Genomic DNA, 144179 nt, shown 5'->3' with positions numbered 1-144179 from the left:
AAAACCTTTAAAGCCACTGCTTCTCACCATGGTCTGCCTCTGTCATTTTGTTCACATGACATATTCACATCCAAGGTAATCCCCAATCTATTTTGGGGCCGTGGCTGAAAATGATCAGTCTGTCTAAGAGGTCTAGTGCATGTTACTATATGAAATTACTATTACAGTCACATTGGGTTACAAAATACAATTTCTGCTAGATTTGGCAGACAAACTAACAGGAGAATAATAGAAGAATAAAGAGCTATATCATCATCCAGTACTGTAAATGAAATTATATGCACATTAAAGAGTTCTGCATTTACTTTCATAGCACAGATGATCTCATAGCCTTGTGCTACAGTCACACTAGAGAAAACAGTGGTTGGACACCAAGGCATGACCAAAATCACTGCAACTGTTTGCAATTAACTTGTGATTTTATTGCCTTTGAAATGGTTGCGTTAGAGATGTGGACCCGATCTGTGACCACTCGCAGTCAGTTCCTGTCTTTATAGTAAATTTAGTGTGTCAAGCTCGCAAAAAAACAGCAATAAAACAGAGACAGTTAACTATCAGCTTCAAACTAGTTTGCGATCGAATTTAATTGAAAATTGGACAACACCTCAAATATGTGGCGGTACATACACAGAAATTCACATTTAAAAAAAATTGAAGAAATTGCTTACATAGGAAATTGGAAACCACCAGTTTTCCTAGTCACAAGGAGGTTGCCATTGTGTTTCTGTTCTACTGTGACTGAGCCAATTGGGTTGTCTCTGTACAGAAATGAGACAGAAAGGTATCGTTCTTATTATACAAAACTTAGGTATGAAGTTCCACAAAGGTATGAAAAGGTCATGTAGGTAAAAAAAAATAAAAATAAAATAAAAACCAACAACTCTGTTGGGGTAGAGAGACAAGCTGAGATGGTTTTCATTAAAAAAAAAAAAAAGAAAACATTAAAACAAATCCCAAATTGAAAACTGAATTTCTACCAAGTGAATGAATACCCACATAGTCAAATACTTGGATACAACCCTAGTAATATTATAGTATTATTATTATTTTATATAATTATATAACTATATATTATATAATAATATTACTATAATATTTTTATATTATTAGTTATAGACTATCTGCGTGTTATTTTATTTGTTCATCCTGATAATAATCCAGCATTTAATGTATCAAGTTACATTTAATCGTGTAAGTAGATAGAATCACAGTGACCCAATCACTGTTGAAATATTTTTGATACAATGTTAACTATTATGGCAACACAGCATGATATACTCATGGTTTCCATAGGAGGAAAACAAATCCATATCTTTAGTATTCTGCTATGGTTTAAACACACTAACTACAGAAAGGTGTAAGCCTTTTGTAACCCTCTTGTGATGGCCTGAGGGACACTGAGAATACATGAAGACATCAGGAATCCAAATGACTAACGCCTGGAGTCTTTACTGAGCAGTCATTTTTCATAGGATGACTGACAAAAAGAATCTATGGGTGGAGTTTCTTAAAAGCATCTGACCTGCATCTACATACCAAACCCCATCATGTCATAATGAAATTTTTTGACAGTATTCAAAGTGAACATAATGGAAAGCGGTAAACCATGAATGCTGTTTGAAGATGCGTAATGCTCTCCTGGGAGAAAGCTGCCTTAGTGGTGAACCTTTCTTTAATAACATCATTCAGATGGTCTTAAATTGGTCTGAATGTTTTGGAATCAGCCTTATAAATGTATGCGTATGCGGTGCATAATGAGGTCCAATTAAAAAAGTCTTTCTTCACTTAACATAGAAGCTGTTTCTTTTGTTGTACTGAGGGAGGATGAAAAAGTAATATGGAAATTGTTTTGTCTATTGACTGTGTAAGAAATCGTGTATACTCACCGGCCATTTTGTTAGAGAGAGTTTGCTAGTACCTGGTTGGATCCCATTTTGTCTTCAGAACTGCCTTAGTTCTTCATGGCATAAATTTAAAAAGGTGTTGGAAACATTCCTCTGAGATTTTGGTCCATATTGATATGATGGCATAACACAGTAGCTTTGGATTCATTGGCTGCACAAATGAATGTAAATCTCCTATTCCACCACATCCCACAGGTACTCTATTGGAGGCCATTTGAGTGCAGTGAACTCATGTTCAACAAACCAGTTTGAGATGATTTGAACTCAAAAATATTGTGCTGTAAGCATCATCAGAAGATCAGATACTGTGGTCATAAAGTAATCGGCGTCCTAGGCAAAAAAAACTCAGTGGTGTTTAAATGATTCTAGAGTTGTTATTAAGGAGCCCACAATCTGCCCGGAAGATACCTTCTAAGCCATTAACACACCATCACCAGCGTGACGTGTTGATACAATGCAGGATGGTGTCATATCCAAAGAACGACTCATCAGATCAAGCAACGTTTTTTTCAGTCTTCTATTGTCAAATTTTGGTGAGTCCATGTCAATTGTAGAAGCAATTTCATACCTTGGTTGTAATAAGTGGTTCTTTGAGTTACTGCTGCCTTCCCATTGGCTCAAAGCAGTTTGGTCATTCTCCTCTGATCTCTGGCATCAACAAGGCATTTTTGCTTAGAGAATTTATGCTTATTGGATATTTTTCAGAATATTATTTGTAATCCCTACAGATGGTTGTGTGCAAAAGTCCTAGTAGTTCAGCAGTCTCTGAAATACTCAGATCAGCCATACCGCAGTCAAAGTAATTTATATCACCTTTCCTATATCCAGGTTGTCTTCATCATTTCAACGTGCCTAAATGCATTGGGTTGTTACCATATATATATATATATATATATATATGCTAGTGTATTTATATTTAAAGTCACACATATACAACTTTAGGCAGATGTTGCCATATCTGCTGCTTTTAGAGCTGATATTCAAGTGCAGGACAAAGGCATGTTTGATCAAGGCTTTAGACAAAACCCAATGAGAAGAGGTTGACAATAGAGATTGAAAGAGCAGTGCGTTGTTGACACCATTTGACTGTTAGCATATAAACCATCCATTGTCAAGGCCAGCAGACAGCCATTGGCTCAACTGATCGCCATGTGAAACAAGCTTAGACTAAGCTTTTTTTTTATTTTTTTATCAATGGAACTGCTTTGGGCCCCGCAAGTCTCAGGGTCTTGAGGGTCACAACTCTAGGAACTGTGGACTAAAAAGCTAAGGTCGTAAGGCTGTCTTAGGATCATACATCAACAAAAGGCTGTGGGTTAAGAAAGAGACTATGGGTCAGATGGATTACTAAAGAGATCTCTTACCATTTCTTGTTTCATCCTGACAAAAGAAGAAAATGGTCAACATTGCCTTCTATGTTGAAAGCAAACAAGAATACATTGCACATGGCTTAGTTAGAAGAAGTGACTTACATGAAAATCAATCAAATCAAATTGCCTGTAGCCGATAATTGTAGATAGTTCATACTTCACCAGCTGGATTTCAACCATCCATACTTGTGAAGATATAGATGATGACTTTGGGGATCAGCAGTGTTCAGACTAATTGCTAAATGGGCTTGACAATCAAGACAATACATTTTTACTTTATTCATGTGAAATATATTATCAATATATATATATATATATATATATATATATATATATATATATATATATAATATATATATATATTTTAAATCTATATTGCTAACACTTGCAACACTGAAGAATTTATGTGTGTCTATCTCTGGTTTGGGAGGTACTTAATGTCTAAAGCTTCCCAAGTGCTAATCCATCTAAACACAAGCTGAGTCTGCCTCACACACCCAACATAAATATAGTGACAACTATAAGCATGCTAGAGGCTCTCCTGATGAAATTTGGTGGAGAAGGCAACCCATGGCGAGTTTTTATAGTTTACATATACTGTTTCAGTTGCTGGTATAGCTCTATACATTTTTGAGGAGTTGCATGTAGTTTTTGTGATGTCACTGGGCAAATTGTCCTGCAAGGGGATTAAAGTGGGGAGTAAGAGTGTGTTCTTGTTTAGGTGAGTGGTACATATTAAAGTAGCATCCATGTGAATGCCAGGGTCAAAGGATTCGCAAAAGAATATTGAGCAGCTCAATGTTATTCACTCTACTCGTGGTTTTAATGTTGTGAGAGATTCGTGTATATTGGTAAAATTTCTCTTCTTACCTACACCCAAGCACCCAAGGAATATGGAGTACACTGATTTGCTGATCTGGCTTGCACGGTTTTTAGCTTAAAGTCAAAAATCTCAAATCACACAAGATACGCAAGAACAGGGAAGGCCATGAAGACAATGGATACAGGCCAGGGGACAGGGATGTCATATTTAGCTCATGATTGCACTCAGGGTAGACAATAAGTAAGATTCATTAGGTCATTTTTTACTTTCGTCTGCCAAGATCTGGAATGAAATGTTAAATGTTTCATGGGCTAAGAAAAGGGCAGAATTTGTCTTTGTGTTTGCCATTAGAGAGAGAGAAAGGAAAGGTAAAGCGAGGGGATATTATAGGTAGACCTAAAAGAATGAAAATAAGGATGCAAGGGGAATACCGTAAAAGCAAAAGACAGTAAAGGAAGGAAATTGGCGGGAGTGTAAAAAAAGAAGAAGAAAAAAACAAAGGAAAGAGTAAAGAGGGAGAACAAGTGAGTAAGGGAGTGAGGGGGAGCAAAGAAAGGCGGGAGCATGGCTGGGTGTTTTGGGCTGTCTGATGGATGAGGGTGTAGTAGGGTTGGTGGGGGCGGTGTCTCCTGAATGATGATGGCCTAATATCATCATCCCCCTGTCAGGCCTAATAGGCTTTCCTTGGTAGAAATCACTCACACAGAGCCGCCATAATGCCCAGGCCCCTGACAGCATCATCCATCCACTCAAGCCAAGCGAATGTCTCCAAACTAATAAGGAAATATATGGTTCAAGGAGATCTGAAAAATTAAACAGGTATCTTATGAACAATTTGTTTCACAGGGATGTTTATTATATTTATCGAATGTTGCACTGGGTTGAGGTGTCTCTTGCACCGCAGCTTTATGTTTGAGACATTGGCTAGGAATCTGATATGCTGACAAGGCAGGTCTATAAAGTGTGAAATAAACACCTTCTCCTACAGCTTCTCTACTTCATGGATGGCCTTGTCCTCCAGTGTTGCCTGGCTTTACTTTTGTCATTCTTAAGCAAGACAGACCAGGTCTTCTATCTTGGTAAAGCTATATTGTCTACAGTCGTTGAATTAACAATAAACACATAGTGGAAAGGTCATTTTCAGATGGAATAAAAATACTTTTTTGAATCTTTATTCCCCAATCTCACTGTCCATTGTTCATATCTTCTAAAATATTCTAATTTTAGCGGCAGCGCTTTGGAGGAGTCACCCATTTCTGTTTTCCTCGCTGTAAGCCTATCTCCAATACACCTGTCATTGCTTTCCCTCATGCAATGGCTGATCACAGCACACTTTAAACATGGTTACTCTCCTCTTATCTCCTCTCCTACCCTACCGATCTCGCTATCTCCAATTGCTGCTTTAATCATGTGACATCTTCGCAACTAACCCCCCCCCCCCCATCAACATCCACATGAGAATACTGCCGCCATCAATAACGACAAGAACTTTTTCAAAGTCTGCTCTTAAAAGCCCCAGTCCCATCAAAATGGTCAGATTTGATTATCGATTGTGCATTGTAAAGAAACTGTTTCACACATTTAGGGATGATTGCTTTGGTTTTGCTTGCAAAGCTTATGCATACATTCCAAACATTGCATTGACACATTTACATCACTGGTCCTCTGGTGTCTTTCTTATGCATATAAACTAATTACCTGAATGTGTATCCTCTGTTTGACAGTTAATATTTAAAATTGAAGGAGAATGGAGAGGCCCTACAAATGCATTTACGTATTTCTTGCATTCTTTTCTTTTACATGCTGTACTGCATATAGTTACATTACATTGCTATTGCCAACTTTTCACTGTTGATGATAGAAAGTTAGAGATGAACTGGTCCATCAGTCAGAGACTAAAACTGAGCTGTTCAGTCTCAGATAGTATACTTGATTCCAATGATATGAGCACTTTTAACCCAACATTGACATGCCGATGAATGCATCAGGGGAAACTCAATACCAATGTTCTGATGGGTAGATGACCTGTTCTACTTCCTGAGTTCTACTTCCCACTTACAGTGCAGTGAAAAATTATTTGCCCCCTTCCTGAAGGGGCCATACAAGAATGTAGGGCCGGTTTAGGAACATGCCAAAGCATCTCAATTGGATTTAAGTCTGGACTGTTTTGCCTTTTTTTTTGCCTTGTGTTTTCGATCATTGTCCTGCTGCATAACCCCAAGTGTGAAACTGAATGTTAGACATTCTCCTTCGGCAATTCCTGGTGGAGCCAAATTTATGGTTCCATCAGTTTTGGGACGTCGTCTTGTGAGAGATTTGTATGTATTAGCAAAAGAAGCAACAAAGCAGCTTAGGACAATCACTACCACGTTTGACTGGTGTGATATTCTTTTTATGAAATGCTGCGGTAGTTTTACACCAGATGTAACATGGCTTTCCAGAACATTCAACTTTTGTCTCGTCGGTCCACACAATTATTTCCCGAAAGTCTTGGGGATCATCAAGCTGTTTTTTGACAATTATGAGACATTTTGTGTTCTTTGCTAGTCTCTTTCTTATTGTTGAATCATGAACTCTGAACTTAACTTAGGAAAGTGAGATCTACAGTTCTTTGGATGCTGTTCAGTCTACTTTTGTTACCTCCTAAGTGAGGGGTTGATGCGCTCTTGGAGTAATTTTGGTAGGCCGCCCACTTCTAGGAAGGTTTGCCACTCTTCCAAGTTTCTAAATTTTTCCCATTTTTTTCCCCAGCTCTCATTGTGGTTTGCTGAAGTCCCAAGGCCTTAGAAATGGCTTTGTAACCCTTTCCAGACTAATAGATCAATGAAGGATGTGTTACTTTTTGAGATATATCAGCCTACTTCTCGTTCTCTTTAACTGAATTCTTGATTCAACAGGTCTGGCAGTAATCAGGCCTGGGGGTGGCTAGTGAAATTGAACCCAGCTTTCCAAAAAATTTAATTCATGATTTAACAAGGGGGAGGGCAATTACTTCCTCACATAGGGCCAGGTATATTTGGATAACTTTTTTCCACTTAATAGACAAAACCATTATGTAAAACTGAATTTTGTACATTGGCTATCTTTAATAATAACATTTTTTAAAAATCTGAAACCGTTAAGTGTAAAAAATACGAAAAAACAAACAAACAAATAAAAAAGAAATCTGAATCAGCCAAGCAATCTCCAGTCTGACCGTGTCTCTAAAACTCTAAAAATGTTTTCTTCTCTCAGTTGTGGAAATCTCGCTCTGTGTTTTGTATTGCAGTTAAACTGATGTTCTTACAAACATATGGCCGAAGATGCATTTCCCTGCTTTTTGATTAACATCTCAGTTTAAATGAACCTCTGTGTATTCAGCTGCATCTCAATTGTGTTCAGCTTTAATGCTGACATATGCTCATCTGCAGCCATGTTATCATTGTGCTTGTGGCAGACAGTCCACCCTCTAAACGCCCCTTTCCAGTTGTAGGTTGAACCTGCAGCACCAAAAGTGTGTGTTAATAAGAGAGGGCTTGTTAGGTGTGTTTGAGGCCATTGTGGTCTCCACGCTCACTGGTTTTCTTTGTGCCATAAAAGCCTGGCGATACAGTAACAGCCAGAGGCAGAAAGGAGCTGTCTGTCGTCGAGACGGCTGGTAACACTTGCTTCACCCACCCTTCCAGGGGGCCATGGAGAATAGAGGAGAGGCAGCTGGTAGGCTTAACAGGAAATGCAATGGTAACAGTGTCAACAGCTGCCCCCATGGCCACGCAAGCCAAACGGCGGGCAACAACAGGCAATATGAAAAGCAACATGTTTGGATAGCTGCGGGGATTTGCTTCGTACTGTATCTCTGTGTAATGCTGCAATACCAAATGAGTGCCATTGTGTGTTTTCTCATTAGAGCTTTATACTCCAAGCTTAGTCATTTCACAGGTGATGACAACATGGACGCCGGTGAATGTTGAGTAAACAAGGCAAAAAGAACAGCTGAAGGAGAGCAGACGGCAGTGCTTTGAGTGCTGCTTTTACGCACTGGAATATCATTTCAGCCTGCTGTTTACTCATGTGAAGCTAAAACAGTATCCTGTTTCAAATTTTAAGTATCTTCTCTTCAGGATGCCTTTTTATGTAATAACTCTGATATAATAAAATGGAATTCTTATAAAGAGTCTGAACGTTATAGATATTAAAGTTGTTCTGATTCCCCCTGTTTTAAATAATGTGTGTTTGTTTATAGTGAAGATAAGGACAAGAAAATTCCCATTACTAGAGGCTGTTACAGTGACCTCAAACTTAGGTCAAGATGACCCCCTGAGGAGTCAATAAATCACAGTGTCACCTTTGCTGCCTGATCCCCTCATGCTATCAGTAACTTTGAGCGTCCTTAGCATTCTTTCACTTCCCCTGCTCCTTGCTTGACCCCCCATTCAAACAAACCGCCTGTCAGCACCGCAGCGACAGGTACGACAGCTCCAGCTCACTGTGAGGAGTGATCTCCCCCAAAAAGTAACACTCTCCCTGTGCTCGACTTTCTGTCTCCAGCACTCTGTATCCCCTCCCGCTACCTCCTCGATCTCCCTGGAAGAACTCACTTTTCCTGCCACTTCCTTTCTCTATATCATCTTGGTCGTGCCATTTGCAATTACTCGGTGTACACTAAGCTGTTTGCAGATGGAATTTGTTTTTAGTCTTTATCCAAATTTCATGCGAGAGTTTTCAAATAAGGAACGTAAGGGTAGCATTAAAATTTTCTGTCTACAGAAACTGAGTCTTTAAGTCTCACATCCAATTTGTCAGTAGCTTTAATTCACCCTTACAGGATCATTGTTGGACATACATTTTAGAATCTTGTGGTATTATCTGCCATTTGCTAACTTTAATACCTTGCTGGGATTGCTTTGTGCTAGAGCTTATTTTATGTTAGACTTGAAGATTTTGAGCCGTTTTTTTATGTACAATTCATTACTTTAATATGTAAAAGACTCATTGGGGTCATCGTGGAACGAATGTAGCCATTAGTTTACATTCTTCGTCGTCATTAGATGAATAAATATCAATGAGATTACCTTGTAAGCCTTGGCAAGTTCCACCCCACGACCTCGCTGCTACCAAGTCTTCTCAGACATGAAGTAAGTATTAAAGGGCTATTTCAGTTTGCGTTTAAAATCCTAGCTGTAAAATAGCCCCCATTTTTGAGCCCGGGGGAATTATCTGAGATCTTTTTCATTTTGCAAGAGAGACCAAGGCGCTTTCTTATTGGTAGCAACACGGCTGTGATAATAGTAAAGAGGGAGGCCAACAGACAGTGGAATCTGCTTTCAATGACCTTAAATACTTTATCTGCACCTTTGAAGCTAGAGCGAGGTGATTGGCAGGTCAATTTGTGATTGTATCGGTCGATGTACTTGGCACTCTTAATGCTCTTTGCTTCAGATAAGTCTGCTTAATATGAAAACTGTCATAATTCATCCGCCTTTTCAGCAATATACATTTTCTCGTGGAATCATCAATCCGGTCACCTGTCAGAAGAGACGTGTAAGGATTCGTATTCCACCATCCGCCCTTCTGTGATTTCACTTTATGGAGATTATCCCACACTATGAAGCAGTTAGGATTATTCCTCTGGTACGCTGAATCAAAGTTAGTTTTTCCCTCCCTGAACACTGTGTGTTGACAGAGATAGCGAGTTAGAGCTAGACATCCAGGCCCGCAATATGGATGTTTTCACTGTGTCCGCTCTTTGTCCAGTCTGCTGTCAAACCCATCACAGCCCCATCCCCTCTCAGTCGGTAGTTTCCTGCGCAAATTAACAGACTCAGTGGTGAACTAGATTCCAATTTTGAAGCTGAGTACAGTGTGCAAATTAGCCATGTTTTATAATTAAGTCCCGTGCACTGCACAAACGCAGAGGTCCATTCTTCCGGATGGGGCAGGTGCAAATTTATTCTCTGGGGAAGCGCTGCGATGTCCGTCCTCCAGCCGAGTCCCATCCTTAGCCTAATCAGTCCCCAGCTTGAAAAATGTCCACGTTTTGGCACTCTCTTGCTGGGAGCCACCACTGAGAGTGGTCACAAATTATTCATTATTTGAGGACCTAATTTGTAACATTTCTATCAAAGGTTGCCACCACGCAGACTAACTCAATATTTGATTTTTCATAATTATGGTTGCTGGACAAATGTATTGTTTATTTTTTCTTCCTTTTTTTTTGTTTTTGCTGCATCTCTGTGGTGGTCCTCACCTCCATCTTACCACTTTCTGTGTGTTCCCTCAGGTATGCTGTCTTAGGATGCCTTCAGGTTATATCAGTGGATGAAGGAATGCTGGGAATACTGTCATTTTTCATCTGGTTCTTCTTTATGTTTGGCTTGATTTTGTGAAGAGCTGAAATAACACCTTAATCAATTAACTGTTTCAGTTATTTGCAGGCAGATTTAGTTTATATTTTGTTATTTTTTTCTTCTTCGTTAAGCTCATACTGTAAATTATTAAGGTGTATGATTTAACTTAAGAAAACCTAATGCTTTAAGCTAATCTTTGAAATTGAACATCCAGTTTTAGAGTGGGAAGGACCTGAGATACAAAAAAGCAGATTCCCTTTTGGGTGACAGGGACAATTGTGCTTTCTCTTTGGGTTGCTCTCATTCCTCTATGGGGGCTTGAATCAGACGGGGACTAGCCACAGATAATGAGCCGTCTTTAATCATGGCAAACAGTACTTTGAGATGCTTTGCATCGCAGTTTCTGGATGGGAAAAAAAAAAGGGGGGGGGGGGGGTCTAATTATTGTACTACAGAAAAATCACACAGCTTCCTGTCCATCGGAACTGATGCTGAGTCCTAACGAACCTTGACAGGAAGTGACAACGAACACTTTCTCTAGCCTGAGCACTGGAGAAAAAGAAAAGTAAAAGATAACAAAACTGAGGGGATTCATGACTGGAGAGTGAATAGTTTTCTCATCAAAGCGAATCACTGATTCTCTCTCTTTTTTGGGGGAAAGTATAGATAACTATGAGTCTCGATAAAATACAGTATATTACTTAGAGTTGACAGCATATACACCGCTATATGCTTTATTGATGTTTTTAAAAATGCAGTTCTTGACAGCTTTGTATGAATATTTCCAATGCTCATCAGCAATACGCCCTGCCTGCTGACAGAATAAAGATGAAACAGTGTACATCAAAATATAAATGCATCAGAAAGTAAGCTGAAGTTGACTTTGACTCCAAACAGGTTCTGACTGAAAATGACAAGATGATGTTTTTGTAAAAAAAAAAAAGAAAAAAAAAGGAAAAAATTCAAACACGGTATAGAAGCCGTGAATAAATTTCTGGATCGGTGACAAAAACCCAAAACATGTATTCCTTCACTGTCTCAGACACTAATTGCAGTTGACACCTTATGATGTTTTAAAAAAATGAAACATGACTCACATTGTACCGTTGAGATTTTGTTTTTAGTGAATTCAAGAAAATCCAAATTTTCACCTAGCTACAGTGAAACCCATAAAATCATAAAATAATCTTAATGTTTAGATTCTCCTTACTTCATTCCATTGAATTAAAATTGTTGCCTGAGATAAGTCCTCCAATCCCTTTACTATTTCATCCTTGTCTATATCCATAAAATGCTAAAAAAAAAGAAGAAGAAGAAAAAAGATTTCTCCCATAACCCTGTTTGATCATTTGCATCTAAAACGATATTCAACATTTGTTATTCCATCAATCAATACCATCTCTTCTATTCTCTGTGTGCATAATCTCAGGTCTTGCATGCAAAATGCTTAACAATAACATGTATGTTATACACGAAGCCATATATCATCCCTGGACGCATTTACATCCTGTTAACAATTTCTCAGGGCAGATTAGAGGGCACTGAGACAGCAGCCCAGATCCCATGAGAGGTAGGCTTTGGGAGCTGATAAGGCCAACCATAGGAAGGCAGGATTAATACATATGACCAGGACACATGGAGGCTGTCTGATTATTCCAGCAGAAAAACGGCCCCATTGCCTCGGCCCCCGTGTGATTAAATACAGCCCGAGTGCGGACAGAGAAGCAAAGGGATGGGGAGATAACCGATTTTATTTATGCAAGCCGGTTAGCCTGCCAGATCACGTCTGAGGATTGTTCACGCTACAGGGGTGAGGAATCTCACCAGGGGAGCTCACCCCTGATCACACACAGGGCTGCTTTAGCTGTCACTTCACCACCTTGCCTTCTTTCCTCTGTAGAATATAGATCAAGCATTCCCAAAATATTTCATGTCAAGAATTTCCAAATAAAAATGCAGAATCTAACAGACCAAACTGCCGTAATAAATCACTGCAGCTGCTGACTTTGTGCTTAAGGTGCTGTGTAACTTGGTTAATTGCTTGATGGTTTTAATGTCAGCAGACAGATATATTGCCTAATAAATTTTCCTCAATTTCAAGTTGAGTCTAGAGTTGTCTGAGCAGCAGTCAAAAATACAAAAGTATTAACATTGCTTTAATATTTAAAGGTTATTTTTAAATTTGATTGGTCATTTATAATATCAATATAATAAATTAAAATATATGTCTTTGGGACAACAGACAAAACTTCATTCTGCTAAAGCTGAAGATGTTTTTTAGGACCATAAGGACTGTGTGAAGCCAATTGCAAGAACTGCTAAATTTTATGTAAAACTTTATGGGTGGATGTGACTGTTGTTAATCATTCCTGCACGCACGCACGCACGCACGCACGCACGCACGCACGCACGCACGCACGCACGCACACACACACACACACACACACACACGTTTAAAACAAAAGTCAATTACTATAACCACAGCAGTTTGAGGTTAAATGATCAGCCTGCGGGTAAATTTACATCAACAGCCAAGATTATTACAATTGGGGTTTTAAATTACTGACCAATGAAATCAATGCCTGTGCTGTCTCTTTTAAAATTACAGATTAAAGGTGCACGTTCACAGTGGTCATACAAACATTATGATATTCTACTTAACAATCAAACCCAAGATTCACAGGTTATTTTTTTGTCTTTCAGACATGTTTCTATGTAGCTTGAAAAGAAGACAAATATATATCAGTTTTACATGTATATATCAATCTGTTGTATATAAATAACCAAGTTTCTGTTGTTTGTCTATATACAGTGAATAAACAAAGATATCAAGAAGAATGGGATTAATCAACCATATATGCCTGTGTCCTTGATGAGTGAAGTGAAAAAGGCTAGTAATAACAATAAGTAATACTGTGCTTTTTAAAATGTTTACTAAACCAGCTATAGTTATAAAGTCCTTAACATTAGGCTACTAACATTAAAAAGGAAAAAGATAAACTGTGTTTGGTTGATTGAACATTTGTGTGGTACCTACATGTGATGTTCTTTTCTCCTCTTTAAAAGATCCAACTCTTAGGATTTCCTGCTCAACCATCCATGCTGGACTAAACAGCTAATGGTCGCCACTTCCTGTGGTGACCAGTCAACCAATCAAACAGTTTGATTAGGACTTTTCTCATCAGCTCATCTTTAGTCGATTATCAGGAGCAGCCAAACATTCAATCAGCAGTGCCACATCTGTTTACCGAAAACACCCCACTTGCAATTCCAATCCGTCTCCAAGCTAGCAAGCTGGGCATTTTACCCATTTAAAGTTAAACACTATCTTACTTAAGATATAGACCAAACTGTTTTTAAAATAGCTGATTCATTTTCAGTCGCACAATTAATTGGCTGACAATTGCACTTCTGTTATTTAGTTAACAAAACCCCTTATTCAGGGACCCCAAGAAAAATCAGATATCCTTAAACTCCACTTTGTGAACTCAGCTGTGAAATCACCTTTGTCAGTGCCCCATGGAAATACAACGATGCACCATCTGGGTTGTAAAGTTCTAGAGCTGTTCATCGCAAGTGGACAAACTCTCTTAATTTATTTAATTGCTATAGAAAACACCCTTTTTTGTCTTTAGTCCAACTTCTTTGGCTACATTCTTGACAAAGACTTCAGCAAGTTTCAACAGTAACTGTAGTTCACATTAGACTCTGTTCACAAGACGTTATGTGAGCTGGGATTACCTAATTAACTTCTTCAAAAACGTGTACTCATTATAGATTGAATTCCTTTTAGGGTGCTTTATTGATTAATTGTGTTAATGACCCATTAATGGTGAGGCACCAGGAATTCTAATGAGCCACCTTAATTAAATATTATCTCACTGTTTAATCAATGCGTTTAATTATTCACATGATATTTTCTGTGGAATCAATTTGGTCCTGGGTCGTTAGAGCAAAATGCTGATTGTGGGCTCACTCACTGATTCATCACTGAATTGGTCATCCAGTTCAAAATCCTCTTTTAATCATTGGGAGTATAAGCCATTTGGCTCAGATCCATATGTTTTCATGTGAAAGAGTAATTCTGATCATTTTGATATCAATTTTAATTGACCCTGGGTCACATTTTACATCTGTTTGAGAGACGAGTTTTAATTAGAGATATGAAATGTTGCAATTGCTTGCCATGGTCGCAGTGAATTCCTAACCATTAAGGGAGATAAATGGTAGGATTTCCGAGATTTTCATGTAATAATGGGCAATCTACCTGCAAGTTTTTTTTCATTGTTCACTGTGCTGTCTTATGCGACAGACTTTAAGTATTTTCTCTCAACAATGAGTGTGGCTCAACAGTTTGAAGCTACCATGCTTCTTAACAGATCAGCTGAGGACACATTCAGATGCTTGTCCCTGCACATTCACAGTAACATGTAGTTTTAGGCGGAAACACGTCCATGGGATTTGTAGCCATGTCATCGCCGAGTTTCTCTCCATCTCAAGGCCCTGAACTTCTGCTCTTCCTCTCTTCCCTGCTTCCCCCCTCTTCTCTAGAACAAACTGGAAGACCTCAGTCATCATCCTCATTTTAGCTCAAAATTGGTGGGATCAAAGGTGGCCAGCTGGGTGGGGGCGGGGAGCAGATGGTTGCATGCTCAGGGGGACCAGGCAAAGGCCCTTCAGGTTTTAACACCTCCTCTCCCTTGGGTGCTCGGGTGGGGGGGATCCGGCTTGGGGAACCTACCTGAGCTCAGTGGCATGACCAGCAGGCTTCCACTGCACCACCCCCTGCTTTGCTCACATATGGCGCCAGCTATGGGGTCTTTTAGCTGGGGTTCTGACCTGAGGAAAATAAACTGTGGAAGGGCAAGGGAAGGTAAGCCTCACTCATTAGGATGAGTGCAAAAATAAAATCCATTCATTAGCAAACAGAGAGTAAACTTTGTAGGGGTTTGACTTTGAGTGCCTAAAAAGTTACAAGAATTTGTTAAACAATCTATGTTTTACAATAATTTACAATAATTAGGACATTTTATGAAAACATATAACAGGAAATAAATGGAATTTTCCAAGATATCAGAAGTTCTACTCTGTTTCTTTACCTCTGCTAACCCACTGTTTTGGGGTCTCTAGCTGGTTACAGAGACTGCAGGTGCTGGGGCTGATTAATCCCTTGCCAAATCAGCTCCGCCTCAGCAATCTCAAAGTTCCAGGAAAAAGAGCCTGCTGGGAACGTGAAGTGGTACTTGTGGTCTGGGATTATGACTTTCAGACTTGTTGGCCTTGAGAACACAAATGTAGCCTCTTGAATCGAATTTGCAGAGGGAATAAGTTCTGTGGCTGGGAGGGGGGTTGGATTTATCCACCAACCAATGTTTTTTGGGGGATAACTATTTTTCCATAAATCCATCTTAAGTAGTCACATTCTCCCTGTGGCTAATAGGATCATGATGGGAATAATCTTTGCAAATCTGACAGAAAAAAAAGAATGTCCTGGCCTTCAACTTCTTCCTCTCGGTAAATGAACAATTTCAAGAGTCTTTCCTGTGGGACAAGGGGAGAAAAAAAGACTGGCAACGAGACAACTAAGAGGAAAAACAGCATAATTTTCTCATAAGGTTCTGGTGCTATTAGTGAAACCATATAGATTATACAGTACCTAATGTCTGCATTTCCACTGGAAATGCAAGTGATTAGTATGTCACCCTAGTACAGTTTAAAAACAAGTTTCAATCAAATATTACCCACATTTCTGTGGTAAACACACAATTTCACCTTTTCTCACTACTTGCGAAAACTATGAATACAGATAAGTTTGGATTTATTTTATACGTGTATAGTAAATTAGTCTGCAAATAATAGTGACCTTAAGGTGTCCAGTGAAGACAACAAAAATAAAACTGCCATCAGATTCACAGTGGCCTGAAATGGAAATGTTACCTGATCAGACATATGTTCCCCATTCTCACCTTGTCACTCACACCCAGTTCTAGTCCCACAATAGCCTCGGATGCTCACGATATGACCAAGCAAACCTCTTATTGTCATATCAAACTGTGACAGCGCTTGGATATGTTTTTGCTCTGCATTTACTCACCTGCTCTCCGTGTACAAACATATATTATTTTGGGCCCTCACACTCTCAGTGGACCTAGAAAATAGTGATTGCTGATATTTATGACTTACTCACACATGCCTGGCCTCACAAAATTAAAAACTGCGATACTATCATATATCAGTCTGATGTTCAGCAAAATCCAGTCTTACTGGAGCTCAAACAATAGAAAATTAATGAATCGTGTCCAAGTTATTCTTAAAGCAAACACTATCTGGTTGAAGCTTCAAATATATGATTTGTTGCTTTTTAAAAACATATAATGTATAATGACTGTTTTTATTTTTTATGGTTCTTTTCTTGATCAATAACTGGGTTATTAATCAGACATATAATGGATTATCAAAATAGCTGCCAGTAATTTCTCTATTGATTGATGAAGTTCTTGAATAACACATGGGGCTCTGGGAAATTCTGCCATTGCTTTTTTATGCATATTGTACTCCAAAACAGAGCTATTAAAGAGTAAAGAAATCCCTTGACATTAACTGGAATTGCATTCACAGTGTTTAATCTCTTGAGAGACAGTAACAGTATTGGCTATACTGAAACTGAAATCTACAACTTAACAAAGAGCTGCTAGGCCCATTGCATTCTGGGACAAAGGTGTCATCTAGGATCCATCTATCTTATAGCATCACAGTAAAAAGCAAGCAGTTGATTTAGCTTCCACCTTTGTTTTTTTTCCTCTATGCCTTTTCTTTGTGTACTTGTGTGTGTCTGTGTACGTATCTGTGAGTGACCCATTGTGACCAGACACCTGCCCACAGGCTTCTTGTCTGACTGATGAATCAGTGTCTTCAAGGTGTCTTTGAAGAAGTCTATTGTATGCCTTTGTTCTACAGTCTTAAGCGTCCTGTCCTGTGCCTCCCTCTGCACACTAAAGAGAAAATAAATCCACTGCTGACACTGCTACAATGAATGGCCCAGGCCACTGTCCCATCAACCATCTCCTCCAGCTCAGAACAGTAGGAGAAAAAGATAATGGATGTTGGATCAGAGACACAGAAAGGAGCATCTCTTTTCCATCTACCAATCTTTGCCATGAAGGAATAAATTAAACTGAAAAAAAAAACTTCCTCCAAAACTTTTTCTGTTTTTATTCAGTTTTCTCTTTACTCACTCCATTTGATTTCCTTCCTATTTGTGATGTCACACCTGCTATCATTCATGTGCTGCACGGTCTGTCAGGGCAGATTAGAAGCTGGGGCTTGTGCCTCGACAGCCATCGTACAGTATCAATATTGTGACGGCTGAGGAGCCACCCGTCCTCACATCTCCTCAGAGTGCAAAGACAATTGAAAAGAGGAAGCGTCACAAACCTGACACTCGAGTCACTTCAAGGAATCCCTTTCAAGAAGAAATAAAACCTCACCTGACAAAGCAAAGCTAGTCCAGGACAAGAGTAAATAGCATCAAACAGCAAGGGTATTTCCACTTTTAACAAAAGGAAATGCACCCGCTGGAATTAATTAAGATTCAGGAAGTGAAATTGATTATGTTCTTAAAAGTTCTGTTTTTGCCAAAGGAATTTTCATTAGGCATGTGTGCTGTTGTGCATGTTTTTTTAAACAAATAAAACTAGACAAAAGGAATTCTGCGTGTGCAAATGCAGGAGGCAGTCGCGGTTAAAAGTTGAGGTGATTTCAATCAATAACAGTCTCATTATTGAAATGAGAGGTATTTTATCCTACGGTTAATGATTGTTGGTGCATTTTTCAAATCTTGTAACAGTAATGGTTGCTTTGGTTTTTTTTTTTATACGTCTGCCACTGAGATTTTTAGTTTGGCAAAATGTAATAATTTCCCCTTATACAGTACAGCTCATTAACCCCAATTACTCTTCCAGGAGGCTATCAAAATTACTCTTTCTTCCAGTGTTCTAATAACTCCAGCTGGTCTCCTCATCAACCAGTTTAATCTGGGTGAGTTAAACTGGGATGTAAGCCAAATGAAAAAATGTTACATGAGGTTAATCACCCTTAATACAGCCTCTAAGTAATGTAATGTGTCCTTTTTCTGCCTTTTCTCTTATGTTCCTCATACTCCCACCCTGCTGAATTTGTCATTAAAAGTTAGACGTTCCTTTTTGTAGCGAGATTAGTGAAGTTTGTGACCCACTGACTTTTGGGAAATACATTCACATGAAGACAGGGAAAACTGTCCCACGTTCCCCCCCCCCCCCCCCCCCCCCCCCGCTAATCTCTTAACTTGGTCCATGTTTTAACCAAATTCCCCTGTTTTCACTAGATGTTATTTGTTTTAGACCCTGTTTAACCCTGGTAGCTTTGACCCTGGATTAGACCTACCAGAGTCTACACAATGTGCAATCGAAGATGCCTACGGAAAGCAGCAAAGGTCCCGAAAAATAAGATGAGATGGAATAAACTGAGAAAGAAAACAAGAAAAAAAAAACAAGCAGAAAAAAAATCCCAGGGTGATTACAAGATCAGCACGCCACAGTACAATTACCATCACTTTGAATTTGAAATGGCCATTTAAAGGGCAGTAGAGCATCCTGGAAAATTAAACTGCAGCCTAATTAGCACACTCCAACCTGACAACAGTGCAGCTTTCAGCCTGGCTGAGCAAAGCAGTCAAGCAAAAGGAATTGAGTGACTGAAGGACTGAAGGACCAAGGAGGCCCTGCCGCTCCTCCTCTGAACCTATCATACACCCAGCTGGGAAAAACACTAATGCACATACATGCACAGGCACACACTAGTCCTCTCCTTTCCACCCAACCAATGATCAAGTTTAACTTATTTATTACATATCTGGCAGGTTCATGTTGTCATATGAGGTGAATTCATAACATATTGTTTAGAAATTTGTGTGCATTATGAGAGGCCAAAGTATTGTTTTTCAAAGTGTCTTTTGTTCTCCTCACTCTGCCAGTAGTGGTTAGGTCAGGACGTGACCCCCTGACTCTGTACTGTTAAATTAACTCAGCCCCCAGTTGTGTGTTGTGCCAAGTGTCAGGAGAGGTCTCTAATCCTGTCTCACTGTCTGGCTGGACAATCAGCACAAGACCACCTTTCCTTTCCAGACCAATCTACCGCCAAACCAGCCTTAGCTCAGCTGCTGTAGGCTCTGTTGCATGGAGCGAAGACCACCTCCTCACTCTGCTGGAATTCTAGTTCAACCAATTGGATAGTTTTATATAGCACTAACAGAATGATGCAGCAGCAGAGTTTTCGTTTTCAGATTAAACTTTTGACGGTCAAAGTGGGTGAAAAGTGGCACTGCAAAATCCTGCCGGAGGGATGGAAAAGTGCTGAGGGGAGGTGAAACAAGAAACTGTCAAGACAACTGTGTGTGTGTGTGTGTGTGTGTGTGATTCACCTCTGTCTTTCCTGAGCCCTGGGGTCTTTACTGAGTTCTGGTCAAAGACAAGGAAAGCCCCATGGCTATATCTGCCATAGAGCCCGAGAAGGCAACTTTAACTTCCTTGAGAACTTTGCTAAGTTTGTGGATAAAGTTTGGAACAAGATGTGGAAAAATTTCTAATTTCAATAAATATAATTAATGAGCAATATCAATGGTAGTATTACAAGTGTGCTGCTGTCGTAATATACTAGATCTTATTGCATTGATTGCTGCTTGAGCAAGAGCTCATTTCCTCTGGGCAGATCAATTCAAACCTGTTCCAGAGACCTACATGACCTCTCCATACTACAATCATGGTGTACTAGCATTGTCTGAAGGCACAACTAATTTGATTTAAACCAAATGTTGGGCTTAATCACTGCCTATTTAATTAACCCAAATTGTGTTATTGGGTCTGATGACAAAGGTTTTTTTGTGCACGAACCTCATTGTCAGATCATTTTTCTGTTGTCTTATTCAACTCAGTCAAAAAAAACAAAAAACAGCTGCCAATATGCACAGGATATAGAAACATTAGCCTTTAATGAAGGATGTGCACCAGATACCAGAATAGGAAACAGTGCATTAGGGGTTAAAAAGCTTTAAATATAAGAATGCTTTTTAATTGAGTTCATTCTTAAATTAGGTATTTAAACTGGTATAACATAACTACAATACAGTAAATATATATAGAGAGATTTTTTGTGTCTTCGCTCCCGCTGTTAGGCCAAGTAAAGTAGCACAATGTATATAGAGCAGTTATACAGTTTTAACTGGTCTTGTTAGCTTGTCACATAAGTGTCCTATATTTTAAATCAAATTTCCAGAGCAAGTCAAATTAACAGTGAAGTCTGAGACATAAAGAATGAAAAGTCCAAGTCAATCACCTTCAAATAAAGTGACATAAATACCATGAAATTCCATAAGATCTTATTTCACCTCACTCTTCTATTAATGCCTTTCTCTCATTTGAAATGACATGATATTTTTCCCTGTGATACGCACTATAATTGACAAAGCCTGGCTACACTTTGCCAAAGAGTATTGAGCTGCTGTCTGGTTGAAGAATACAAATTCATCCTGAAATCGGAGGTGCTCAACAAAACTGCTGCCAATTATCTGAAGCCCTGTAAATGATAACTCTGTGGCCACTCGAGCATAAAACAAGGAGATGAAGATGAATCTTGCTCTTCCCCATCATTTCATTCTATTTAATTGACAAGCTCTCACTCGCTGTTAAATTTAGAAGATTACAAATATGAGTTGAATCTCGAGCACTCAGTCCTTCTGCTCTAATCATATGCAGAACCAGTCGCAAATTAATCTACATATTTTAATAAGGTGCCAGTAGCGGGGAAGGTGTGTGCAGACATTTAACGGATTATCATCCGCCGTCCCTCGAGTTCAGAAATTGAATAAATATCTTTCACATAAATACATGGGAACCTCGGCTGATAGTGAGGAGCTTTTCTCTTACCAACTTGCTTATAGTCTTTTCTCTCTTCCCCCTCTCTTCTTCTCTCGCACACAAAAATGTGGACAAGGCTTTCAGAGGCTTTCACTTCACTTGTGGACCATAGTCTTACACTCAGACCGATTAACAGTCCCAAGCACTTATTGAACAGAGAAGATGTAATTTCCCCGGCTTGCTAATACCAACAGCTCCTGTATTTTTGTACTTTCAATGTAATCTTTGTGAGCACAGGAGTGAAATATCGAGAATTAAACCTGCTTTGGAGATGATGAAGCCTTGTGAGTATAAAAATGGCCACGACTAAAGCACTACTATGAGTTTAAAAAGTTAAGTAGGCATACTCATACCAAGAACTGTAGAAAAACTTAGGAGAATCAACTTTGTGATTAAGCTGATTTTATTCTTATTTTACCTCCAAACTTTTACTTAGGACTCTAAACTATTTAATAAATCGTCTATACCTCTATTCCTCCAGATATAAGAATGAATCTTTTCTTATGGACTCAAACACGTTTTGCTGAAAAACTGAATATGGAACAAGCAAAGCTTAATACTAAACAATATATATATTAGCTGTATAATACCAGTAGGCCAGCTCTAATAGTAATTTGGTATGGCTTCGTGGGCCAAATGTAATTAGGCTGCGGGTCAAATTTGGCCCGCAGGCCAGAGTTTGAGACCTATGCCTTAGACGCACCATTGTATATATATCTATATGTATGTATGTGTGTGTGTGTGTGTGTGTATATATATATGTATATATATATGTGTATATATATATATATATATATATATATATATATATATATATATATATATATATATATATATATATATATATACCACCCAGCACGCCCCTGCGGGCGGTTTATCCTTCAAGCTCGGGAGCTTGAGGGTCCTGCGCAGTATCTTAGCTGTTCCCAGGACTGCGCTCTTCTGGACAGAGATCTCCGATGTTGTTCCCGGGATCTGCTGGAGCCACTCGCCTAACTTGGGAGTCACCGCACCTAGTGCTCCGATTACCACGGGGACCACCGTTACCTTCGCCCTCCACATCCTCTCGAGCTCTTCTCTGAGCCCTTGGTATTTCTCCAGCTTCTCGTGTTCCTTCTTCCTGATATTGCTGTCATTCGGAACCGCTACATCGATCACTACGGCCGTCTTCTTGTTTGTCTACCACCACTATGTCCGGTTGGTTAGCCACCACCATTTTATCCGTCTGTATCTGGAAGTCCCACAGGATCTTAGCTCGGTCATTCTCCACCACCCTTGGGGGCGTCTCCCATTTTGACCTCGGGACTTCCAGGTTATACTCGGCACAGATGTTCCTGTACACTATGCCGGCCACTTGGTTATGGCGTTCCACGTATGCCTTGCCTGCTAGCATCTTGCACCCTGCTGTTATGTGCTGGATTGTCTCTGGGGCATCTTTACACAGCCTGCACCTGGGGTCTTGCCTGGTGTGATAGACCCCAGCCTCTATGGATCTTGTGCTCAGAGCTTGTTCTTGTGCTGCCATGATTAGAGCCTCTGTGCTGTCTTTCAGTCCAGCTTTGTCCAGCCACTGGTAGGATTTCTGGATATCAGCCACCTCCTCTATCTGCCGGTGGTACATACCGTGCAGGGGCCTGTCCTTCAATGATGGTTCCTCGTCTCCCTCCTCTTTCTTGGGTTTCTGCTGCCTGAGGTATTCACTGAGCACTCGGTCAGTTGGGGCCATCTTCCCAATGTATTCTCGGATGTTCATTGTCTCATCCTGGACTGTGGTGCCGACACTCACCAGTCCCTGGCCCCCTTCCTTCCACTGGGACATGCAAAAAATACTTGCGTTCGCAGCAGCTGCAGAAGATTTGGCTTATTGGAGAGACTTTTTTGATGGGAATCTGCTGATTTAGAATTTAAAAAGACAGAGCTGTTTGCCATTGTGGACTTATATATTTTGGATGTCACAAGGACTTTAAAACTAGAACAGGTCTGAACAGCTCAGTGAGTTTCTAAACTGCACATTAAGGAATATTTTGGTGCACTTCCAACTACTTATGGTGGTAGGAGGGTACACGTTATGTTGACTAAAAATGAACTACTCTTGCCATACACACATATATAATACATTAACATAAAGAAAACAATTATTTTATTCATTTTAAGTTGAATTATTGTCTTAAAAGTCATGCTCACATTTGTGTGTCATATGTGTCTGCTGTGTATCCACGTGTTTTAATCCCTGCTCTAAACACATGCCCTCCAAACCCATAAAAAAACACCAGCACTGAACTTGCAACTTAACCTGTTATTCACCTTACTAAACATACCTATTTTCCCTATGAAACACTGAAAATTAAAGGCTTCCTCATTCACTGCAAATAAACTGGTGGTGAAAGTCCTTAAGTGGCAGTACAAGGAGTTATAAATTGTTTTTGTCTCACCTTTTCACAATGCCAGAAGGAATATAGCCCCATTACACTCTTGAGGGTCACTTTTAGTGTCTGAAGGCAGTGCTTACACAGACTTTACAGCATTTGTCATTATAGCTTGCCATATAAGGAAGCAGCTAGGATGGGAAAGGGAAAGAAAGAGGATGTCACTGAGGCTGTCAGCTTCCGAGAAGGGGTGATCAACGATCACTGCTAAATTATCACTACTTAAGTGAAGTGAATCCTTTCATTCCTGCTATACCACCTGTTTGTGAAATCAGCATTTTGAACATGTGGCTCGTCATATAAAGGCCTAATATCTTTTCTTTGTTTCCATGTAGCTAAAGATTTCTTTCTGTGGCGATATTCGAACCCCTCTGAAAATCTGAAATATCACTCTCAAACAAGTGTATTTATCTTCAATCAGTAAGAGACATATCTCAGGACTAAGACAAAACGGTGATAAACCACCACTGCGACAGTGATTTGTCATTTAGAAGTGATTCGTCTTGTGTTGTCCCATCTCCTGGCTGAGTAAGACATCACATGTCAGCACTGATTGACAGTTCCCAGTTCTGTCAGTTAGCTGCAGGGGAGCTGCAGGGAGAGATAAGGACATCTATCTGTGTAGTCCCTAATGGCAGGCTGGGGTCACATGAAGGTCCCCTCCAACCATGATGATATCTGAATCTAGTAGACCTGGATTGACTCCTACTTTAACATCTGTCCTCGGCTGACCTTTCAACTCTACCTGACACTGTTTATCTGGATAAATTCACATGATCAGTTGTTAAATAAAAAACGTGACTAAATATAACCCAAAAAAAGAGATTGCAGAAAATTTCAGAATGAATGCCTCTCGTTAGCTCCACAGATACTGTTGGTTAACACGTCATCAGCTTTAGAAGAAGCAACGATTATTCTCATATTTTTATCTCAACCTTGGACATTTGTAGTTATTTTAGTAGTATAAATAGGTGATCATGCTAACACTACATTGGGCTTTATTCTGGCAATCGGGGCTCCCAGGACTCATAATTCTGTAATCTGTAAATAAGTACTGACCAATGTTCAAAAGACATCCTACTTTTATTTTCTGACTGTTCAAAAAGGTAAAAACTTTCATTGAACAATTCACTTTAATGGGAACTTTAAGCTATCAGCTGCAGAAACTAAGGCTCTTGATAGACCTAACCTTACCAGACTGAACAATACCATAAGTGTGTTAGTAGATTTAAGTGCCCTTTATTTTTATCTCTTCAAATCTCCTTATTTGGGTTTATACAAAAGCAAATGGGGAATCAGGCATTGCAGGGGGTAGAGTGGGAGTGGTGGTGGCAGGGATGGTGGATGGGCTGGGGGGACGGGAGGCACTTAACCCTAAAGTACCTTGTATTTAAATCCCTCAACATATGTAGTCTGGATCTCAGATCTGTGTCAAAGTTTGTTTGAGTGTGTTTAACTGAATTGCTGTTTTGTAATGTTATTAGCTCAGCATTACCATGTTGATGTTACAGTTAAGAGGTCTGGGTGCCCTGGTGTGCCCTGGTGGTTGAGTATATTCTATCCATACCCACGTGGAGCCATCTGAACTCCAATTACTTTACCAACGTATTAGAGGACGGATGGGTTTAGAACAAAACAGGACAAACACTTAAACAGAAAGACCTTTTAATTACAGTTTAGGTTTCACTGTCCATCTGTCACTGCAATATCACGAAAAGCCTCTTGAGTGATCTGATTGGGGTAACATATACATCTGCGTATATGTGGTGGCATGCCGACTGTTTGTTATCAAAAATGAAGACCATATGAAGTCACCTGGGGTACTTTAGCGTACTTACCCAGATCTTCCATGTAGGTCACTCTGTCCACATGGCCTTGTGATATTACTCTTTATTATATATGAAATCAAGTTTAGCAACACAATTATCATATAAAAAGTACCGAAAGGCACTAATGCAAAACAAAAACAAAAATAGCCGCTCCAAATTCATAAACGACCTTGTCTGTGAAGAGAGCGAAGAAAAAATTCAAATAGCAACGGGAAATGACAGCGTGGAACAACAGGGCATTTAAAGGAGAAACGAGACAGGAAAGAATCGGGGGGTGTAAAGGGTACGAGAGAAAGGCTTGCCTATTATCCCAATCATTGAGCGGAATAATAGGACAACAAAAAGCCTGAGTGTGCCTGAACCTAGCAGCCTCTCTGCCTGCCAGTTGGGCCTGATGTGGTTAAAAAGAGTTTGGCTAATCGACTAAGCTCTAGCCGTCCCCACCCCAGTGACCCAGAACAGCCATCTTCCTCTCCCTGCGAGACCCCTACAGAGCAAACACTGCAGGGACATTAAACACTCATACACATTTTTAACCATTATCCTAAATGGCAAGGACTGTTCTTTTCTCCTTCCATAAGGTTTGAGCCATTGAATAAACTCAAATGATAATCCATCAATTTATTTCTACTTAGGCTGGTGAATAATGGTGCAATATGAAGCCAGGAAGAAGCATTGGGGAGTACAGATAAGTTCTTGAAAAATTGACACGATGTGTTTCAGTAGGAATTTCTTTTTAAAACTTTGCAGGGAAAAAATGCTGCCAGTTCTAACTTCTGCACATTGACTGTCATTATTTTCCTACAACCCCATTTCGCCCTCCTGTAAACACTCACATATGGCTATGTGGCACTAACATGGGCATCGTGCCAGACCCATTGTTAGTGTAAATACTCCAGGGCTAGTGTTTCCCCAGAGAAATATAGTTTGAATAGTCGCTCTATCATAACCACCTGTAACATGTGAACTAAGTTTGTTCCCTCAAACATTTCCTGTCCCAGTAGAGAACATAAGGCTCTGTGGTGAAAGGTGGGTAAAATCCCCATGTGTGGATTTCCTCCAATTACAATAACATTTGAAGTTAATTATGTACAAAGCATTTTAACAGCACGGGTTGCCTGATCTTTTGTGTCATAAATTATTTAAAAACAAGAGGCAAGTTAATTTTGTAAAGGGAGATAAAAGAGAAGTCAATCTACTAAAAAAGTAAAAATAGAAAATTAATATACTGAAATATAGTAAAGCAACCCCAGTATAACATCACTCAGTGGCTACTGTTACTATCTTGATTATTTTTAGTTTACATTTTAGAGAAAACTGCAGTACTTTAGTACAGTTAGCTATGGTATTATTATAATATTTAGTTCCATTTTTTGCTAAGACGTTTTTCTTTGTCTACTATTTTTAAATTGTGGTATTAATAATTTTTCTCTTACCTTTTCAAAAACAGTTGAAACCTTTCAACTACAACTACTGCTGTAAACGGATTTGTCCACACATCTCAATACAGTATAGATAGAGTAGTAGTACCACAGCCTGTTAGAAGTACATTTTACTTCATCTGTGGCATGGTAAACTGGTAAGGAATGGTGTTATTCATACCAGTGTGGACATAAAAGCATGAGATTGCAAGTTTGAATCATCAGTCAAGTGACTATTTTATTATTATATATTTTTATGTGTGTGTTATTTTATTCAAATCGACAAAGAAAACAGACTTTCTCCTCCTCGATGTCTAGGCGAGATGTTGAAGGCATACCTCGAGCAAACACTGGGGTAGCTTCTGTGCTGTCAAATAAACTTTCATTTTGGAGCTATTTGTCAACAAGAAAAGACGGCCAGCTGATGGTTACTACTCATCAAAATGTTTGCTGGCAATTCACCCTCTGGATTCCTGACTACTAATAGTGTTGCGCAGTCTTTTTTTTCTTCAAAGGAGGTTATTGCATGTAGGCCCCTGGACAAGTCATTTTGGTGACAAATGCAGACACAACTTTTGTTTACTTTGAAAAAAAATCTCATTGCACTTGTTTAGTCCACCACTGGTTTGAAAGTCACGTTAAACAGCTCTTTTCACGTGGCACTAACTTATAAAGGCTTCCAGGCAGATAAGAAAACAATAGCCCACTCTTATCAGATGCTCCCCTAATTTGCTATTTGCTTGAAGGACGCGAGCAAGTTGGCATGCTGACTTCCTGTGTGCATGTGTGTGATAAAGTACGTGTGTACGAGTTTGTTATAGCGAGGTGATTGTTAATTTACATCCGTTCATTGGCATCCCCTGGTTTTAATTCTGCCATTAGAGCATTAAAGGCGCTGCTGCCAGAGGCCCCATTACTCTGTAACGGGGGGATGTTGGAATGAAACAGTGTTATTATATAAATACCATTGCACTTTTGACTCCAGGAAGCTACTTCCTGAGGTGTAACCCTTAGTCATTCAGGGACCTGATTTACAGTAACTGACCAGGGGTGGACGTGCTTCTCTAACACTTTATTTCACCCCTCCGCGCTCCTTCCCTCCCCTCGCTCCTTCTTCCCACTCTTCACAGACACCCAGGTTTCTCATCTAATTTTAGGACTGGAAATCTCACTCTTTGACATGTCCTGGGGTTTATTTTCACCTCGACCACCGGCACAGCTGTCCATCCATGTGACGTCCAGAGGCGAGATGTTCTGCTTTATTAAAAAGTGTGAATATAAAAAAAGACTGGAGCGGGAAAGAGAGTGAGACACGCATGCACAAAAAGAGGTACAATGGCACAGACTGTTAACATACATCTGTCCAATTTGTGCATGCACAGATACAGCCTTGCACAGGCTGGGGCTGAGGTGTGTTTGTTTGAATTATAACTGGCCGCCGTGCGTGTTATGTAGCCTACAAATCCTTAGAAGAAAGCGCAGCGTTGCGAATCCATTCATCTGACAAACTTCTCAGGCAATTTGAGGTAAAAGACAATAACAATTTACATGACAGAGACAGGAGGGGTGGGGTGGGGGTGGTGGTGGAAAAAAGATGCAAACTCCCCGCCAATCAAACTTTCTTTTGTGTACACCACAGCTGATAAAAAAGAACCTGACTTTGGAATCAAAAGATTAAAACAAAAGCTCCCTCGTTGAGAGTCTGTAATAACACAGACTCTCTGGCTACTGATTATATAGAAAACAAGTGCAATTACATTTCTGGGCTCAGAAGACAGAGGCGAAGAGGCAAAACCAGGCCCAGGAGAAATGATTAATATTCGTACTTTTATTCAGACACAGCCAATGCACTGACAGCCGCACCGTCTCACCATTTTCTCATCAGCCAAACGCTAGGCATGGCCACCAGGAAACAAAAAAGGCTGTGTTTTTTCTGGCACAGAAAACACATAGGCATCCCACTCTTTTTCTTGCAGTCTCACATTTGATGAGAGAGCAACAGTAGCGTTTTAATTTAAATGTGAAAATCCCAGTTCTCTGAAGGAGAATGATGCTATTTCCCCCCTAGTGAGTCTTTGGAGAAATCCTCAGCTCCCCTGCGCCTCTGTAACTCCTAATTTATTTCAAGAGTGAGTGTGATTAGAAACCCCCCCACCCAACCCCAGCCCTCCTCAAATTACTGTATCACAAAAAATGGTATAATTAAATTAATATTGGATGTAATAATTACTTTGTGGATTCTCATTTTTCATACACACGGCTGCTTTGTTGCCCAAACCATTAGCATTTGTCTACTGCAATTAACAAAGGCTCTAATGAGATTTCTGTGTACGCCCGTGTGTGTGTATATGTGAGTGTGAGTGTATGGAGCCTCGTTTCAGCGTGTGCTTTCGTGTGCGAGTGCTTATGCATGCAGATTTCGCTGTATAGGAGTGCAGGTTAGCAGGCGTGCACCTCACACGTACAAATATATAACCGCTCTGTATTTCATGACGTGCTAAAAGGGTTTTGTCATCGCAGGTTTTTTACGAGTATCTTAGGACAGAGTAATTTAGCTTCAATGAGAACATGAACTTTAAGGAAAAGGTGGAAAAGTTCCCACTTTTTAATGACTAAAGGTTGAAGAATCTCTGTGGTGCCAAGAAAGGTACATTACTCTCAATCTCATCTGTAATGTATTCCACTACTCGTGAAAAATAGCTACATTTGTCTAATGCATGTCATGGAACTGACTTAATTCTGAATGATGACCCTGTCCACCGATTTCATTCACATTCTCACACTTACCAAGGACATGAGTCATTTTGTTTCAGCTTGGAATTAGAGTTTTCCGTTCATGGTGTACAAAGAGTTCAACACGGATGTTTGGATTCAGGGAAATCCAATCCAGAGTTTCATGTCAGCAATAAATAAATTCCATGACATAAATAAAAGTGCTAAATATGTCAGTTAGTCAATAACTGTCACATCCTGTTGGCAGGTTGTGACCCGCTCAACCACCTCCAGTGCTCCTTGAGATAACTGTCCATTTGTAATGACTACAGTGGGTGTCACAGTTGTGTTTTCTGACTGGCAGGTGAACCTCTCTTTTCTTCAAACAGGACAACAGTCTTCTTCCCTCTCCCTCTGTCTCCCTCTCTTCTTCTGTCTACAACAGACACACTTCTGTGCCAGCACTGTCACCACGGATGAAAATGTCCCCTAGTTATCTGCCTGTGTAATTGCTGTCTTGTTTGGTTAGGAGATTAGAGGGCTGAAACTCTTTGTGTGGTCTTGCAGATTGAACAAACAGGCTGCAGTAGGAACCCCTGTCCAAAAACCACAAGACAGACTCTTGTCTGTGTGACGATAGCGAGCCAGATGGACTGGCGCAGGTGATAATTGTGGTGGTTGGCGTGTTGATGGGCCATGTTAGGATTTGATGATGTAGCCTCATTTGAAAGCCATTCCATGCTGCGCTATAATGTTTCCAGATGAGAGCTGAAGTTTTCCTGCAGAGTGTGGAAGAGTATTTGGACAACCCTGCTCACAAATGCATACACATTACACCTGCTGATTTCGATCTAGTTAGCAACAGCAGAAAAAACTGTTGTGAAATGAGGCAAAACTCTTTTGAGCTCAGAACTAAAGTTTGCCTCTATTAACTGACCTGCTGTCTTTAGCATACTGTATACAACTGGTTCAGCTCTTCAAGCAGTGAAGTCTGGTTAGGTCTTTTGTGCACTGTCGCTAGTCAGAAGTGACAGCCTATATTTCAGCAGTCTGCACTTTCCTCCCCATCTCTGAGGGTGGTATCCCATCACTAGCACAGCCTCAGCCCCCGCACAATACCGCACTCAGGTCTTCACTATTAAGACGAATTTCCATCCCAAGCCCTTCTTTGGCTCACATGCTTTTATTTCCTCTCGTCTCACTTCTTTTTCCTTTTTCTTTCTGCTGTCCTCCCTCCCGTGAAAAGCGAAGGGAACGTCAGGCTCCTCTTGTCACGGTGGTTCCAATCAGTGGGGCAAAGCTCAGGGATCATGTTTGATACTGTCAGATGGCCTGGAAAATTAAAAACCCAATTAAAGTGGCAGTCCGGAGGTCAGCTCTTCTGCATATCAAAAGCTCTCCTCTGGCTATTCTGCACAAATTATATCCGTTAACAGCTCACTTTGCTTAGACTGCAGCAGCACAGCACTTAGGGAGTAATAAGTGCTTTCCCTCTCTCTGTTCCATTTTAAATGTAAACCTATGTGCCTGCTCAGCCAGAGGAAATAAAGATGAACAACTCATTACCAAATAATTTTTTTGTTGTTTCGTTCTTTGAGCAAGACACAAAGGTCTGTCGTGGGTGTGTTATTAATGTAGCGGGAGGGAAAGAACTACAACCAGGAGTTTATTTTTAGATATGTTGCCACCTTACTCTTTTTTTTTTTCCCCCCTTTGTCCACACATGACATGTTACATTTTCGCCCGTATTTATCTTTTGCTTTTGAGAAATAGCCACCAACCACGCTCCTCATTTCTCTTTCACTTTCTCTATCTCTCTTGTTCTTTTGTGTACCCTGTTTTAGCCACGATTCATTAATTCCTGTACAGTGGTAGGGAAAGGACAGAGAGAAATGGCTAACCAAGCTTAATGGCATGCGTCTCGAGCCAGGCCATTAATATTCAGCTTAATGTTTCTGATAACAGGGCTGGGGGCCATGAGGAGCTGCTGGCCCAGACAGCCTTATTAAGCAGCTGGAGTGGAATGATGCTCGCTCACGTCGGGGATCAAATGCAAGAGTAAACACATATGCACGCACACACTCGTGCACACACCCACTCACAATCAAGACAGTTATCTTTGGGACTTCAGACAGCATCAGGATCTTCCCACTAAATCGCTCTCACTATCCGCCCTCTCTTTATCTGCGTGTCAGTAGCAGCCTCAAAGGTTTGGTAAGTTCCAGTAGCTGTTTGTAAATGCATCACAGTTCGTTGTCATGGGTTGGTCAGCTTATTAAATGTTTACGTCCCCACAAATGAACATAGCCTTGACATTTTTTCCTCTATTTTTTTCCGCATTATGGAGTTGTTTCCCCCCCCCCCACCCTTTCCTCTCTTTGTGGAGCATGCCACAAGTCCTTCGCTTTGGGTCTTTTAGCTCCATCTCATTTACATTTAATGACATGATAATACACATTAGCAGACTATTTCAAATAATTACAGCCTTTCAATTGCATTTTACCCTCACCTCTCTCCCCCAAATGTTGTTCTACATCCTGCAAGCGCTTTTCTCCCACCCCCCAAAACTTTCATATTTCTAATGGAAATAATAGAAAATGCTTTTCCTGGAAACAATATATAATAATATGTCACAGGGACAGAAAAAAAGGAATTGAGCAATTTTCAGGGCGGACATTAAGTTCTTTTCTCTAGTAGAGGTGGTGAGGTTTTTTTTTTTCTCCGTGTCACAGTGACAGGGTTTTACGTTGAAACAGCAGCCAGGTTGACAGGAAGGTGACAGCTCTCCTGTCAGGTTAGCCATGGCTGATGTTGAATAAGAGCTGCTGTAATTCTCCTGTAAGTTCAAAGAAAACAGGCTGAAGATGCATTGTTTTATGTTCCCTCATAGATTTCCTTGTTTCAGAACTGCATTTAATTGAAGGAGTTTGGAAATATATTAGTTATATCTAATCCGACTGAATTAGACTTCAACTATATTCTTTTTATTCGGCATTTATTTATTTATTCATTTATTGCCCTATGGTCTTGCTCTGTTACTGTAGCTAGTCTGTAGCTAGCAGTGAATCAGTAGTAAGGGAAATACTGTATCTTCAACATACTTCAGCATTCAAAGTTCCTATTTGTAGTGCATTTACACTACCTTTACAGAGTGTGCAAAAAGCGAGCGATCACCAACCAGTTTTCAACCAGCTGAAGCAGGATTGACGATATCATAAGCACAGACTAAATGCTAATGCTAGCTAGCTAGGTAAAGGTAGCAGATTTTTATGTGCTAATGTGTGTTGTGGGTTTTTTTTGTGTGTCTGTAAATATTGGTTATCAATTGGTTATCAATAAAGTATATTTTATTGGTTATCAATAAAGTATATTTAAATATTGGTTATCAATAAAGTATATTTAAAACAACAAGCTTAAAGCATTAGCAGAAGCTAAAACCTGTGGTTTAAGTAGGTGTATTGTAAGTGTCTTGCTGTGCTTGACTTGAGAAAACTGAAATTCATGCACTACACAAGAGAATGAGTGTGCACAGTCTATTTCATGGGATTGTACCTGCAAAAAACACAAGTTGAAACACAGAGAAAGTTAGCTTCTTGTCCAAATTTCTATTTTATTTGATGCATATGTTCACGTTACATTATGTTTAGCATGTTTTAAGATTTGTTTTTGGCATCTTCGCCTTTATTAGACAGGACAATATATATAGAGAGAAAAAGAAAAAGATGCTCAACCAGCACCCTACTGCCATGTTCGGAATCAGTGGTAGAGATCATTTTAATACTTTGTGACACACAGTAGAGAGGTATTTCAATATTGCATACATATCAGAGAAAACTGAATCAATGACACAGGAAGAAGAACCTGAAAATTGTATCTTTCATTTCAGTTTTTATTCTTTTAAATTATCTTTAAAACCTGCCAGTAACACAAACACAGTACAAACCAAAGTTTAGTGTAAAGATCAATGATCGGTTTCTGTGATGTTTTTTACCCTTGTTTTCAATTCATTGAAATTCTCGTATGAAGCCTTACTGGGTCTGGAAACAGTGAGGAAATAGTGCTGGCACCCACTGTTCCCTCTAGTCTAGAAATGGCTTCCAATTCCTTTGCAGTTATGGTCCCCTGCAGAGTGATCACTGAACCTAATGACTCTGAAATGTTGGCTGACCATACCGTTCCAGCACTACACCTTGTTTAACAGATGACAACAGATATTGTGGGCTGAGCCTAAAACCATTTGAATTTAGGCAAAGCCGTTAAAGATAAATCACCATCAGACCATTATATTTCTTTGTTATTGTGCTTTTCATACCAAGCAATGCCAGTGCTGGCTAGTACCTATACACACAATACAAGTCGCTTAAGGAAATGGCAGTTTTGTTTAGCATATTTTGAAAGAACTTTCGAGGTTGCTTGTTGTCACAGTCAGTTTATTTTGAGGATTTTTAAATGGTTTTCATTCACTGTAAACGTGTTAATCAAAAGGACATTTTGCTTTGACTTTTTCTATAACTGACACATCAGTAACTGACAATGTCCCACCTGTGAAACTGCCTTTGTGAATTTCAAAGAAGTTTTATTCAGGGCTATTCAAGTGTTACGCCAGGTCACTGTAACCTGAGGTCTCTCTACAAGTCTGCGCATGAAACACATCAGCATCTAATTATTCATATTGCAATGCAAGTTGTCCAGTGGATACTCTGGCGTTGATGCGGAACTACAGCATCAACTACATTTGCACATGAATGTCAGTTCGCGCATGCGAGCGTGTGCCTGGGAAGGAATGGAGGGAGTTGTAAATTAAATGGGGTTTTCTAAAGTGTCTATTTTTTTTAAATAACATTTTGTGATAGAATTAGTCATGTGGAAGAGTAAGCAGAGCTCCCTCGTGGTGCCTGCATGAATCTATTCCTCACAGTTGCACTGTACTGGTCAAACAAATTAAATTACTACACCAGTATGTAAGTAATTTTATGTAAATTATGGTGTTAATGTTCTGTGTCGTGCAGTTGATGATGAGCTGGTGTGTTCCTTGTCTGGTGGCTCTTGTCTACAGGCCTGCCTGAAAATGAACAAGTACATTTGCCAAGATTGGTCAACAGTCTGTCCTATTTCTTTCTATCGACTGTCTGCTCTTGTAAAAGAATTTAACATGCCTTTGTTGGCTGGAGGCTAGAACACTAGTGGGACTTTGTTAGAACAGTGGCTTCGCTGCACATGTTGGTCTGTTGCTGTGAATAAAGATCCTGCACCTGCGTCCTGTTTTGTAGATATTTTAGACTTACAATGTCTGAGATATAAGTCAGTATATCTCCATGCCACGTGCTTCCAAAACATTGTTTTATCCAACTTTCAACCCAGGAAAGTAACCATCGCAAAACAAATTTGGACTTTATAGGCACATCTTCTTTCTTCCTCACCTCAAGTCTCTCCCACTGCCTCTCCCTCTCTCTTCCTCCCTCCTCTGTCTGCTACAATTTATACAGCCACAGAGGAGTGCAGGATTTACACTGGATTTTTGTTTCAGCCATCTACGGAATTAAGAAGTGTATCCTTGCATTTCATTAAATCCTGCCTAATGAGATGACTGTCTCTCCCCAAAGAGCAGATGATAAAGTACCCTATGCCATGGTGCATAAATTAGTATGGTGAGGTTAAATGCTGGAACTGACTCATGTTTCACAAGAGGACCCTATCCAGCAGTTAAATCAACTTGCATAAATACTGCCAACTGCACGCAGGCTGAATTCACCTGCCTACTAGAGTCTCCATCCAAACTAATGGATCATTTGTTGGAGCGTAATGAAATGAAAATGTGAAGCAATGAAGTTAAGTAGGAATTAGTAATATTCCCTATGCACTAGTTCTCAATGTGACACAGTATTGTAAGGGATTTCATGTACCTGTGTACTGTAAGAAAAGTAAAATATTAACAGCTTGAAATGCTTGAAATTGAGGCATGTTGGTGCTCAGCTTGTCTTTGTCTGCACTTTCAAACAGGACTGGTAGTGTAGCTCACGTTTAGCTTTAACTTTAACATTATGAGAAAAGTCACTCATCTAGTGCCACCAGATTGATTCTGGCGGTTGTTTTCTGTTGGGTACAAATTGAAATGATCTCAGAGGTCTGATAGATCTTGTCAGCTGTCTTTAGAAAATAAAAGTTTTTAAAGGTAATGACAGACAAGATTATTTGACAACATATGTAGTTTTGCAGTGTATGCTGTAAGTAGTAGCTTCTGGGTCCATCAGTTTAACAATGCATGATTTGCCTTTGAAATGCAAGAATATTATGTGGCATAAAGTGTAAATGCTCAAGTGAAGCAGAAGCACCTGCAAGCTGTCATAAAATTCCTCTGATACATTTGTGTAGTATAGTACAATATGCATGTATACTGTATTTTGTGTATACTAATTCAGTTGATCATATTTTTCATTGTTATATCCCAGCTGCTTTTTTCTGTTGATGTGGGGTTGAGATTACTAAATGAGCAGTGATAATCAGTTTGATATCTTTCACCCTAAATTGTATTACTACAATGAGGAGCCGCACATGACTCCTGCACTTTGATAGAGGCATTTCCAGTGTATTAGTACAAATACCGCTGATGAGAAAACTAACACAATTTTCTTCTGTGAGTTCATCTGAAGCTGGATCCACATCACACACACTCATTTACTCACAGGTTAAGACTGAGAGACAGAAATTGGAGAAATTGCTGAGAATTCACGAGTGGGGTTCATGTATGATTTGATTATCGCTTCTAATTGGAAGATAATTTTCATAAAGCCTCTCAAACAGCCGACAGCTTCCTCCCTCCATTCCTGTCTATCTCTACGATGCTTTGGTCGTATTTTTCCATGCTTTAAAAGATGCCCTCAGCCAGATTGAGAGTGATTAGAGGAGATATTGTGAGTTTGCTGATATTCCAGGTATTTTAAGCTTTTGGGTCCACATTGGTGTAATGGACTTATTCTCAAGCAGTTCTTGTCTCTCTAATTAGTGGTCCCCCCTCGAGCCGTAACAAGGGCACTGACGAGAGAGGCTTTTTCCCAATGATAATGTGAATGAATACCTGCAGGGGGAGATTTCTGCACTGTTCCTCATCCTGTCAGCCACTCTGGGTAACACTGGGGCTTAATGAACCTGAAAACAAGACACTGTGTGTGGTGACTGGTGTGTGTGTGTGTTCTCATAAATTCAGATAGATACATTATAGTATCTTTTAGAGGTGGCTCTAGTACAGTATATCTTGAAAAAAAATATAGATATATCTCTGAAAAACAAAAACAAAAAAATGGACCCCCTGTATTGTGATGATGAAGTCAATTATTTATCTGTCTGCTTTGTATTTGGGAGTTTACTACCTGTAAGGGTGAAACAGGCTCTGGCAAGATTCACAGAGACACAGTTGATCTTATGTAAAATCGTCAGAGAATCTGAGTCAGGCCGCATACAGCTTCCCTGCTGGAGCTGCTGAACATGTATTTTGATATGTATGTCCTGTCTGTGAGATGGTTTGACTGATAAGTTGACACCGCGGAGATGCATATCTAGGATGCATGCAGTGTCACAAATGTCACGTGTGATCGATCGAATGCCGCACTATCAGAGTAAGAGGTCATTGCTCTCCATATACAGCCGGGGGGGAGGACTGGGACAGAATGCCTGGTCAGCACATGGTCACATTTTGGATGCACCATTTTCCCTCCATGCTGTCCTGGGTGTGTAATGAGCTGAGTTGTTGTTGGTGGAGTACACGTCACTCCTGCTGACATTAGACTCAGTCAGTGCAGAGCAGACCCTGCGCTTTATCTTGGACACTCGGCCCTTCACTGAGGGGCTGCACCTACCTTCTCGAGCCAACTGACATGAATGATGTGTTTGTTTATTGTGGCAGATAGGTGTCATGTTAGACATGCATTAAGTCGTTGCGAAGTGAGCTTTGCAATTTTTTCCCCCCAGTAATAGTGCTGTTGACTAAAGTGAGGCTGAAGTGAGTGGGAAAATGCATGACAGACCAGAGAAAGCAGAAGACTTGTGGACAGGTTGCATGTTAGGGAGGTCGAAAGACAAAGAGAAAAACAGAGACAGAAAGAGGTAAAGACTGAGAGACAAAGATGGAGGAAGGGAGCCACAGATGTGGTGGGGCCTCGGGCAGTACAAGTCATTATGGTGTAAACTGCTCCAGTGGTGATGTTGTTGAGAGAGCATGGAGGTCACCATCTTGGGGTGTGTCAAGCAATACATGCACGCATACACATAGCAGACACACACACACACGAAGGAAATTGAGAGAACATCTGGATATGTGCCACCTGCCTAGAGGAAGTCATCTAGTTTACACGCAGTACAGGAGGGGGTTTGTCCCTTCCTGGATGTGCAACCTTCATGCTAGTCTGCACCACTGGGAGAGGATGGAGGACAAAGTGGAGAGTGAAGAGCGTGCAAACCGAGTGACACACTTTAGGGGTATTAAATGTTAAAGTAAACACGGATATCGTGAGTCAGGACAGGAAATGGGGAGAAATGCACACCACGGTCTCCACCACAGACCCCTATCATGTCCTCGTTGATGCTTGTTTTACTCAGCTGCAAGTCCCTGGTCAACCGTGTCGGAAGGACACATACCTAAAAGGTATTCATGCAAACCGTGTCAGAGGTAGTAAACTAAGATAGAAGCAAAATGTAATATAACAGAAGGAAGAAATTGTTTGTTTTGTTTTTGTTTTTTAGCAGAAAAGCAAGAAAAGAGGAAAAGTAAGATAAGCGCCACAAAACTCTGCACTAAGTATTGACCATCTGGCTCCAGCCCAAGCTAGCGTGCCACAAAACAATTGCATTCATTAGCTTAATTTATCATGGTGGTAAGCTCAATTTACTTTTGCTTGTGCGAGTGTGGCTCATTAAGATTCAGTCTGCTGTTTCCTCAGGCCGTCTTGTGATCACTCACACAGAGTTCAAGCATTCTGGACCAGATAGGAAGCACTCCAGGGTTATCTGCCAGACCTAAACTGTTTAAATAAAGGCAGCGTAAAAAGAGGTGGAGAGAGGGATTGTAAAGGCAAGTCACAGAATGAGAGAGAGCGATGGGGGGAGTATCAGTGGAGGAGTGATCTAAAGAAGAATGCTGTTGAAGAGGACTGGCTGGAAAGAAAGGCTCAGTTCTCAGTTGACAGAATGGATGTTGCATGGCTTTGGTGGAAGAGGAATGGAGAAAGAGCACGGGAAGGGAGGCACGTGACTAAATGTATTCTGATAACTGAACAGCAGATGTCTCGCATGGAGCTCCTTTGTTGCCTGAACAGCAGGACCCTGCACTTCAGTGGGCTCACTTCACACTGCATTCATTTGCCTGCCAGCTGCCAATTTAGGGTAGAGAGTGAAAAAGAAGGAGAAAGAGAGGGAGTGAGAGAGAAAGGAGGGTGGCTCACACCAGTCCGTCCCTCCCCTCCCTCGCTATGTCTTGCAGAGAGGCTGCCATTCCGTTCTCTCTTTCCCCGGTGGCCTGTACAATTAGTGATCTGCATAACCACCCACACCTCCACGCACTGTTCTCGCAGAGCAGAGGGGGAGCTGCCTTTGTCTTTTGGCTGCTGTACAATGGGTCGCTTTGGACTTGGCTGGAAGCCAGAAGGTGTGGTACAAAACTGCATGTTCTTGATGGATGACGAATACTCCCGTAGTCTTGTTTCCTTGCGCAGCTGATTTGCCAGGTCAGAGATGAACTGCATCAGCGGCCATCAACAGCTCTTTTGTTAAAACACCATATAAGCGGCAGCGAGGGATACGTTTGTGAATTGTGAACTCTTATTATCCTCCCAGGTACCTTTGCTCAATAGAGGCACACTCTCATTAAGGCCGCAAAGCCCACAGTTCATTAACGCCTCCGTAAAAACAAATTCACACCCCTCTGCTAAGTGATGCGGGCCGACTAAGGCATGATGGCATCGAGGCTTTGGTGAGCTTAGCTGTTTGAGGAAAGAGACAACTACAACCGCAACTTCACAGCTCACCTGATGCTTGATCTCACTGAGAGCCAAATCACATCTCACTTTATGCCGCACATTACCAACCTGTGAGCACGAGGAAAAGATGATTGTGATTGTTCGGTTTTAGTTAAAATAATTGGCTCTAGACACTCCTCATATAGAATAAGTTTTCTGATAATTAGATTTAAAATGATGTTATTAGCCTTTTTTCTATATATCCATGCCTTATTGCCTTCTATTACAGCACAGTACCACGAAATTTGCCACCATGTTATTTCAAATGTGGTTGCCCTGTTCTTAAATGGTAAATGGCCTGTATTTGTATAGCACTTTACTTAGTCTCTAAGGACCCAAAGCACTTTCCACTACATTCAGTCATTCACCCATTGGTGATGGGAAGCTACACTGTAGCCACAGCTGCCCTGGGGCGCACTGACAGAGGCGAGGCTGCCAGACGCTGGCGCCACCGGGTCCTCTGACCACCACCAGTAGGCAACGGGTGAAGGGTCTCGCCCAAGGACACAATGACCGAGACTGTCCAAGCCGGGGCTCGAACCGGCAACCTTCCAATTACAAGACAAACTGCCAACTCTTGAGCTTCGATCGCCCCTTAAGACCTGTATGTAAATAATAAAGATTTTAATTTACAACCTTGTCAAAGGAGCTTGCAAAGAAAAGCGTCTGGACTTCTTAAAGTTGCTTGAAGACATTTCACCTCTCATCCGAGAAGCTTCTTCAGTTCTAAGGTCAAATGGTGGAGAGTCCCAGATATAAACCTAGTGGGAGTGACCCCCCACAGAGGGACAAAAGGACCCCCTGATGATCCTCTAATCGCCTGAGCCAAGGTGGGAAACTGGGCGTGGGTCCCAATCAGCTAGAGTTTCGGGTGTGTTCATTGTGTGTTCAAGAAGCCATCTATGTCCACTGTGAGCGACCATCTTTGAACAGAGGCGGGGGTTTACGACACCAACTCTCTGCCATCTATCATCCAGTTTTGAGATCCCTTCCCAGACGCCTTAACGCCCACTCACATCCTGGGCCATCTGACCTCAGGAATTCGCATGATAAGGTGGGGCCAGGTTTCACAATGAACACACCCGAAACTCTGGTTGATTGGGACCCACACCCAGTTTCACACCTTGGCTCAGGCGATTAGAGGATCATCAGGGGGTCCTTTTGTCCCTCCGTGGGGGGTTGCTCCCACTAGGTTTATATCTGGGACTCTCCACCATTTGACCTTAGAACTGAAGAAGCTTCTCGGATGAGAGGTGAAACGTCTTCAAGCAACTTAAAGAAGTCCAGACGCTTTTCTTTGCAAGCTCCTTTGACTACGATGACCTGGATGACTGAGAACCTTCACAGACATACAACCTTAGTTTACAAAACTTTATTGCTAACATTGGAAAAAGTTGGACAGGCCAATGCTTGCCACTGTGTAGCATCCACTCTACTTTTAATAACAGTCTGTAAATGTCTGGGAACTGCAGAGATCCCTTGCTGGACATTTGGGAAAGAAAACTGTCCTGTTCTCATCAGATGTAAGATTCTAGCTGCTCAGCTGGTTCGTCTTTGTCATGTGTTTTCTTACATGATGTGGCAGATGTTTACAGCTGGAAATTGGTGGTCTGGACTGCAGGCAGGCCAGTTCAACCCCCGAACTTTTCTACCATGGAGTCATGCTGTTTATGCAGAATGTGGTTTAACATTGTCTTGCTGAAAAATGCAAAGCCTTCCCTCAAAAAGACGCCTGGATGGGAGATTATGGTGGTCTAAAACCTGCATATACAGTCCCAAATGTGCAACAGGAAGAGATAGGAGTGAGAGAAAACATTTTTTTTGAGCAAACAATTTATTGAGAACAACACTTAAAGTAAAACAGGCTGTTTTACAGCTGATTAGAAATTTAGAAATACATGCCTTTAAAAGGGCAAATCTGTGAAAAAAATGTGGATTCATTGTCATTTTCTGTCAGGTAGTCACACTGTCATGATGTTCTGATGGCAAAGGAAAAAAACGGTCCCTTTTTGAACGTGGTCGTGTTGTTGAATTGCATAAGAAGGGTCTCTCGCAGCGAGCCATTGCTGTTGAGGTGGGACGCAGTAAGACAGTCATTTGGAATTTCTTAAATGATCCTGAGGGTTATGGAAAAAAAGTCAAGTGGAAGACCCAAAAAAATTTCACCAGCACCGAGCCAGAGGATCCAATTATCTGTCCGTTAAGACACTGAACAATCCTCTACCCAAATTAGGGTGTCGATTTCAGCCCCATAACAATCAGACACCATCTGAGACTGAAGAGCTTCAAAACAAACATGTCTTCAAAGACCTCATCTCCTTGAACGCCGCAGAACTAACCATTTGGACTTTGCAAGAGAGCACCAAACATGGGACATTGAAAGGTGGAAGAAAGTTTTATTCCCTGATACGAAAAAAATGAACCTTGATGGTGCTGATGGTTTCCAACGTTACTGACACGACAAGCAGATCCCACCTGTTTTTTCATGGAATAGTAAATTATGTTAGTTTAAACATCTGGTGTGTTTTCCATGTTTTAGCGTGAAGATGTGGGTTCATGAGATTTTTGTAAATCATGGCAATCTATTTTTATTTACATGTTACACAGCATCCTAACTTTTTTTGGGATTGGGGCTGTGCTTGCTTGTCACAGTACAAAAGACAGCACTAGCAGATCCCTCTCATCACACACTACAGTGTCAATTCAGGGGATGAGCAATGGAACAAGCATTATGCCCACTTCCACTTCCAGGTTGGGGTGCGGGTGAGGGGGGGGGTGATAAAAACTTTTTGATTAAGGGAAGGGAATTTTCTATTTCATTCTGATTCAGAAAGCAGGAGAAAGAGGGGAGGATTAATCTTAAGGCCGCCGTTTTACTGCCTATCCCCACTCCTGTCTCAGAGCTGAAGAAGCGCAAGTGAATAATGGGGTGTCCATCAGCCGTGGGCTCAAGCCCAGATTGGGATTTTCTCTGGAGATAATACAAAGCAGGGCGACAATTGATGATTCATAATGTGCAGTTTTAGCCTTGTGTTACCACTGCTATTGTGGTGGGGTTGGCATTAGTGTTAGTGTATCTGCCATAGAGGTGTTTCGCTCTGACAGCAATCTTTGGAAGCGTTCTTCTGCTGAGGATTGTAGAATCATGAGTTTATAAATATGGATATGTAGAGAATCATGTATTCTGTAATTCAGATGATAAATTGCTCCTTTTGAAAAAACATTCAGTCATACATGCACTGTGTAATATTTATGAATCCTCTGAAAGAAAGGGAGGATCTAACTGGCAGAAACCAGAAACGAATAATGGCATCTTGTTATGTTCACTTGCTTCATTTTGTACACAGGGGCTTTTACACTGAACCAAGAATAATCCCACTAACAAAGTTGTCTGGCTCTCCAGTCATGTGAGCAGCACCTGTCGTGGCAGGGAGTGGAGGCTGAGGCGGGGCTGGGGATCCATGGAAGGGACGCTATCCATCAGTGGTTCCATTTGATATTTAATTTAGACTTTTATGAGCCTTAGAGGATGGGCCATGTCAATTTCCTCTCGCAAGCTCTCTCTATAGGGATGGAGGATAAATTCCTTCCATCCGTGCAGCAGCCTTACCAAGGCTCCTGCAGATTTATAACTGTATTGTGTGCTGGTGATGCTAGTGGCGGTCAGTGAGTGGCCTACAAACAGGCCACTCACTAGCTCACAGGTGTCTGTCCAGGTCGTATCTCTGAGAAAAGCTTCTGCAATTTGGATCGAAGTTGCACTTCATGGAAGGTTCTAATAGTTCCCATAGAAGTTGACCTTGGACATTATTGTAAGGCATTATATTTGCAAGGAGAAACTACTGTGATGGTAATTTTGGAAAGAACAATATTCCCATTTTAAAGCAGCACAAAATCAATTAATTTTGCATCAGTCAGCTGAGTTAGTTATATTATACATACATGTTTTTCTCCATGAGTGATGGATGAAGTAAAATAGCCGCTATTCTGAGAAGGTAATTTTAAGGAACAGCAATGGGTTTTATAAACTATTTCTCTCCGAATGGTCTGTTTTAATGTAATTTATAGCTTCATTCATTACCTCTTTTGTATTAGTAATTATTTCTAAAATACCAAAGAGCCATCTTTTCTTTCCTGGTTCTTCTCCGGCTTTGATTTATCGCCACGGCTCTGGCCTGATGCTGTCTTCCCAAGGTGTGACATTTCAAAATATTTATAGCTCTGGCACATTAAAGGCCTTCCTTTGAAGGTGACCGACCACTCTTCCACACCAGCGTAATTAATAGAATCTCAGCTTGTTCGCCTTGTGTTATTTATCTGCTGTTCTGCTATTCTGTTGAAATTCTATGGAAAACAGCAAGGTGTTGGCTCAGCTACTTCATCTCATAAACAGACTTTTTATACACGCCATTCGGCAGGATGCATTGCACCGAGGGCGACAGGGAGACCATTCCACTTCAAAGCCCCAAAAGTTTAATATTTTATTGATTAGATCTAAACCTTCTGTCCAAAGTGGCAATTAAAATTCAATTAAACTGACTGAAAGCATCATATTAAATTTCATCCCTTTATGAGCTCCAAGATAATGCTGGAGGACAGGAGTTGAATATAATCACAGCCTTTTTAGATTATATTATCCGGTTCATTCACTATAAAAGTGACACTTTTAGGTATACTTTCAATATTTCTTAACTATAACCTTCTAATGAACACATTTTATAGCCATTAAATCAACTGTTATTGGGCATTGCAATAAAGAGAGATGGCTGCTTTTTTGTTCTGCTCTCCACATTAGAAAAGAATGAAGCGTTCCCAGTCTTCATACAGGTAAATGAAAAGTCTACCTGTTATGCAGAAACAGACTGATTTATCTAATTTATTAAAAACTTCCATAATTGTTAGTAACAGTGCATAAAACTAGTGACAAACTGTTCTAGCTAATCAGTGCTATTTTATTTTTATTTGCACAAATATTTTAAATGTTATGCTTTGTTTTAAAACTATAGTCAGGGTATTAATCCAGTACTATTTTTTTACTGGGCTCCACTCTCCAGCCCTGACAGTGAATTAAAGTTGCAAAGGAGAAAATAAGGAAGTAAACAGATGACAGCTAAGCTAATGCTTTTCTGCAGTAAATACCCGCTGTATGTGGACTTTGATCAAATAAATTGGGATATAACCCAAACAACCAAGTGATGTGTAACCGCATTCTGCAGTGAAATGTGGTCACTAGCATGAAAAAACAAAGGCTACTTTTGCTAGCACCGCTACGGTTAGCCAAACACTGCAAACAAATCTGATAATGTGTGTGCCTGCAGAGGCGTTCATGGCACAATTAACGAAGAACGCAATTAATGGGTTCATATAGATACAAAAAATACACATATACAAAATATTTGTATATTTAATATACGACCTTTAACTTCATTCATTTAGAGTGTAATCTTAAATGCTTCCTGTAGATTTTACATTAAGCTTCAGCTATGGTTTTCAAATCCTGGCTACTGCTACTCCTACTGTTGTTGTGACACTAGTTGAGTTGTACAGCTCCAGTGGAAAAGTCAGAGGATCCCTAAAATAATCTTTAGGTGTCATCCATAAGGAACCATCAGTGTCTGGGTAAATTTAAACTGCAATCTGTACAATAGTTGCATGTTTTACTGGAAAAATTACAAAATGATTGTCACACCAATTGAAAATGTACTAATGTGAGTAGGATTATTCATCTTTGGATGATAAATTTGCTTGGGAGCAGCTGCCGAAAAATTATGTCAGGACCAGAGTGGTGAACTGAGTGATTGAGTACTACCAGAGTGGCCAAAAATATGACCAATATGTCTCAATTATTAAAAGAAAAAAGGCACTTCTCTTAAACTTGTATATCAAATATTGTGTCATGGCTCGTGTTGTACCATCACTACATCCTTTCATCCTTTTTTTTCCTGTAGGCTCCTCCAAGGTGTCAGGTCAGCGGTAAGCCACAGCAAAGCCATTGATCCCACAGCATCCACCACAGTAAGCAGGCTATTTAGATGTACACAGAGAGCAGTGTCAGAGACTGAGAGAGGTTGTTATTACTGAGTGCCTCTCTGTTTCTCCCTAGACTGTTTGCTCTGTGTGATTATTCTCTCCAGCTCCCCGAGCATCCCAGCTTCTGCCTCTGTGATAAAGATATTCATTTACCTGATATGAAAATCTTGTTCATGGTGATCCCAAATGACTCTAGATAGAAGAGGAAGAACGCGGGGAGGTGAGATGCAATGAAGGTGGGTAGGGTAGGTGATAGAATGGGAGTGCATGAGGGAAAGGAGAAAGAATGACATGAAATATTAATACACCGTGAGACATCGTGACGCCTTGAATTTGTGTGATAGCAAAATAATACTTTTGTATAAAAAGTGGGAACTGATTTCTTTTTCTTTTTTTTAATGATTTGTGAAGAAGGCATCACATAGTCATACAAATCAGTTAAAGTGAAAAACATAAATATCTGCTAGTGATTCTGGGAAATTAATGAATGGATGCTGTGTGTTACTGTGCGTGCACAAGCTTATATTATAGGTGGAAATGCGTGTGGCTGTTTCTGTTTTGGCTGGCCAGGAGTGTCTCAGTACACATCCTCCCCTTTGTGCTAATGATGAGACTCGTATCATTTTTACTACGTCTGAATGAGGAGGGTTTGCACGCGGTTCTAGCGTCTGCACTAGGTCTTCCTCCTGGATGAAGCAGGGAGAGATTGATATTATAGAGGAAGAGAATTAAACGTGTCTTCTCAAATGCATCCTTGTGGTTAAAAGGGTAAAATGAGATGAAGGGGTATGATAGTCACTTCTCCTCATCTTGTAGCCAGCCCCATCCTCTCTTCCTTTATTTTGTTTGAGTATATGGCTCACTCATCTCAGGTTTTATTGTCTCTATCTTGGGAGTGCTGCTTTCCCCTATAACACGGTCACCATGCGCAGCACATCAGGCAAGTTCTTGATTCTGTACTCAGTAATTTAAAGCCTTTATAGAATTGCAATTTCAGGGCTCAGTGCTTGTTTTTCTAAAATGTACTCAAGGAATTAGCTACTCCAGCCACAAATCAGTTGAATTTATGCCCAGTTGTAATACACTTTATGGGCTCATGGTACATTGCTTCAAAAACAGCAGATGTGAAATTATGATAAATATAATGAGGTTTTTTTTTTTCCTTCTCACTCGCCTCTTGCCTGTCCCTCACCCTCCTTCCTCCAGTCTCTCTCTACTGTGAGAGAGAAGGATGTGAAGCGTGTTTACTCACCCCATACAATACATTTAATGTCTTAGTAAGGGCCGCCAACAAAACCTGATTAATGTCCTCATCTCTTTTATTAAAGATAAGAGTGGCACTGCAGTCAGGAGATAGAGAGAGTGCCATAAATCTTAGGCAAAATGAGCAGTCAAATAATCACTCATCAGAAATGAAATCTACATACATTAACACTCGCAGACATTCTGCTGTGAATATAAACACGGGGCTACGGGCGATGAAGCCGGCTCCATTTATCCACATATTCGCAGTTGGGGGGAGGTAAAGGTGTCTGAAGAGGGTAAGCTCTCAGCTGGTGATGATGTTTAAGGGGGTCCTGTCCTGCTAAGCTACAGTCCGCCAGACTACCCATGTGTCCAGAGGAGCAGACGCACAATCATTAGGGCAATGGATGAGTTGGATAGCAGAGGCAATTAAGCATCTCCCTGAATAGGACATAATGTTGATCCATCCCTACGATTAATCAAGGCATGCAATAGACAGTGATGGGCGACCCTGTGCCTTTGTGACAAAATGATTCTTCATTGCATGTTTGGGGATTGGGATCCTGAGGTCCCTAATGCGCCTTAGAGGTGCCCCAATGAAATCCTGTCATCTATTTTGCTTCTGTCCCTGACAGCTATCAACCTGTCTTCTGTCAGCCACGGAACATTATCTGAACTCCCAAGGCGGTTAGCGACAGGGACTAAGCTTATGAGTGGTGGTCGCAGGCAGGCAGATATGTTAAGTAATGATAATGCTACCTTGCTTTTGTCCTATCAGCGTCAACTCACGTGCATGTTTCCTATATGCACATGCAGACAAAGAAGGACTGCATATAGATGCATGCAAGCTTGTCTTTACTGCAGATATTTTTATGCACATATGCAGAAAGCATCATATATAAACACTCTGTTGTGCCTCCACCACAAATGTGCCTTTTCCGTCAGTCACATCACAGAGGCCTCCCGGTGACAGATGTCATACATTGTGATTAAAAACTTGTGGAAAATTAAAAACAAATGCACAATGCACTATGACTGCTCTTTGTTTTGGTGTCAATCATATCTTAATAATCAAAATGAGCTGTTTTTTTTTCTTTCACTCATTCGCCACTACTTTGGCATCTGGCAGGGACAGGCTGACAAGGTGTCTTTGCAGCGGAAATTACAAGAAATGAATTTTCAATGCTTGATAAAAGTCACACACAATTAGTGGGAGTGTCAAACCACTTCATATAGAGTTGTGCAAAGTACTGAAGCTCCACTCATAATATTGACAGTGATGCGTAACAACGTCAGTGGTCTCACTGTGATAATGACTTGTTTGCAAGCTGATACTTTACATGCGCTCCATAGACACAATGCCATAGTTATTTTTTTATTAGTACCTCATGATCTAATCATGATCTCTTATGAGTTTGTTATGTTTAACTCTGTTGTTATTTAACTGCTCTCACCCTGTGAGTCTTAAAAAATATTTAACAATATAATGATATGATGCAATAATCTCCCTTCGTTGAATTTATCTTTACACATTTTTCAATGTGTAGGGTGTCCACTTGTTCTACTATGCAATTTTTCTCCTTTATAGTCCCCATTGCCTATGCAGTTATCTATTCACCTGTATTGCTGGATCATGAGATCATTACCTCCATCATTGAGCCCAGGCATCTGAAAGCCTGTTAACCTGGAACAGGCCTGGCTGTGCAACCCTGTGCTGATGGTACAATATGCTCCTTGTTATTCTAGGATCATTGGCGCTAAATCCCTGGCAATCAAGTCAGTTTTGTTGAAGCTCATTGGCTCAGTGGGGTCTCATCTCATCTGCAAGCTTGGAATGAAGAAAGGAGTGTTCGGGTTAGTTGGGTCGTTAGGTAGAAATTCTACGATAATGGTGCATGTTACATTAGACCCTTACAAACCAAGGATAAGTGTTTCAGACTCTGTGTAATGTAATTTGGGGAATGGTTATGGTAGATAAGAAATTCTCTTGAAGTGTGAAGTGTGGAGATGAATAGTTCCTTATTAATCTAAACTCATCACATGCTATTGAGCCAATACAGTTAAAAAGTGAAAAGATTGAAATGTATCATGGACATTTTTATTGCAGATGATATATGGCATACAGTAACTTTTTAAACTGCAGCTCCAACACAGCAAGCAGAAGGGTGTGCTTGTTGCTGCTATCATATTACTTGTTTAAAACAGTTGTCCAAATAAATGGCTAATTTCATGTAGCATTAATAAGACATTCAGAAACGGCCATTAGTTGTGAGCAATCTCTCAGCATTAACAGGAGCCGGATGAAATGTACACGCATGATGGAATGGAAACAGCTGAGCAGCTGAAGCAGGAGGGCTGAACTCCAGCCACTGGATTCCCCTCATGTGTAACAATGTGTCATGTGACACTTCTTAATTTGAGCTCAGTAAGACCACCATCGCATCACAAGTGATGGACCAAGGTTGTGTTCTATATAACACTATCACGAGGATTCAGTCCTACATTACTGTATGTGTAGCTATGCGGCTGTGCAGGTAAAAGCAGCGTGTCCATCCATGCATCCACCCCGGTCCCATGGACACTATGCTTAAGAAATTGGCACAAACCGAGCAGAACTTGGTGGAGCAAAGACAAAAACCAAGGTCAATGTGACCTTGCGCAACACTTTTTTGGCCAAAACGCAAGAATTCACACTAATAATGGCAAAACTGTATAGAAGAAGAAGTGATTACATTTCACTGTGAAATCATAATGTTCTGCAAATAAACCTTTCTGGCCACGTTTCAGTGCAGTCATTTAGGAACTGAGGGGGGAGTTTGTAACCTAAGTTTCACTCTATACTAGTTTAGGGATAGTAATTAATGTCCTGCTTGAAAGTTTCTGTATAGTTTACACTACATATGTATTAGTTTGGACAGATACTCTTTCACTCTTGAAAAGAAGTCATTTTTTACAAGCCACATTCACCAGTTCATAGACATATCTGTGCAGGGCTTTTTTTCTACACACTTCTACCATCTATTCGTTGAAAAGTTGATAGTTTGATCTCCGCCTCAGTCGGTCTTCATGTCAAAGCTTAGACAATCCACTCTACCTCCTGAGCCACAGCTGCCCCGTGTAAAAAGCAACTGAAATGTTTTGCAGAGGCAAACAACAACAACAAGGCAGTAATTCTAGATTTATATCATGACATGGATAATATCTGTTTTTCAACTCGTGGATGTAATACGGGAAAAATCAAAGCGCTCTGTGAGGAAAAAAAAAAAAAGCACATTTGAACTCCATTAAAATCAAGTCTTCAAACAAATACAGAATACTTGCCCTTTCTTATTATTTCTAATTTGTACACTTATATAAGTAAGAATAAAAATGTTGTCATACCCTAATACTAGACTATAATATATATATAAAGTATATTTAATATAAAATGATTGCTTCATGAAACTTGTTCGCATTGGAAGGTTAAGTGTAGGTGTAAAACTGGATCTGCTTCGTACACCTTGTAGCAAATTACCACCTTCAAGTTGCCTGTAGTGTTACCTTCCAACCACAACTCAGCATATTATCAGGTTCAGGTCGTATCACTCACACTGTAATTACAAGCAACTGCATTGGAGAAAGAAATATTCATGCCAGCCAATGAGATGTCATTTTGAGCTGGAGATATGTGGAATTTCTGACTTCAAGCGTCAACAACTGGCATCCTTGGCGGTTATTCTAAATAAAAGTCAAACAGTAACATAAAACATTCAGCCAGTTTACGTGTATCCAATTTCACTTACTAATGAACTTCTGTAACTATATAAACCATTAAAAAGACTGCATGGTTAGGTAACCGAAGTACTCCACAAGAGTAACAGTCTCGACAATCTGCACCAGTTCCAAGTTGGATCAGTGGGCTTTTGCGTTGTTGCTGTGTTAGTGCAGCGTGTACATAAGTTTTTACATGGATATCATAACTTCGAGAAAACCAAAGTGTGATTGTGATCATTATTATATTAATACTATTTTATCACTCTTCAGTCCTGGGCTGTCCTGAACACCTGAGCTTACGTAATTTCCACAGAAGCATTTCCAGTTAATCCCTCTCCCTTTGAATGTCGGCCTTTCAGAGGAAGAGCAGGCCATCTTTGAGGAGGTGGCGTCACACATCTGCCACAGCCTAGCAAAGCTCCTTGAGGAAAGACATGTTGTCAGTGCACATTAATCATCGGGCCCGCCATCGGAAACAGATTCCCCTCATAAGCAATTTCACTCATTAGAGTTACTGTGCTGATTTGCTGATTGGAGTTACGCTGAGGCTACTGCACTGCGAGGGAAGGAGAGGAGAAACGACAGCGAGAGGAGAGAGGGAGGGAGGAGAGTTGGGGGGGGATGGGGGAGAGAGGGGAGAGAGGGTCTGACACATTTACAGTGACGTGAAAGCTGAGATGTTGATTAATGTGCATTGTTCCTGTCACATAAACTGAATAAATAAATATCAAACAAAAGCAGAGGGAGAGACTCATTTACAAACCAGGAAATGAAAGTTCCATTTAGTTACGGAGTAAGACAGACTGGGGTGACAGTCTGTAGACATGGCTGTAAACAAGAAACCACCACAGTGTAAGTCAAGCCTGTGTGCCCACATGCTCAAAGCACCTGGTGCGTCTGATTCAGGCATTCCTTAAACTAATGCAGTTCACTTCTCGTGTCATAGACAAAACATTAAGTGGAGAACCCCAAAGCCCTGCCAGCTCCTCTGGAGTCGGCCACTGTGATAAGTGGCCTTCCTGGTAAGAATGACACGTCGCAATCAGCTCTTGAAAGCCCTCCGGCTGCATTTGGTCTCAAAACAATCTAACAGCTCACAGTTCACGCAAGTTCTAAAATAAACACTTTTTGGCAAATTGAAAAACCATCCTCCATGCTGCAAGTGATGCATGATGATAACAGAATATTCTACAACAGCACAACCCCATTCAGGTCATTTAGGGTAGGCTGTTTATATTGATCTTCATATCCCATCCACAAACACCCTTGTTTACATAAATAAACAATATTATGTTTGCTGCCATGGAAACAGAGTTTACGCAGGCCACAAAATCACCATTTAATGGACTAAGATGTTTACATGCCTGAGAATGCTGGCTAATAATGGCATATCTCAGCTGTCATATTCTGAATTCTCATAACTGGGAAATGTGTTTATCCAGGCTGTTGGGAGTGGAATGTAGCATTTGCAAACTGCAACTCTTAAACTTTACGCTGCTTAATACCAGCTATTTTCAGCAGATTTATGCGAACATTGCCCCTCTGATAATTCTCTGGCAGGAACAGATTTAGAGATTTAAAAAACCAAATTGTTGATCGTTACGATGAATTTTATTTCCGTTTATTTTCACACTCGCAGTTATTGCAGCTGCAAGATTTAATTACTACAAATTTGTTTTCCAAGACAAATTAAATCCACTTGTTTAACACCGCCAGCACTGCATTGTGTTTTGATTTCGATCTTATCTATTACATCCTCTCAGTCAGGTCTCATGACCCCTTTGCCAGTCATTTGATGATTACTCTGTTTTAGGGAGCGGCAAATGTCTCAGGCTGCTTCAGCAACCAAATGGCTTAATAATTAGTCACAAACATAAGCCAGCACTCACGTCAACAACAGACACGAGGTTTGGCCAAATACCATGATTTAGTGTAGTTACATGCATTTATATGAGGGCATGTTAACTAGCACAATCCATTTGATATTTTTCATGTAGCAGTTTGTGCATGATTTTTACCAAACTGTGTGCAGATACACTCTGCGTGCTAATTAGCTGTTATTTTGGCAGATTAGCGATGGCTTCTGCCATTTTCTCGATGGGAAAATGCACTCCTGCACAAATTCCTCCGCTTGCTTCCCTCAGCTCCTTTTTTCTCCCCAGTTTTGCAGATTCCTCCTTCTGCTCGGGCATCTTGGGAGAAGTCGTTTTACAGTTCAATCAGGAATTCTAATAAACTGACCTGTGCTTTAATGACTAATTCATTGTCTCCTTTACTACCTTCATGGGTATAAAGCAGATTAATGACTTGAGCAAGGTTAAAAACAGTACCACTGTGCTTTTCCTTCATCTGTTATCAATCATCCTTTAGATTCTTAAGAGAGCAACGGAAATTGAAGGAAAATTAGTAATCCTTTTGATGGATGATACCATAGGTAGGAGTGTACACTTAAGATGAGAGTATGGCTATAGCATTAAAAGGAAGTCGGCTGATAAGAAGCATCACGCGAGGAGCTTGCATTTCATTAGATGGCACATATGCTGTATATGGAACAAACTATAATGCTGTATGACAGGAGAATTATCGTTGTGTGACAACAAAGCCGTCACAGTTTAAGTTAACCCACTCGAGGAAAAGACGTCATAATTTTGATTATCCTCTCAACGCTGGACCTCCAAATACGGTTATCAAAATGGCCCAGAGACATAATCGCACTGCACATATTTTTTTTTAACAATGTTTACAAAGAAGAGTTTTAAGAAAAAACTCTTCAGGAAAAACTCACAGCAGTTTCGAGAGTGGAGGCTAGCAATTTCACGTGAGTTGTTAAACTTCTTTGACAGTTTCTTTACTTTTCCTCATACTGTACTACTCTCTCTTGTTCGAAAATCCCATGAAAGGGGAAAGCAAAAAAAAAAAAAAAAAACAATACAAAGAGGAGGCAAAGGGGAACAGCAAGGAAAAGGAAGACTGGGTATAAGGCTGTGTCTTTGTTTACCATTCTATATTCCCATCACATGCACGTACGCCTTTGCTGCATCTCTGGGCTCTTCCCACTCTTGGCCCAGTCATTTCTGACAATGTTAATGATTTAGTGGAGAGCCCTCCACAACGGATGATTTGTGACATGTAGGAAGGCTCGAAACGAGGGAGGACTAGGCAGGTTTCTGTGGGGAGTGTTTGGGATCCAGGGATGCCTTGAAGATAGTGATTCATTATATTTAAGACAAGTGTGACATCCTACTTCAAGGAAACAGCACACATATGTATGGAGGGGGAGATTTTTCGGGTGGCCAAAGTGGGGAGGGGTAGGTAAGTACAAAGGAATGCCTCTGTGTTTTTGGAGATGACATAGGGAAAGGAGGCAGGCATATGGAGACGGCAGACTGGAAAATAATGGGTAATGGAAGAATTTAGCCTGAGGCTATATGCCTGCTTTGCCTACTTCTGTATAACTAGTATATTTATAATTCAAATACATACCTTTAATAATTAACCACCAGTGAATATTAAAGGAGAATGTGGGATATCTCTTCTACAGATGGAGTCAGGTGAAAACAGGATTAAATTTCAAATTTGACAACAGCACAGAACAAAGGACCGGAGAGCAAAAACAAAAAGTTGTCTGGCGTTTTTGGGCCAATTCCTTATTTTGTGTTGGTGTAAACAAATAGCAGTTTTGTATAAACGGGACATTTATTATACATACATTTATTTTATACACAATAGTGAGTTTCCGTATCTATAAAATTTGAAGTAATAAACCGTCTTAGTGTTCCTGGATTAAAAGATATGTTTATTCACTGTACTTTCATTTCTGTTAAAGGGCAGTTAGTCACCATCTGTACTGTAATCTAGCCGAGGGCTACTCCCTGGAAACATACGTCTAGAGTTACACAAGCAAATATCTCACTGATTTTCTCCGAGTGTCTCATTCGCTGTTTATCACTGTGAACTTTTTATCTCTGCTCTAATCTCATCAGCCTCACTGTACCAGAAATGTTGACAACCTTTTGTCTAACCGCAGCGTGGCGAATCCACATCACCTACGACATCCGTGCGACTGAGTGATAGCGATCAGCTCGCGTTAAACTCCAATCCTGCTTTACATTCAATTACATAATTTCAGCCACATTTAGGCAGCTGCAATTTGGAAATAAGAGCGCATTGAAATTCGGTGTATTTATGCCGCGCTCCGAGTGTGCCTTTTTAAATAAAATATCCCAGAGGACAGTGTGTTTTGTAGTCTGTACACAAGTGGCACACAAGAGCTCTCACAGACTGTGTCATTCGATGTTATGCAAACACCAGAGTTCAACAAGAATCGATGTATTTGCATATTCTGGATCTTAAATGTGTTCTGCTTTTTTTTTGCATCTGTGCAAGCCCCATTTCTATCTCGGCTCTTTGATGTAGCTCATACATATTGACGAACCCATTCAAGAAACCAACCGTGTTAACTAAAGCATGAGCTCAATTTGTGTATCCTCTTTTTTTTTAAAAATGGAGCATTAGTTTGTCCCATTTATAATTCCTGGGTTAATTAGCAAGTGAGAGATTGGACAATTAGTTCATCCATGCTAATTGATTATAATATTACAACCCAGTGATGATAAGATGAACATAGTCTTCGTTCTATATTCCTCTAAGGGATTGAATAATATATACAATGCTTTTGCGTAATGAGGGTTTTAAAAGGACGCAGCAACTAGGGAAATTGTTAATTCATTTCCGCTCAGAGTTTTTCAGGACACAAATGACTTGAATGGCAAGGATGCAAGCATCTTATGGTCCTTTTTGCTTTTGAGTCACGTCAACGCAAATGATGTGCATCACTGGTTCCCTTTTTTTTTCTTTTTTGGAGGGGCCAATCTGCATTTTGAATCTATATAAAGCTTCTACTTGAGTGAAGCTTCTTCTACTCAAGCAAACGTTATGAGTGTAAAATTACACTTTATTTAACTCTTCACTGCTCCTTCCTTGTTCTTTACCCAACCATACAGACCCAGCTCTCTTCTTAGTTGTCAAATATCTGCAATTTGAAGATCAGGTATGGCCCTCTAACCACCTCTCACTGGTGGCCCCACTCGAGCTCCATCATAGTGTGACAGTTTGTCATGAGGCCGCAAAGCTTAGCGGAGGGAAAAAAAAAAAAAAAACACTTCAGGAATGTGTGCCAATGGAGTTCACCTGGAAAGTTAAACAGGAAGCGCTCAGACTTTCATGTTATTCGTTTTAGGGTGGTCATGCCCCTGATTTTGATGTAAGAGAAACGTTTCTGTGCTCTGCTGTTATCATCAACTTTCTTTGCCTTTTAGCCATGATGTTAATTATGTATATTCATACATATTTTGCATGTTCTGCTTGATAATTATTGCTCTCTATTTCTTAACAGCTTTTCTTCAATTTCTTCAGCCTCACCGGAAGAATGTTTTTTTGAAATATGACCCATTTCACCTCAAAATGTTCATCCTCAGGTACAGCAAATAAAAAAACAAGATTCAAGTATTACAGTTCTATGCTGTGCTTAATAATTAATCGCCCATCCCATCACACTATGAATATTTACATGCAAAGCGTCCCTGGGAGCCATCCATATGCCAGAGGGAGGGAAGTCTGTGTGTTTATAGCATTAAACGCTCAAATATCGTCACAAACCCCATTTCGCCTCCAACCATGAAAAACACTCACTAAAGCATTGCAAGCATTTTATTTGGTGTTGCACAATGTAACCTATTCAACTCCCATTTAGACGTGGAGAGTCAGATTACAGGTACTCTCTCTATGCTGAACAGAAATCCCAGGATGCCGCTTGTCTAGTTCGAATGTGAAGGGATCAGAAATGAGGTTTTTTTTTCTTTAGGTGCTGTTTCTAGAGCAATGACATTGTTCTCTGAGGCCGACCTCCACTTAATGTGTCAAAATGTCAAAGGTCCCATTGTCAGTGCTGATTGAATTGAGGTGTAGAAGAAATTACACAGTATATTAAATTATGTAGTGAAAGCAGAAACGTGCGGTGGGAGCAAAAAGCGTGTGTGCTGATTTAAAAAAGGGGAAAAAAAGTTTTAGACTGTAATACTTTGAGCAAGAAGAAAATCAAAAACAAATATTGCTCATTATAAATGATTATGTGGTTCTGCAGCTGAGGACTTGCACTGCCAAACATTAATGCACTATTCAGTTTTAATCCTGGTGACTACCTTCTCTTTATTCCTCCCTTTGTATGTGATCCAGAGATATAGAAAAAGTGCTGCTGCAGAACATTGGAAACACGGCGTAACCGTGCTGCCTGTGACTGCTGCTTCAGAGTACAATATCATTCATAAATTTCCAACCTTTGACCTCTGAGGGAGACTCAGCAGGATGCACATCAGGAGGGTCCGGGGATATAGCAAAATTCATCTTGTTAAAGTTGCACTGTGGCCACTTTAAAGGATACACAAGCTAATAATGGATAAGTGGGATATGTTATACAAATAAATATGCTGTTACTAGTGAACCTGGGCATGTTTGGCTCTGTTGCTCCCATTGGTGATATTTATCCAGGAAGGGAAGGCTGAATGTTGTTGTTGCCTCCCTGCAGGTCCCCGAGCTCTCAGATCTCCTCTCTGTCTCCTGTGCGGATAAGTAGTGGCTGCAAAGGCAATGCCGGTCTTTGATATTTCACTCCTCATTTGAATCAGTGGTCGCTTTATTTGACAATGCCAGGTAATTACTCGGGTACCTTGCTTGATCATGTGAACTCCTGCAGAACCAGAGCAGAGGGAGGGAGCGAGGAACGGAGCGAGTTTTGGGAAGGAGGGGGGTGTACTGGGCTGTGAGAGAAGATGGAAATGGCAATGCATAAACAGAAAAAAAGCAGGGGGACCAAAACAAAACACACAAACACAAACAAACCATCTGCATTTGTTTACCTGCACTGTTTCACAAGGGGGGGGGCATGCGTAAGAGCTGAACTGTGTTGTGTTAAGCAAGTCCGATTTGGTTTTAAATTGTCCAGCAGTGCTTTTTGTAGTGGGGCTGGCCCATACTGTGAAGGGAGTAAGCAAAAGGTCAGACCGTGCAGGTTACAAACAGATGCACTTAAGTGCATGCTTACCACCATTCAAATCAATAGGGCTGTCTCATGGGTTGAGTCATTTGATTCGTTATAGTCGCTGTGGCATAGGGGGAAGAGCGGGGTGTCAGCTAATCCCGGGGTTGGAGGGTCGATCCCTGGCCCCTCCACGTGCTTTGGGCAACAGAGCAAAACTCAACTTGTGCAAGCCATTTGCTATATGTACCAGACAGGGGAATGAGTCAGTGAAAACTTACTGAAAGTATGTTTTTTTTAAAAAGAGAGAGAATCAAATGAGAGTTTTGAAACATTTTAATTGCATTTAGATTCAAGAATTTATAATTAAGTCATAAGAATCACAAAATACACAATACATTTATTTTCAGAGAAAAAAACAAAACATTTTTTAATAAAGGCTATTTATGATACAGGCTAAAATATATGTGTAAACAACAATAAATGCAATGTCTTCATTAACAAAGTAAAAAATAAATGCTGATGCTTAGTTTTTGTATTTCAAATGGCTTTGATATGGGGTCCTTATCAATGATGTTTATTGAATAAGAGAGCAGTGTTTACTCTGTTGTGTGACTGGAATATCAAACCCCCTCGCACCACGTGAATGCAGCTGCGTTCAGGCTGACTAACTGAGCTCTCCTCAGAGGAAACCAGCAGACAACTGAGGCATGGACCTGAAGTTTAACTGAAAGCCTGTGCCAGCAATAAATAAAAATAAATAAAAAAATTAATCCGTTTCCTATAGGGATGCCGGAATATTAAAGAGGATTTTTATCGGTAGAATTTTAAGTAATAAATGCATTTTTTTTCTACACACACGCGCGCCACAAATCTCAAGAAAAGCCGTGACCGGATAAAGGGAGCAGGTATTGTAATGGTTTGCCTGTGTACTAATTCATTAAAGCTCGCTATAAATAAAGAAGAATGACGGAAGTCACGTGAGCCTCTAAATATATCTTGTCTTGGGGAAGTTTTTTGCCTTTTTCTCACCTTTAATTAATTTTTCCAATAAAGCAGCTGCCACCTGTGTACACACACACACAAATATATATTTATATTTGTGATATTTTATATTTTGACATCTAAATTTAAAAAAGGGAAAGAGAAAAATCTGCCACACTCGAGTTTTAACGTCGTGCGCGTTATATCCGCTCTGGGCAGGTTTGCAGGCGCTTGGAGTCTGCATTTACAGTTTTATTCGCCTCCTAATCTTGAACCGTGGCGGACCTCCGCACTCACGTTTCCTCTCTTCCGCGCTGGACAAACAACAGAAGAGCCGCATTTATATTCGTTTCAAAGTGGAGAGGGGAATTAAGATAATTTAATAAAGACTTAAACCGCTGGGGTGTCTCTGTGGCGCCTAAAGACACGTTTCCTCTGATCAGCGGAGGAGGGCGACTTTATTGGACGTGTTTCTATTTCCAAATCCGCATAACGGCCAACGATGCATGTATTTCCTATAATGCAGATAAGGGAGAGAGGGTTTGATATGTAATAAAAGGTGGGTCTGCGTCGCCTGTTTAAGCCCCTTAAGCCTGATAAATGATGAGCGACAGAGGCACAGCAAGAGGGTCACCGCTATTAACTCCTCGGTTTCCCGGCCTCCACTTAAACTTCTCTCAATTACATGTGGTAATGTGGCTGGATACGGGACTTAGAGGCTTCGACCTGTTCAGGAAGACTGAAATAAAATAAAATGAAAGAAATGAAAAAGAAATCATAGTCAAATCTTTGCAGTGTTTTTAGGTTGCCCCTAAAGCCACGTGTTCAGGGGAAAACACAGGGATTACGGTCTGTGGCGTTACTAACGCATGCACACCAGGTATTCTTGGACAAACACCCAATGCAAGCTCATTAAATCAGCATTTGGTGTATCCGAGCAGGCGTTAACGACGGGCTCTAATCTCGGCAGTGACCTGCTCAAACTGTGTCACAGCCGAGCAGAGCTGAGACTCTCTCTGCAGAGCGGCTGCACGCACTGAGGAGGGGAAATATTAGTAGTTTGGGTAGTTTGATAAGGGGGGGAAAGGAATTTTTTTTTTTATAAATGTATGGGGAAAATGCGTTGGGGAAATACATCAATATATAATTTTATACGTGAAAGATTTTTTTTCCTGTAAAAAGAAGAATAAAAACTAAATCACTTTCCAGCATTAATATTTTATAAATAGTTTTTTAGGTGCTGAGGTTGTTTCCAGAATCGTGATGTGAATCGATTTGCTGACTTTCTTGTGCCTTTCTTGCGTAAAAGCCTGTAAAACGTTGAATTTGTTTATTAGTTTATTTCAAAATCGCTCATAACAGAAAAAACCCGGATTTTCAGATTATTATTAAAATAAGCACGTGAGCGTTCTTATTAAGTGCTGTTGGTTTTCTTTGTCCAGTTTATTTAGATTTATGTGGCTGCAGAATTGATTTCAAAATTGGCTAAAAAAAAAAGAAACAAATAAAAAATCAGATAAACTCAATAACACAAAATATACGCGGTGCCTTAAATTAAATGCAGGCTAGGGCTGATAAAGGCCAACTTTTTTTTCCTCTTTTGTGTCACACAGTGACCGTCTTATAATAGAATCAAATATAAAGGGCGCAGACATTTGAACTTAATTTATTTTTGAAGCACCACAAGAAAACAAATGGCAGATTATAAAAAATGCGTGCACTATTTAGATTAAATCAGTAAAACAAAAACAAGGCATTTTATAAAGTTCAGTTTTTGATTTATGACCTCCGGTACCTCAAGAATAAACAGTTTAATGGAGCTACCTTTAATTTTAATTTTAAAACACATTTGCGTGGTCATTTTTCTGGGGATTTATTTCGTGTTAATGTGCTTAATTAAGATTGGCGTATTTTGTGGGCCTTCTTGCCTTTGTGGCAAATCTCTCGACGGCTCGGAATTCGCTGTGGCCGCCAGGTGTCGCTAGAGGGCAGCATATTTCATACGGAGCCTGTGAGGAGGGGGGGGGGAGCCGCGGTTACGTTTTGTCTTGGTCTCCTCGCTCTCTCTCTCTCGCTCTCTCTCCCCTCCACCCTTTACTAACCCTCTGACACCAGGCTCCGAGAATCGGTGGAGGGGAAAATGAGGCTTTGGAGCTGAAGAATTTACAGTTAGTCGCGAAACTTTTACAAGTATTTGAGTTGCTCACTCCGCTTTCTGAAACCCTATAGTCACATTTCACTCCGGGGTCATAAAGAGTTCAGACGCAGAGGACTGAGGTAATGTTTTGTGAAAGAAGGAAACAAAAAAGGGGGCAAAATATTCTAAACAAATGATGAATAAAATATTATAAAATATGTAATAATTAAATAAATAAATAAACATATAGTATATGGAGCTGGTAATTATGGATTAATTAACAGTCTTCTGTGGAATTGGAGACATCAAGAAAATGTCGAACTGACTTGTTTTTATTGAGCGCAAAATTAAATGCTGAAGTAAAATTCTGTCAAACTACGTGATTATTTTTTTTATTATTATAATTTTTAGGAACTGGTGCAAACAAACAAAAAGACACTGCAAGGTTTTTATTTTCCGCGCTCCTCCTTCAGTCAGTCCATGAGCCTGTCTTATCTCAACCTCTCTATACATTAGCTTTCCTAATTTGCATAATCTCAAATACTGAAGTGGGCCAAAGAAAGAACAAAGTTACAAACAAGATTAGGGCGATTTTATTTGTTCCTGCGGTTGAGGGCCAATTGTTTTTTCGGGAGTGTTTAAGGTCACTAAGAGGATTTGAAGCTCGTTTCATATCAGTGATCTTTTTGAGGGAATTAAATCAACAATGCATTTCTCTCCATATTTAGCAACAGGCTTGTGTGTGTGAACAACCGAGCCCTGCAGGGCAGGAGAGGGGGAGAGGGATTGTAAGTCCCGCAAAGAGTAAACAGAGGAGTGGGACTTGGAGTGCTGGTGCTCGGGTGGCGCGCAGGCGGTCCTGGTGCACCTTGGGATGTGACATGCAGTGGATCTTTAGCCTGGTGACTGTCACAGTAGTGTTTTCCTTGAAATGGATCCTCTCCCCCCCTAATGAATCCAAACGCAGCTGGCCATGTCCCACACGGACACCGAGAGCTTTAACCCTAAACTGACCTCAATTTGACACCACCAGATGAAATTTTACCGCCTGTTAATGCCATCTACTGATTTTCTTTTCTCCCTCAAACGCGCGGGAGTTGTGCACCTGAAAAGAGCTTTAACGTGAAGAAACATAAAACTACTTTAAAAAGTCTAATTGTCTGTGTTAGGTGTCCTCCTGGAGGTATCTTCCTTGTAAACGCCGTCAGGTTATAAGCTGGGGAGTTTAGGTTGGCACATGTCTTGTTTATGAGGAAAATTAATTTTAATTAACCATTGAGTGAATGATGATTAAAATGAAATTGGAAAATTAAACACCGACTTGTGTAATGCCACATAAAAAAAGTTGTTATTAAGCAGATTTAATAACCTAAATATTGTCACTTATGAAGTCTCGTGTTTATAGCTTTCATTAATTACTCGAGTAAATTTATCACAGAAGAAAAGAGCTTAAAATTTCACGTCGTTGGGAGTCATTGCCGCAAGTTTTATAGGGAAGGATGTGTGTCTGTGGAGCCGTACATTGGACACGCATAATTAGCTTCTCCTATTTTCACACGCTCTTCGGGTGTTTACATCACTCTCCTCCGGGGCAAATCACATATTTTGCTGAATAAATGTGGGGGGAAAAACAACAAAAAATATGAAATTCGCAAAATCTAAAAGTATGCAAATAGGAAAAAAAAATAACGATAAGATTCGGATTTGCTAAGCTGTATAGTGCAAACGTCACCTAAGCTTAAAAAGAAAGAATTTTGTCTGCATTTGTCTAGTCCAGCCTCACAACTTTCCCCATGCTGCGCCCCGAAAGGACGCGCGCTCACAACAAAGCAGTAGATACAATAAGGTTTATGCTACTTACCATGGTTGTCCAAAGAAGGAGGATGAAAAAAAAGTCAAGCGTTAGTGCACAAATCAATATGAACGACAATATTTAGCTTATGAAAATATCAGTCTTCAATAGCAGAGTCTGCCGGGCTGGTTGTGTTTACAGAGTGTGAGAGAGACTTGGAGACGGTGAATGCCTTGGCTCTCTGCGCACTGCTCTGCTGCTCCTTCCCGGGGTATTGCACGTTGAAATGTCCACACAGCCGTTTGTCAAAGCCTGCAGTCCTACACTTCCCACCCCCCTTTATGCCAACAAACATAACTGTTGTCACGCTTTCATGTATTAAATCTTTTTCATTTTTTTAAAAAACCCTTCTATTTCCGTAATCGACCCTGAACAGCTCTGCTTTGTATTTTGTTTGTTGGGAGAGTTTATTGACCCTCCAGCAGTAGCCACAGCCTATCTCCCTGAGCGTGTGTCTACCTTAATCCTAACCTGTGAATAATTAATTCCCACCATCAAAAAATGTCACGGAGCAATAAATGGAGCCTTTATGTGAGAACCTATCAATACAGCCATGATGCCATATTAGCACTGATGGAGCTAAATATTAAAGGGGATAGATGGCCTGCTTCTGTTTTGAGCGTAAAAGTGCTCAGGCTCCAAAGAGGGCTTCACTGCAATCGATGGCCGGAGCGTTGCTCCTCCTCTAAACTTCAATCTCCACACATGATTGATGATCTCGGGGAGCTTTGATAATTGACTACTCTGAGGTAAGGAACGAGGTTCTATCAAGAGACGGGATTGGACGAAAGAAACACACAAAATTACTTTCTCCACAAAAGCTTTTTTTCCGCTTGGAAAAGTTCATTCTGGGCTTAGAGGGGTGCTGCGCGCCGTTTAATTGCTAAAAAGACCAGAGCAATAATTAGCAGTGAGATTAGGAGGTATTACTGAGATACTGAGTATGCACACCGGCTTATAACCACAAAACAGAAAACAAGTAAGCGTCGTGCTCATATATTAAAGTCAGCATTCATAAGATCTCGTTGTAATAGCTTTCTATCAATGAAAATAAAGACGTAAAATATTTATTTTGCCGTGCGTAAAAGTTTGGACTCGTAGTGCGCAATTCTGCTCTAAATGTAGCATTTTATTGTTGTTATTATTATTTTCATAATTCATGCAGATACATTCAGTCGGTGTTATGTTTAGTTCAGCTCGGAGCATTTGTAGCCGAAGTGTTTACAAGTGCCCGCTCTGGTAAACCTCTCTCATTCAACCTTTTTCTGCTGTTTCTTTAGGACGCTTATCGGCGAAGAAGAATTGGGTGGGAGTTGGAGCTGTTCTGCGTTGGCTTTTTACCCCCAGTGTGGAGTTGAAGTCGTCCCTGTGCCTCGCATATACTCTGCATATCACAAGATTTGGTCTCTCCTCTCTCTTTTCTGGAGCTGCTGTAGGACTGGCTATGGCCACCACTACTTCCGGGATCCGTCATTTCATTCGCCCACCGCTCAGCGCTGCGAACTGACTCTGTTTCTATAAGCAAGCTAGCAGCCAACCTGCCAACACTCGCTGACACTCACTCATCTCAGTCTCGCCAGATAGACGAAATACCTACGGGGGAAAGAAAGGAGAGATCTGAATCGCAATCTCTTAATTTCGACTGCTTTTTTCTTTTTTTCTTCTTTTTTTTTTTTTACAGTGATAATAAAACAAGATAGCGATCTGGAGGCATTAAAGGAGACGCGGACTTGCGGGATGAAAACGGACTAAAAAGATTCGTCCTTCTCTTGAACATCATCACCAACCGTCATTCATTCATTACCTTGACAACCTCTGGCTTTGATTGACAGCTGGAGTGGCAAAAAGCCATGAGACACGACAGTTTAGTTACATGCAGGTTGTTGATGGGCCGATTGTAACCTTCACTTTGGCGCATTTTTTATTTTTTTTTCCAGGAAAGAGGGTAAACAAGAAAAATTGCAAAACTCCCTGATGCTACGCTTTCAACTGAACCACACTGGCGAATAGGAGAGTTCGCAAAGTTGGTTGAAAAAGGAATCTTGCCACTAAATCACTTTCTAACCGGGACTGGGATATTAAATATACGACAGATTCAGGAGTTTATTGGAGCGCAGCCTGATGGCGCAAAGGGTAGGTTTTTTTAAATCTGCTACACTTACCTGTTCAAATCCACTGTAGGGAGGCCATCGTATCGCTAACCTCTTGTCGGGTGGTGGCAAATTTACAAAGTATTCCCATCAAAGCAGTTATATTTGACATTTTTGCAGCGCTCTCACTCTTCAAGCAAAGTGACAGCCTCTACTTTTACCGACAGCCTCCACGACAGCCGTGGAGCAGTTTCACAGAGGACTCCAAACTAATTCGATCTATTCGCCCACCAAACTCTGTTCCGCGGAGCTCCCAACTTATTATGTTTTTGGTAATGACACACCGAGTAGCAGATATAATATATCACACTTTTCTGCCCTGGCTGCAGCGTAATTTTCCACTGCGAACGCTTTTTTTTTTTTACTTTCTTCTTTGAGTTTGTTCAGAATGACACGGCATGCTTTACTTTATACATTTGTTAAGAAAAGAAAAAGTAGCTTAACCGGAAAGTCGGCTGACTTTTGTTCTAATTTTAATTCCTAGTACGATGAGCTGGCCCATTATGGTGGGATGGACGGAGTCCCGGCGTCGATGTACGGGGACCCGCATGCTCCCCGGCCGCTTCCCCAGGTCCACCACCTGAACCACGGACCGCCGCTGCACGCCAGCCAGCACTACGGAGCCCACGCTCCTCATCCGAACGTTATGCCCACCAGCATGGGCTCCGCTGTCAACGACGCTTTAAAGAGGGATAAAGATCAAATTTATGGGTAAGGTTTACACACGGATCTTATACGCGCTCACGCACCTTTCCCCCCCTCAACTTTGCAGCTTTTCTTTAAGTTTGCTTTGTTGGAGTTTCTCTCCCACTACTAAATTTAAATAGTGTTTTGTGCAGGTTTGACCGCAATTTTGGACCTCTATTGTTGGTTAGGGGAGTTTTGTTGATGTGTAATTTTACACTCATTGTACAAGGCATCGAGCAGCCTGCAGTAAGTAAGAGTATGAGCCTTAAGCTTGAAATACAAGCTGTAGAATAACATGGGAGCTCGCTGTTCATAGTCCAACCTCCAAATACAGAGACTGCAAAGAATTATGATAAAAAATTATTTTTTAACATCATTGCAATTGCTCCATAGTGCAAAGTGTGCCTTGTAATATCGCTGCACACTAATATTCCTCCATCGTAAACACAGGCTATACTTATTAAAACGTTCTTGTTCCTGCATGCAAATATATTGTAAAGGGTTTCAAAAATAGTTTGCAGTGACATACACACACACACACATACACAGCCAGCGCGTTACAACACATTAAATGTCTTTATAATTTTATCACATTAATCTACAATAATGTAAGAACTGGCAGGCTACTTACTACTGAGGGCAAAACTAAAAAAAAAAAATGATTACAGATAATGCTCACTAATACGTACACAGTAAGTGCTATAATCCCGATATAATCTGGGATGTGGTGTAGAGTAAATCTAGCTCATCATTTCTATTTTTCTTGCGTTTTCATATGGGAAATTGACTCTATTCTCTTTAATACCTAAATATATACTTATCACAATTAACTAAAAAGCCATTGTCAGATTTATCCAGTTATCGCTGGTGATAGAAATAAGGAGTTTGCTGAAATTATAATCTGCATTTTAAAATGATTTGGGCGATTGCCTCAAGATGTTGGATGACTGTAACAACTGGAAGATAGAGTTTACACATTTCACCTCTGTGAAACGATGAAGATGTAGGCCTGTGTTAAAACAGCAGTGATAATAATATTAAAGTCTTCGGTGACGACGTCTTAAGTGTAACTCTGTGTTTTTGTTTTTATCCCTGGCAACCGTATAATTTCTTAAAATTCCACTGAAATCTGTCGACAGTCAGCTTTGTGTTTTGTTTGAAGTTTTGTTCACTTCTCAGTCTTTTGTCTTTCGCACTGCAAGAAATGTCTGTCTCGAGTCGATTAATAACATATGAGACCTCAATTGGTAAAAGAAAATGTACCAAACGGGGTTGTCCACATGCATGTGTTACTAGAAAACGACTAAGAAGACTTTTCTAAAATCAGACACACTGTTTTAATTGTCGCCGTCCATTTTTAACATATTTTAAGACATGTTTTGATAGTAGAGTAATAAAAAACAAAGAAACAACTAGACAGCGGGATAAAAGTAAAAACAAAAATCGAGATAAAATATTTTTTTAATTATGATTATTGTTATTATTAGTTGCAGTAAGAATTTGAAGAGCAGGGAGCCGACTAATACGCAGGTAGACTGGACATTTTTTACAGTGGGCATTGTAGAGCCGGTGTGCTGTTTGTACTCAGGCCGTGTTTCCCCTCTTGCAGTCACCCTTTATTTCCACTCCTCGCACTGGTTTTTGAGAAGTGCGAGTTGGCGACGTGTACTCCGAGGGAGCCCGGCGTAGCAGGCGGCGATGTCTGCTCTTCAGACTCCTTCAATGAGGACATTGCAGTCTTTGCCAAACAGGTCAATTTTGCAGTTTAAAAAATATTTTTGGATGGTGTGTCTGCGTCACGGCAAATAGTTTCCCGCTTGCTTTATTTTCTTTTTACAATAAAAAGTTCCCTTTTTAATTATTTGTGACTGTTGTTAATTACAGAATTTTCACTTAAAACACAAGTTTTTGCTTCTTCTTTTTTGGCTTTTTGTTGTTGTTGTTTTTTTTTTTTTCAATTTAAAGTTGTAGCTGTGGGCCACATTCCACACATTTCATGCTAAACTAACTTTGACATTTGGTGTATTGTTTTAGGTCCGAGCAGAAAAACCTTTATTTTCATCAAATCCAGAGTTGGACAATTTGGTAAGCGCACTTCTTTGTCTCCCACTTCCAGTTCCCTCCGTCGGTATACTGAAATGTCCACAGCATCTCGAAGTAAATATGTGAACATATGATTTAGACTTCCGCACTGATGTCAGATCAGTTTAGAATTGAGGCTGTGTGACCACATTGGCCGCTGTCATTGTTCAATCTTCCCATCTAACTTACCCAGCTGACCACTGTGTAATCACATATTAGAAGTGTAAGAAGTTAAAAAATATATAATATTTGCATGCTCTCGCTGACTGTCGTGCACTCATAACTATTTTATGACACAACAGCCCGTTCTCACTTCCGAGGCGAAAAAATGTACATATACATTAATCTTGTCAGTTTTGTAATTTTAATTGTTATTTTTGCTCTTTTTCCACTCAGATGATACAAGCCATACAAGTATTACGGTTTCACCTCTTGGAATTAGAAAAGGTAATTTTTTATATATCTTTACGCTCTCTAAACTTCACCTACCACACGCACAATATGACTGCAGTGTAAGCGATATCACTAAATGTGCTCTAGAGGTAATCACTGCTGTACATATATCACGGATATGAAAAAGAACAAGAAAATAAATGCACCGAGAGACGTTCTGATGATGCTCATTTTCATAAAATATGCTGCTTTATTTAGCCAACTATCGATGCAGATGAAGTGGATATTGATAAAATATGTTAGAACCTCTTTGCCCACGTTGCTCATTGTTATTGATCTGCAGATTTGGTTTCAGCTACTCATTATTTCGCCAGCTTACGGCGTGCCGTTTATTATTATTTCTTTTCGTCGTTCAACTTGTTGCTCCGGCCTCAGGAGAATAATAAGCTCTGCAACAATTTCACTATTGTTTCCTCGCCGCCGATAATGCCTCTTAATTGAAGTTATTCTTGGACCTGGCTGAAGCGTTTCCCCATCCTGAGAAAAGGTGTTTTGTTCCCCTTTCTAGGTGCACGAGCTCTGCGACAATTTTTGCCACCGGTACATCAGTTGTTTGAAAGGAAAAATGCCAATAGATCTAGTTATTGACGAACGGGATGGCAGCTCAAAATCAGATCACGAAGAACTTTCGGGATCATCGACCAATCTTGCAGATCACGTGAGTAACACGAGCTTTTTTTGTATTCGTAATTTGTTATGTGCTGTTTTTGTCTGTCTGCATGCGCATCTGCTGCTGAAAAAGACCAGGGACACATGAGCCCTTAGTTTTCAGCAAACAATGCATTTGAGTAGCAATCGACCATATTCAAATATATATATATTTAAAACAATAATTTTATAATAATCACATTGTTTGATTTATCTAATAGAGCCAACTTTGGGGGCTACTTAGCTTCTGCTCAGTGTGTGTGACCCTGCTGTGCCATCAGTAAATAGAGCATGCTCTGTTCTGCAAGGAAAATCTGCCGATCGATGTTCTAAGGTCAAAAGCTAGATGTGATACAATAGAGTGAGTTATTGTTTTAGTCTTTTGATTAGGGGCAGTCATGTGTGCATAACGCGTCCGTGCTTGCTTGCGTGCTGGAGGCTTGAGTGGGTGTGTACGTGCGCGTGATAAAGGGTGCGCGTGCGCGTGTGCAAATCGCTGCCCTGCGTTCGTGGAGAGTGGCACGCTGAAAAAAAGACGTAAAAAAAAAAACGCGAGGCAATTATCTGTTACGCAGGTTTAACGTTAAAGCAGGGTATCAACGGTAAGCTTTAGCTTTAGGCCAATATTTAAAAAGAAAAAGGCTTTATATTTGGGGGCTGTGGGAGCTGAATATGGCCTGCGCGTAAAGCTGTGGATTTTGCTGCAGAGGTGGAGAAAGTGGTAGCCTATTGAAAGAGATCTCAGAGCTAAAGGCTTACCATCAATGTCAAGTTCACAAGGCATATGATGGTTCGTCTGGAGGCCTTCCATTGCTGTTGATGTTAATGTGTTTAATTGTTTCGTATTGATTGCCGTGTGGTTTGCTCTGCAGTTGCTTTCTCCTCTGCGACCCCCCCCCCCCCCCCCCCCCTTTATGGCTGGAGGCTCCATAATGCTAAATTCAATTATATGCACCTGAAGTACAGTAGCTTTAAATTTGAAGATCGATTGTCTGCTTTAAATTGTACATTTTCGGCGTAATAAACACAGATTCTAACTCCCCCCTCCGCAGTATGGATAGAGCTGACAGTGTAGTACTAAGTTCATATTTGTGAATTACTGCGTCTTCTATGTCTGCGATAAAGCTAATGTTTTAGTGGGGGTGGCGGGCTGGGAGGGAAATCGGCTAGTGTAACAAAGTGACTAGTTAATATCTGCGCAGCACAAGGCCAAGCCTATTAGGAATTAAAGCAGATTTAAGTGTTATGCAAAGTCTCTGCGCTGCATCTGTTGGGTCTGGCTATAGGCCTAGTGGATTTCCTTTGAAAGCCCGTCGCCTGTGCAGGGCCACGCAGCGCGTCACACAAGGTGAAGCGAAGCGTGTTTAGCCCGAAGATGCCGATGCTGGTTTGAGAAACGGTCAAAACGGCAACATTGTGGCCCTCCAACACAAGTGTAGAAATGAGGCATGCTGTTGTTTAAAGTGCAGAGATTAGATAAACTAGCCTGTTTAGTTTCATGGCAGATGGTTGGCACTCAAGCCAATTTCCAATGGTGCCTCCAGTGCTCAGACACCAGCTTTGTCATCAGTCCACTTGTAAGAAATATTTTGATAATTAGAAAATTAAATATGCCAATAAAGCAAATCAGGAGCAGCAATAAACAAAGAAGGTTGCATGACAAGCCATTTATCTCGGGGTTGTTTGAAATGACCACCTCATTAGCTATTTAAGTTTGAGGGATTTATTTCACTTTTGTGGCACCAATGAACTTTTTATTATACCTAACTGCTGGGCTGGATTTTACTAAAGCAGGAGAAAGTCTTTTTTTCTTTTCCTCTCTCTCCTTATTTGCTTTCAGAGCTGTGTCTGTGCAGAGTAGGGATTTTTTTTAAAATAATGGCTACAATTTATGGAAGCATACATACTCCAGCTTATTGTTTTTAATAAATAGAGGTGCAGGGCAGTGTGTGAGAACATGTGTGCACCTCATGATGCTTAAGTGGGAATAATATTTGCAGAAAGGGGAAGAAAGCGAAACTACAGTATAGTGCAGCCATGATCTAAAAACCTTGTAATAAATAGTTAACTGCTCTAGCAGTCATTGCCACATCTATTTGAAAAGCGTCCAGCTTTGCATACCGAAAATGTGTTTTCAGTATTTGGACACAATACACCCCCCATCCTCCCCCAAAAAAGGCATTTGGCTGCCAAACTGTGCCGATGGATGGGAAACAATTTCTGTCACTCTTGTCCTGATTTATTTATTCTATCTATTCACTTCTATTATTGGGCTCTATTTTATTATTCATTTTTGTCCTCGCATCTCATTGAGGAGAGGAAGGCGGCTTGATAGTTAGATATGCTAATTTATTTAGTTAGAATCTCACACGTCCATTTTTCTTTGCTTTGATATGCATTTTTAATATATAGCCTTGGGCTACATCTCATTTGGTGAAAGTCAGTTTTTCTGGAGAAGATCAGGCTCTTCAGTGAGGAGGCAGCCTGTTGAGCTTGTTTTTTATGTGTGCATGTTTGTGTTACCCCTTCCTTTCTATCGCTTTCTTTTTCGTTCCCGTCCCTTCCTCATACCTTACTGCGGAGCTTTAAAGTGTAGTTGTATTTACATTTGAATGCAGCGTGGTCTTAGAGATGATTGGCTTACAGCATATATCAGGATAAGGCCTCACTGACACTGTTGATTTCCCTCATTCGCTTGCGGTGACTATCTCAAGCATGTAGCCCACCCAGTGTTTCCTAACTCATTGCCCCTCCTCAGATTGACTCAATCATATTTAAAGGAAAAATAGAATTTGTATTACACATGAAGGGTGATAGGAAAAAAAACACACACACAGTGGTGTAGTTTTGCAAAAGGTTGGTGTGTGTATGTGTGTGCACTTGTCACTGGTTTGCTCTCGTCTTTTAATTAATGAATAAAATTTCTGTCTCTTCTATGCTACATCCAATTAGGGAGACAAATAGAATTAACAGTGTCTGAGTATTATCTGTTCTAATGAATTAGCCTTTGTGTCTTCTTGTGCTATTGTGCCGCTTCTTTAGTCAAGCTATTAGCAGAAGGGTTCTCATTTCTTTTATGCATATGCATTATAATGCTGCGACTGCAGTAGAATTTCTGCATAGTTTAAGATTTGCCAGACAGAAACTCTGTTGCATTCAAAGATCCCACTGCTTTGTTTTGGAGATCTTTCCTCAAGGAGTGAAAGTGCTCATAGTTATGGTATAGCTTATTTTGCAATTTGCTTGGCTGTAGAAAACAGGAGGAAAAGCCTTTTCTGCTTAGGTCTCTAGCTCTGATAAAGGCTCTGGGCGCTGTAGACCAATGGTCAAATGCACTGATGTCACAGGTTTAATCAAGTAATGCAATAGCTCATCTTGAGCCTGTGCATAAGTGTGTGTGTGTATTTGTGGAGGTGCGTGCCCAGGAAGATCCTGTCCTATTTCTGTACGTCACTATGCATAGTGCAGCGCATACGCAGCCCTCTGCCTGTGGACAGCGAGCCCTCAGGCCAAGCTTGCCTGCTGAACCATGCAATTTCTCAGTTTTGGAGGTGTTCTAATTCTACTAGCTTTGTCCTCCTCGAGGGCCGACTACGTTTGGATATCATGAAAACAGTGCATTGTTGACTTGGGACGCTCTGTCTGTTCTACGCAATTGTTTTGTGATGGTGGGATGTCTGGCCTTACATTTCCTATTTGAATTGTGTTCAGTGGCAGGGCCTTGTTGGCAGGCATATCTAATCATCGGTATGGTGGCTGAAGAGAGGCTATGCTAACTTGTTGCATCTTCCGCACTCCCCTATATTTGGCTGAAAGCATGGTGTAAATGACTGCAGTGATCAGGAGATTTATATTAACTTGTACATTGTTATTTTAAAGGAATGAATGAAAGCACAAGTGTTTATAACATTTTTTTTTGCCATTTGATTTTTTTGGGATATATCATATTAAGCTGTGCCAAACCCATGAATCACTTTTTAAAAAAAAACGTAATCTCTTCTTTCTTTGCACACATAATGTACTACAGCGAGTAAAACAGCTTTTGCCTCAGAGAAAGTTTTCAGGCATAAATACAATCAGACAATCCTCCTTGTCTGTTAAAACATGCTGTGGTGAATTATTAGCTGCTAAATTAAGGACTTTTTATATTGTGGGTAATTGAGGGGGTTGTAAATGCTTAGCCGTTCAATGGAAGTGCACCTACACTTTTCTGAAGTGGCTGTATATAATTACGAGCTCAACGCAACAGAAATGTGTGAGAAGTTTTTCTCTTTCTTTGTTTATGCCATGTGGCAAGATGTCTTGAAATGTCACATCGCCTCATGATTTACGGCGCCGTGTGTTTCTGGTGCGTCAGCGATTCCTTACATGTTCGGCACAGGATCTCTGTAGCTGCTCCGCGTACTGATAGCTCAACATACGCGCACACGCACGCACACACACGCACACACACGCACACACACGCACAGACTCACAAGGTTAGTCGTTCTCAGCCTGTGTTACACTGCTGCTACTGCACCAGATTTCCCCCTTTCCCTCCAGGCTTCTGGGGAATTTTTGAGGGAAATTCAATGATGCTGCTAAATCAATTTTATTTGAAATTCCTAGGGATGTAGGCAGAGTGCAGTGAGGGAAGTGAAATTGTGCCAGGCAGGTGTTTGTAAATGAGAAACAGGGGACAGTGGCAGAGGAGACGGCAGCATTCTCCCACTCTCCTGCGGCCTGGCTGCACTACGAGCCTTCCTTCCCATATTGTCTCCTGCTTTTATATTAATTACAACTTGTATTAGCAGCCGCCAGTTGCTAACCCCAGCAAATAGAAAAGGCTGCCTCTAGAGACCCCTCTTCTTTTGTATCTTATTCTCTATCTAGTCCTGCTGTGTACATTTGTGTGCGCGTTTCCTCCTGCACATGTATGTGTGTTTGCTTGCTGGCATTCTCCTCTTCCTCCTGGTAACACTGCTCTTTAACACAATTAGCGAGGAGCATGGAGTGAACCGTGTTTGACTCCTAATTATGCCCAGCTTTAGGGAATAGTCACATGGGCTGGAGGCCCTTTTTGTCTCTTTTGCATCTTCCCCTGTTTTATTCGAGCACTTTTTGTGTAGGTTGAAGACTGTTTGTGTGACATGATTTTTTTTCCTGCAACTTGTTTGAACTTTATCAGACCCACAGGGGTTGTGGCAAAATGGTTGTGTGTGTTTGTGTTGCACGGCGCAGTGTCTGATGATGCACCCGCCATAGCTTAGAGAGACCCACTAAATTATTCATAGGGAGGAAAGGCTGTTGCTTTTGTCGCCTTGTTGAGTGTGGAAAGTTAACACTGTTGTTTTGATATTCGTTGTCTTGTTTTGTACACACGCTTATGAATGAGCGGTGACTTACAGGTACTAAAAGAGAAGTGTGCGCTCCACTGCATATGCATTGGTCTTGTGTGCACTCTATTATTATTATTAGGTCATATAAAGTGCTGCAGTCTTCTTTTTCCACTGTAAGAGCCAAACTAACAAAGCTTTATCTACATCCCCACATAAAGGCCCATTAAATCCACAGGGTAGCAAATCACAGCAAAATATCATTCCCTTTTACACCATTAGATGAGGTGTCTTTGAATTTAATTTAGTGCCAGCGCCATTAAAAATGACACATTACTCTGCAATGATAGCTAAATTAAGTCCTATCGATTCCACTGTTGCATTAAAACCATAGCTGGCTGTGGCCGTGGCTGGTAAGTGTTAAAGGGAGAGATAGAATGAGAGAGCAGGCATGTGTGAGAGCAGTGAGCACAGTTTTTCAGGTCTGTCTTGTGTCTCGCCGGCAGTGGGTGTCTCATTGTGAGGAAGTAGAACCCAGTCATTTTCTTCTCTTGGAACAACAACAGCCCGTTCTGAGAGCCCAGAGCCCAGCTCTGCTTAAACACACTATTCACTCTGGGAGTCTGGGATTTTTACCTCTCCTTTCTTCCTTCCCTCTGTGTTGAACACGACAAAGACAAAATTAGACTGCTTTCAGGGGGTTGATGGGCTTTTCCCACATTAGGGATTTTACTTAGCCTGCGCTGTGTTGAGAATAACAGAGAATTACTATAACAACAGACCTCGTTCCCATGAAGTGTTCCATGTGTTGATCAGTGGCCCAGAGAGTGAACACATCGTAATCATCCATCGCTCTCAGTATGGGGACACTTTCCCCTTCACTCACTCTGGAGGGCTAAAACCCACGCACGGGCTATTGTTCACGTTGTCTTCTTACCCCTCTTCTGAGTAATTCTCTGAGCTCTTTATCTGATTGCCATCCGGTGAACAGCTGACGCTGAGAGGGCCTTGAGTGGAGCGCGGGGTCTGAAGGGTCTTGTGTGTTTCTGTCTGCTGTTTTCAGCTCCAAGCTGTTTGAGAAAACAGCCCGCCTTCCCCAAAAAACTTAGCAGATAAAAGGGCCTCGCTTACAGGCATAGCAGCAGCCTCGCCTCCGCAGCAGAACAAGCACCAGCACATCAGGACTGTGTGCCCAGGGGACCTCGGCAGCGGCGTGTCTTTAGTCTCTGTTTCCCTGCGAACCTCGATTAGTCTCCAGGCTCTATCCTGTCTGTCCTCTTCGAGTACAGCTTACTCTGACTGGGGCACAAAGGCAAGCAGGCAGGCTCCTCTCTGGTGGGGACTGAGGGAAAAGTTCATCAGAAACTCTGCTCAAGTTGGACAAAATGGTAAAAACGGTCTGTTTCTAGGAATATACTGTGGCATGTACGTTTTCCCTCTACTTTCATATGTATGTATATGTGTTTATGTGTGTTTGAGGGAGAAAAAAACACGTAGCGGGAACTGAGAAGTGGGTTGAGGTTTGTGGGAAGCCTTGGTGCAGGCCTGTGTTTGTTTGGCTTGGGCTCTGCTCAAGGGGCTGCTTCTCTCGGGCCCCAGACAACGTTAGGCTCAAGTTTGCCAACATTTTGTCATCATACTCAGGTGACATGTTAAACTGGGAAAGACTAGCGAGGGCTGCGTGAGCTAGGATGTCGTATCAACTCTGTGCGAGAGGCTGTTTGGAGTGCGTAGCCGATTGAGTCTGTGTTTATGGGCACAGATGTAGTATATGACGTGATCAGTCTGTCCCTCTATTGCCTGAATGGCAGAGGAAATTCCAGCTCTAGTCTGCCTTCATGTGGCTCTGATAAAGCCTTTCCTGTACAGTAGAAAATCCTGTTTCCCTGTGTGTACTGACAGGGGAGTGGGAATGACCAGGAAAGAGAAGAGGAGCCGAGAAATTGAGCTGGACGTAGGGCAGGAGAGAATAAAGTCAACTTAAAAGCTATGAATTTGTTTATGGTTATTTCTTTGAAGTTAGCCAGCAGGGATTTTAACACTTCTTTTCACGATGCCTTTGTATATATGAAAGTGAGTGTGCGTGCATCTGTGTTTATACTTCTTGCTCTATTATGTCATTAGCATGTGTGCATAAGTGTATTTCAGCAAGCCTCTGTGGGCGTGTGTGTATGTCAGTGTGGGCGTGTACACATTTTTGGCAGATTAGCAGGAGAATCACTGTCATATCTTATTTTCATTTCTGACAGTGGTAATGATTAATGGCGGCTGTGGTGTGTTTGGACTTTTTACCTCTATATTTCTCACTTGACACGGAAGTCTCAATTGGTTATGGTACAAATGAACTGCACTGGGCTCCGCCATATGTGTTTAGACTATTACTCACAAGCGCTCTACTTGCAATGTTCAAAATCAAATGCCACATTAACGGTGCTTTGTTTTGCCCTCATACATTAATGAAACACTTTGATTACAGCGTTTTGACTTATAGCCAGTTGCGTTGGTGTATTCGTTTGTTTCTATTCAATCACTGTAGCTACTTTGATTATCTGCTAGCTGGGAAATAAAGGAGAAAAAAAGCTGCGGAAACAAACAGGCCAAGGACCTTCACGATGCATTTAGACTCTTACAGATGTCACTTTCACATTTCCAGCATTCTCATATGAACTCTCTCTCTCTCTCTGTGTTCCTTTCCTCTCTATCTTCTTCTCCTCCAACTTCTCCCCCTCCCTGCTCTCTCTCTGCTCCTGGTTTGTGGTTTGGATGGGGAATGTGGTTGGATGCACGGATGGATGGATGGATCCCACGCTCGCTTTCTCCTTTTTCAAACCTCAGAACCCAGCTTCCTGGAGAGACCACGATGACGCCACCTCCACACACTCAGCCGGCACACCGGGGCCCTCCAGCGGGGGACATGCTTCACAAAGCGGTGACAACAGCAGTGAGCAAGGTGAGTCAGTACAGAAATGGGCATGCACATGCATGCACATTCGTAACACATGCGCACACATTGGTCTAGTTTTGCGCTCAAGCCCTAGCACATAAACATACATAGATTTATGCAGGACATATTAATCATCACGCATGGATTTGCCAACTCTTCACTTTAACCCTGTCTAATGTGAGCTCTATAGTGAATAGGTGGCACATCTCTCTTTACACATGTCCCAGTCCTTTTCCTTTTGCACTTTGGCTTATCCAATTTTTTGACTGGCATCCATGTAAACACAGTCACACCTAAAAATGAACATGCTTATCCACTGTTGTACTCGCACTGAAATACCAGCAACAGCCACAGGAATACCATACCAACCTAGTAAAAGGCTTTCCAAAGTGTTGCTATTTAGAGAGCTGAACAAAAGCTGGTGATTAATAGTATATTTCTGCCAGTTCTTTCTTGAATTTAAACCATATTAACTTTGCCTGCACAACAGCCCCTAATTATGTCTCACTGAGCCTTGTGTTATCTACTACACGACCTGCCAAACACTTATAATGCATTTCAAATCAAATGCATTTGAATTTAATACAGATAGTGTGTTTGAGTCACAGCGACCTGCCTCGTATTTTTGTCACGGTCGGTATCAGTTTTGACATGAAAATTGTCAAATGTACGTGCTGTTAGGTAAGTTTCTATATGAAAGCGAGCGTTAAATTCGTGTAAAATTAAAGTCGATTAAAAGTGAAATCTGCTGCCTGAACCGAGAGAGCAGATGAAGAGTTCCTGACCCCACTTCTCTTGTCTTCATCTTGTTTTGAATGCACCAGAGATGTGTGCTTTTGTGGGTCTCTTCTGTATCCATGGGTGCCCTCTGGCAGTGTCCAGAGTTTTTCATGAAATTTCATCACGCTGTCTAAACACAGAAGCAGACTCAGATACACACCGATACCAGCTCGCTCACAGAGCAAAGCTGCTCGCTCTGCCTGTTCTGTGCTATCATTTTGCCAATAAGCAGTCAAATGTATTGATGATGTGTACTTTGTGGTGGGGCTATTTAAATCATCTCCTGCTCCTTAGACGGAAGCCCCTGAAACATTACTGACCACAGCAGACATCTGTGGTCAGTTGTGTCAGAACTAGTTGAATCACAGCCTGGTTGGAAAAATAACTAAGACTGGTAAAGTAATAGGATATGTCTCAGTAACATTGTTCAAGGAAAGAATTCTTGATCATAATGCGACCCTTAATAAATCTACTTAGGCATTGTTTTTCCTCTTCCTGTGACAGATGCAGAACTATCTGTTGGTTAAAGACACTACAGAGTGCCCTGCATGCTCACAGACAGCATAAACAGGACATTTTGTTATGCAACAAATGTCTTAAATGTCTCAAATGTCTTAAAACTAGGACCTGATTGATACTGGATCATGCAAATACAGTATCTGTCTGAAAATGACATACTTCATTTTCATACACGTAGGTATACGTACAGTATGCTAGGGTTATATTGAAAATGATGACATTGTTGTTTATTTATTTAACCGCAAACTAGGTGGAAACTTACTCTGCAAAACCGTCTGCTCAGCTCTAATGCTAATCTGCTACATGTGCTCCGCAGACAGTGCTGAGAGCATTAGCAATGCAGACAGAGCTGCTCTGTCAACAAACTATGTGATGACATTTTCTGCATTATGTTATGCAAAAAAATATACGTATATATCAGACAGTACTAATATATTCGACATCGACCAATATAGGCCGATTTTACTGGCCAAGTGATGTATGAGTTGAACTATACTTAAAACTTTAGAAAAGAAAAATCCAAGAAATTGCTGTGATTTAAATGGATTTTCTGCTTTGAAGTCATAGTATTAGTTAAAAACGTAGCATGACAGATCAGAGGACAGAGCACACGTAGAGTTTTTGCACTCCTCTTTGTAATTGCAAAAGAAGCACGGGAGATGAAGAGCAACCGAAAGAGGAAGGGGATGAGAGAAAGAAATGCACTGCCTATTGATTATCTTACACACATAAGTACAAGTGACCTGTAATCCACAGAGCACTTATCGACTCCTTTCCCCACCGTATCCAGTAACAGCCAATCAATACGGGCCAAAGACAGTTACGGTATAGCACCGCGTTCTGGGCCAAGATAGACCTAGACTAGATCAGGTCCACAGCCTGACCTGCACGCAGTGTTAAATGCAAAATCCACCAGCTCAAAAATATTTAGCCGCTAGAAAAAACACAAACTAAGCAGCTTAGAAGAGAAGTGGAGATTTGAACAAAGCTGAAGAACCACAGAAGTACAAAGGTTAAAGAGCAGAGAAGGTGAAAAAGTAGGATCAGGGAGGAAAAATGACTAAGAGAGTAAAAGGGAAAAAGACCAAGGGCAGCTGATTTAATGGTCTAATGAGGCCGTCCTCTAGCCAGTTGTTTTGTGTGAGGCATGCTCTGACCTTTCGCTTCGCTCGGGAGCCCCGCCGCCTCATTTTTCACATTCTTGCAATTACGTTAACGCTTGAAGCGCTCGCTGACTCCCGACTCTGGCCCTTCCATTCTGACAGAGCCTTCCCTCTCCAACCTCTCCACCTTTCCCGCCTCGACTCTCTTCTCCTTCACTCCGCTCCATGCATGATCTCGCCTCCTATCTCGATACATTTCAACATAAAATTTGTAGTCCGCACTCTCAAGTCCACAGAGAAAATGTGAAATGTGGGCTTCACTTCAGTAATGGGGTCTTTAACAGCTTGGCCCCTGTTAAAAGGGGTGACAATGTGGATCGGTTGAGGAAGACAGAATAGATGGGAGAAAGTGAGAGAGGAGCACAGTAAAAGAGCGCGTGAGATCCACGCCGCTTTTAGGTTTCGGCTGCCAAGAAAAACATCAACTTTTTTTTTTTTGCTGTCTTTCCTCTTAAAAGGTGTGTTCTATCCGTGCTTGAGAAACACTGAAATCAAATTTTAATCTAGAAACATCCTTGCATGAAATATGACACCAGTCCATTTGTCCCAGAAATATCAAAGGATCTCTGACAGTGACCAAGTCCACTTTGCTTTTTTTTGCCTTTCCCTGTTAGGGGATGTACACGAGAATAAACGTCTGTATCACTTGCTTACCGTTTCTTTTTCTTTCTTTTTTTTAAAGTGCTGTAAGCACCGTCATACAGGACTCAAGAGGGTCGCTTTGAACACAGTCCTCTTCTAAAGTCTTTGGCTTGTATCTCAGTGCTGAGCGTTGTTCTGAACCTGCGCCAAAAAGCAATTTAACAAGTGCGCAAATATGTATTATCCCTCGTGTGGAATAATTTATTGTCAAGCAGAAAACCAAGGTGAAGCATGTTCGTAGCTGTCAGTAAAGAGTGCCAGCTAAGGTTCTGACACATATTAAAAAAAAAGTTTTCTGTACAATTCTCAGATCTGCATCCTTACCCGAATCCCTCCGCTTAACAGACTTAAAAAAAAAATACTTTTCTCAGAATTTCCCTCCAAAAAAGGAAATATGAGTTATCGCCCTCGGGGCAAAATCAACGCTCTGACTCTCAGAGAGTGACTCCCTATGTTCTAGCTAGATAAATAAATACAAGGGGAGCCAGTTCAGAAGGTAACACACAATAACTACACTGGCTCTGCATTCACATCATTTTGATTAACAGTCCTTTGGAGCTTTTCCAAGCTTATCTTGAAACATCATCGACATCAGTTGCAGGGAGGTAAACTTGATGAATGTGCGTGCCTTAAGATAGCACTCGTTTCCAAGCAGGTGTCTGTTATATGGTAAGCATCCAAAGTGTGATGGAGCAGTGTGATGAAATACTCTACACGTTTGCCCACACCAAACACAGTAAAGTCAAATGCACTCAGTCATGAACAGTAAATCCCCAACACTGATTCAGCATGGTAGGTAATGCGTTTGTCCTCCTTCTGTATGTGCATATGTGTGTGTGTGTGTGCGTTTGAGCATGCCGCAGCTCCAGTCCACACTTGTAATTATTAGCTATGCATGAAGACCAAATCCACGTTGACATCTTGAGTGCCGAGCAAAGGGGCTTTCTGTACTGTTCCAAGCTTCTACTGTAGATGGACAAGGCTCAACAGAAGAGAGGAGAAAGCATTTTGTACATTTTCTCAGCAATTGAACAATCCCCACGCTCTGCGGATAGACCGACTCCCCAGAGAGACTGAGAGAGGCAGAGATGGAGAGAAAGGGAGGAAAGAGAGGGAGAGCTTGAGTGTTCAGCTCCAAGGGAGCACGTTGCGCTTGATGGTGTTGTGGTATGATTGTGTTTGTGTGTGTATATGTGTATGCGTAGGGAGTGTGGTGAGTTCCTTTGGCCCTGGCTAGGGGCCCCAATCAGCAAGGTCTTTGTGGTTGAGCTCACTAGAAAGAGGTCATTTCTGTTGGGGACTCAGCTCCTTGTGTCCCAGCATGAACAAGCCCTGTTGGATCTTATAGTTTCCAGACCTTTGGCTTTGCTTTTTTTAAATACAGTATTTCTCAGGGCTCAAGAAGATGCAAATGTGCAGGTAGAAAAAGAAAGAACATGTAATCACATTAGAAAAAAACACAGCAATCTTTGGTAAACACAAGATGGAAACCTTGTTGCATTTTAGTAGCGTATACTCCAGCTCTGGAGTGATCGTTGAGGTGTGTCTGTGTATTTACAATGCATAATTTGCGTGTGTGTGTATTTGGTTGGGGGGTGGAGGTTGTATGCATGTGCATGTGTTAGCTGGTTTCTTCTAAGTGCCTGTTAGAGTTTAATTTAGTGTAGTAATTAAAGCTGAACACTGGCCCATAAACAACAGATAAACAATAATGCAGGCCCAAGCCCTGCTGTTTCATGGCTCTCACTCCCAGCTGTTGGAGCACTGATAATCTTTTACACAGTTGCCCCCACCTCACCACAACACAATACTGAAGCAACAAGGTTTTCGCATGTGCGCATGGGTGTTTTTTAGTGTGCGATGGCAGAGGCTGAACAAAAAGGGCTGAAAAGGCACATAAACACACAGGATATGTCCACTTCCTCTCTCAAAAGAAAACAGAGAACCACAGAAAAAGCAAAGAAAGTTTAAGAGTAATATGGCTCTGTGGCCATTTACAAAACCAGATCAGCAGGGAGATAACTTAAACATTAGTATGTGCAGCCATGACGCGCATACAGCTTGCTATATCTCAGTCAGTAGCCCGCACTTAACATAAACCAATGGTATACTTGCTTAATGACAAAACAAACAATGCTACAATGTTTCTCAATGAGCTATGGTGCTCAGCTTTAGCCATGCCACTGCATGTCAGTCACATGTTAGTCAGGTGTCTGTTATGGAAAGAGTGCAACATGTCTGTCTGATGGTTTGTTGGGAAGGGGCAGGGCCATTGTTGAAAGCTGAGAAGTGTTGCTGTGCGGGGGGAGAAAACATGGTACAGAGGGGATACTTTCATGATCCCATTAGCATAAAAGAGACTAAATTATTCATGTGGAGTGCTTAATCTATGGGGAAAAGTATAGTTAATGCACATAGTTTTAAAATGGATCTCTCCTAGCCTCGGCTCTAACACCAGATTCTTGCTGGATTCAGCATTCGCGGGCATTTACGGGAATGGCTGTCACTCTCTCTTGCACACAAACACACACATAGACATAGAATGTGCGGGCATATGTGCACACTTGCCTAAGCACTGCTGCACTTCAAGCTGTTTCAAGGGTCTCTGCTCTCAGGCTCATCCCCTCTCTCCATAAGTCCCTTTCCCATCCTCTCTCTCCCCCTTTCTTTCCATTTGTTCCTCCATCTCTCTCCTCTTCTCTTTCTCCCACCCCCTCTCTCACTTACTGACTCGCTCGTACTCCTCTCCTCACTCACCCTTCTCTGTCTCGCTCTCAGTTCCGCAGACTACCTGGCCCTCATCCAAAATGTGATTAAAGAGAATGATCAGCTCCCTCAGCTCCCACTTTCCTTCCTCCCTTCCGCTCTCTCTTCGTTCTTTTTTTTTGGGTTTCTCTGTCTTTCTTCTGACCCTGTGCTATAGCTTAAAAGACTGGAAAAAAAGGTAATGTAAAAGAATAAAAACTGTCAATACAGCCAGTTTCCAGTAACATAGGCTTCCCACAGTATTACCACCATCACCACCTCTTGGTCTTCCATCCACGCTCCCTTTTTCTCTTAGCATCTCTTTTCTCCTTCTGGTTTTTCCCCTCTATCCACTGACCTCTGCCTCAGTACTGTGCTGGCTCCTTTCACTCTGATCCATAATCACAAACAGGCCTCTGGTGTGACTTGGCCCAGCCCAACCTGGCCAGGTACTGAGCCTACGCCACAGGAAAAACGTCTTTACTGTGTCAGCCTAATGTGCAAACTAATGTTTGGAGAACATAGGGAAAAAATTATCCAGATTATTCTGACAGCAGCTGAGGAGAATTTCTGTTTCACGCCATTAAGGGGAAACTTGGGGGAGATTTTTCTTTCTCTCTTTCTTTTCCTCTGTTTCTCTGAGAAGTAGATGAAGGCCAGCTTAACTGGGAGTGAGCTGAGCATAGCTAAAAAGCACAGAGGAAACGGTGTTGCAGGGAAGTAATCAGGATTGAACTCCAGTAAAAGGAGGGGAGTGGCTTTTAAATTCTTTTACCCAAAGGCTTTAGGCAAAAACAAAGACAGTGCAATGCTGTTGTATCAGTTCATTATACAGTGGGTTTACACACCCTTGTTCCATTGCTGATTACACCAGCGCATGTGGTGATGATGAGAAGTGCACAGGGGTCTGATGTAATATGGCTAAAAGGGATTTGAGCGCATGCCCCAAAGGGCATTTCCATGTCCATTAATGCTGCCACTGCTGCATTTTCACGAGGACGACAGTGCTTCGTTTCTTTAAAGGGAGAGAGTGTTTTCCCAGGAAATTTTCAGTCTTGTTTCAGCAGGCTAGCCTGAAGGGGGTCAGCCAAGAAGTCACCCTTAAGAGGTGATAATCCAATTGCTTTAGTCCTCACCAGATTTGTTTTCCCCTTGTCTGGCGGTGTGTTGGTGTGTGCGTGTGTGTTTATAGAGAATGTAAGCATGTGTGTGTGTGTGTGTGAGAGAGAGAGAGAGAGAGAGAGAGAGACAGCAAGATGCCACTAGTTTCTGTGTCCAACCCCAGGCCCCGTTCTAGATCAGAGAGAGGTTATGGGGGCCAAGTCTGTCAAAGGCACACCTGCAGGGAAACTCCAAAAACCTTGACTGCTAGCTTACATGAGCCAGTTTAAGGTGTGCTTATTTGGAGTTTAACCCCGACTTCAAATGTCCTTTCCCTCTCTTCCCCTTTGTGTTTGACCAATGGGCCTTGCACTCTTTTACTTTCATTTCTTTCTTCTGCCTCCCTTGGCTCTTTAATCTCTTTCACCACCCCCACCCTCCCAGTTCTCCTCCCCTGATGTCAAAACTGCACATCACAGCAAAGGTCCCTCCAAAAGACAGCACATGGTTGAGTAGAGTGGCTTAGCAAGGCTAGCTAAAGCTTGTTCACTTGCTGTGTGGTTTTTTTTCTCTTGCGTAAACCAGGGTTTAGACACTAAAGCATATTTGGAACCGAGCAAAGCAGCTATACCCTACAGGTAGTGCTTTAACCATGCTGCCACCATCCAAAAGAGTGGGAGGATGATAAAGGAAGTGTGTTACAATCCGAGTTCTTCCTCTCTGCTGCTGATTTTCACGCACACATCTTTCACGTTTATGCAAAGCTTTTGAGGGCTTTATGCAAGATAAGCTCATTTTCTAGTCTGATTCCCACTCTAGTACATGCTTTAATGACTCTTAAAGCCAAGGGCTGCTTTTTTAGGCATAATAGCAGTCCTGCGGTCTCTCAGTTTCCGTGTAGCCAGGGTGCTTTTTCCACACCTGATCACTTTTGTTCACCCATTTTATGGCTATTGGGGAGCAGGCGGAGGTGAGTGATTTGACAGTGGTTAGTGCCATGAGCCCTAATGTTTATTGGAAGCAAGCGTCTAATAATTTTTGATTACCCCAGAGGAGGTATTAGCCATGTTAGTCAGCAAGGATAATTTCTTATTTACATGCCCCAAGCAGTGAACACTCCGAAGGAACACTGGGGCTAAATGTGCAACAAAACGAATCAAACATGCCAAACAAGATGCTCCATCCTGGCTGGCTGCAGGGCTGAAGCTGAGAAAACCTTCATTATGCATTTACCATAATTCATTTAGAGGGTTATCAATTTGCAGAATACAGAGGAGATGTTTGGAGGGGGAAGCAAGAACACCATATCAAACGAAGGAACAGAAAAAGGAACAAGGGAAAGCGAGATGAAAAGGAGTGAGATATTCAAGGATAGCTCAGTGCCTGTATTTTTAAAATGTTGTTCCAATTACACACATTTCCATGTTCTGAGGCAGAACTTGCATGGTAAATGGTGCAATCGCTTCCCTTTTACCAGTGTCACGCTCCACCCCCTAAAAAAAGCACAAGCTGATTTGACTTTAATGAAAGCTGTTTAGCTCAGGAATTTTCTTTTTTTTCTTGCAAGATTGAGGCTACACAGAGATGTTCTAGTTCAAATATTGTCATTCTGTTCATTTAGGGTTTCTCTTTGTTTGCCTTCAACCCTGCTTACTCAAGGGTTTTTTTTGTATCTGTCTATCGGTGTGGATTTTAGGACAGTTACTACATGTTTTCATTTTTCTCTCCTGGCAACACATACGAAGAGAAGAAAAAGACTTTTAAAAGCATCTTTCCCTCTGCCATCGGGCAAGGATGACTAAGGCCCCATTAGAACAATTGGAGGAAACTTAGGGAGACGGGGAGTATTTAAAGGAATGAAAGCAGCAAGAAAACACCACTATCTTGTGATAACCAGTGCTTTGCTTCATTATCTCGAGACAGAAACCCCCACCTTGGAAAAAATTGCACTCACTTTGGTGCTTCATTCAAAAATACAACAATGAAAACAAGAAAGGCAAGAAAAAGCAAGACAAAAAGGAAAGAACTGTAATATTTTCCAAAGTGAAGGGAAAGCTGCATTGTTTAGCACAAATGCTTACTCCCAGGGATACAGTCCGTAGACAACTGAGTGTCTGCAGGAGACATCTGTGAAGCCTGACCTTGTGACCTTGGAAAAAATGCTCTTAAGGTGGGGGGAAAACTGCCTTTTCCACTGCATCTTGGCCTACAGGACAGCCCAGGAGCAGCACAACAAACACAACCACCACAGAAAAAGAACAACCCAACATACAGTCAATAAGAAAGAAAATGAGGCAGAAAAAAAGTGTGATTTATATTGAGGCAAGTTAACAAGTAAGGAAGCGATGGATGCTGGAAAAAAAAGGAACTGAATACGAGAAAGAGAGGGAGGGAAAGAAACAAGAGGCAGAGAAGATGTTAGAGAAAACACAGATGGACTTGGTCTGAATAGTGCCTCACAGGCCTGGCTGTCTCTTACTCCTTTGGCCCCCCATGAGATCATTTTCATCCTTTATGAGTCAAAAGGAAGCCTGGTTGAAAATGAAAGGTTACACAAGCCAGAGCCCACGCCCTCGGAGTGAGAGAGGAGAAGATCCCCGCTGCAAGGGCCCTGCTGCTATTCAAAGCACCTGCCATTGTGTGGGCGCTCATCCAGCCCTATTGTTGTGCAGAAATTAGTCGTGCTCCCTTTGGCTCCCTTCGGCTCCAGAGGCATGCGGCAAACCCCCTTGTTGTTTCGGGTTCAGATACATGGTTGGATAGATGCGTGGCCCCGGCTACCATCACCACTGGCTGTGGCCCTTTGCCCTCTCTCCAACAGCACACTATCGCGTTGTGTTTTCCCCCCCTCATCCTCTCAATGCTGTTCACTTCTCAAGAACACTTGCGAGCCAACATTCCTATAGTTTTCTCCATCTTTCTTTTGTACTCCTACTCTCATTTTTCCTTTGGTGTATATGCTTATTGTTCTTTGGAGCACCCTCATTATACCCATGGTTATATTTTAAGGGCCTCTCTCTTTGATTTTGGTCTCATGGGGAGTGAGTGGTGGGCTGGTGGGAGCTGTAGGCCTGGCCCGGCTCTCAGGGCTCCCCAGCCAGCGTCTCGGAGAGTAGGCTTGGGGGTATTGTTGGGTTGGCTACCACACTAGAAGCACTGGCGCTACTGCTATTGCAGTGGGTGGATGTGAGGGGAAAATTGAAAAGTCAATAGCGAGGCCCCACAAAAAAAAGAAGAAGAAAAGAAAAAAAGAGTGCAAAACAAAAGGAGATGGAGAGCTTCAAAAAGCTGAGAGCTATAGAACACTGCTAATTAATAGCATCAGACGAAGAGCTTTTTTCCTTCCTTCTGGAGCTCTGATGCTGCATATTAACTTGTGAGGCAAGGCAATTAGGAGCTCAAAGCATGTGTCACGTCCATCTGTTGACCATGCTATGTGAGGGAGAATTGATAGGTAAACAAAAAGTATGCACTGAGCTTCAAGGAAAATAGAAAGCGCGTAAACACTGTAGTACAACCCTACCTTTATGAAACTGCTGAATCAGCAATAATTGTGATAGTAGTTCATTTCAGTAATTCCTGCAGCTATAGTTTGTGACAGTTCCTATATGTCAAAATTGTGGGACACACATTCAATAAATACATATGTTGATGCCTTTCTTATTACTATTACTGAACAAAGGAAAACATTACTGTTGAAAAGTATATGTAGGTTGGGTTTTTTTTTTTTGTTTGTTTGTTTGTTTGTTTTCTCGGGGGGGGGGGGGGTTCTTAAAAAAAACAGTAATTGGCTCTTATTCTGTCTTTACACGCAGCTAACATCACGTAGACTGTGATGAAGTGCGACTTTTGGTGGGTCAGCGTTGCAGATTGGCACCAATTTGAAGTGGCTTTGCAATTTGTATTTTTCACTGCCGTAATAGGCTCCTCTCTCAACCATCGTACCATCACAATTTCCACTTCCAACAGCTGTCAAGCCCCTAAAATCAAAATTAGCGCCATGGAATTGGGCCTTAATGAAATGACCTGCTGGATTTACCTTAAGGAGCAGGGCGGACAGTCAGTACTAGCCTCGTCAAAACCCTCTCTGCGCGTGCTGCGGTCCCATTAACAAAAGGAAATAGTCTGTAAATGTATTAAGCACTACTTCCATTTTCTAATTATCTTTCCCTCCTCCCTACATAATTCATTCAGTCATTCATTAGTTCTTAATATTAAAAAAAAGGATTCTGTCTGTTCTTTTTTCGTGAGATCACCAATTATTTGTCACTATTTATTACGCCGTTGTCTGGGGGGAGGGGGTCTATATTTTATGTTCCACCACAGCATCTGTCTGTATGAGTTTCAAATTGAAAATCTAGCATTATTCATATAAAATTTGCAAAAAATAAAGAATAAAAAAAGGCTCTGAAACTACCCCCCTCCCCCTCCCCACCTTTGCTTCCTATAGGATGAGGTGAATGTGTGCCAAGGCCCAGTGGAGGACACTAGGCCCTGGTTATTGACTTGTAAAGAAGCCGTTAGGTGAGGGGTCTTGACAAGACATGAGCGGCTGAGTCTCTTGTAAAGCTGTATCTGATTTCTCTGCTAGTTGACTCCCCGGAGAGATCCGTTCTACCCTCTGTTGATCTCACTCACAGCTGTATGGAAAATGCAGCGATGAAAAAAAAAAAATGAAAGAGTAGTTTTGTGAAAAAACGAAAAAGTGAAAAACAAAACAAAAAAATACTTACATTCAGTATGCCACGAGTGCCTCGCTCGGTGAGAGTGAGAGCCAAGGAAGGAGGGCAAATGAACCTAAGTAATCAATAGACAGGTGTTGTCTCTCAGTACGGCACAAGATAACTCTCAAATTAACGTTTTGGTGAGCTGTGTAATATATACTTGTCTGTAAGGGCATCTGCATTTGTGTTGGTGTGATTGGATAATAACAAGAGTGAAGTATCAGCAAGAGGCAGACAAAGCAAGTATCAACTTAGCGAGATCTTCACTCCACAAAGATCTGACTAATTTATGAGGGTAAACTGCTCTGACAGAAAGAGAGATGCAGGTGAAGGGAGGAAGTTTTCATTGGCTCTCTAGAGCAGGCCAACCCAAAACCCTGGAGGGATCTCTCTCGGTTTGAACTTTATCAGGGGCTACGCTTAATCAATATACTATCGGAAAAAGAATTAATTACTAAAGCAGAATAAAACAGCTGCATTTTAAACCAAGGATTCATCAATTCTGTAATCTCTTGGTTACAGCTCAGGTGTCAGGAGGATCATTTCAGCTCCATGTAATGAGGAACTGTGGGAGTTTACCCCAGCCCTGTGCTGCTCTCCTCCTCCTCCACCTTTCTCTTTCTGACCCCTCCTTCCAACCAAAACGCTTCCTTATTACCCCGTTCCTTACCTTCTCAGCTCTTTGTCATTTACCTACAATATTCATCTCACTCCTTTCTCCCTGCCCTTAATACACTGACTGTATTGCACTCTTTTATACCCCCACCCCTACCCCACTACATTCCCTTCCCACCAAATTCCTGTCTTTGCAGGGATGGGACGAAAGGGTATTAAATTTGAAATCTCTGGTGCGAAAGCCGACTAGAACGGGACATTCCCGCTGTTGCAGCCATCAAGCCGGACATTCCTCTACTAAGACTGAGACACCACTGGTATTGTGAAATGGGGAGGGGGGAATAAGAGATGGGAGAAGTTGGTGTAAGACTTGAAAAACAGCATACCACATTCTTGTTGTATATTTTAAAAAATATATTTTTGGTGTATAACATTAGAATAAAAATCATAGGAGAAGGTGAATTAGAATGAAATGAATGGTGTATGGAAAGAGGAGCCATGCAGGAAGTATCCCCTGTTTCAAAATAATCTTGGCAGCTCTGCCGTCGCTGCCACTGACATCCACCCATCGCAGCCCTTGACCCTGGTCCAAAGCCTGTAAACGGACTGTCCTTGACTCCCCATAATGGGAGATTTCAAGGCAGGTTGAGAAGGGGTTATGGGTGATGAATTGGGTTTTTAGTGAGCTCATTAGGAAGCCAAACAGAGTTTAGACTGTCGGAGCGGAGCAACAGTGCAGTAATCAGTTCTGCTCGCTTTGTTCCCTGCCTCCAGGACATTTTTGTGGAAAAAAAAAGAGAGCGAGGAGGAAAGAAAAAAAAACTTGGCATTTGGCTGATGAGAGGGCTGCTGAGCAGAGGCTGCAATCTGATGGTTGACTTGTTGATTTATAAACCTTTTAATTCATTTACTCTACCAACCCCTCCACCCTCCATCCCCACCCCCAGCTCTATATAGACAAGCCCCCCCCCCAATCTTTGTTGAACTCTTTGATGCCACTGTCCATCAGGTGTGGCAAGGACTTGACCTCCTCTTCAGCTTAAAAACAGCAAGTTTGTTTGGTTTTAAGTTGTAATTGAGGGTAGAGAATCACTGCTTATGCTGTTATCATGCATTGCCTGAAACGATGTAAGCTGCTCTGAATGAAAAACAAAAAGAAAGGAAGAAAGAAAAACACTCAGTTAAATTGGCAACCAGCATACAGCTGCTCTTTGCGGTTTATGTAGAAGACTTTGATATACAATAGTTCCTAGAGGGGATTAGAAATCTATTTACTAGCATTTACTCATTTACTCTTTACTAGCAGATAGAGCCATATGAAGTATCGGCACTGTCTCCACCTCCTTTTTTCATTTTGCTCTTTCTCATTTTTTCCCCTGCTTTTAAATTTTTTTAATTCCAAAATAGAGCAAGTTAGTAATTTTTTTAGGAAGCATATGTGTGAGGGCACCTCATTTTACTACTGTTCATGTTTGTTTCTATTCACTGTACCCTAATTACTTTTGGTAAACACTTCTTCTTTAATATTTAATGCTGCATCAAATCTTGAGATGCAGGTATGCTTCTCTGGGTGCATCCTATTGTATAAATGATAAATTATTGAGCACTGTCAATATATACAATCCCAAGACTAACAATAGCTTCAGTGTATCATAATAAGAGAAGAAGATAAGACAGAAGCAGTCTGGTTAGACATAAGCGAGAATTGGACTCATGCAGTGGCAGGTTTGTAAATTTGTTTATGAAGAAACGAGTGATGAACCGAGATTACCTGTGAGACCAATTAGCCCCATTCAAGTCAGAATGTAAGGGAAGAGCAGCAGCAGTTTCTTCTGCAGTGTTAGAGTGCAGGGGGGAGCAGGGTGGAGTTGTCAGAGAAGCAGAGAGTGTGAAATATCTGGTGGAGGCCCAAAGCCCTTCATTAGCCACTGATCCCTGTCTGCTGAGTGAGGGGCAGTCATGGGCATCACAACTCCCTTTTAGTCCCCCCCCCCAAAAAAAGCAGGGTGAGGGGGTGGAGGGTAGATCCCCCCATCCCCTGCAATTTAGCCCTTTGCCATTCATGCAAATTGGGTCTTGACATCTGCAACAGCCTGCCTCCTTTCTTTTATACATCTTTATTCCATCTCTTTTCTTCGGATCTTTTTTCCTCCTCAAAGCCCCATTTGGATGGCAGAGCCTCGTCGCAGCTGACATGCGTTCTTTTATATATAACTCACATCTATGTAAAGGCAGCATGTTTGCTGTGTGTTCATATAGACATAAATATGCAGAGAACTTGAAGAGTTTAGGAGGGAGGCCTAATTTGTTTGTATGATTCTCAGTCCCGGTTTATGAGGGAAAAAGTTAATTGTTGTTGCAGGTATCAGGTTGTATTGTACATTCTCAACAGATTGGAATTTTATGAAATGATAAAAAACTGTTGGAAGCAGCGACTATAGACAAAAAAAAAGCTGTAATCAGGCAGCTTGGCCCACCTCCTACCTCTTGCTTCCGGACAAACTATGATTCCTTGGCTATAGAAGTAAGGCTGAAAAGGCTTTGGAATGGCTTTGCTACAGCCCATATTTTGGGTTAAAAGGTAAAATAGTCTAACTGGCTTTTAAAAACAAGTTTTACCTCCCAACCTACCCCCCCCCCCCCCCCCCCCCTTTTCAGCCTTCACCCTCTATGGTAGGGATGTGCAGAGTAGGGTCAACTCTCTGCCTGTGAGAGGAGAGAGGCCTTCTATCGGTGGAGAGGCGATAGTTATCTCCAGCATTCCAGGGATGACAGAGAGATATCTGCCTGATGGCAGTGTTAGGGGGCTTGGAGAAGGGGGCAGAGATGGGAGGGAGGGGAAGAGGTACAGGAGTTGTTGAGCAACCGCTCCCTGACATCCCTCCTCCCGCCCCCACCTCCCTCCTTCCTTCTCTCCATGCCTTTCTTACTGCCTGACTGCCTGGCTTCCCCACACATAGAAAAAAAAAACATCTAATTAGAAGCTCTTATTCCACTTCATTTAAGGGAACACTTAATGATGTGTTTTTCAGGGGAGACAACTACACATTATTTCTCATGCAAAAGGAACCACTCAGTTGTAGCCCCCAGGATGCAGATACAGCTGTGTTTGAGATGGAGGTTTGTCCTCATTTCTCTGGGGTGTCATGGCTGTTGGAGAAGAAGAGAGGGGAAAAATGGTAGTGCTTTCTAATTCACCTTTAGCCAGTGTCCTGGCAGTAACGGGGGGTGGTAAAGAGGAGGCGGATGGTGACATCTGAGTTTGGCAGGGGGACTTGCTGAAGGAGAGAGTTTGTTGTAATTGCTCTGACAGGTTTTAAGGCTGTTAATGACTCCGGCCTGAGCGCTACCAATTTGTCAGCATGCTTGCTGTTTACTAAGCTGTTGTTTTATGGTCCAGTGCAAGGGCTGCTGCTTGTTTAAGCACAGATCAGGAAATAATCAGCGTAAAACACTGGCTGCAGTGGTGCAGCCACACTAAAACAGTTCAGTTTAGAGCCCTCATCTACTGTATGAATCTGAATGAGTGCAGTAAACCATATGGCGTCTGTGGTGTGTGGTCACATGAAGACACAAATTCACAGATGCTTTACTTTTATCTAAAAGTTGGAAGTTTGAGTGTGTGTGTTTAACCGGTATGGCAATCGTGTTTTACTTGTTAGCACTTGCGTTGTGTTTCACATGAATGTAAACCATATTGCTAGCTTGCAGTTATAGCAAGATGATCTGTAATCCCTAGTCGGCACAGAGAAGCAGAGAAATAGCCATTCCACTAGTGTGAATAGAGCTTCTATGTGTTTGTGTATGTGCCTATGTGAGAGATTGTGTGTGCGTCAAGAGCATGTGGTCCCAGAGCCAGCAAAGACCCCTCCGTAAATCCAGAGTAAATAAAAGGGGTAACCAGACGGACAAAAGACGAGCCCCCACTGCTTCTCTCATTCGCTGCCATTTGGGGGACTGAATGTGCTAAACGCCGCTTATGTTGGCTGAAAAGTTGAGGAGAAAAAGGGGGAAAAGGGAGGCTCTAAATCCCCCTTCTTCTTTTCACTTCATTCTCTGCGGCCAAGCCTGCATGGATAGAGGTGGTGGTAATAGGAGGGTGTTGGAGGGAGAGGTGTAGGGCCCGGTCACTATGGTGTGCTAAGACCAGCGAAGCTCCTAAAGCAGCAAAACTCCAAGCTTCTGGTATCCATCTGCTCCTCTTTCCATCTAACTCTCCTCATGAGTTTTTCTCTTCCCCCCCTTTTTTTGGGTGAGCTTGGGTGAACACGCTTCACTAGTTTGGGCTGACAGGGGGCGTGGGGGGTCTGTTGTAATTAGTCACTTTAACCACAGCTTCCATAAGCCACTGCTTCTACACTCTTGCTTCATTACCCTGAAATAAACGCCCAGACTTCCTAGTGCAAAATCACTGCACAGCCTTTACAATGATACACACACACAACATCTAAAGCTTGTCTAGAGGCTCCACGGTATTATTATTAATGGTATATGGACCACTCTGGAGTGTTATGTGATAACTAAACATGGCTGGATTTGAATGTGTTTTCCAGCTATTGACAAGTCATTATTTATTCACGCATATGAAAACGGCAAAGCAGCAGAGGGAGGGCATTCTTGTTATACTGATAGCTGCAGTATATGTTACTCATGGTCATATACACAAGACAGACTCGACCTTAGTGGGTCCCTAAGGGGCAGGATACCTACTAGACACAATACAACTTTTGCTCTAAAGTCATTAAAAGTCCACTGAAGTCTGCCCTATTCTAAGCAGAGACTGTAGGACACTTTGTACTTTACAATTTTCGATGCAAGAAATCCTGAAGTGACCCTGAATGTGCCAGCATTAGATAAGCCAAGTTGCAGTGTGTTTACAGTCCTATCCCGACCCGTTAATGAGCTCAGCCCTGAGACCAATTTACTCACAAGGAGATATATCTGAATGCATTTTTAATAACCACCCACTGGTGATGAGAGAGGGAATGTGTGCGAGCGTAATGTGCTTTGGACTTGTGCTTGTTTGTTTGCTAGTGCGCTCACTCATTCACTCTCTCGCCCTGATCGCGTCCGGTCATTGTCTTCCATCTTGCCTGATTACACCTTCTCCACTTGCGTGCATCTGAAAATCTGCACAGAAACTTTCATTGCAGACACTTTAAGTCAAGATCTTGATAGCATGAGCGAGGGAAAAGGAGGGAGGAGGAAAGGTTGAGGGAAGACAGAGAGAGAGAGTGGGAGAGAGAGAGGGGGGGCTGTCTTTTTTCTGTCTCCAAGGGCGCTGCTTTTCCAAAAGTGCCTGGGGCTACACTCCAGCACCTCAGCTCCCCTAGGCCTTTCGACTGCCTCCTAATAGCCAACCCCCATCTGTGTCACATGGCCAGATGATGGGACACTCATCCCCCTGCTCTGCACTTTTTTTTTCTTTCCTGATTTTTTTTTTCAGAGTGCACATCCACACAGGTTAGAATGGCAGAGTTGCCAGGGAACAGTCAGAAGCCATTAGCGTTTGGGACAATTTGCCCTGCAGCGTTCCTTCTCTCGCTCATAAGAAAGGAGTGGGGGTGGATGCAAAGCACCAGCCCTCCTTTAGATGTAATGAGGTTGTGCAAGTTGGATCTTCTTTATTCTATTTCTACTCCTTTTTTTTCTTGCGTCTTCTTGTTTCTCTTCTTTCTTTGCTCTTTCTTTTCATGTTCTGTCCACATTTGATTTTTCTTTATTCTTTATTTACTGTGTGCACATTTTCACATATTTGAAGTCATACAAAAGCTGTACACAGTTTGTATTTAAACTGTACACAGAATGAATGCTCGAATGCCACATGCCTGATCTGTGGACACATGTCAGCATCCGTGCACATGTAAGAGAGAGAGGAGCTGAAAAGCACCGGAGTCTGGTTTCATCCTTGCGGGCTAGGGCAGGAGGCAGCGAGCATGCTGGGTAATGAAGTGACAGGTCAGTCTGTAAATACGCACGGGTCGCTCTGGCCCTGGCCGGGGGGGAGGCTATCGCATTGCAGTGAAAATGGAAACGTCAATAAAATTAATCTGCCAGCCTTTTGGCCACTGTGTGGTTCTATTGGATGAGCCTGACTGCTCACAGCAGGAGAGGGATTTGGAGAGTAGCTCGAAAATCAACACAAAACCTAGCGGCATACAAACAAACAGCAAACTGTGTATCAACATTATTCAGTGAAGCTCAAAAGCAGTGAAACAAAAGGGAGTTGGTTGAAATTCACAGCTCACTAGTTGTGTTTTTATTGAAGTTTGGAAGCAAACTCAGGGAGTTAGACTTAGCTTCCGTCTGGGTCACATTTCTCAGGAAGCCCCTCACAGTCAGGGTAGGGCTATGGCCAGACCAAAGTTTATTGTTTTAAGCTTTCCTGAACAAGGATTCGTACTTAGTCTGGGATTTATGGCATTTGCCACTAATGAATGCCCATTCTACAATTACAACACCCCTAGCCTGTGTCCCCATTCCCATGTGTCCTTCAGAAGGACTGTTGCTTCTTTAACTTCACACAGGGAGCGCAAAGTCGGCACTTCTCTGTTTTCCTCTTTCGTGTGGCTCTCCACTAATGATCTGGAAGGAAAACACTGTGCAAGACAGAGAAGAAAAAGAGAGGCAAAAACAAGGGGAAGAAAAAAAACTGGGAAAAGTAGTTAGTGCGGGCCCCCGCTGTCCTTGTATTCTTCATTTATTTTGCATTAGATTACGCCACTAGTCGGATCCTTTTTCTTTCCCCCTTTTTAATGTTATTAGTTCAAATATTTATGCGAGATTAAGGCTTGTATAGGTGGCTGTGATTGATGCCTCTCCAAAAACAGGAGGACATATGAGTCTGAATTTTGAGAATGTCAGGGTCCTTCTCTTCCTTAGTGGAGGAGTTTTTCAGATACATAATTTAGATGCCCTCAAGGAAGGCTTTCAAGGCATTTGTGCCCGGGGGCAAGAAAAAATAACTATGACTGTTAAAAGTAAATCATTTTTGCTAATGCACAATTAATGCCGAGGAAGACGAACAAGGAAAAGGCAAGGGACAAAGATGGAAACTTCAATTTAAAGGAGAAATCGTGCCCGGGTATGTGCACGCTTCCCTTGTGAAATCAAACGCTGATGGACATTAATGCAGGCAAAGCCGCCGCTGGCCGGTCATGCTAATCTCGTGGCGGAAGCTTGGGGGTGGGGTTGTTCAGGGTTTCGGGAAGCCGATGAAGAGTCCATTATGTGCATCGAAGTGCAACAATGAACCACCCCAAATAACATTTACTTCCACGCACTTTAACTGGATGTCCTAAATTGATGAATTTCTGTGTGTTACAGTACATATCTGCATAACTCCATCCTGTCCCCTTTGGCCCTCATCAAAAGATGGGAAAAAATGCTCTACATTATGTCAAGCATGCAAATTTAATTGAATTAATGACATGAGTCCATGTCTCTTCTGTACTTGAAGGCTCTGTGTCCATTTTTTTTCTTTCCATCTCCTCCTACTGTAAAAATGGAATGAGGAACCCAGTGTTTCAGCGTCCAACCATAACATTAGAGTCATTAACCCCTATTCCCCTCCCGTGCTCTGGGGTATAGAGCAGCTCTGCGAGGCTTCCATGTAAACCTCTCAGTCTCTGTACAGCCCTTCGTCTAAGGCCATCTAAATCCCCCTACCTCCATATATTCACTACACAACACTGGCTTTGCTGTGGAAATTCGTTTGGCCTTAGTGCAGCACTTTCCAGTTCTTTCAAAGTTATCTGTGGTATTTGTCCGTTTATCCATCTTTCATGAGCCTTAAACTCAGCTTTGACTGTATACCTCTGTTCCATTTTTTTTGCTATTGTATTCTGAGCCTGTGGTGTGGTCGGGGATGTTATTTAACCCTGGGTTTGGTTTCTGTCCAGGAGATGGCTTAGACAACAGCGTTGCATCGCCTGGCACAGGGGATGACGATGATCCAGACAAGGATAAGAAGAGGCAGAAAAAGCGTGGCATTTTCCCTAAGGTGGCCACAAACATCATGAGGGCGTGGCTGTTCCAGCATCTCACGGTAAGCACAACCATTATAATTTGGAGATATGTCTATATTATTTAAAAAAAAAAACACAACAAACCAAATAAACATTTAGAGACACTCACATTCAAGACACATACTCACACGCACCTGTCACACAGTAGCTACTGAGGCAGTGGGGAGAGAGTGATGGTGCTGCTGCGATGCTCACTTGTCAGCCACCTGTCAAAGGGACACAGTGACCAGGTCAATCTAATCAGTTTGGGCTGTTTACTCTGCTCAGCACACTTTCTGTAAAAAAAAAAAAGAAAGAAAGAAAGAAAGAAAAGACCCAGCAATCCAAGACATTTATTCTAGTACGAGATGCACTGCAGCTCTGGCCTGAACAAGCAGCATGATAAAAAAAACAACTGGGGAATAAAAGAGAACGACTGTGACTGTGTAGCTGTGTAAAGAAGTAGGATGTGGAATTGAAGGCCTCTTTACATAATCAGTCTTTCTGTGGAATAAGGGAACCTTAATCTACTTATCTCTCGATAAAATTGACATGTGTTAGTTTATTTCTTCTCCATAGCTCCATAGGAAAGTGTTTACCGTACAATTCTGTCAGAAATCTCTGACAATGGCTGATCAGAGTCTTGGATCATATGTCTAAATGTCACAGTAATTTAAATGTAAACTGTAAATCACAACCGTTATTTTCCCGTGAGTATGTTTCTTAGTGAAACGGGGTGGTCCACATGTCCCCTCTCCCTTTCTAATGTCAGGACATTATCAGAACATCAGGCTGTATTGATTTTGCAACACAGGTCAGATTTCAGAAGGAGGTGGCGACGCCGGGACACATAAGCTGCTTGAGGCTGCGGTTCCCCGTTCCAGGGATGGATGGACGGACAGTTTAGGGGGATGGGGAAAATAAAAAAAAGAAATGAGAGAGAGAATGTGAAAGTAAAGGAGCCTTAGTTTAGAGTCTTTTAGAACATCCGCACATTTAAGAGGGTCATGTGCCCTTTGTGCACTCTGTAGCCCCCACCACCACCACAGTGCCCACTCCCAGCTCAAAGCCCCGTACCCTGATTACCTAACCAAAAGCCCAAGTAATAAGCAGCCAGCAAATACAGCCTAATTGAAAGGGCTGTAAATCCATTACATATTGGTCAGGGATAATCAGGAGTGCTTTAATCACTTTTATCTATTCAGGAGCAGTGAAGCTGCAACAGCAAAGCCCTGAGCCTCGCAGGCCTTAGCGGCTCCACCACGCCAGTCTGCACGCTTATTATTCTCATCATTATCAAAATGACTTCACAGCTGTTCGCGGCTCCCATGGCTCTCTGACTGGAGACCTCTCACCAAATGCTACAGACCAGGCTTCAATCAGACATTAAACTTTTGAGTACCACTAACTGTTAGTTGAAAGAAAAATGTTCAAATACTGTTAAGATTACCTGTTTTTTTGTGTGTCATTAAAACACAACAAAATAACAAATTATATACACAGGCTTTATGGTAAGGCTAGAAATTCTCTCAAGATTGGTCATTTTTCCTGATGAAAGCCCCACACAGCTTCTGCACAGACCTTTTGGAAGAGTCCCTGCCAATTATCTTTAGAATTGTTTTAAATTTGAATTGAAATAGCGGTGAGCAAAGGAGGGGCACATTTTTTCAGAACGCTGGTTAATTCAGACCCTCTTTTTTCCCCTTTCCCTCTCACCCCTTTATCACAAACCCTGCTTGTAGATGTTATCCAATCTTTATTTGTTTCTTTTGTGCAAAGCCTTGGCCAGTCTTGTACAAATAATAATCCCTCCCTTTTAACCTGCCTTCATTTCTCTGCTGAGGAAGACGGCTAATTGAATTATCCCCCTTCTCTTCTCACCATCCACTTCTCCCACCCATAAACTCTCTCGCTCTTTTTCTCTTGCTCACACACACATACACACACACAAACACACACACTCACACCCATTAACCATTCTTCTTTCTTTTAATTTGTTAAGCAAATGTATTTGCCATAGCTGGATGCATTTGTGCAAAGGTGAATTCTTGGGGACTTTGGCCCCTGAATGGCCTATAGCGGCATTCTGCCATTCACGCATTCATTAACTGAGGGGTGAGGAGTGAAAGGAGCGGGCTTGTATTTTCTCAAACTGAGGGGCCAGCATGGAGCTCCTCTTCCATGAGCCGCAGGGGTCTCTCTACATATGTTCTCAACATCCAGCCATTGTCACATCTTCTGAAAAGCTCAAAAGGACAGGACCCCCTTCAAACACAAAAAAACAACACAGGCCAGTAGTAACAACTGTTGGCTTTTAGATTCAGTATAACAAAATTGCCCTTTGCCTCTCCCCTCCCACCCTCCCTTGCTTTACTCTGACCTCACACTCTCATGGGAGAACTCACAAGATTGTTTCCTTCATGACGGTCATATATAGCAAGTAACCTCACTTGAAGTCATATTTACCGCTAATCTCAGTATGCCAATTTCCCAGGCAAGGGGAAAGTACAGTTTTTGCACCATATTGATCTCAGAGACAGTTCTTCACAATTGCACAATCAGAGAAGGCGGCGATAACCCTGATCTCTTTTATGTCGAGGCCATATGCGTATTGACTGCAGAGCTGGCAACCTTAAATGCTCCATATGCAATTGGCAGAGTGTTGAACAGATCAGCTGGTGTTAGCTGGCAGAAGAGGGTCAGACTGTCTCTCCACTCCCTTCTTCTATCTTCCCTCCCACTCTTTTTCTCTAATACCCCCCCTCCCTCACCATGAGGTTCTGGATGTCTTCCAGCCACATTAGGGGAAGGGAAATCCCAGACTGTTGGTATAAGCTTTTCAATACTACAGGGAGATTATGTTATCAGAAAGGTAAACTTCACTGTTAGGGGTAAAATGTTCTGCTGCACTTCAGAAGCATGGACCACAGAATTCAGGATAGGAAGAGAGAGTCAGATAAGTAGCTAGAGAAAGATTTCAGAGAACGTGTCAGATTTGTAAAATTGCAGTGATGGGAGTTTTTTCCTACCTTTGCAATGGTAATGCCCTTTTGTGCTCAGCAAAAGCAAACTTTAAATTTTACAATTAGCCCCTTGGCGCCCCTGGTCTTCCTTCTTTCTCAACCCCTGCTAACCCCCCGCTAACCCTTACTAACCCCTGTAAAGACAAGGGTTGGCCTAGCAATGAAAACAGGAAGCACTCAGATGCAAAGATACCTCTCTGGGCTCTGGCCTTGTCCTTTTGACTAGTGTAAAGTCTCCAACACCTATGAAAATAAATAAGGAACCTCAGGAGCAATCGGGGCCAAATTGAAAGTTTTCCTTAAGTGTGTGCACTCAAACAAGGGAGTGAGGGATCGTAGGAGAGAGGGAGAGCGGTCAGTCAGACGAGCAAGTAGGTAGCCAACTAGAGCATCAAGCGTCTCAAGTTCTGTGCTGGGCCACCCTTTGGCCTGGGTGTTTTGGGAAATGCTGTTAAGCTGCTAAGCCAGGTGTATTGGTCCCCTGGGCTCCTTGAAAGGGAAGTGATATATCCTTTAGTCATTTAGAGAGTCCTTGGACTGTGAAGTAGAACTAAATGTTCAGCTCTGAAATGTTTATGTATGGGTAGATGGTATTTAAATGTAGCTATTAGTATAATTGGCTTTTATCATCCTAAATGTAACACCAGTACAAGTATTGACTAATGAGCTATGTTTTGACTGAAAAGTGAAATGTACCTACGAGAACAGTAAAGATACCAGTGCAGATAACACAGGTGTTCACCAGAGCGAGGAGCGTCTTAGAGTTAAGAGCATTGTGCTGAAAACATCATTAGGTACACTAGTGACAGTAGCTATCCCCCCTGCCCCACCCACACATGCGCACACTCCCGATCCAAGCCCAACATAGCATTAGTCTCCATGACGACAGGGTGTCATCGTCAGGTCGAGCCCTCCTATGGGAGCTGCTCTCTCTGCCACCCTTTATAGACGCACATAAAAGAGTCGGCTAGGGTCATTCACAAGACATGGATGCAGGCACGGCCAAACCTGGCAACGGATGTTTGTTCCATACGATAAACAAGTGTACAAGTCCATTCCTCAAAAAGAGAGGACATGTTGTTTGAGTAGACTAAACAGTCAGCCCTGTAGTATCCCCAGTTTTGTTTAAGCTCCTCTAGTCCTTCTAATCCTTGTGTGTTGTTCCAGTACAAGCAGCATTTAGCTGGTGCAGACACACATCTGCAAACAGTTTGAAATAGCCCTTCCTCCTTTTACATCGAACTGCCATATTTGTTGGTGCCTACTTTTTCTTTCCCACACACATGGCACAGTACTTTTTTTTCAATAAACAAATAGTCGACTTACCTATAATTTCATTTAACTGAGCGGTTCAATAAAAAAAATAATAATTGTGTTTGATAATAGATCAGACAAAAAAGTTTTACGTTTAAAATATTATTCAAAGTAACTTTAGCCTCTTTTTGTTGACTGCAAAACATAAAAATCTGTTTGCTTGTCCATCTCTCTAGGTTGTTGATAGTTTGGATGAACAAAGGAGAGGCAGGGGTTGGCTTTAGGGGTAAGAGCAGGGGGTGTAAGGAGGGGACTCCTAAGGGTCACAGAGGTGGACGCCTGGAGGAGGCCCACACACTAATCTGTCATGTGCTTGTTTGCCTCAGGAGCTCAAAAGTCAGTCCTCCAGTCACCCGTAGCAACCCGGGCGACAATTTGGTTCACTGCCACTGCCCGAATGTGTGATCATCAGTGGAAAACGCAGGAAAAAGAGTCATCACATGGTTACTTTTGTGACAAGACCCACTGCTCCCTGTGTGTTTGCAAAACAGATGTTAGTGACAATATGACAGGATAGTTTGGTGATGTTTGGCACAGGGGTAATTGAAAGTCATTGATAATGAGTGTGGAAGAGACCTTTGGGGGGGGTGGGGGTGGGGGGTTCGAGGTTTGGTGCCTAGCTATTGTCTAGCCTCTGTGTTCTAATGCTGGCTGCTCAGCGACCCTGGAAAACAGACACAAGCCACCTCAGTCTGCCATCTGTTCTTCCCCAGCCAGTACACCACAGAGGGCCTAACGCAGCAGTGGCAGACCCTCACAGAGAAATTAGGCTTATTTTACTCAAGAATGTTAATCTGCAAAGAAGAAAACAGAATGAGTAAATGAGTAAAATAAATCAAGTTTTTGTTTTCATTGCAGAGCAACTATGGCATTGTTTTCAAATGCTAGTGTGTCACAGCTCTTATGACTGACAAAAGCTTTGTTTACAGTGCTTTGGCATAAATGGTAGGTGTTTCTAGAGATTTAGTGCTGTATTAGAATGTAATAAACCCTAATTCGTTTCATGCTCCAACATCAGACCTTTACACTTTGCCCTCTAATCCAGATCTGTCACAGTTCCACTTCAAAGCCAACTAACCCCACTTGGAATCTACTGACATATAAAGCGTGGCACATTAGCCTCGCGTTCACTATACGCTGAAAAAAATTGTTGGCATGTTTTTTTGTAGTTTTTTTCCCCCCTCTTAATCCCATAGCTTGCTTATTCTCAAAATGAGCATCATATTATATTGTGTATCTTTTAACGCTGGGATACCTGCACAAACACACCACTTCTCCTCCTCCGTTTTTCCTCTCATTTCCATCCCTTCCAGTTAATTTTCACTCCTGCTGCTTGCATCTTAATGCAGGTTGTTTAATGAAGTAGCAGAAATGAGTGCTTTCGCTGAGGGACTGTTTACGGTACATTCCCACTGCATGGAGGTGATTAAGTTGCGTGAAATTCCACGGTGTTTGCAAAAGAAAAAAGAGAGAGCAACCTACAAATTATCCTCCAGCAAAAATAAAATAATAATAGTAATAATAACACGTTTCACGAAAGGTGATATTATATGCATTTCTTTAAATAATGGTTTTAAATAAGGTGTCCCGGGCGAAGAGCTCCAGCACAGCATGACTTTGACTGGCCCCTGTGGAGGTGACTGCACATGCCCTGACCACAGCAGACTACAAACAGAACTCAGCCTGTCAAGGCTGCTCAGATTTATAAACTTACAGCTCACAACAGTTGAGAGACTTCCAAGAACACACGTGCAGAGAAAGGAGGATGCTTCTTTACGTCTGTGTGCTCCACTGAGAATTGACCCCAGTTCAGTAACGTTTCCCTGCCTTCAGCACTGCTGTCCATTTCTTATGTAGTAATAACACTGATCCAAGCTAGGACCTGGCTGAGCCAGCTCAGCGGGACATGGGACAGAATGACATCATATGCAGTGAGGGAGCCCAGCGTCTGCGATAGTGAACATGCCCCTGGTTAAAAAAACAAGGTTATTAAGATGGTCGGAGCTGATTGTGTAGGATTTTCCTCCCTTTGACACTTTTCGGGTTATCTTATTCAAAACAAAATATATAAGAGGATTTTGGTTTGACGTCTTAAAACTAGTTCCCTTAAATTACCCCTTACCCTTCCAGAATATCCACCCGGGAGGCTGGTCTCATTGCCCCCGCGGTTGATTGCAGGGTTGTGGCAAGAGCTGTTAGAGCAGTGGCGGCTGCTTGCTGGGGACCATGGAGGCCAATGAGATTCTGCTGCAGGCCTCCAAGCTGCCCCACTATTGCTTTGATATTCATCTCACACCAAGAGGAGAAAATGCAAAAGGGAAAAGGAGCAGCACAGGCATGGAAATGGCAAGCCGGGCTAAAAAATGGGAGGGAGGCAAGGAAAGAGAGATGGATGGAGGCACGGAGTATAAATCAAAAACAGACTATGAGTTTCACTGTTTGGTTTGTCATGGGAGCCTAGCTGCACCAAATCCCACTCCTGCCATTTTGTGTGATTTTTCTCCCCTCCCGTCCAACTCTTCTCAAATGCATGCTTTTGTTTTGCCCGGCTCTTAGTCCAGGGGTAGGCAGTGGGATTCCTGCACAGTGGGGTCCTTATAACTGGGAGCCATGCCTCTTGTTCTCACCTCTTCCCCCCACTTCCTCACCTTTTCATTTTCCCCCATTGATATCCTATCGCTATTCCCTCTCTGAACATATGGACTGTTTTTTTTTTTTAAGAGAGAGCTCAGTCCACATCAAAGACCCAGGCTGAGCAGGTCAATTTGTTGCTCCTTTCCCCGACTCTTCCCCCTCCACTAGCCACAGTAGACCTTCCCTGCACTGCAACCATTCACCCAGAATGCTTCATTGCTCAAGCATTTCTGCTCAGCGCTTATACCGAGCCATGTGTTGTGTCTGCTCTCCACACAGAGCAGATGTAGTTCACTCCAGAACTCTGGATTTCTCTGTAGCCAAGTCCCTCCAAGATCATGTAAGGCTGAGCAAATGAGCATGTGTGATAGATAACAGTCTCTCTATCAAAAGTAGGCTTTATCACACACTGATAAGAAAAAGCAGATGGATAGAGGAAGAAGAGAACCAATGAAAAATCACATAGGAAAAAAAACCCCCAAATATATAAATCCAAATCTAAGCAGAACAGGCCTTGGCTCCAGATGTGAATCTCTCTTAATATTGATCTTGGGGAAAGCCAGTCCCCTACATCCCCAGGGCTGCACCAACTGACACACAAAGCACCTCTCTAAAGCCAATAAACCCGCTTGTACAATTATTTAGATAAAGAGGGTAACAACAGGAGTATATGCCTCCCAAACCAGCACCTCCTCCTTGGCTCTCATGCTCCTTCTCCAACTCCTCCTTTTCCTCTTTCTTCTCCAGCAATAGGATGAAGAAATGTAAAAGAGTGCAAGTGTGTGTGCGTGTGTGGAGGGGGCAAATGTGTAATTAGCCACACATTTCTGAATCCTCCTTAATGTTCATTACTGAAACCAGGGGCAATTACAAGTTCAAAGAGGTTTAGGGCACCCGCAGCCTGCATAATCAGTCACAAATTAGGCACCGCTCATTTGTCATAGCACAGCATGCACACTTTTACATGCACACAGAAACACACATGCATGCATATTGTCAGAGTTGAGTCATAGATAGGCTGACAGGCATCAATTTCCACAGAGGCACAAATCTCAGCTACCCGAAGGCAGTAAGTTAGGCTGCCCAATCCTCTTATGCTCTGAAGCTTTGTTGTCTTTACACAACAGCAAACACCACTGACACCTTCACCCTAACTTGCTTTACGTTACACTGTATCCTGCTTGCAATCATCCTCTTATAAGCGTCCTGTTTGCATCTACAATCCCTCCCACCACCTGTCCTATCTTGTCTCCCTTTTACAGCTTTTTTTTTTAAACGGCTGTTTTCGTCTGTGTCAGTCTCTACCCACCTGGCTGTGTCTCTGCAACACGTGACAGTGTGCGTTTCATGTCTGTCCCCGGAGGTGTATCTCAGTTACCTCTGGGGCTGGGTCACAATAGCTAATCCTGTCTTCAGGTGGCTGTTTAGCACACTGAGAGGAGAGCTCGCAGAACCGGAGGTGAGCTCCTGTTACAGGACTCCCTGACCAGGGGTCACCTCCAACACTGTCAGAATGCGCACTGATACATGCACAAACAGACATGCACTCGTATACTGGCAGATGCATGCACACAGGCATACTTACAATCTAGAATACACACACACACATTGAGCCTGCTTATCTAGCCCAGGTGGTTCAACCTTCATCTCCCCTCTTTCTTGTTCTTCTTTATCTTCCTACTGTAATACCATTCATCTAGTCTTTCCGTGACTTCTCTCATTCCCAGATCACTCTGAGTCTTGTTCACATTAGGATTCCCTGATATGATCTCCATGAAGACTTGCTCGAGTGCCCATGCGTTGCCTGTCCAGCCCGACAAGCTGCTCTCACACAGGGGCACAGTTAGGTCTCTAGTGAATTGAATGGAGTCCTATCATGTGTGGCTCTGCCTCAGCATAGTAGGAGAGAGAACTCATTTTTCACTGAGGGAATGACATCCATCTCAGCAGCCAAACGCTGGCTGTTTCATTAAGTAACCCATCCAGGCAGACAGATGTGTTCACCACACAGCCATGTTTGCCTATGCAAGAGCGTGTATTAACCCACAATCCTTTGGGGGAGATTAATAGGGTACCAGCCCCTTTCCATTGATTATCTCCATGCCATTTTCCCCTCCTTTTCTTGGCTAGATATTAAAAACTAATGAAGCCTATTGAAATCAGGAACCGCAAGTCTCTTCACGGATCATTTTAGGTTATTTGGACTCAAACAGAGAAGGATCTCTTTAAGGCACAGTTTGAGTCGAATTAAGAAAATAAATGTGGAGAGCAGTGTTGAAGAAACAAGAGGGAAAAAAGAGGGGAGAGTGTGACTGTAAAAAGATGTGTGTTTAAGAAACGACAACTCCACTCCGACACATGGAGCGGAGACATGGCAGATGTTTGCAATTCCAGAAGATAGCAAAGCATTCCTAGTGTTAGAGCCATGTCCTAATTGCCATAATGGAGGTGGTAAGCACTGACAGTAATGGAATCGTGGGGATCTATCCCCAGCAACCTGAATTAGGGGCTGCCTGGCAGATCCACTTCAAGATGGCCTGTGTGGCTTTTATGTCAAGATGACTTGTTTTCACTGATCCCATTCTCATCCTTGCCATGGTCTTAGAACTTGAAGTCTTTGGGTTGGGGTTGGTAGAAGGTGGTGCAGAGATGAGGGTGTGAAGTAGATCAGTATGAAAGATTGGGCCAGTGAGTGAGGAAAGAGTTAACAGCGTCTATGTGATGGGCTCACCTCTGCACCAGGCCTGTTGAAAGGCGGCGGGGTGCTGTCGGGGAAAATGACTTCCTGAGACATTACCATCAATCACCAGACAGGTCAGGCCCCCCAATCCCGCCATGAGGATGGAAGAGAGAAGAGGGGGATGGGGATGTAGGATTAGACTAGAGGGGACGAAAACAGGGAAGAAGACCGTTGAGGAACAGACTATTAACAATCTCTTCCTCTCGCTGTTGGACTGTTTTATATCCTTCTCTTCCTCTGCCTATCTGTCTCTTCATGTCTTTCTCTGTTTCTATTTTCCGGTCCTCCATAAAACGGCTACCCGGGCATTCAGGAATGGCCCCTGCTGGTCAGAGTCCTCTCCTCAGCTCAATTGCATCATTAATTATTCCACAGGCAGTGGGCTAGAAGCAAATCTAAAGAGAGGAAGAGAAATAGAGAGTGAGCAAGAGTTAGATGGGGAGATGGGGGACAGCTGTCTAACACCCCCAGTTGGTCTCGGTCTCACTCTCTGTCTCTGTCTCTCTCTCTCTCTTTCCGCAAATGAAGGATGGGAGAGGGGAGGGGCTTGGGTTACCTCAGTGAGCGGTTGTGTTACATTCCTGAGAAGGGAGGTGGGGTTGGGAGGGGGGTTCAACGAGTTGTTGAAAAGAACACAGTCGCTTGTCAACAGCCTCAGAGCTGAGGAGCCATGATGCCTTGCATCAGGCCTGCAGGTCAGTGACCTTCTGTTGTGCCCAGATAGAGAGAGGTAGGGGAAAACAGTGAAAAGAAAAAAACAAAACAACCGCATGGATGGTATGTGTCACTGCTTGTCTGTGACAGAGGTCAGTGAAAAGTCTCAAAATTTCCTAAGCCTTCTCTTTGCATCCTCAGCCACATACCACTGTACGTGTGCAGTGCCTGAGTGCCTGCGGATTATCCTTCTTCAAAGTACTAATAGAATAGAAGGGAGAGAAGAGGCAGACGGAAAAGGAAAGAGAAAACGGCAAGCGCTGGCAGTCGTGCTAAAATGGCCCATTAGATTTAAGGAGTAAAAGTTCATCAGCTTTATTAATGGGAAGGTATATAAATGAAGTATGAATTACCTGACTTTTATGGAGTGGCGAGAGTGAAACTAGAGTGTCTTATGATATAATGTTTTAGTGAGCTGTTCTGAGCGCTCTGATGAGCAGGCTGCAGAGAGGAGGAGGGTGAGGAAAGAAAGAGTGGAGAGAGGGAGAGAGAAAGTGTGCTGGGGTCCCCTGAGTCCAGCGACTGGAAGGTTGCCTGATTGTTGCAAACATGTATAGCTGATCTGGTTAACTTGGAGACATGACCTATTCTATGGAAGAATTTCCTGCACAAAAACCTTCAGTTAAACATGTCTGCATATGCACATTTCTAAACATGCACGCATGCAAACATGCAATAAATGCATAAGACATAAGCATAAGGACAAACACATATGCCAACACACACACAGACACACATGCTCCCCAGCATCCTGTAATAAGCAGTAAGCTGAGCTAGCTGATGGTCATCCTCCCATGGGGCTGCTGGGTGGCTGCCAACTTCCTGCCTGCTTTGTCAGTGGATAAAGCGGCTAACAAACGAGAGGGCTGTAGCTAGGCAGGCCAGCCAGGGCAAAGGTCACCTCGGCCTGCGGGCAGGATTGAGCCTAAGAGCACTACAAGCAGGGAGAAAATGGGATGGAAGAATGCACCTAAAGATTGGCTGCTATTGACCAGACTAAAAGCAACACAAGCCTCTTCTCTTCTCTTCTCTTCTCTTCTCTTCTCTTCTCTTCTCTTCTCTTCTCTTCTCTTCTCTTCTCTTCTCTTCTCTTCTCTTCTCTTCTCTTCTCTTCTCTTCTCCTCTTGGCAGCACTTCATAAAGGCATTTTAACTCCTGTCACATGCCGACCCTCCTTTGAGAAACATTAAAAAAGTGAAAGATCCTGAGGGCATTTGTCAGTCCACACAGCCCCATGCAGCCAGCCGCCCCTGGGTGTTGAGCAATGACAGGAGATATCTCCTTGACTCATACACTCCTAGATGAAAGGGGAGCTCAGAAGACTTGCATTTCTGAAAGGCAAAAATTGTAGTCAGTAAAAGAGAACAGACACAACAGGTAGGGGCAGGGTGGTGACTGATCAGGGCTTGGCTGACTTTGTTCCCTGGAAGTACTTGTGATCTCAGATGAATGCACCTATGCTTACTAGCGGCTATGTTCGTCCGGCTCACTGACAGAGATGTGATCTGAAGTGTCTTCCTGCCATGGACCTTCTTTTACTGGCAGAGGGTAGAGAAAAAGGGAGGCAGAGAAGGAAAAGAGATAAAATGTTTCTTTCCACCCCAGCTGTCCATTTGGAGGGGGAGAAAATTTGACATGGTTGACTTGAACACATTTAGCATCATTAGCAAACAGGAAGTGTCCCCCGCAGCTGTTTTTTGGTAGGGGAGGGGTTGTTTCTGACTGCAATGTAATGGACAAATGTTACCGACCGTGTTTGCCTTTGATTCTTGACCTGAAAACAAAAATTGACATTACAAATGTCCTATGATATCTTCCAAATTGGCTTGACATTCCACAGTGGGCCCTGGGGGTTTCTTGTTTGTCCTCTGTAAGTGGTTGTGCTCTCGTTGTTGTGTCCTGAGGCTTACTATTAGAACGCACTGGCCTTTCTCTTGAGAATGTGGAGTCTTAAAGAAACAGAGGGAGAGAGTAGAAAGAGAGAGGGATAGAGCTAAAGGAGGTGCTGGATGTGTATTTGAATACTTATTCTCATTAAGTTAATTCACAGTGAAAGGGAGATCCGTCAAGTGGAAACTCTCAGAAGCTTCTATTTGAAGAGCGAACACCCCCCCCCCCCCCCTTTTTTCTGTAGCTCAATCTGTCCATCTTACCAAATGAATCTGTTTCTATTTCAATTGAAGATCAGCCCCACTTTACTTTGACTTAGGAAGTTAAACAAAGTGTAAGGAACATAATAGAGTAAGAGGGTAAACGTAGAGCGACTCTGTATGTTAATATTAAGTACTTTTTCCAACAAGCTCTTAGTTGTAAGTGCTTTACTGTCTTGACACCAGCCCCTGTTTTCCTGACATTTCTATGGGATGGTTTCCAACACTCTGTATTCCTGTAGTATACATTCGTCTCAAATGTACTTTGATACAATGTATTTTTAATTGATTACAAATTACTTTTTAAATCAGTTGCTCATAGCTTCTAAAAAAAATGTCATGTTTCAGCCCCAGAAAACGACTGCTTCCTTTGTAGCATGTGCACACTACTGCGTGTTACTAAACCAGTGCCGATGTTTATTCAGAGATTCACGTTGCCATGACTTTGTGACTGGCAACAATAACGCGTGGTGCGAATATTGAGCTGTCTCATGCAGGCAAAGTGACTGGATCGACTGCTATGACCAACCCAGCAAACCTCTAATGATCTCTTCATAGGTTTGAAAAGTACCGTGCAAAGGCAAAACACCAGTCATTTAACAAGCAACATCATAGCACAAAATGGAACAGGAGAGTCATTACTAAGAATTATTTTTTTAAAAATCCACCAAAGGTTGGAAAATGTATACCAATAAAGTTTTAATAGGAACAAATCCCTCTGTAGGATGATCCTTTGGCTCGGCTGTAGTCATTGCAAGAACATGTTTTAAAGATTTCTTGAGAGCAAGTAGTGAGCGTGGCTGTGTGTTGACATCATGCAAGCTAGAAAGGAGAGCAGAACAGAGCTGGGTGCCCCTGAGCAGGCAGTTACCACAACAAAGCCAGCAGCCTGGGCTGAAAAACCAGGCCAAATTCCTGCCCTCTAGGACCTGGCTTAAAGCTTGAGCGGAAACTTTGAAAAAGGGGGACGAGACGAGATGAGAGGAAAGGAGAAGCGATGAGGTGAACTAAAGAGGGTACGAGATGAGGGCAAAGGGGTTAGTGAGTATAGCAAGAGAAGTATTGCTGTTGGGACCTATAGAGTACAGTGGGAGAAGGAGAGATTGAAGGAAACAAGAGAGAGATAGAAAACCAGGGCCCACACTGCAAGGATGGAAGGATCGCGTTCCTCCTCTTGAAAGCACAGGGGCAGCCATGCGGTGAAAAAATAAGCCATGATCTCAATCTGACGATTAGACAGGCGCATTTCTGTGTTATGTCTCCCGGCCACAAGTGGACCGGGGTCTGCAACACAGCACACATGCAGTTTGTAGATGTAACTGTTGGCAACGACTAATAGATTTGTGGTTGAGCTCAACAGAAACTCATCTGGGAGTTTCATTTTGATTTCTGTGTACATAATGAGCAGGGGTTTTTTTAATTTATTTTTTAAAAACATTTTTATCTCCTCTATTGGATAAATTGATATCTTTCATTTCATTATGCATGATAGAATTTGGAGGTGTTACCCTAAAACATCGCAGTCTTTTTGTTGGTCGATCGCTAAGTCTGGAGGTGCATTGGGATTGTGTGGGAGTGATTGCTATTTAGCCTCATGGAGCTTGGTACAATCAGATGCCTATATCTTTATCATCCTCCAGGGTTATTTCCTCACCCTCTCTTCCATTCATTCCGCTCTTACTCTTGCTGGAGCTTGGCAGGCAAACGGGGCAGTTATGCCGTAGAGCTTCTCTACAACCTTGCACTGTCTCCAGTGAACATAAATTAATGGTGTAGAGCAAACAGGCTGCTGGCAGAGGTCCAGGAGCTGGCTTCAGGAGCCCAGCCAGCGATTGTTGTGGGGGGCCGTGGCAGCAACAGCAGTAGTAGTACTGATACACTGCCAACCAGCCAGCCAGTCAGAGAGGCAGACAGACAGACTGGGGGCCCTTTTGCTCTATAATAGATGCCGCAGGCCTCACCAGTCCACCTTGTATTTGCAATCATCACTGTTTTACTGTCAGAGGGCAGTCCACTGAGAGCCCTTATACTTACTGTGGAAGCTTTGGAGTTTGCAGCGAGAGCAAGACAAGTGTAGTGGTATGTTCTGAATGCAGATCGTATGAGGTGTAGATATGGATGTACTTTTATTTGCTGTTATCAGAGGTTGGCATGCAGTGCGTGCGGTTTGTTGTTTGGCGTCATGTGAGTTCTGTTTATAAGCTGGCAGTATCCCTGTGTGTGTAGTCGAGTGAGAGCAAGAGCGAGAGAGAAAGGGAAACCAGCAGGGTTGAGTCATTGAGTCATGTGGCATTCTTGCCTGTTTTCAGACTGTTGTCAGGAAGCAGTGTAGTTCCCAGTGAAATAAAGCAAACACCCAAATAACCCTCAACTGCCTCCCACCTCCATTTCCCTCAAATCACACAAAAACAGGGAGAAAGAGAGAACAGAGTAGAGAAAGTTGGAGATGAGCTTGAACGTAGGGAAGGACAACAGCATTTTTTTAACTTTCAAAAGTCCCACATATGTATACCCAAGTTTGCTATTCTTACTTCAGAGTCCATTAAAAACATCACAGTTATTTAGAATCAGTTACATAAATAAAACTGATCTTTTAAACAGTAAAGCTGGATTATTTACCAATTGCAAATTTCTTGCAAATTTCTACTCACTATTACCAAATTCAACCACAAATAATTTTTTTTGCATTTATTCAGACAAATTTGAAAAGTTGATTTCTCAGAAATAGAACGCACTTCTCTTTTTAATTGTCATGTGCCCGTCCATTTGATGTCTACAGATGGACGTAATTAACTGTATTCTTCAATATAAATCACAAAACCTGTCAGAAACCTGCGACTAAAAAGCCAACCATTAGGTAGGCTGTGTGCATAGTAAACACTCGCGAGGATTCAAAAACTCCATCTGGATTTATTTGTCATATCTGTTTGATCTCTCAGTAATGCTGATATGCATTCAATCTCATTGTCATTTGTCAAAGAAGCCAATTGTAACATTATTAACAGCGCCAACTTGATATTTAAAATGTGCCAATCTTACCCCAGCTCAATGCCAAATCCATATTAAAATGTCATTCCTATATTTGATTGCGTTTATTTCTGACAGTGAATATTATTATCATCCTCCAGTCACTTTGATTAAAAACAAATATGATTCCAATCAGTGTGTGGAAGGCGTATATGAAAGGAAATATTGAGATGCAATATTTCCGTAAATTTAGATACAGAAGAGTCACAATAAAGTCCACCAGTGGCTCCAACACATGAAAAAGTTCTGTATCTGTGTAGCAAATGCTTTTTTAAAAAAATTAATTAAAGTTACCATGAAAATCAAAAAGAGGTTAAGCTAAATCACCCCATTGATCCCGAGTATATTCTTTGTGTTGTCATTGCACTGAGGGTAAACAGCCAATGGCCTTTGATTTCCTGTGAGTCATTAGCATGGAATTGGTTTGCAAGCCACTGTAACCTTGTGACCTGCCTCTATAACTCATGTCACACACTGATGATGTAATTCATCAATGGGGTCCAACTGCAGCTCATGCAAGGAGCTGCAGGTTCAGGGGGAAGAGTGAAAGCCGCAGAGCAGGAAAAGTGGTGGGGGTTGTACGGAACAGCCGGGATAATGACCGGGCCACGGGATTTGATGATGGGTGCATATAGGTGTCAGGAGAGCACAAAAGTGATATATGACAAACTGGATGTTGGATGAGTAGATAGGTGTGCAAAAGGTGTGGTGTCAAGTTAAGACGGGTCCAGCGGTAGATGTGGTTATTGCATACAATGAAATGCCAAGCTGCTAAGCTGGATTCAGGCGGGTGGTGGTGGTGGGGGTGAGGGTGGGGTCAAGGACCGTACGCAGCAGATGCTAGAGCTACCTCAGCTTGTAATGTTCAGCAACCACAGGGGCCATTACATCCAGCACTATCAGAGAGCACAGAGCACATCAAACCCTGTAATTTAGCCAGCAGTCGGTCACACACACACACACACACACACACACACACACACACACACACACACACAGAAGTACAAGCACAGCTCAATTCTTAGGAAAAGACAGAATTTGGTCCACCTGCGTATGCATCGGTGTTTGTGTTGATGTTTGTCTGAGTGGGGTTTTTTTTTAAGGTCAGACTGCAGGAGCTAGACAACATGTGCCCATCAGGATAATGTGCCCTGTTCCATTAACAGGTTTCAGAATAATTAACGGGGTTGTTTCGAACAGAGACTCGCGCTGCCGGGACAACAAATTGAAACTGCTCATGTCTGCCTCTAATTATTTATAGACTGCTTTACATTTTGTGGTCAATCTTCTTTTAAGGATATTGGCTGTGGTGTTTGTAACTGAACATATTGAGTGGTTCCAAAGCCAGTGGGGAGGTTATCAATACCATCTTTGATCTTCCACTGTGTTTGTGTTCCTTCCATTAAATACTCATGTCATACGTCCCCTGATGGTAGAGAGGGACATATCCAGGAAGATACACATTGGACTTTTTTTTTTTCCAATCACTTTGCATTCAAGATTTTGCCATATATATATATATATATATATATATATATATGTATATATATATATATATATATATATATATATATATATATATATATATGTATATGTATACATATATATATATGTATTTTTTGTGGCAGTTAACAATCAACCATTCTCCAATTTCACAGCTACTCCAGACTTGTAACCACTAGGCCCACCATGTCAGCTTGTTTCTTATGTCTGTGTGTTTATGTTTGTGTGTGTGTGTGTGTGTCGCCAGGTCTGGTTTGCATTCTAATTCATAAAAAAATCACACATATGTCGGGCATGGAGGGTCAGCAACAAATGCAAGACAAAGAATGCCGAGCAGAGATGAAGAGAAGAGACTGATTATGTACTCATGCTGTTTGTATGTTGCAGTCTGTTTGCGTTTAGATTTGTTTCTCTGTGTGTACGCTCAGCAGTGCCTATGGGCGAATGCTTACAAGTATTAAGATTGCAGGGGGTGATCATCTGACACAGGGAGGTATAAGTAAGGAGGGGAAGAGGTATGAGCTGAACGAAATAGGATTTTTTTTTTCTTGTCTATGCGGTCAGAGTAAATCTCCTTACTCAGGGGTTTTGTGTGCGAGGGGGGCTTTAACATCCCCACTCTCCTTGATGAGACATCTTTCTTGTTTGTTCAAACCATTCATTACGTGGTGGCTGTTGGACGAGCCGTGCCGCTGGCCAGCGTATTTATCACCAGGCTAGAGCGCGCTCTGGCTGACAGTAGGCGATTGATGACCGGGTCTGGGGCTGAGAGGCTGAGGAAGCCTTAATACAATGTAAATGACCCACTCCCATTTCCAATTTAGGCTGCTCCTATCTCCACACTTCCATACGACATCATCTTTAGCCAGCTCTCTACTTGTGTAGGTTTTTAGGCGCATTTGCATACTCGAGGTTTATATAGTGTATACTTAAAAGGAAAAATGGATTAAAAAAAAGGATATATATATAATATGTATATACATATTATATATATATATATATATATAATATGTATATATATAAAATAGAGCTTGTATCTTGTGCACCCTGTGGCTTCTCTTGAAAATGTTTACACAGAGACACACACAAATGTGCATACACACACACACACACACACACACAATACCTTGGCAACTCTGTCTCCGGTAGCCAAGGAAATGTCAACACCTGGCAATCAAAAAATGTATTTCTATGCAAGCATTATCATCTTTCCTTTGTTAATGATTTTAGCATATTAAAAGGGACTAAGTACACAAGTACAAATCAGATTAATCCCCCTCTGCAGCCGGGAGTCATTATTTGTCCAATCTCAGCCTTGTTTGTTATTAATTGTGCACATTCCTCAAACCATTTTTTCATCCCTTCTTTAATTAAAACAGACTACATTTAAACAGGCAGGGCTACCTGAAAGGAGGAATCTCCTTCTCTGCTGATATGACTTCTCATATAAATTATTACAGCGGTAAATGAGAAAATGCTTCTTGAGCAACTGCTATCATTTCAAGTTAAAATTCAATTCAATTAACACGAGCTGGGCATACATTGCCAGCTGTGAAATGTGCTCAATGAGCATATACCCGGAAAGGAACTGAAACAATCAAATTAAAGTTTTGAAGATTTAAGGTATTTTTCTTTTTGGGGGGAGGGGGAGTTATAAACATCACCTCAAAAAGGATTTGTGTGTGTGTGTTTTGATTTGTAGGTGTCAGGTCTATGAATAATTTTCATCTGTCTATTTGCATTTCTGTTTGCACGTGCTTGTGTGCATGCATGCTTTCTGTTTACAGCGGCTGAATGAAACACATAGTGTCTCATTTGTTTCGTTTGCGTGCGCCCCGACTCCTAATCTGGCCCTTAAAGACATCTGTCACCAGCGATCACTGTTGTTTTGTCATGCTTCATAGCAGGCCCAGGGGGAGCAAGGCAGCCCAAGGTCTGCCATTTATATCAGCCAATGTTCTCTAGATTGGACCTGACACAAATAGTATCATTGCAGACCTTGTTGGAGAATTACATTTTCAGGTAAAAATCTTGGCATAGCTGTGGAGCACATTTCACAGCATTCTCTTCTTTTAGCATTAGTCTCTTTTCAGCTGCTCTCTATGAAAGAGCCACCACCGGGATACATGTCAGACATTCAAGGAAAGATAAATGTATTCTCCACAAATCTTCACCCACTCAATCTGTTGCTGTGCCGGTATGTTATAAAAGGATTCTCAGACACCACAATATATGGCTTAGGCCTACTGGAAAGTCATGTTTGTCAAAGTGTGTATGGTCATAAGTGTCTTTTCTTTCTGGAGGTGTGCTATATGTTGTTTTTGTGTAGGCAGGGTGGGGATAAAGAATGGGGGTTATCACTGGTGACAGTGTTAACAAACTTGTTTGGCCAGCTCCTACAGGTTTTGCACTAAACTGTGCGTGTGTGTTTGTGTGTGTGTGTGTAGGTGTGTGTGTGTGTGTATGTATGCGTGGGTGTGGACACGTGTATGGTGTGAATGTCTATAATGTGCAAGAGGCAGCATTGGGTGGAGGTCATGAGAAGGTCCAGTCTTAAGTTACACAATGCAACAAACACAGGAACATATTGAATAGATACAGTAATAAGCAACAGCCATGAACTTGACTCGAAGCACGTGTTCGTTTTCCAGCGCTTCGCTATACGAGTGCTTACATGCATGGATATTTATGCTAATCTGTATGTCAAAGAGGCTCATGTATGTGTTTGTTTCTCTCTCTCTGCTTGCTCCTGCAGCACCCATACCCTTCTGAAGAGCAGAAGAAGCAGCTAGCCCAAGACACGGGCCTCACCATCTTGCAAGTAAACAACTGGTGAGTCAAGATTTCCGCTTGCCCTATCTCCACCACCAGCATCGCTCTGCCTTTTATTTTCAAAAGCCTTCGCCTCCCTCTCCCCATCAGCCAAGACGGCTAATGCTCCTAAAGTGTGAAAACCGTTTATGTACATCCCTCCCCATCGCTCACAGACACATGCAGAGGTTCACACATAGACATACACACAGACAACCTTTGTAACATTATTATATGTAAGCTACCAGGATGTTCCGGTGTTATCTGTAAAGTGTTCCGCGGCTAAGTCAGTGGTCTTTGTGGTTTGATGCACATGTATTCACTGGGATATATTTAAGGGAGACAGGCACTGATCATAAGCTACCCCTACAGCCCCCACACCCACCCCACCCCTTCATCCAAAACCATACCTACCACCGCCACTGGTGCCCCCACAAAAGGCAAAACTGCCTTTCCACCCCCTCCCCATTTTACACCAGCTATATGGTGGATTAAGGTTTTGGTGGCCTGGCCAGCAGGGCCTTTGTAGATGGCTTAGCACATAACTGGGGGTGGTGGATTAAATAAAATGATCACAGAAGCAAAGAAATGATACAGGAATTACTTATCAAAATACTAGCCCAGGTTTTATCTGCAGCTTAATTTTGTTCAGTACATTCTCAGGGTGATGTTCAGATTAATTGAACTGACAGCTTCCTTTCAAAATTCCAGGAAGGTATTTGCACGGATTTCAGGTCTTACACAAACTTAATTATATGGAACCCCATTTTATCATTCTAATTCCATGTAGCGGGGGTTCTATTTACAAATGACAAGTCTGTGCCTTTTATTCACAGCTTTCCTTAATATATTTATCAAAGCGGGTTCATTTACAAAGTGCTCTATCTGTTGGGTACAGGCAGGCTGACATTAACGAAGCTTTTAGGTTTATCAGACTCGCAGCCTGACAAGCCACCCGAGGGTCAATTGATTTTTTGGTTCTGTGATTCATTTTTTTCTCATTTTTCCTGGATCACAATGAGAAACATGCCTGGAGAATTAGCCTGGTTTGTCGGCCTTATCTATCAGCCCCCTCCCTCGTGCTCCCCCCCACTATCTGACATACTCTGTCTCCTTCGTTTCTCTCTCTCTCGCTCGCTCCCTCTCTCTTTCTCTCCCCTTCTTTCTCACCCTTTGCTTTATTCCCTTCTAGCCAGGGGAAGTCAAGCTACTTAAATTGGCCACAGGAACCGGTGTTATCAGACTTTAATGCACCCTACAGTGTGGATAGCATTTCAATTACACTAGTAACCAAAGATTAGCCCCCGCTTGCCTGTTTCATGCCTCGTGCCACCGTTTCGGGACGCCATGCACCTTACCTACAGGAGCAGAAAATTGAGTTGCCTTGCCTGTGTCATGGTGATTAATGCAGAAATACTCTGCTAACCTGGGAGGAGAGAGAAATAGACAGAGACATAGACAGAGATAGATCTGAGACGAGTCCCTGCCTTCTCATTGGCCATGAAATTCAAGCCATCCATTTGGTCTGAAAGCATCTTGCACTGTGTAACATCCTTGAGCATACGCACACAGATGCATAATCACAGATGATCACAGAGCTGTATTAACTTTACACCAGGCCTCTTATAAAATACATACCAGTTACTGAAGAGGCTTGGAGTCCATTAGTGTATCTGTGGTGCATCCCGGCTGATGTCGGGAGGCCTGGGTGACTCTGCCACGTTACTGGCTATGTTACAGTAAGGGAAAGGTGAGAAGAAGGTGCAGAAGTTTTCCACTTTTTACTATCTAGGCTAGGTAGCGAGTTATAGTTAAATGTCTGACCTTTTTGTTTTTTTCTTTGATATTTGGTCCAGTGGCTGCTCAGATCATTCACCCCAGATATGACAGAACTTAGCCATATGAAATTCCTGTTTCAAAAAAAACCCCTCAAATTCCTGGCTGGTCCCTTGCATTGTTCTGTTATTCCCTTTGATGCATGGTTACTGCCATGTTACTGACCAGAGAGAGGGAGAGAGAGAGAGATAGCGACAGACAGGGGGGAAAAGAAGCAAAGGATGATTGGGGGGAATAGGGAGGGGATGGCCGCCGTCTTCGGTTTCCAGAGCTCTCCCTCGGGGAAAGGATGTGCTGAATCAGGGCTTTGTCCGCCGGCACAATCGCAGCCCAGCGAGGGCACAACGGTGCACTGTGTGATAGTCAATAGACAGTGCATCTCACTCTCTCCCCTTTTGCCCCATCAAACCTCCCAGCACCATCCCCTCCAAATGACACCTAGCTTTACATTTACCTGGAGCTCACCTGTGCAGGCAGAAAGCAAAACTCAACTGGTTTAAACCCTTTTGTCTCAGCGCCACACTCTGATACTCCGGCGGAGTCTAACTCGAGAATATATAATTAGAAAACAGCCTCACCTGTTTGTAGCCCACACGCCAACAGCTGTTTGATGTTAATAAGGGCAAAGGAAAGGGTTAAAGTCCACAATCTCATTGCTCTGGTGTTGAGCTTATGAGAGGAAAGACTTGATTATCCTGTTAATAGTTTCCCCTGCGTTCAAAGGTGTGTTTGTATGTGCATTATTACTAATGGGAACTTCAGAGATGTGTATGAGTATACAGTGTGTCAGGACACCATTAGTTGACCATTAGATAGTGTGGGGTTTTGTTTGCCCTGCTTACATTTGAGACAGCAGGCGTCATGCTAAGAGAACGTGGGAGTGGTCTGATATGTAATTGCATTTGTTTAAGATTGCAGGAAAAGGTGAGGGCCATGTCACACATGGCATTCTGGGATAGCGAAGTAGGTGAAATGGCAGACAGGTGTTCATAAGCTAAAGAAGCATTTAGAGTTTACAGTGTCTGGCGGCAAATTTGCCTTCCTCAGCAGCTCCCAGTGTCCTGCTATCATTCTGAACTAAATGGAGCCTGACCGAATCCTTTCATGTCTCAGCATCACACCCAGCACGATGTGCCCTCGCTCTCTGCCATAAACACACACACACACACCGACTGTCCTGCCGTTATTTACCACAGCACCAACGGGTACGCGCGCGCTCACACAGGCGGCATGTAACTACACACACAGGGTTATTACATGGGCCTGAGAGATGATGCCGATGACAGATGACTGAAAGAAATGGCATCTAAAAAAAGGAAGGAAATCGGCCTGTCATTATTCCCTCATCTCGCAGGCAGCCAGTTGGCCATTTCCATGGCTGAGTGAGGGGGGGGTTGGGTTGCAGTCGGGTGGGGGTGGGGGTGCAGAACAAATCAGAGAGCGAATATGTCATTTGTTGGCATCGATGATAACTGACTGCTGTGCCACTGGACCACTAATAACAATAAAGAGGGCACTAAGCCACACTCTATTTTTACTTGTCTGCCTCCTCTCTACAGCCCAGGGGAGACTACATGCACAGACACACAAACACACACACAGTGAGGAGAGGCTCCAATTAGCGGCAGAAAGGAATACAATGAGTGAGTTATTAAGACACAGAGGCGGATCGCAGCCAACCTTTGCCCCCTGTCGGAGCACAGGTCACATGATAAGGGAAGGATATCCGCCAGACAACGGCGCCAAGCAGCCTGTGCCCACTGAGGAGATGAAATAGGCTCAATCTCTGTGGCAGTTCAGTGTGGAGTGTGGTGCACTGATTGTTTTCTCTTTTTTTTTTTGACCTTGAACAGTCGCCAACAAATAACTGTACATGTACTGTATTAGCAATAATATGTTTAATTACTCTGTTTTAAGAACAGAAGGATGTGCTCTGACTAAGCCAGCAAACTGCGTTATGTGCGACCAATGTCATTCATATGTCGAGTAACTGAGCAGGCAGGTGCACTGGGGAAATAAGCTAAACAGGACTGAAACAGGATCTTGAAAGAATGCCACAAATAAAATAAAAAATACATTAAATAAATAAGCAAATAAAAAATCAAAAGTCATTACAATTATATGCCTTTTGAACTTTAGCCGTTCTATATAGAATCCCGATTATGACCCCCGATTGTGCTCTGCTGTGGCACAGCATGCAGATAAACTGAATTTAGATGGCTCTAAACTGACTGATCTGTAGCTCTCTTCACAGCAGGTTCCCCATTCCCATTCAGATCAACTCATCCTGGATCACCTCTAGATTTTACAGACTTTAAATCACTCGGCGGCGATACAAAGTGGCTGCACTGAAGGTTCATGTGCAAAATGTTAACATTTGTTTGTGGTGTCTGAAAACACGAAAGAGAAAAAGCAAAAGCAAATTTGTTCCTCCACTTAGAAAGCATTTTCCATCCCCCTTTCTCAGGCCAAAGAGACACTTAGGAACACTGCCTTTTACGATTTTATACGATTTTATGATTCTCTGGTTTGGCAGCGACACCCATTATGAAATGCAAAATAATAACTAATATTTTCCAAATGTAACATAAAGTTATGAAACTGGCCTAGCCGCCTGTTTTTCCACATTCTTTATAAGTATTTACGTCTCATGAATCTCACACAGAGGCTTTTGAGGTCCCCCCAACCCCCACCCCGTACTCTGCTCACTGCCCACTCCCTACTTTTCTATCTCTTCTTTTCTACAACATTGGTGGGCTAGTTGACTGAAGTTGCTGGTTATCTGTCTAACTTTGACCCAGATGGAAATGTCATGCCTTTTTTTGGCTTCAACCAGGGACTCCCAGCAGTGGCCATCTCATGCCCCTGGCTTTCTAAATATACAGCCAGAGTGTGGAGAGGTTGTGGCTGCGTGTGTGTGTGTGTGTCTCTCTGGTGTATCTGTGTGTGCAAGCATGAGTGTATATGTGTGTCTAACTAAAAAGAGAGACTATCGGGGTGCTGCCAACACAGGCATCATGATCCCTCTCATTTAGGGACCGCTAATTGGCAGTTAATTAGCAGAATTGACTCTGTTGTCGGATCCCAAGTGCCATCCCCCCTACCAACACCCTCTACCCGCTAAGTTCATTTGATCTGGCTGCTTTCTTGATGCTGTAATAATAATCCTGTTTCATCTGTTTTGGAGGAAGAAACACATTTAGAAAAACATATTCTCACTATTGGCAAGATTAGAACAGAACGGGCTCTTTTTTCGTAGCAGGTTTCATTTTCTTTTTCATTTTGTTCAGCGGTTGTTACAGATCCAAATATCTGTTAACTGCACCATCTAGACACATGCTTTACTCACAGTTTAAGCCATGGGAGTCTTAAACAGCTGACACTAATGTGTGCCACCGTGCTCTCACAGTATATGTGAGTACATTAGCCCTGCTGAAATTCTCACTGTGATTAACAGGGCTCACTAACATTTTTATCAGGCACTGGGGGCACGCTGACTCGTAGCATGGTATGGACACCCAACGAGGCTATGAAGCAACCCAGTGCCCACCTCTGTATGAGTTATGGAAAACAGGTGGTACTTTCACAAAAACTGGCAATGTCGGCTGATCGTGCACGAAAACGAATGCCTTTTTTAACTTGTTTTCCCATTGCAAGCTCAAGATTCTCCAAAGCGCAGACGGCATGCAAGAAGAACGAAGCCAGACCAGGCAAGATAGAGCGGCAAAGAGCTAAAAGAGGCATTACAGAGAAAGCATTAGAGAGAGATGGGAGGAGGGAGGTCTTTGTACTTCTCTGCTCCTTTTGGCTCTTTTATTCCTCAACGGCTTGGTTTTTATTGGTGGGTCGTTTAATAACAAGGGCTCTGCTTTTGAAATGAAGTCGAGCTGCGTTTGCGTGGGCAGGCCCCCCTTTTTTTATTTTAAGATGGTAATTTCTGTACTAGGGGTGAGAACTGGGGAGAGATCGAGAGAAAGAGAGAGAGAAAGAGCGAGGAAAAGAATCCACTAAAGAGAGAGAAAGAGGGTGAGAGTGTGGGAGAGGGAGAATTCAAGGAGAAAACAAGGCAGAAAAGTAGGTTAATTTATTTCATTTGTAAGAAGAGAAAGAACTTAAAAAGAAAAAAAGGGTTGATGATAGTGAGAAAGAAAGTGTAGGATGCTGTTTTCATGAACAAGCAGCTTAATGCACACGGGCAGCCACAGTAAGCCTGCTAGAATCTCCCTGCGCCTGAGGCCATCTGTGAGCAGAATAGCAATTTTATTACTTTGTCATTAAACCAATTTCACAGCAGTATTGTTTGTTAATGAGCAGCCGCAAACGAGCGAAGATGTCACGTACTAGAATAGCAGCAAGATTTGTGACCCCAGCACTCCTCTATCTCATTCTCCCAACCTCTACCTCATTCTTATTCTTCTTCTCTTTCTGCCATCATCTTCTTTCTTTGCATCCTTACTGTCATCCTTTCTCTCTCTCTCACTCTTTCTGCCATCCTCTCATCCTGCTTATCCCTCCCTTTCTCCCTCCTGTTATAGAGATCCCTGGCCAATAAAAGGGGGAAACTGCTGAAAGATAAAATGCAAAGTCTATACAGTCGAGTCTCTGTTTATGAGCTTCCATTTGCCTTTAGAGCTCATTGGGACGAATAGTTTCTCCACAGGCTTTCAGGGTGTGCTGCTGGAAAGCCTGGCATATTGGCCTGTTATTTAGCTCTAAAGCCTGACATGGGTGCCAACATCAAGTGCCAACAGAGGGACTAAGCATTTGAATAGGTGCATAAGTCCCTTGGATTGTATGCTGGATGATGTCATGCAATAATTGTGATTTTTCAAAGTTGCTCAGAGCGCAAGGCTCGATCCCCGATTTTTATTGTGTTGTGCATTTCTTTTTAAAAATCGAACTTAAATTTTGGCAGTTATGTTGAATAGTCTGGTTTCACAAAGAAAGTCATGAACTTCAGCTGTTGTGATGCTATATGTGTTTTTATGGGTAGTCGCTCTGTTTATGTTTTTACTTGGGAGGTCATCTGGCGCAGATTCTTGGTCTTTTTGTGGCTTATGACTGAGAGCGAACCAATGACACACAGGGAGAGAGACAGACAGAGGGAGAGAGAGAATTAAACTGAGGCCCCAGAGGATCAGACAACCTGACAGAGTAGATTTGGAATAATTAGTTTTATCTGCTGAGGGAGATAGCCAGCGGAGCTGTGTGTTAGGCACAGGGTGCTGCTATGTGTGCCTTGGTGGTGATGTGAATTAGGAGAATGGATGTTATGTATGTGTTTTTGGTGTGTGTGTTCAAAAGCAGGGGTGGGGTGTAGAGGACTAAAAGGGATAAAGGTGACCAGGTGTAACAGAATGGCCTTGAGGGTATATGTGCGTGTATGTGTGTGTTTGTGTGTGTTGGAGCCAGAGAGGACAGGAGCTCCTTCTTTGGCTGAGCTCTTTAAACTCCCTGAACCTTACCAAGGTATTTTCTCTCTGTCCAGGCACGCTCATTCTCTCACTCTTTCTGTTACTCTCTGTTTTCCTTTACCTCCTCCTTACACAATTTGCAATTCCCTCTGTCCTTGTGTTTGGGTGCACGGTAACACGATGTAAATAGGCATGTTCGTCTGTCTTTGCTTTGTTTCTGTGGTGCCATATTCAAAATAAGCTCCAATTACCACCCACTCCGTCCTTTAAGACGTGATGAAAGTAAATGTGGTCGGGACAGAAAACGGGAGAGAGTTGTAATCACATTGTTAGCAACACTGCAGTGTAATATTCTTACCTGTTGTGCGCTTGTGTATTTTCTGAAGCTGTGATTCATGGCCCTGTGCCCTCTGTGGCTTTGAGGTGTAGGCCAATAAGCCCATCACGGGAGACCCTATAAATCAATATAGTCCTTTGTTGGTTTAAGCCATGCTCTGCCCCAGTTCAGGCCTGTTATGGATGAGATATCAGTAGACCTGGTGCCAAGCAGAAAAGGGAAGGGAGAGCAGGAGGGGGAGAGAGGGAGGGCCTCTTCACAAAAACAATCCAATCTTAATTGGAGTGTGGCCCAAACTCCTGCACATATCAAACCTGCTAATTTGCAATTTGGGAGAGGTGAGAAATAAACAGAGTAGCATGCTGCCACGTTCACTGCAAGCAAACAGACACACTTTGATGAAGTTATCAGAGGTAGCTTGAGGAATTAGCCAAGATTATCCAACACCATAACATGCATAACAAGATACAGAGATATAGAGGAAGCGCTGGCAAAAGGAAAGGGAAAGAACAATGAAAGGCATATTACCCTAATCTTGGGTTTCTCTATTCCCACCCTTATGAATATTTATTCCTCCCATTACTGGTGATGATGTTTCAATTGGGACTCTGTGAGCACGTGAGGTGGAATGGGGTGTCAGTCTGGTAGTAGAGGGTGTCAAGCACCCAAGATATGCCTGCTTTATCATCCTTTTGTTATATTGAATAGAATAGAATATTCTTTATTGTCATTGTCACAAGTACAATGAAATTGAAAGATGTCTCCGGTCAGTGCAACATCACGAAAGATAAATACTTAAAAACTATAATAGATATGATATAAAAGATAGAAATACATATAAAATACAGTGTTCTCATACAGTAAATACACCCAAGCAATCCAGGCCTAAGGCCCCATACAGACACTCAACATACGACCTAGTTGATATATCACTCAAACAATCAATCACTCAGTCAATTTGTTAGCGCATCCAACAAAACATGTCTGAAAGCATTCCAACATCAAGGGCACAAATGACAACAGGGGCAATGAAAGTCATCTACTTTTAGTAGCATTGAGACATGATATTGCAATTGGGTAGAAACTGTGTTTGAGTCTGTTAGTCCTTGTGTATGTTGTTCTATACCGTTTACCTGAAGGCAGCAGTTCGAACATGGAGTGTCCAGGGTGTGAGGTGTCCTTTATGATGTTATGGGCTCTTTTGAGGCAGCGGGAACTGTGTAGGTCTTTCAGTTTGAGGAGAGGGCAGCCGATTGTCCTTTGGGCAGCGTTGATTACTCCCTGGAGTGCTTTCCTCTGAGCCACTGTGCAGCTAGCGTACCATATGCCTATGCAGTACGTTAGTATGCTTTCGATGGAGGCTCTGTAGAAAGATACCAGCAGTCTCTGTGTGATGTTGTTCTTCCTAAGCACTCTCAGAAAGTACAGTCTCTGTTGTGTCTTTTTCAGTAGCTCAGAGGTATTCACACTCCAGGATAGGTTTCCCTCTATGCTGACTCCCAAGAAGCGGAAGTCTGCCACCCTCTCCACATAGTCGTCGCTGATGATTAGTGGTTGGATTTCTGTCTTGTGTCTTCTGTAGTCAATTATGAGTTCTTTGGTCTTTTTTGTGTTTAGGAGAAGGTTGTTATCCTTGCACCATGAAGACAGCCGCTCCACCTCATCTCTGTAGGCAGACTCATCTCCCCCAGATATGAGCCCCACCACAGTAGTGTCATCTGCGAACTTTACAATGGTGTTGCTCTGGTGGGCGGGGGTGCAGTCGTGTGTATAAAGCGAGTAGAGCAGTGGACTAAGCACGCAGCCCTGTGGCGACCCAGTGCTTAGATTTAGGGCTGGAGATGTGTAACGTCCCACTCTCACTCTCTGTCTGCGGTCGGTGAGGAAGCTATTGATCCACTTACAGGTGCTGTGAGGAAGCCCTAGGTCTTTTAGCTTGGCGTCCAGTTTGTATGGAAGAATGGTATTAAATGCCGAGCTATAATCCACAAAGAGCATACGCACATAGCTTCCTTGCCTCTCCAGATGTGTTAATGCTACATTGAGTGCTGTTGCTATGGCGTCCTCTGTCGATCAGTTTGCTCTGTAGGCAAACTGGTGTGGGTCAAGGCTGCTGGGTAGGGCTGCTGTGATGTGGTAATGCATTTGTATTGTATGAGATACATTCTTTATAATGTATTTGGATAGTTGAAATCTAAAGAACACGGATGGCTGAGAATTGAGTTTTCTGTATTTTGGGGCTTTTACTAGACGTGTCATATAAAAACATCCCACATGTCAGTTCAGAGGCTTAAGTTTAAGGACCTTTAAGGATCTTCTGCAGTGTAGGCTTAATAGAATGTGGCTTTGTTGTATTTGTTTAAGGCTGTCACATATGAAGGAGGCCAGTCAAAGCTTTTACACAGTTGGTGGTAGAGCTGATCTGAGAGGCAGAGGGCTCGCTTCAGGCCACCAAGCACATCAGAGTCCCTGTGGTCTGCTCCACAGTGTCACTGCTGCTTCTGCCAGCAGTCCCTTCCACAAACAACAGCTATTTATATCACTAGCCTGCTGCTGGACTTTTTAGCCCTAAACTCTGCTTCTGACTGTGCCGGCGCATGTGTGTTTGTGTGCCTGTGAGTTCACTCGTGTGTATTTCAAAGCGATTATGTGCAATTGAAACTCAGATTAATTATTCAATAGGGAAGTGAGAGGCAAGCTGACAACATTTAACCGGTGACTCTCTCGCGGTCACTAATATGTGCTAGACGCAAACTCGCTCGCTCAGACAACATCATGGAAACGTGCTCGATGGAAACACTCAGTCACACGCCAGAGACCCAGTGATGAGAAGATGATGACATCCCAGAGGGAGGGAGAATCCCTTCCCAAATATACACACACAGACTGAATCCTGTACTCTGCAGTAGTCTGGTTCTGAAAGACTCTCAAGTGCAGCGGCACCTAAAGCCAGGCATTAGAGAATCTCACTGGTCGATCCACTAGGTTTAGGTGTCACTTTTTAATTGCTCAAACTGCAGTGCATTTTCACTGCCCTAAATTCACGGTTAGTAGCACACCAGCATGAGGAGTAAAAACTTCAAGAGCAGGGGGAGAATATGAATGTATACATATGTTTGGGAACGGGGTGGTAAGATGAGGGCACCTTTTATTTTTAATGCCTTCTAATACATTTTTATATTCAGGAGTGCAAGCTGTCTGCAAATGTGAGAATACATGTACATTATGTGTGTGTGTGTGTGTGTGTGTGTGTGTGTGTGTGTGTGTGTGTGTGTGTGTGTGTGTGTGAGAGAGAGAGAGAGAGAGAGAGCGAGAGAGAGAGAGAGAGAATGTAACTGTTGCTCTTGGCAGGCCCCCTCTCTTCTTCTCTTTGAGCTGAACCCATTACAGTCTTATAAAAGGGGGAGAGGAGAGAGGTTTGATATGAAGCAAAGGAAATAGATTGGCCTTATTTCCTGTCTGGCTGCCGCAGAGCAGACACTTGTGTTGCCTAGACGATGCAGGCAATTGACACTCAATTTTGTTTGAAATATCACGCCTCTATCATGTCATTATCAGCTTCTCATGGTAATCCACAAAGCCGCACTGTTTGATATCTGACAATAAGGGGGAGTCACAGAGTCACGGAATCTCTCACTCGATTACCAGGCAGAGAGAGAAAACGGGGTTGAGAATGAAAGGGAGCAGAAAACGAGAGAGCGGGGAGACAAAAGACGGGGTGAAAGAAGAAGAGATGGAAAGATAATTCAGGGGAGAGAAGCGAGAAAAGCCACAGATTTTCTATGTTGGCACTAAGAAGTGGAAGGAAACTGAGATTATACCTGCCCACTTCGCAAAGACATGAAAAGGAGTCCAACAGGTCTGGCATAGTGGAGGGGGAAAAAAAGAGAAGCGAATGTGGGCAATAGGGGTGGCACTCTTCACAACTGTGAAATTGGGGTGATCTTGTAAGCACACCCACTCATCTCAGGAGAGCTGATGGGTAGGCTGGGGTAATGATAGTGCTGCAGTCAGTTTCTCTATTCCCCCTGCCTGCCTGGCTGTGTGTGTGTGTGTGTGTGTGTGTGTGTGTGTGAGAGAGAGAGAGAGAGAGAGAGAGGCAGCCTGCCAGTATGTGTTCTGTGTATCTGTTCTATTTCTTGCTGGTCCTTCGTGAAAGCAGGAAAACCTCACCCATCCAAAAGGTGAGAAGCTGGCTTATGAGGAATGAGCGTTACCTTCCAGCGCTGACGGCCTCTGTCACGCGCTATGTACTGGAGCCTTTGACGAGGGCTAATATTGACCTAAGAATGTTGGTTGTTTTCAGGCGCTCTTCAAACAAGAAAAAATGCAGCTGTTGGTCCCTCGGCTCCTGTGCAGGCAGAAAATACCTTTTGTACACCTGTGCACATTAATAAGGTGTTGTCTTAAGGTGGGTGTGGGAGCAGGGAGGGGGGGTGTCTTGCTAACAAGAGATTTGTGGGATCAACTCCTTTCGTATTACCCCTGTCGAGTGGCAATCGGTTAAAAAAAGGAGGAAGTTAATGAAGGAAATATTATACATGAAGGAAAATGTTAAGAGACTGTGTCGATAGAAAAATGCAGATGAGATGATTTGGTCCTTCTTTCTTACTTCAGAAAACTGGTAGTGCTAGGGCAAGTTAGTAACGCTGGGTTGCTACAATAAGGTCTCTTTCATACAGGTGTGTTGACGCCTGGGGCGGGCTTGGCCTCAGTCCCTTCCATTCACCCTGGCTGATTTGAACAATAACTATCGTATCTTTTAAAAGAGAAGGGAGGGTGAAGCGTCAAGAAGTAGATGCCTAAGAGCTCTGTTGGGGCCAAGAAAAACCCCCGCTGCCGTTGTCAGAGCTTGTTGATGTTGTAGGGAGGAATTTTTTTTTCGTTTTTGCCCCCACCCCCATAACCCCCACACTTTTTTTTCCCACTTCTGCGCTGGATTTGGTGTTTTGTGCCGTAGGACAGAGTGTGGTGAGGAGACAGAGGAACAAAGTGCTGCTGTGTGGAGCAGCAGCTGCTGCTTGCCGGATCAAAGGGGCAACAAGCGTGGTCTTCCTGGCCCAACGCTGCTCTGGAGGTGTTTGACGGACAGTCAGCAGCTGGTGCCGTACAGCCCGCCCTGTAGGGGTCAGGCTGCTGGACTGCAAGGCCCAGAGGTGACATACCGTCACTGGACAGGGGGAAGAGGGGAGAAGGTGTTAGATGGGAGGGTAAATAGAGGGAGAGATGTCTATGTTTGTTTCTTTTGTTGTGTGTGTTGCTTTGGTGTTTTAGTTTAGAGCGAGACTTTTGGGATTATTGTTCCATATTTCTATCAGATATTTACCCTTTTGTGATGAGTGAGTCAGTTCCCACTTATTCTTCATAATGCATGGATGACGGCTGCCTGGTTTTAAGGCTAAACAATTACTTTCCTAGCGTTGTGCTCCACACTGCAGTATTCCACCTCTTTGGTGCTGACAGAGAATCAGAGTGAGAAAAGAGAGACAGAGAGCAAGCATGCCGCAGTGCTATTGATTTATTTTAATTAGCTCCTCGTTAAATCTTGTCAGTTTGCAACACAAATATATAATTCTTTGTCTGATTTTCCACTGGAGTCTTAATGACTCGTACTCAGCGGGTTTCAGAGAGAAATGACTTCTGCCGCTAGACTGACAGAGCAATGCAAATGTTAGTCATATAGGACTGAGGGGGGGATGCCACAAATGGGCAATGAGTGGAGTAATAAAAAGGGAAAGAAAAACAGGTCAGTGAAAGTCCATGGAGGAGAGGTGAAACAGTCCCCCTTTCAGAGGCAGACAAAAGAGTGTGTGTGGGGGGGTGAGGTGGCGTGGGAGGTGGGAATATGGAGGCACAGTGGATGTGAGAAAGAGAGCGAGAGAGAGGGGAAGAGATAGACAGAGGTAAAACTATGTAAACACAGTGGCTGCCCTAAACGCGGGCCCTCACCGACGTTTCTAAAAAAAATGATCCTGTCTTGCTCTGCTTCACATCTGCACTAAATCAAACACAGGGGTGAGGTAATGTTCGCCCGGCACATGTCTCTCGACTCCTGTTTTAACTTAAAGAAGCGAAGAAGGTATAGAAAAGGGAAACTCTGTCGCTGATGAGCTTGAGAAAGCTTCCCCATTCCTACCTCCTTGTCACTTATCTCTATCCTAGAGGAGTGAAAAGCTCCTTTGTGATAGTTTATGATAAATCCACAGATACTGTAGGTTCAGTCTGGTGGCAAGCCATGTATAAACTGTTACAGGGGCCTGCCTGGACCATGTGAGCTGATTAAATCACCGTTGTTGACACTACAGTGGATCAGTGTTAGAAGTTCAGTAGCCTTGGACTACCCTGTGTCTGACTGGACCATAATTAGTGTTTGCTTATACTAAACACACTCTCTTCATGGGGTTAATTTGCATGCACTTCCCGGTCAAAGGACATCCAGTTTCCACTCCTGTCTCTCTGCCTTTCTTTTTGGTGGAAGAGCATCAAACTAAAGCCTTCCTCCTTTGATTCTAGTGAGTTGTGACTCAATCGCTGGGGGTTTGGAATCTTTATTTCTGTCTGAAGCGGAAGTATGGAAGCAATGAGCTTTAATAGGAACCAGAGGACAGTCATGTTTGCAAGCAGTGATCATGGATTGAGTTCAGTATGTTCTTGTACAGATTGTGTTGCATCTAATCTTCCTACAAAGCCAGACGAATAGGGGCCCAGGAATCGGAAACTTGCCCCCCTCTCACTTGGTATATGAGCTTCCAAAATGGGCATGTGTAGGTCAGCCATGAAGGCAATAAACTGTCAACGATTTTTGTGACACTGTTTAAATGCTTTGCACACTGTACAGCGCTATGTTTGGAGTAGTCCTGTGCTTATTTTTTAGATAAGGCACATTCAGTTTTCTGCATTTCATTCTCGTGTCTCACTCTGTCTTGTTTTTTCTTTCTTTCTTTCTTTCATCACAAACTCGTCAAACGAGTGACCCCACTCCTGATTGGCTAGGTTTCCTGTGATCTCCACCGCAATTGGCTAACTAAGCATTGAGACTCTCTGTTTCGCCTCTCTCTGTCTCGTCTCCCTCCCTCTCGCTCTCCGTCTCTTGGCTGTGCTCCAGGGTAGGGTGGTTTGGCATGACAATTTCTCAGCGAAGGAATGCTGACAACAGGAGCGAGTTACCAGGTGTGGCTGCAAGTCAGTTAACTAGAAACAAGGCCTTTCTGACAGACTGAGATGAGGAAGTAAGAAAAAAATTTAAGACAACACTGAGTGAGACAGACTGGTTTGCTGTGATTACATCTGCAAACCTCCAGTAACCTTTGATACTATTATGCTTGTGATGCAGTTGGCTTGCTGCATTAAAGGGGAGCGTTGTAAAATTGAAGGACTCTACTTAAAAAATAAAGTCTCGTGGTATGCTTTAGGATTATGTAAGTTCACTAGTCCATCTATATCTCTTCTTCTGTGCCTGACCAGATCTTAATCTCAGTCCCCCCACACTCAAGTAACTACAGGCTATAGCAAAACACAGCATGCTAGCCTGTCTCCATCATTCATATCTGCCCACTATGTTCAACTCCTAACAGCCGTAGTAAGTTTAGCTTCTTATATCATTAGGAAGATGGATACCAGGTCTTCCTGTGGAGATGCATTATTGTATCTGCACACAAGCTTGTGCTTTTCAAGTGCGTCTTTCACGCCATCTCAGTGAATAAAAGTGCTTCTGTGAGCCAGCTGGCAGTAGTATGTGAAGAATGTGCTGACATGCATTATACACACATATTGACTGACATGTGCATACATATTAACATGCAAGCTCTAAAGTGTACTTAGCACTGTGAGTGCAGTTTTTGAAACGCAGCTTGAAAATGTGTTTAGGGCCTATTGGCTGGACAAAACCAGTTGCTAATATTAAACAGCAGTGGGCCGCAGCCCCCAACAGCCCACTTTTTCCTGGGGTATTGTACACATTCTGAGCTGTATCCCAATGAATGACCTCCACACGACCCCCTAACCTTGCCTTTAATTATTTGTTTGAAGACAGCACGGAGTTCCCATGCTGAGAGGTACTCTGTGTACTATGTGTGCATGTGTGCGTGTGTGCGTGTCGGTGTTTCTGTGCTCTAACACTGAGCAGAGGCAGGCCATAATAAGCTAGACCACCAGATGTAGATAATAAAACATGGGCTTTGGGTTGGAGGTTTTTTAGCTAGTGTCCCCTGTGAGCCTCCTGTGTTCTGGTTAGCCTATGGACACACTGGCGGTGGTTGTGGTTATGTCCATGGTGTTGATGTGTAGATTTACAGCACACACACACACATACACATTTTAGCAAGTGGCTTAGGAATTCTAAATCCCTGTGGTCAACCTCTGTATCTCTCTCAGGACTTTGGGTCCTCTGATCCATCCATCTGACTGTCCATCTGAGTTGACTGGCCCTCATCTCTGGAGGATTCCTGGTTGTGTTGTTCTAAGCACACTCCATTAGCAGCTCACGGGTGGAGGGAAAACAGTGTTATCTGGCCCAGCTCTGATAATCTCAATTGACTTTACTCAGACCGATAAAAGGTGCTCTAAGGCCACAAGAGGCACCCCCACTCCCCACCCCACCCCCCAACTCTTTTCGGTGCACATCGTCGCCTGCTGGTTACTGTGGCAACTTGTTTAGTGTGCAAAAATAGTCTTTGTGAATCTTTATCGTGACAGTTAGCCAACAGGGAACACTGACAAGAAGCAGGTCCATTTGGGAAAATATCTGAAAATCCGCATTTTTCCATACCCCAAGAGCTGTTTGGGTACTAAAAATTAGTAAACACTGGCAGCTAAATGCTTCCCGGCATGCTTACATTTATATATTGTCTGTAAGAAGATGGAAAAACACAAATATAAACAACTATTTTTCCATCTGAAAATGACACTTTGATCCTACTGAGTACTCTCCAGTGCACAGAGTATTTCCTCTGCAGTCACTAGAAACCGTATGGTTGAATTTAGCACCTGGGAAGAACATTCTTAATATTATGTGTTTATGGCTGTGACCCAGAATACGTTAGGTAAGAATGCACATGGTTGTGATTTTGAGCCTGTTGGTGCATCCACAAAGGGAGAAAGCAGGACATATATTTTGGCAAGCCTTACACTCTGTACTTAAAGAGGGGAGTGTGATACGAGGAATGTCTTACTGTTTTCTTGCTCAGCTGGTTTCGATGCTGGAACCGTCTTTCTCCCTGAAGCACCTCGGGCATTTCTTGGAGCATAGCTATCGCGCAATGTTTTGTCCCCTTTGTTCAAAAATACTTCAGAGTTAATAAAAGTTCATTTTTATTCCTCCCTTAAATTGCAAATCATGCGTTACAATAGTATAATTTCCAATACAGCTCTCTCCTTCACTCCATTCCACTCCACCTCTCATCTTCCTCTTTCATTCTCCCTTATTCTCATGTGGGTTTGTTTCATCTTTTTTCTCTCAGGGGCCTGCAGTACCCCATGCGTACCTGCACTCTGGATGCCCCCTGGCAAATGAGCACCGCGTCTTTCTTTTCCCAACTGTGCATTTTGTACATTTAACCATGTCACTTTGAGCCGGGCAGATTACAGGCGTTTAAGTTCATTGGAGAAGGTAAGGGCAGGTATCAGGGCTTCATGGGGGATTAGGAACCCAAATTGGTTCCAGCTCTCCCTTCCTTCTAATGACCAGTTCTTTAGCCATATTGATGGTGCCTTGGCCCGTATGTTAGGAGAGGGCAGTAAAGACTTTTTTTTTTCTTCCCTCCACTGTGTTTTTTGGAACTAGCAAAAGACTCCATGCTGGACAGCTCCAACGTGATTTGAAACCCCACTTTAATATCAACCACATGGGGGTACCCCTAGAGCTAGGTCCATGCTATGTTTTCAGGTTTATTAAAGTGAATGAGAGAAAGTCAGAATGAAAAGAGGTGGCAACAGAGGTAAAAAGAAAAATATAAAGGTGGAGAACTTCCTTGGCCTTAGTGGGCAGATTGTGTTTGACACAACCCAAGGCATCCCATTCCAAGTTAAAAAGGTTGCCCCTGGCTGGCAGTCACCTCCAGATGACCTCCGGCTCTACACTGGAAAAGCCACAGGAGCAAGACTGGCTGGGGAGGCTTTGTGGAGGTGCACTTACTCGCTGCTGTGGTGGTGATAAAACTTCAGACAGCCTAATTGATGGGCTCACTGACATAACAATACCTTGTGAAAGCACGGCGTGGCCCATGCCTGGTCCTCATTTCTGGACAGCTGGAAGGGGAGCAGAACCCCCTACAATGCAGCCAGAGTTGGGGGTCCCACAGAGGGGGAGGGAAGAGATGGGGGTGCAATGAAAGGAACCATTTATGTCCTGCATTTTGAACTTAAAGTTCATTTTGAAATTCAAGTATCCCCACAAAAAATAACATTTTGGTGCAATAACTGTAGAAGATGCAGTACATTACATAGAGTTGGTGAGCGTTGGGTAGAACTATAGCAGTAGTGACAGAAAAAAGAAAGCGAGACGGAGAGAGGAATGGATGTGCCATGTTGAGGGTTCTTCTGTGCCCAAGTTGCACTTAATACTTGAGGAATGTCTCCCTGGTGCCCATAGCAACCAAACGTAATCAAAAGCTTTATTAAAAGAGGGGGGAATAGATCATAAGGAACATTAAAAGTATCCCTCACTGGGTTCCCAAGTCAGCAGACAATTGCCCTTTTGTTTGTTGCTGTTGTGTCGTGAGCGCCTCTCTCAAGGACTCGGTGGCTAATGTTGCCATTAAGTCATGCAAAACTGTTTTTTCTTTGTGGAGGCTCGTGATGAATCTTTCTGTGTGTGAATGCAGCGTGATTTAACGTTTGCTTTTCTCTTCTCTGTGTTTATTTTTTCCTCTGCCAGGTTTATCAATGCCAGGAGAAGAATAGTACAACCCATGATCGATCAGTCAAATCGAGCAGGTAAAAAAAAAAGGAAAAGACAAACAAAAATTTCAAAATGAAAAAACCCAAACAGACAATCCAGCTAATCTACAGTAGAGTACGGCTTCTTTTCCCTGCATGAAGACACCCTTTCCAAATCCTTTACTGGCAAGCACATTATGCCTGGAGCCCAGATTTTTAGAGGGGTACCCTACACCTACTCCCTCCTCTTCCTCTTCCATCGTTCATTCCCTTTTCCATTTTCTCAATGAGATGTGTTCAGCAGTGGTGCAGGCTGTTTGCTGATTGACTCTAATTGGAGATTTCCCAGTCTAAGTGGCAAGAGAGGTATATTAGCAGTCTCTCTGTGAATTACTAATTGGACACAAGAGGAGTGCCAAAAACGCTAGCAGCAATTTATGAGTTATCTCCCTTCTTTTTTAGGCTATTTTGTTTTTCTTCCTTTTTTTTCAGTTAGGTAGGGGGCTTTCCCCTGAAATTTTCTGCTGCATTTTTATTTCCTTCCCTCAAGAATCACTCTTCTTAATTTTGATCTTAAGTAGTCATTCACTGCATTGTAAATATCAAAACCTCTCTGATTTTTTTTAATGGATTCCACCATTATGTCTTGATTTATCCCCCATGCACGAGAGATTTACATTGGTTTAAAAAAAGATGGAACACTTTATATTGGTAAATCATAACACACTGATTTTCCATGTCTAATGTGTTCAGATTTCCAAAAGCACAACCTAGTAGTAGCAAGTATGCCACTATGTGATCCTGCTGAATGTTTCAGTCACCCTAAGCTTCATTGACTTTGGCATTACCAAAAAAGAAAAAAAGAAAGAAGAAGAAAAAAACAGTAATTCTCGTTTTATGAAGATCCCTACACTCAGGGATGGAGATTGTTCAAACCGACACGAGCCATGATTAAAATGAGATGCACTTACAAATGTGGGCGCCTCTTTCTATACTTATTGCTCTTTTGTGTGGAGTATTTGACAGCCTGCATCCAGTGTGTGCCAATCAGCAATCTCTACTAACACAGCATGACTAACATCTCCCTCTAATCTTTGAGAATTACAGATTATCCAAGATAATTCTGTTATAGTCCCAGAATGCAATGGTTTCTGCAGTCTCCAAAATGCATTAGTTCAATAAGCCTAATAATAAACAAAATAAGATCCAGCTGAGCAAAGATTGCTGCTCTGTCTTCTTTATTATTATAACAGCTAATCAGGTAATTCATCCATAATACATATTAAACAATCTGGCAGTTTTGGGATTATCTAAATTTGTATGTTATGTTCTTCTTAAGAAAAGAAACATATACATGTGCTATGGATTTAACAAAATATTTGAAGGCTGAGTCTGGATGAATTGCCTGCCATGGCATAAATTCTTCCCATCCTGTCAAACTGCATGCTTTCTTCTCTCGGTTAGAGAACAATGTGTCTCCCTTGAGCGTGGTTTTGAATGACACTGGCTGTGTGTACGCACAAGTGTTTGTGTGTGCGTGTGTGCTTGCATGCATAAGGACCCACTGTATGCATGTTTGCATGCCACGCGTCAGTCAGTGCTGTCCACAAACATGAGCACAATGTCTTACAGTATGTTTGGGCTGGAGCTGGGACAATTGCTGATAGTCTGGTGTGTTTTCTCTTCTTCTTCCCCCCTTCCTTTTTCATGTCCACATTTTGACTACAATCAGGTTTTCTTCTTGATCCTTCAGTGAGCCAAGGAGCAGCGTACAGTCCGGAGGGTCAGCCAATGGGTAGCTTCGTGCTGGACGGTCAGCAACACATGGGGATCCGACCAGCTGGTAAGTCCATCCGCCTCCTTTCCTTCGTCCGTCTTCCCTCCACCATGCCTGCTTTACCACACAAGAGTTACCAAAGAGCTGAATGACACTGACCCCACTGTCTGCAGCATGAAATGTAGTAACCTCAGCATGGAGAAGGTCTCCCAAGTCAGTCGCATAAACCTAACACTAGTGTGCACCTCAACCACGATAACGCTTGTCTTTAAAAGTCCCCCCCGCCTGCCTTGCTTGTGCTTTTTCTAATCTCATAATCACAACAAATGGGTTTAAGGGAACCAGCAAGAAATGTAAACTCTTAAACCACTTCTTCACATCTTCCTCTTCCCTCATTTTCCATCTAAAGCTAACCAACCTCATCCCTTCTACTAGTTGGTCGTCTCTGACCTCGCTGTGACTCAAACTCCTGCTGATGCTTTTTCTGGCATTTATTTCTTCTTTCTAGGGCCTATGAGTGGAATGGGGATGAATATGGGCATGGATGGGCAATGGCACTACATGTAACCTCCATCTTGTAACTCAAAAAGCAAAGAAAAGGGGGAAGTAAGTACTGGGTTCTTTTCCTTGTTTTTTTCACACGTTGGGGCTGCTGGGTTTTATTTTTATGCTATTTTTTTCCCAATTCCCTTTCACTTGACCAGCACAATGTCCTCTCACACTGGGCAGAATTTTACAGCAAGCTTGGGCCCCCTTCCTTCCCAGCAACAACTTAGGTAGCCAGAAAGATGCTTTAAATGTAGAGGATAAATTGAAGACTTGAGAAAAAGGGGTAATCATCCTGGGACAGAGAGGACCCGACTTGTGGCGCCAGACAACATGAACAACAACAGAAAAAGGGGGGGGAAGAAACAACCTGGCATGGCATGCACAAATTTATTTATCACAACAGCGCCATCGCTCTCCCCATCTTGGACAGCCAATGCAAATGTTGGACATTTAGGGAAAAAATAACATCTCCTGGGGAAGGGCCTGACAGGGAGAAATTAAGCAGGCTCCAGTGAAGCGATAAAGAAGGAGAAGTGAAACTGTCCTCCGAGTGACATAAATCTGTCTGGGGAAGGATTGATGCCCAAATTATCTTATATGCAAAGACGGGAACACCGCAGTACATTACGGCCCCTGAGCAAGATATACGGGCCGCGGGTGACATGGCCGATTCTTCACTGGGGGTTTGGTTTGAGCTGTGTAAAGGGAGGAATGAGTGTGTGGGGGGGCTGTGTGTTTTGATTATTTTTTACTGGAGGGAGACGATTTGGGGAGCGGGAGGAGGCAGTGAGTGGCCTGACCTGAGACTCGCAGACAAGAGCAGGGAGACACTGAGATAAATTTATAAGGTAGAAGACACAGGCATGCACACTTTGTCCAAAAGGAGGGGGTCTTTTTCACACATACAGATACGGCCTCTCCGAGACACTGTTTTCCTGTCTCTGTCTCTCTTTCACACACATACACACACAATCCCTCTATAGCTAAATGGCGGCAGTCTGATTAAGCTGGCCATTCTGCCACAGTGCTGACATTTGAAAAATCAAGACATATAACATCCCAAAGGCGGCGGGGCAGATGAAATTTTATTTAACACCTAAACTCCCTTGCCCAATGAGGCACAATATAATAACACTTACCTTGATTAAAAGAACCCTTTATATGTAAATGGAGACTGGATTTTCCAAAGGGTCACAGCGGTAATTCTGCCGACAGAGATCATTTCACCCCTCCAGTCCTTGCATTCTCTCTCTCTTCCTCTGCTTCTCGCTGCCTCTCGCACGTTTTATCTCATCCCCTCCTGTCTTTGCTAATGGCAGGAGGGAAAAAAAGAGAGAGAGAGAAGGGAAAATCAGGAAGCAATGTTCCCTAAAACAGCCACACAGAGACAACATTTGCTCAGGTTGGCTAATTCTTAATATAGGGCTATATAATTTTGAGACTATTTAATTACGTAACATACTTTATGCTTCATGACCAATTACATTAATAGCTTAATACAGAGCAATATTATCCTCTCTTGATTTGATTACACAGTCACACAATATGGTATATTTGGTACTTAATTATGGCCAGCCATTGAGCAGGACTACTGTGCCATAACAGAAGTGCGCAGCCAGCTAGGGAGGCAGGCATGTAGAGATGGCAAGGGAGAGAGGCCCAGTCTGTCCTCAGTCATTGTCTTCAGATTTTACCACTCTTGTTAATAAAAGAAGGGGTGGGGGGGTCTAGGATCTACTTAATGGAATGACTGGAGCTTACAAGACTAGAGATTACCAGCTTACAGTGTCAAAAACATCTGCTGGGCCTTTTAACAGGAGCTGTCCTGGATTATATGGAGGTGAGGGCATCCATCATACCCTACTAACACCCTGAATGATTTATTTATTTTATGACCTGAGTAGTGAGGTTTTAAGAGACCTGTTCTGACAAACACTTGCATTTCAAATGAACTGACATGGAAAGGGAGCATTAGAGAATGGCATAGCTTTCAACCAGCGGACTGGCCATTAATCTTGGCCTTTGCTGTCCCTCTCTCCTTTCTGTCCTCCTCCTCTTCCCCTCACCGGGGTCCTCCAGTGTAATTTCTTAATTGCAGTGTTCTAAGGTGGAGGAATGCAGAGAGTGAGCATGCCTAGTGACCTTGCAGCGACCTCTCCCCTCCTATTACAGCTTCTAATCCCCCAGGGGTTCACATTACAAAGCAGGCCAGCCCAGACCCAATCCCAGACCCAGGCCCCCTGGCTCCAGCGGGACCTCCTGCTCACTCGTTTCTCCCCAAGGTCCAGGCCTCTGGACCAGCCTTGTTCCCATACTCCAGTCCCAGGCACCAGGAACAACACCCCCACATTTGACTTTTTTTTTTCTTGCTGATTACAACAAACAGCAATGCGAAAAGCCAAACAGTGGCACTGCTGAGCCAGCCCCGTGTCCTGGGTCGTGTCACAGTATGAGAGATGCAGCATGCTGAGGTCTCTACACATATGAAGTGGAGTCCACCTTAAGAGATATCAGCATAAGCCACCGCCTTTCCGTTTGCTCTCTCTTTCCCCTTTTTTTTGTCTTTGTTTTGCCGCTGTTTGATGAACAACTGGTACTTTTTTTTTTTTGCTTGAAATGCTCTTATTCAGAGGCGGAAACAAGCCTTTAATGTTCTCTATATTGGTGATGCAACTAACCGAGACCTAAATTATTTAACGATGTCTTTAAGAGATTCTAAATCAAATATGTGCACAAAGGCACATCCCCACGAGAAAATGCCTGTTCAGTTAGTCACTAAATTCAGCTGGGGAATTGACTCTTCCACTTGTAAAAGTATTAGCACTTCTCCACATCAATACGCCTGCTTGGTTTTCCTCACATCCTCCAGGACTACAGTGTCTGTGGATGACTGAGGATCATTTTCCGACCTGAGACCTGACCACAACGCTATTGGGCATTGTAAACCACTCACCATCGCCTAAAATAGTCTGCTGCAATAATGTCTCTCTTTACTTGTAGGAGCTAAAAGCGCTGCAGTCACAGGCGCAGTGTCATAAAATCTGTTAAGCTCTTTGTTGGAGACGTTGAGTTTAAATTGAATTAAGGTCTGTTAATGGAGAGGGAGCGTGTCAAAGCTGCGGCGAGAAAACAGTTTTAGTGACTGTGTAAATACGTTCTCGTCTTTCTGCCTTTCTTCTCAGGTCTGTCAGGCATGCCAGGGGAGTACGTACCTCAGAGTGGTCCTATGGGCATGAGCATGACCCCACCCACTTACACCAACCATCATCAGCTGACCTCTCACCCTTCCCAGCTCCGACACGGGCCCCCTTTCCATGCATACCTACCCGATCATCCCCGCGTCCACCACACTCATCACGCCATGCTGATGCACGGAGGACCCTCGTCGCACCCAGGAATGACCATGTCTGCACAGAGACCCCCTTTGCTTTCTCCCGTTGACCCCAGTACTGGAGGACAAGGCCTGGACATCCATGCCCAATAGCATAAGGGAACTTTGCTACGACATCACGACAACAGCAGCTACTACAAGAAACCAATAAGAATAAAAAACAAACAAACAGCAACCAACAATAAATCCTATTTTGAGACTATTTTTAAGAATAAGAAGCAAACCCTTTTGACCAGAATTTGACACGAACGAAACAGAATTCCAGATGAGCTGTGATAATTCTTTTTTTTTTTTTTCTAACTTGTCAATTTTGTTACTTTCATCCAAACGGAGGACCAAGCTGACAAGAACACTTTGTAAAGTCTTGGGCTTTTGGTAAAGATCAACAGAGGATGTTTTGACATACGTGTGCAAAGAACGGACAGACGCACCCGCTCGAAAAAAAGCAAAACACACACACTTTTCTCACACTCACGCACCGTCATAAACACGTTCAGTACACATTCATGTGATGCTCTCAAACGCTTCTATAAGATCACTCTGGAAGATTTAAAAAAGAGAAGAAAAAAAAAAAAAGAAACAACAGAAAGACTCCAAGAGTTATAACTACTGTAGTATAAAAGTATAGATAAATAAGTTAAAACTTGTGCATTTTTTTTGTTGATCACATGGTTTCTGTTTCCTGAGCTAGTTTTAGAATTAAAGGTTAACCTTTTCTCTCTCACACTGTGTGTGCTCCTTCCTGGAGGAGAAACTGTCTCGCAGCACAGCACTATTAAAGAAAAAAAAAATAAGAAGATGGAACATCTCAAAAAGGCTTCAAACCACAGAGGGCAATCAGGTCCTGTCCCCCATAAGAACAGGGCATGATGGGAAAAGGCTGCTAAATGACACCGGATCTCTCCAGAAGATTCAGTTTGAACATTTGTCATGCCCCTCTCTCTCTTTTTCTTGTTTTTGGTTCATGAATGAATGTTGCCCTGTAGGTTTTAAAGAAAAAAAGAGTTCGTTGTTTGAATTGCCCAAGCACTGGATTGTGTTGGTTTTATACATTTTTATTTTAATATTATTTTATTTTTTTTGTACCCTGGACTCTCATTGATGAAGAGCATTTTGAAGGAAGCTTAATAGTGGAAAAGCAACATCCTGCAGCGCTTCTTTATCTGTGGATCAACATTCTTGCCATAAGGACAATGCTGACACAAATGTTGATTCTGTGGCACTGGAGAAGCATTTGATGGTTGATGCACCAAAAAACCTGAAACACACACACACACACACACACACACACGCATACACACACACAAAAAAAAGAAAAGAAAAGAAAAAAAACTTAAATTATGAACTCAATGCTTTTGGGAGAAAAAAGCTGAGAGAATATTGTAACAAACTTCGTACAGAGTTCAGTCTATTAATTGTTTCATGTTAGATATTCTATGTGTTTACCTCAATTGAAAAAGAATGTTTTTGCTAGTTTCAGATCTGCTGTGGCATTGATATTGTATGTCCATGAATTCCTTCCTTTTTCAGCACGTGTTCCTCACTAGATGATAAGATGCCGTCTCCCTTAAGCTTTGTCAAAAATACATTAAATACTTGTATGAGGACTGTGACGTAATGTTTAAAAGGTGTTCAGTCACAAATGCTGTAATAAATATTTCATTTTTGATTTTTGTTAGCTTTTTGTGTGATTAACTGTGTTGCATACAAGTCTTAATTCACGTACCCATTTTAACAGAACACAATTAATTGGTTTATTATTATTATAACTCAGAAACCCTTTTTTGTATATATATTGTTGCCTGTTGAATTTATTTTTGCAAATGGTCATAAAAATACACCATTTCAAACTTTCTTCCAGCACTCTGTTTGCAATAGCTTGTTTTAACCAGACTGCCCGTTTGAGTGCCCTCTTAAACTGACAATAACAAATTGTGGTTGAAATACATCTTCCCATGGACATTTATTTAGGCACACAAATATGCCCTCCGCGTAATAAATTACTGACAAATGCAAATAAAGTGTGCAAATTGCAGAGCAAATTCAACACCAGCCCATCTCAGACTTAGAAGGCTATTAGCAGTTAAGTGGAGGTGCATTTAAAAGAAAGAAAGAAAAAAGGCTGACAGTGGCCTGGACTTATTGATAAGCATAAACAAAACGTTTTAAAGGGCATGTATTTTTATTTTATGTATTTATTTATTTTTCTAAAGATATCCAACATGAGGAAAGTGACTATGAACTGAGTGGAAGTGAATTAGTTTAAATATTAAAAAAAAAACAGTAAAAATAGAAATAATAAAAAAGCCAGGGTTTTCCCTGTACCCTCCAAAAAAAAAAAAAGTCCACATAGATTCACCTTTTAAAGTCTTCCTACTTATTCTAACAACAGAGCAATGATTTGTTCCCACAATAATTGCCTCTTCGGTCAGAACCATGGCGGCCCTCTGTATGTGCTTTGTGCTAATTTCTGCCGTTTTGCAGCGCCGCCTGTCGGTCTAATCGGGCAATGTCGTCCAGGAGTACAGAGATGGGCTTTGAGGGCTATCTCTTCTCTCTTGTCTCTATCCCTGCGCCGGTGTTCGCCCGCGGCCACCCAAGTCATAGCCTTAAACCAGAAATGACAACATAACTTTGGCTGAAACATTTTCTGTCCTTTACTTTCTTGCACTGGATTCAGAGCTATAAGTATGTTTCAACTCCTACATT

At 42.2% G+C, this 144179-nt stretch overlaps 1 protein-coding gene across 5 annotated transcripts; it reads left to right on the top strand.

Moving 5' to 3' along the window:
* Nucleotides 1-63628: 63628 nt before the first annotated feature.
* Nucleotides 63629-143139, top strand: meis2a (Meis homeobox 2a). 5 transcript variants are annotated; one of them, XM_085257835.1, is made up of 14 exons: nucleotides 63630-63780; nucleotides 64082-64934; nucleotides 65436-65662; nucleotides 67248-67389; nucleotides 67673-67723; nucleotides 68117-68167; nucleotides 68682-68831; nucleotides 76972-77086; nucleotides 97271-97416; nucleotides 117236-117312; nucleotides 135752-135810; nucleotides 137507-137596; nucleotides 138039-138136; nucleotides 141262-141403. In XM_085257835.1, exons 2-13 carry the CDS (start codon nucleotides 64923-64925, stop codon nucleotides 138095-138097), a joined length of 1179 nt encoding a protein of 392 aa, XP_085113961.1. In that variant the 5' UTR covers nucleotides 63630-63780; nucleotides 64082-64922; the 3' UTR covers nucleotides 138098-138136; nucleotides 141262-141403. The 5 variants fall into 5 exon arrangements, with proteins under 5 accessions (XP_085113958.1, XP_085113961.1, XP_085113960.1 ...); XM_085257834.1 differs by having other exon boundaries at nucleotides 137486-137596; XM_085257832.1 differs by lacking the exon at nucleotides 138039-138136 and having other exon boundaries at nucleotides 63629-63780; nucleotides 97274-97416; nucleotides 137486-137596; nucleotides 141262-143139.
* The last annotated feature ends 1040 nt before the right edge of the window (nucleotides 143140-144179 follow it).

The sequence above is a fragment of the Mchenga conophoros genome, linkage group LG19 (assembly GCF_057382185.1).
Source record: "Mchenga conophoros isolate Kocher_MC1m ecotype Shallow Benthic linkage group LG19, M_conophoros_male_GT1.1, whole genome shotgun sequence".
NCBI lineage: Eukaryota > Metazoa > Chordata > Actinopteri > Cichliformes > Cichlidae > Mchenga > Mchenga conophoros.
Note: the sequence above shows the minus strand (reverse complement) of the source record. Positions and strands in the feature narration are given on the sequence as shown.

Excerpts from the sequence above, each read along its gene's own strand:
- meis2a (XM_085257831.1), top strand. Across the intron at positions 65,663-67,247 it reads GATAAAGATCAAATTTATGG|TCACCCTTTATTTCCACTCC; the intron begins GTAAGGTTTACA and ends CCCCTCTTGCAG. Across the intron at positions 68,168-68,681 it reads ACCTCTTGGAATTAGAAAAG|GTGCACGAGCTCTGCGACAA; the intron begins GTAATTTTTTAT and ends TCCCCTTTCTAG.